Source organism: Diplotaxodon limnothrissa, linkage group LG14, assembly GCF_057381915.1.
Source record: "Diplotaxodon limnothrissa isolate DT_005_m linkage group LG14, D_limnothrissa_male_GT1.1, whole genome shotgun sequence".
Classification (NCBI taxonomy): domain Eukaryota; kingdom Metazoa; phylum Chordata; class Actinopteri; order Cichliformes; family Cichlidae; genus Diplotaxodon; species Diplotaxodon limnothrissa.
Genome location: NC_140609.1, coordinates 2,588,174 through 2,732,352, shown reverse-complemented (window position 1 = coordinate 2,732,352; position 144,179 = coordinate 2,588,174). Strand labels below are relative to the sequence as shown.

At 42.1% G+C, this 144,179-nt stretch overlaps 4 protein-coding genes across 4 annotated transcripts in view; 2 read left to right on the top strand and 2 right to left on the bottom strand.

The window, feature by feature from the left end:
* tbx4 (T-box transcription factor 4) overlaps positions 1-14,927 on the top strand; it is a 28,225-nt gene extending 13,298 nt beyond the window's left edge. The window contains exons 4-8 of the mRNA XM_085370748.1: positions 634-781; positions 8,603-8,755; positions 13,722-13,810; positions 13,948-14,183; positions 14,272-14,927. Coding sequence (XP_085226874.1) covers positions 634-781; positions 8,603-8,755; positions 13,722-13,810; positions 13,948-14,183; positions 14,272-14,927 — 1,282 coding nt within the window. The remainder of the gene's footprint in view (positions 1-633; positions 782-8,602; positions 8,756-13,721; positions 13,811-13,947; positions 14,184-14,271) is intronic.
* Positions 14,928-54,814: 39,887 nt separating this feature from the next.
* Positions 54,815-99,669, bottom strand: brip1 (BRCA1 interacting helicase 1). Its single transcript, XM_085370615.1, has 20 exons — positions 99,621-99,669; positions 99,193-99,291; positions 98,311-98,422; positions 95,933-96,127; positions 90,862-91,004; positions 90,574-90,711; positions 83,825-84,097; positions 82,463-82,684; positions 81,827-82,026; positions 81,612-81,744; positions 81,312-81,466; positions 81,032-81,206; positions 80,730-80,870; positions 80,225-80,386; positions 67,515-67,677; positions 66,784-66,905; positions 57,887-57,999; positions 57,725-57,807; positions 57,302-57,619; positions 54,815-55,698 (listed from the first exon to the last, which is right to left on the bottom strand). The coding sequence occupies exons 2-20, from the start codon at positions 99,283-99,285 to the stop codon at positions 54,968-54,970; spliced, it is 3,672 nt and encodes a 1,223-aa protein (XP_085226741.1). The 5' UTR covers positions 99,286-99,291; positions 99,621-99,669; the 3' UTR covers positions 54,815-54,967.
* A 7,446-nt stretch (positions 99,670-107,115) lies between these two features.
* Positions 107,116-113,345, bottom strand: LOC146618228 (protein phosphatase 1D-like). Its single transcript, XM_085370746.1, has 6 exons — positions 112,722-113,345; positions 111,593-111,821; positions 108,546-108,670; positions 108,115-108,296; positions 107,738-107,962; positions 107,116-107,650 (listed from the first exon to the last, which is right to left on the bottom strand). Exons 1-6 carry the CDS (start codon positions 113,245-113,247, stop codon positions 107,264-107,266), a joined length of 1,674 nt encoding a protein of 557 aa, XP_085226872.1. The 5' UTR covers positions 113,248-113,345; the 3' UTR covers positions 107,116-107,263.
* Positions 113,346-116,616: 3,271 nt separating this feature from the next.
* Positions 116,617-135,932, top strand: LOC146618227 (amyloid protein-binding protein 2). Its single transcript, XM_085370393.1, has 13 exons — positions 116,617-117,008; positions 122,677-122,765; positions 123,947-124,098; positions 127,359-127,482; positions 128,764-128,932; positions 129,022-129,111; positions 129,216-129,283; positions 129,363-129,468; positions 129,554-129,678; positions 130,068-130,153; positions 130,531-130,721; positions 131,486-131,651; positions 131,961-135,932. Exons 1-13 carry the CDS (start codon positions 116,871-116,873, stop codon positions 132,221-132,223), a joined length of 1,767 nt encoding a protein of 588 aa, XP_085226519.1. The 5' UTR covers positions 116,617-116,870; the 3' UTR covers positions 132,224-135,932.
* Positions 135,933-144,179: the final 8,247 nt, after the last annotated feature.

The following is a 144,179-nucleotide window of genomic DNA, read 5'->3' as shown; positions in this document are numbered from 1 at the left end:
AATTCTTCTAATTCCTTATTTAACCCAGAAAAGAAGAAACGTAAAGAGGAACTGCTGCTGGTTTGTTTCAAATATTCTAAAAGAGCAGAACCTTTAGAGTGACCTAAGCAGGTAACTGTTACTGTGGCTCCTCGCCAGCAGCACCTCCTTACTGCGGGGCAATTACAAAACATTTAAAAAGAAAGAGAAAAACTACCCAAGTTTGACTGTTGCTCCAGCTGATTTTGTATCTGGAGTTGATGACATTATAGTCCTCCATGCGTTAGCACAACAAAATAGCTGCCCTGCCTTCATACTGAGGACAGACAAAATAGTTTTGCCAGGAAAAGCTTAAAAAAAGAATTCAAGCAGACCTTCAAGCAGAGTTGTTTTACAGCCATTTGTTTCTGATCTTGTGGCACGGCATGCAGTTGGTGGGTTCTGGTGTTTCTCAGTAACACCTTGCAGCAGTATAATTAGGAATGAAGTTTTAGCAGGGATCACTGCTTTTCAGTATAAAGGACGTAATGCTGTGAGGGTGGAGAGCCTTGTATGTCCAATGTTAAACTTAAAGAACCTGGCATAGTCCCTGAAAAACAGCCCTGGCTCTTGAAAGCAACTATGCACTTTGTTCCATTTGTAATCTGTTTTTAGGATGGTGGCTGGGAAGGCTGAGCCGGCGATGCCAGGCAGGCTCTATGTGCACCCTGATTCCCCTGCCACTGGAGCTCACTGGATGCGGCAGCTGGTGTCATTTCAGAAGCTGAAGCTAACAAACAACCACCTGGACCCTTTTGGGCATGTGAGTAGCTATGGAGGATGTTAGTTATTTAAATAAGCATTTAGTGATTTTAGAGGCTGTAGCGCTTTGTGATGCTTGCTGTCTAACACTGCGATGTGAATTAAATGTTAATCTCATGTTTGGAATGAGATGCTGTGTCCATCCATCTTTAGAAAACACTTGGTGACTAATATTCACAATAGGTTAAAAATGGATAAAAGAATAAGATAACATTGATGGATGGCTCAATACTTCCAATATAAGTTACAAAAAATAAAAAACAGGCTTGCTAACATAGCAACCCTAGAACCGAATATAAGCTAAGCTAAAAGCTAAGATATACTTATTTATCCCAAAGTTGAGAAACTCCTTCATTACAGCATTTATAAAATAGGTCAAATAAGTAGAAAGGCATATATCTTCATATCTTTAAAAATGATCAAATAAATACAATACATTAAAACACGTATGAATTTGAACAAATTTTTAAGTAATAAAAACAAAATTAATATGAACATAAAATATTTAAAACTCCAGAAAACAACAGGATTTATTAAAGGAAGTGAAACCAGCAGTGCAGTGCAATAAAGTCTGTGACGGTGCAGAGTTGAACTAAACTGTTAACATAAGAGATGATTCTCTCCTAGACAGATGTGTTCGACTGCTGAGCGTTACTGCATGTGGTACGAAAGATCATCATCCTGTAAAAGCAGGTGCTCCATTACCTGTTTGTTCAATGGCCTCATCTCTGCCACAGCTTCAGATGTGTCAATTTCACAGCCAGTCACAGAGCCAGCTCAGTAATCCAAAGTGTCGGTGCCAACAGGGTGAAACACACTACACGAGAGAAAGATTCATACTTTAAAATGACCACTGTGCTTAAATCACTGACTGTCAGTTACAATTTAGTCAACAGTGCTTTACTGTTAACTAAACATGAAGTTATAATGAAACATGCTAATGATAAAAGATAATAAACAATTGTTTCCAAACAAATTTATGAACTTTATTGTAAAGTTGTAACTGATTATACTAAAAAATTATTAATGAGTACTATTTAATTTAATCACTACAGCCTGTACATACTTATAGTTATAGAATATTCACAACATACTTCATACCGTGTACATTATAACATACCATAATAGACCCATTTCTGTAATATACTCACATATCTATATTATTGCTAATATATATTGTAATATATCTATATCACTAAAGCACTTCTGGATGGATGCAAACTGCATTTCGTTGCCCTGTACCTGTGCATGTGCAATGACAATAAAGTTGAATTCTATTCTATTCTATTCTATTAATTAAATTCAGCTATATTTATATAGTGCTAAATAGGGATGCACCGATACCCGATACCAGTATCAGTATCGGTGCATCCCTAGTGCTAAACCACAACAACAGCTGCCTCAAGAGGCTTTATAATTCAAAGTAAATCCCCAACAGTCAAACAACCCCCGATGGGCAAGCACTTTGGTGAAAGTGGGAAGGAAAAACTCCCTTTTAACAGGAAGAAACCTCCGGCAGAACCAGGCTCAGGGAGGGGCGGGGCGGGGCCATCTGCCGCGACAAAAGACACACTGTGGAAGTACTCGTGTATAAATATATGGTGAGTGAAAAGAGGTGCGAGAAGGACAAACGCGCAGTGCGCCATGTGAAGCCTCCGGCAGCCTACACCTATTGCAGCATAACTAAGGGAGGATTCAGGGTCACCTGGTCCAGCCCTAACTATATGCTTCAGCAAAAAGGAAAGTTTGAAGCCTAATCTTAAAAGTAGAGATAGTGTCTGTTTCCCGAATCCAAGCTGGAAGCTGGTTCCACAGAAGAGGGGCCTGAAAACTGAAGGCTCTGCCTCTCATTATTCATTCTACCTCTATTTAATGTATCTGTAAACATTATTTGGATAGCTATTATAAACTATAGGTGCAACTATGGCGTGTCAGTTTAAGTGGTCTCAGAATCCCCTCTCTGTATTTTGCTGATGATGTGGTTCTGTTGCTAATATTCCTCCATGTCAAACGGGGTCAACATCCTGTATGGCTCCTGGGTGTTTCAGGATTGTTGATATGGGAGGAAGTCCAGGGTTAGGCCCAGGGCACTCTGGAGAGATAATATCACTGAGCCAATGAGCACCTTGGTGCCCTGCCAGAAGAGCTGTTGGGGAGGTGTAGGGGAGAGGGAGGCCTGAGCATCATTGCTTAAATTCCAACAATGGCAACCTGGACCTGGATAAGCAGCTGAAAGCTGGATTTTAACGAACGTGGGCTGATGTCAAGCCCAGATCTCGGTGAGATTTATGCACCAAAACCTGGTTATGTTTAGAAAATGTTTGTGTTTATGCTGAGGTTTCTTCCTGTTAAAAGGGAGTTCTTCCTTCCCACTGTCGCCAAAGTCCTTGCTCATAGGGGCCATATAATTGTTGGGGTTTTCTCTGTATGTATTATTGTAGGGTCTGCCTTACAGTATAAAGCACCTTGAGGCGACTGTTGTTGTGATTTGGCGCTGTGTAAATAAAGCTGAATTGAACTGAATATCGGACTGATAGATATGTGAGCAGCAATATCATCGTGCTGTTTTTCACAGGCTGATTCATGATGGAAAGATGGAATGAAGAGATGAAGTGTGTAAGAGAGAGAACTGCAGAGGGAGGTGAAGAGTGCGACTGTGGCAGCACTCCCCAGGGGGATCCTGGGATAGCTTGTCTGAAGCCATCCCATCAATGGGCGGGCTCATTAGGTTCATAACCTCTCAGATCAGTGGCGGGGCCTGCTGTCAGATTGAGTTGAGTGCCTTGCTAGTGATAAGGGCAAGTAATGAGGACAGAGCAAGTTAGAGGCCAGGCAGGGCCCAAATGACGCGCAGACCAGGAGGTGTGCAGTGAAACAGTGCCTCTTGAAGTAGAGCGACAGAACTCCTGATTATGCTCTTTGTATAATGTGAAAATAATACTTTTGACCATAGCTCTCACTGTTCATAGGCTGTTTAGTGTGGCATCAATAAGTTTAGTAGTAGTAAATGAATTGTGATAGAAAAATTCTCACATTGGAAATTCATGAGATAATATAATAATGTAATTAGAGTCTATTTAGTGGTCAAAAACAGCATCTAAATGTTTGATATTCTCAATATTTTATGTTGTGTTTTATCCAGGGCTGGAACCAGAGTTTAGAAATAAGGTATCACACTGAAGATGTAGCACCTGTGCTCCAGTGACCTGTGGAAAAGGCTAAAGAGGTCCTAGAATGTTTTTAAAACAGGGATGGGCTTGATTTTGTACATCTTCCACCTTTTGCAGGAGCATGTGTGCACAGAGAAGCATTTAAGGTAAAACGGAAATATTCCTTAACTTAAAATAAAAATAGCACAAAGGAAAAAGCTGCTAACTCAGTGGCTCTGGCCCCACTTTGCTTCTGATTCAGTCAAAGTGCTTTAACCAGTTATAATTCATCACGAGTCAGGTGTCAACACAGGTCACAGCTTCTCTTTTTGTAATTCATGCCTAAAAAACTAAATACTTGGTGACATCACAGTCAGTTACAGACGTTAATTCAACTGCTATTCGCTTTTGGCAATGCAACCTGTTCTACATCACCAGAAGAAACTATCTGCTCGTTCTTGCCAGCAAACAGACGCTAGCTACTCAGGATTAGCTGCTGTTAGCCAAAAGATGCTTTTAAGAAATGAATAAGTTGCTCTTCAGTGTATCCATCAGAGTATGAACGTGTGTAAATGTTGGATAGAAAACACTCATGAAGAAAAATATGTATATGTGTAGGAAAGTATTATAAAAGGACAAGTCCGTTTATCATTGTGTTATGTGTACAGACATTAATCTGTCACTTATGCACCTTTAAAACCTCAACAACAACAAAACTGTGGTGCATCTATAACTAGCCCAAGTGCTTTTCAACAGTTCATTTAAAAATATATAGATGTGTTAACAATAATAGTAAATGATATATTTAAGGGTTAACTCTGAGTTTCGTAGGAATCCAGATCTCACCAAACACCATCCGACCCATTGTTGTAATAATGGAAAGAAACATTTTAAAATGATTTCACTGGCTGTAATATGGCCAATGAAATCATTTACTTTACTACAGAAAATAACTCACTGCCTTTTCAGGACTCATCTCAATCAAAGTCAGTAATCCCCATTTTTAATCAGCTGAGATGAAAGCAATTTCTTTAACTCTTCACTGATCTAAGAGGGCTTCCCTGATCGGTGCTTTCAGTCACCCAAGAGTCTCCAGTATCACCCCCAAACAGCAGCCAGACAGCAGAGCAGACAAAGGTCAACAGAGAGCCTCCATTGAACCAGCCAATAGCTTTATCTCTGTCTCCACCCTGCCTCAGCAACAGAAGCAAGTGAGCGAGGGGCTGGTCACTGTTGAACCTGTGCCTAGCTCCCCATGCCCTCTTCAACCTTTGATTCTCTTTGGGAGTTCCCTGGAGGTGAAGACTCCTCAGGAGAGTGTCTGGCAAAAGAAGGAGGGAGTCGAGGTGCATAGCTTGACGATTATCAGCCCTGACAGAGCTGGACTAGCGCTGACCCTGCCCTACTGTTGCTAACGCTTCACTGGGCACAGCACTGGGAGAAGAGTGATGCTATTGAGCTGACCTGCAGATACCTAACAATGTAAACACTACACACATGCCACCTGCTATATACTGGCACATAGCAACACTCACCTGTGATGGAAATGAAACATCAAGATCTCACTCAACGCGTTAATCATGTTACAACTAAAGGGTTCAGTTTAAGATGAGATTCAGAGGGAAATGTTTGGTACTTTAACGAGCATAGTGTGCACATGGGAGACGTTGGCCTGCAGGGCATTCAGCCAGAAAGGTTGTTAACATTTTAAAAAGGTCTGTTTTAAAACTGCTACACACTGACATCACACAGTCTGGAATTCATTGTTTCATATTTACAGGAAGACATAAGTGAGAGTTGCATTGATTTGCACAAAAACATAATAAATGTCCAAAATGAAAAAAATTACCATTTTAAGAAAGAAATAAGGTCATTTTAATGCAAGTAACAGGGCAATATTTACAACTGTGTAGCATAACCTCTGAACAAGAGTCCAAAAAATCATCTGGGAAAAGAGGAGAGAGGATTGTGACTGCTCAACAGTCTCTGATTTCCTCTGTGATATTTTTCATTTTGGGTTGATCCAATTGTTTTCATCTATTTCTGTTGTAATAGATGCAGTATGCAGTTTAGAATTGTCTTGCTGAAATATGCAAAGCCTCTTCTGAAAAGGACAGTGTCTGAATGGAACTATATCTTACGCTAAAAACAGAAATTGTTACAAAATTGTTCCACAATTTGACGTTTTTTGGAGATGGCGACGAACTGCTTCCCATTTTTATAGCCAGTCGTGTCACAGGTAAACTGTTTATTTGCAAAATGTCCCTACAGCACTTACTTTTCCAGCCGTCTAATTCAAAATGATTTCATATTTTTTAGTGAACACAGCACCCCCCCACACACACACAGACACACAGTGTCAGTGGCACGGAGACCATCTGCAGCAAAAACAGTAATTATGATTATTTGGTGTCAGTGTTCATGCTGTGAGATAAGTTCTACCTGTTGTTAAAACTAGATTAACTTGATTAGAAAGGCGCTGCATACATTCCAGTTCATTTACCATAACACTAAGATTATTGGTAATCTTCCAGTGCAGTGATAAAGTATTTTCCCCTGCTCGATTTCTTACTTTTTTGCATATTTGTCACATTTAAATGTTTCAAATCATCAAACGTTTTTTAATAGGGGGAGCTGAGCAAATACAAAATGCAGTTGTGATGATTTAATGTATAAAGGGAAACGAGTTAGTCAAACCTTCCTGGCCCATTTTGAAAAACCTAATAACTGGTTGTGCCACCCTTGGCAGCAAGAACTGCAATGAGTCTTTCAGATGAATGTGTGGTTCTGCTTTGCAGAATTGTTTTAATTCAACTACACTTGTAGCGTTTCAAGCATGAACAGTATGTTTAAGATTATACCAAAGTATCTCAAATGGATTTAAGTCCACAGAATATTTTCGGGGATCATCAAGATGTTTTTTGGCAGATGTGAGATGAGCTTTGATGTTCTTTTTGGTCAGCAGTGGTTTTCTCCTTTGAACTCTACCATGGACACCCTTTCTGTCCAGTCTCTTTCTTACTGTTGAATCATAAACTCTGACCATAACTGAGGCGAGTGAGGCTTGCAGTTCTTTAGATGTGCCCATGGCAGGCCAGCCACTCATGGGAAGGTTCACCAGCACTTCCAGTTTTCTCCATGTGTGGAGAAATGATTCTCACTGTGATTTGCTGGAATCCCAAAGCCTTGGAAATGACTCTGTGACTCTGTTCAGGCTGACAGATGTCAGTGACCTTGTCTTCTCAGCTGTTCCCTTAGATTGAGGCACAAGCCTCCTTCGCTTTGTCAGACTCGTCTATCTACTGGTTTAACAGGTCTGGCAGTAATCGAGCCTGATTGTGGCCAGTGAAACTAAACTTCACTGAACTTAAAAAATGTGGTTAATCATAAATGATATCTATTATCAATTTTATTATTTTCCATTGCTCAAAAACAAGTCACATAATAACTTTTTCTGAGCTCCAAAATCAGTTGACATGTGCTGCTGCTCTGGATTACCTCAGATTTTCAACCTCTGACACTATGAAGCTAATATAAAAGGAAGAATTCAGAATCTAATCATCGACCATGAATACCACAACCTGCTCTGTATCACTTCAACATACTGCATTACTGCAGATTTTCCCCACAGTACTGCAAACCCACCGTTTTAGCCTCCACTAAACTTTAACTAAACCCCGGGTACAGTGTTATGTTTTCTTATTTTCAGCAACACAAATCAGTGTGTTTGTTTTTCATTTTGTTTCACCAAAACATAATTAAGCAAAACATCTGATTTATAAACTCTAAAATTAATAAGGAAATTATATTTAAGATTTAAACGTTACTCTCTAAACTTCCTCCTGTCCTCTCTTTGGTATTTCTTTCTCCATCTCTTATTATGACAGTAACATTTTTTATCTTTCTGGGAAATATAGCAACCACACATTAGCTAACAGCCATATTTGTGACAAACTGCAGAGGAACGCTTTGTATATTTGCTGATAATTATTTGAAATTACTGCCCTCTTTTATAAGTTTCTGCTTTTAAAATGAAATAACTTCTGCTTCTTTCTCTTATGCAGCGCTAGCAAGATGATGAAATACAGCAAACACCACTTTATTTTACGCACACAGGGATAAGGACAAGTTGATGTGTTGAGGGTGGGCAGTGGAAGCTGTCATGCTGTCACTGGAAATTATTAATTGTTCAAGAGTAATATGCATTAATTTGCATTTATCACCTTTAATTGCTCATTAACTGAAGATTCTACATGGCCGATTTTAAAGCCTGGTTATCACAGACTAAAAACATTTTTATGTTGATTCATTCTTTAAGTTCAGCCTTTCCAAACAAGCTGAGTTGATCTACATGGATTCATCCTTTAGCCCTCCAAAAGCACTGTGCACAGGGATATTGCATCGTTTTGTCTTGTGAGTTGCAGAGTGGGATCTCCATGAATCCAGTTTGTTGTCCATACTTCACAAATGCTCGACTGGATCATCTAGGAAGTTTGAAAGCTGGGTCACTGGCTTAGTTGTGTTGAACTGTTTTGAGACGTTTCTGTGGTATGATGTGGAGTCTGTGGTTTTAATGCTGTACTGTAGCTGATTGATGTGTGTGTCCTCTAGTCACCATTCACATCAGGTATGCTCAGTAATTTTGAAAATAAATGCCTTCTTTTTCTTGCTAGATCATCTTGAACTCCATGCACAAGTACCAGCCCAGGCTACACATAGTCAAAGCTGATGAGAACAATGCCTTTGGATCAAAGAACACTGCTTACTGCACCCATGTCTTTCACGAGACAGCCTTCATCTCCGTAACCTCTTATCAAAACCACAAGGTATGTCTCGGATGTATGCTATAATAATTAGCATTTGGTTTAGAATAGTCTTAAGTGCTCAAAGGGTATTAAGTGTTTTATCTAAATGTGAAGAAAAGCACCATAACCCTGACCACATAAAGCAAAAATCAAACAAAAAACAACCATAACCACGCAACTTCATGTTTTTAGTTTCTATGTCTATCTCAGTGGGACTTCCTGGTTAAATAAAGGTAATACCAATAATAAATAATTAAAGCTGTTTTCATGCTTCCTCCTATTTTTGATCACTCCCCAAATCTTGTTCAGGCAACTTCCAGTTTCTCTGTGGAGATTCAATTCAATTCAATTCAATTTTATTTATATAGCACCAAATCACAACAAAAGTCGCCTCAAGGCGCTTCATAGATACAGAGAAAAACCCAACAATCATATGACCCCCTATGAGCAAGCACTTTGGCGACAGTGGGAAGGAAAAACTCCCTTTTAACAGGAAGAAACCTCCGGCAGAACCAGGCTCAGGGAGGGGCGGGGCCATCTGCTGCGACCGGTTGGGGTGAGAGAAGGAAGACAGGATAAAAGACATGCTGTGGAAGAGAGACAGAGGTTAATAACAGATATGATTCAAGTTACGACTTTTACTTCCTCTAGATAGTCAAGTTTGATCGTCTTCTCGGCGCTCCGCCAGGGCCGTGACCGACCCCGGCGGGGCCGATCCGAGGACCTCACTAAACCATCCAATCGGTAGTAGCGACGGGCGGTGTGTACAAAGGGCAGGGACTAAAGAGATAAAATTGGTTAACACACCAAACGACTTCTGTGACAAACTGAGCTGACTTTCATGTCGAAGGTCTTCACTGCTGTTCTCTTTCTAAAACCCTAAGAGCAAACATCAAGAGTCTCAATGCAGTACATCAGCAGGACCACCAGCCTTAACTGTAGCACATGTTCACTGTACATTGGTGCAAGTGGTCAGAACAGGATTCCCGGGAAGTGATTTTCAAGAGGAAGGAAGTATGGAAGTACTGCAGAAGCACTAGGAATAACCTTGACAGGAATAGTGACTGAATTTTCCATTTATCAGCTGTATTTAGATAACACCAAATCACCACAGACATTGCCTCAAGGCACTTTATGTTGGAAGGCAAAGAACAACAACACTACAGAGATAACCCCGACAATTATCAACCTCCTTTAAGCACTTTGGTCATTTTTGGTCATTTTTAGTTCAGACATGTAAACAATATACATTTAGAAAGGAAATAAGAGAGAAATAAAATACTATACAAAAAAATCAATACATTTCAATGTAGCTGCCGTTCTGTACACACTTATTTAATCCCACCCCTTTGCCACAAATTATCAGTTAATATTTAGTCAGCTTCCTTACTGATATAATTTGTAATAAAAATAGTGAACAAATTTCTTGTATACTATATACTATAATATCACATCATGATTTTTTTTTTAAAATAGAGACACTTAATTTAAATATTTTCCTTTTCTTTATAGTTTGAGAAGATCATATTTTTAAAACTCTTTTGGTGACAGTGAGTCGTCTGTAAAATCAGACTGGGGGGGGGGGACTCCCAACGGCCTAGACCTATCTGTGGGGACACACCCACCTGGAGGGCAAAACAGCACTGCCATCCAGCTTTCCCCTGAACTTCTTTGAGTTTAATTTAGCCAAAATGCCAGATAGTTGCTGTGCTAAGCAATGTTTGTTTACAGCTACAGTACCAGAGGGGTGTAGAGTATGGAGCAAGGTGTGAACACACCTACCTGCCTCCTATTCTACATTCTAAATGCACCAGCAACCACGAGTAAATCAGCAGTCTGAGAGTGCTCTGACTATTATAGTTATAAGATACTATGAGGTTTTTAGATAAGATGAGACCTGATCATTCAAGACCTTATACGTGATGAGAAGAATTTAGCCAGTGAAGAGAAGCCAATATGGGAGAAATATGTTATCTCTGTCTAGTCCCTGTCACCTGGGACAAAAAATCAGCCCGGGCATTTTGACTAGTGACCGGCCCACCAGGTATTATAGGAAAAGCCATAAAGCCTTTATAATAAACTTAAACCTACACCATCCTCCCTATTCTGGTATTCTAAACAGTACTTAGCAAAAATAAAAAACAACCTAATTTATAATTACATATACCTCACTAATACTCCCAGCAAAAAAAGAAAAGAAAGAAAAGTAGGGAACCACTCCCCCACCCTCTGCCTCAAGATGCTTAATTGACAAAACCGATTTTAATTATAAACAACAACAAAATAAACTACCACAGCTATGCAGATGACACACAAATATATATCACAATGTCACCAGGAGACCGAGGCCCTGTACAGGCTCTTGGTAAATGCATTGAGGAAATTAATGACTGGTTGTGCCACAATTTTCTCCAGCTAAACAAAAACAAACTGAGGTAATGGTCTTTGGCGCCAAAGAAAAACGATTACAGGTCACCAGAGAACTTCAATCTATACATCTAAAAACCACAAACCAGGCGAGAAATTTGGGTGTAGTGATGGATGCAGACCTAAACTTAGAAAAACACATTAAGACAATAACAAAGTCAGCTTACTATCACCTCAAGAATATTTCAAGGATAAAAGATCTGATGTCTCAACAGGACCTGGAAAAACTAGTCCATGCATTCATCTTTAGTAGGCTTGATTACTGTAACAGCATCTTTACAGGTCTACCTAAAAAATCAGTCAGACAACTACAGCTCATTCAGAACTCTGCTGCTCGAGTCCTCACTAAGACCAAAAAAGTGGACCACATCAGTCCAGCTCTGAGGTCCTTACACTGGCTGCCTGTCCGTCAGAGGATAGACTTTAAAGTTCTGATGCTGGTCTATAAAGCTCTGAATGGTTTAGGACCAAAATACATCAATGACCTCCTGACCCAGTATGAACCTTCCAGATCCCTCAGGTCATCTGGATCCGGTCTCTTATCAGTTCCCAGAGTCAGAACCAGACACGGAGAAGCTGCATTCAGCTTTTATGCTCCTTATATCTGGAACAAACTCCCAGAAAGCCTCAGATCAGCTGAAACACTCAGTTTATTTAAATCCAGGTTGAAGACTCACCTGTTCTCAGCTGCATTTGAATAAAGCACCAAATCCACACTTTAAGCTTAAATTTCAAAACTTACACTAACTACTGATCTTATCTATTTCTGATTTTATCTGTTTTGATTTTATATACTGTTTTGTTTGTTTGTTAAGCTTAAATTTCAAAACTTACATTAACTACTGATTTTATCTACTGTTCTGATTTTATCTGTTTTGATTTTATATACTGTTTTGTTTGTTTGTTTGTTTGTTTGTTTGTTTGTTTGTTTGTTTGTTTGTTTGTTTGTTTGTTTGTTTGTTTGTTTGTTTGTTTGTTTGTTTGTTTGTTTGTTTGTTTGTTTGTTTGTTTGTTTGTTAAGTGGGTTTAGAGCTCTGGGTAGCTCCCCAGCTGGGTCTAGACTGGGTCTAGAGAGTATTTTAAATTCAGGGAATTTAAAATAGAAAGTAGCTCGTCCACAGAAGGACTGGTAGCTCCTCTTACGATAAGGGTTCAGATCGCGCGAACAGGTGTGAAATGTGTGTGTTTAGTTAGTTTGTTTGTTTGCTTGTTTTAATCAATTTTAAATCATGCTTTTTATTTGTTCTTGTTTCTAATGTCTCTGTAAAGCACTTTGAATCACCTTGTTGTTGAATTGTGCTATACAAATAAATTTGCCTTGCCTTGCCTTGCCTTAATGCACGTATCAAACAAATGCACAGAAATCTATTATTTTTCTACAGTAATTAAATAGATTCAACATCTTTCTTCAACAGAATTGCAAACTGCACAGATGGTACCTTCCCAAAGGGAAGAATACTATAACTTACTAGGGTATATTAGACTTAATATTTACTGAACACAATAATTGATTTCTATACATTTTACATCAGATGAAAACTTTGGTTGTAAGATTCAGATGATTATTTAATAAAAGCGAGATATTTTAAATGAGAATAAGAAAGAAAAGTATTTCTTTGTGCCCCCCTCTCCCTGTTAATGCCCTACATGGCCCCCTGGCAACACTTTGCTAGACCCGCCCCTGCACAGTTACCAGCTGTCAGCTACTTAGAAAAGGATCCTGGTGTTATTTGTCTCTCAGAAACAGTTCATAACTTCCCTTCAACTCATTCATGTCACCTAAAAGGTAAACCTGTTTCTCCATCACCTGTTCAGCTCGGATGATTCAGTAAGGACATCTCCTGGTTTCATCTTCATGTTTCCCTCTCACCACATATACAAACCGACATCATGACCAGCAGCTTTACAGCTGTGGCTCCAGCAAACATCAGCTGTTGCTAGAAATTAATATTAAATACATTCTAACAACAGCTGATCAAGCTTAAACGTGCTGCTGTTGTTTAGCGTGACCTGTGCTGGTTTCCTCTTTCCGGCGCAGAGAAAAAAGCCGATCAGCCGATCAACTTTCTAGCTGAAGTAGTACGGGACAAATCGCGTTCCTTTGTTTTCCTTTGACCTCCTCGGCTGTAATTGTCCAGCCCAGAGTCGATCATGACCAACTGGCCAATCCACCACCATTCATTTATACTGTTAAAAAAAGAAAAGAAATAAAACCCCATCGGCCCATAAAAATGAAAAATCACGAGCGGCCCACCGGGCAAATGCCCGATGGCCAGTCCAGCCCTGCCTGTCACTACTCTTGCTTCAGCATTTTGCTTTCCAGGGAGTTTTTAAGACAAATTGATTAGAATTATTAATCATTTTATCAATTAATTAATTCTAATTAAAGTATGAAGACATAATGTGAAGTCTTTTTGCTTTTAAAGGGTAGAGTCAGACCGTTTTGGTCAGAGCTCACAGTTATAGACTGATGAAATGGAAATGTAACTATAAAAGCTCTTGCCCAGTATCAGCAGGGACTTTTTCAGAATAACAGCTTTTTAAGGTCTCATTTTCCTAGATCACTCAGCTGAAAATAGAAAACAATCCATTTGCTAAAGGATTCCGAGGCAGTGAAGAAGGAGATCTGCGTGTCTCAAGACTTCAAGGGTATGTTTACAGAAAAAGGAACCAGGAAAGTAAAGCTGATCTCATAAATCCATTTAGGACACTATAACTGTCAGTGAGGGTATGTATACACGGCAAACTAAATATACTTCTACTCTATCACTTCTACTCACCTACAGGAAAGAGTATCCCGTGATTTCAAAGAACATGGTTCGCCAAAGGCTCATTTCAACGCACAGTCACCTAGCGGGGAAACTTGGAGCAGGAGTTCTCGCGGGGCATCCTCAAGTACTGTCCTCTTACCAGTATGATACTGGGGTTCCTTTGTCTAACCCAGACTCCCAAGATCCCATTTCTACTCACTTCCCACAAAGCAGAGATCCCAATCTTCTTTATCACTGCTTCAAACACAGAGGTATGTTCTGCTGATAAGTGTGCAACATCACAGACGCCATTGGCTGCAATTGCCATTAACTGCAGTTTTCTTTGTAACAACGTTGCAGATAACGGGCGACACTTGGAGCTCGGATGTAAACGGTCATACCTGGAGACATCAACTGCAGTCTCAGATGAGCATTACTTTCGGTCGGCTCCTTCTTACGAATCACCCTTACTCTCTCATCCATATCGCACTGAGGCAATCACTTCTAGAGAGGCGTGTATGTATGGCGGTATGGAAACAGAGTCTGGATCCGGGGCGGCAGACGCAGATGACCTAACCAACTCTCCTTCAATTAATTGTAATATGTGGGCTACAGTGCAGCCGTACCCTCGCTACGGCATGGAAGGCGTACCCTACCAGCCTTTTACTGCTCACTTCACCAACTCAGCCACGGTCGCGCCTGTGGTGCCACACCCGGCATCATCGGTGGTGTCACGACCACAAGCTGACTTGGGCGTCTACAACTCGGCCGCAGTCCAGCGAGGTCTGCCTGTGATACCACCTTCAACCTCTTCTTCATCAAGCTCTCCATCTTTCCCGGGATCCAGAGATAGTTCAGGTCATCCACCTCTGTACCACAGGAAACCAGGATCGCCACTCCTACCTCACCGAGATTTCTCCAGCTATTCAGCACAGGGTACAATATCCATCCGGGAGCAGGCTTATCAGTACCAAGTTGGGCTGAGTAGCACAGGGAGTAACTGGACTGACAGCTAATGTCAGTCACTGGAGACATCAGTTTTCTCATATGAAGGTTTCCAGAATCCCACTGTGGGGTGTCACTGCCAAGCAATGCTAATGAACTACAGTCATGTTGCTTTACACCCACGTGTTCATACTGAATCAATATTCCATCCAATGCTGTAGGTGGCAAACAGTGACAGACCTGCTCTTTACTTAGTCAGATGTGCTATAAGCCAGTGATCAGGTGGAGTGGGGCGGTTCGGTCACACTCAAATGCAAATCATTGGTTTCAATGACACTTGAGGTATGTCAGAGGCATCGCTACGGGTACAAAAAGTGTTACGGTTGTCAGTGTCTTGTCCTATCAAGGTAGCATTAGCAGAAAAACACTTAGCAGGAGGACAAAGAAAATTAAATAAACAGAAGTTAACAGCTGCCCTGTTTAGTCTGAGAGACACGAGTGCTTTTCAGTCCCAAAATAAAGAACGGTCGCTGGTAATTGCTTTTTTAAAATTAATGTCAATAAAATGCATAAAAAGACCCCAAAAACAATCTGGTCATGTCCCAAATCTGTCTTTTTAATGACTTCTGTGGTATGTCTTTGTGTATACCACGAGCCAATCAAATGCTAGATAGACAGAAGTACATATTGTAGCACAACTTCAAGTGTGTGACCTCGATCGAGTCAAAGCTGTGCTGTCATCTCGAGTACACCTCTGGCTTTTTGCTTCATCGTGGAGATTTCAGTGTGTTGAACACTTGAACTACACCAACATGCACTTTGTTCTCATTTTGACAAACAGTCCATTCCATGTTGGGTGACGATGAGTCGATCGGTATTTCTTATAGCAGCAGATTGGTGTACATGGGATTGGCTCACCAAAAGAAATGACAATGGGCAATTTTATTCTTTAGTTTTGAGTTTTAATTATGCACATGTGCCAAAAATAGAGTTGTTACACTTTTATCTGCAGAGCAAGAATGCATTAAACCCAGTGTAAAATAAGACTGATCAAAATATAAGGAAGATAAATCCAAGTTCACGTCATAAACTCATGTGCACTGGCATTAGAAAGCTAGCAAGACAATCTTTCCCCATGTTGTTGTACATACATAAATGAAGTGAAAGGTGTACCACAATCCACCATGATGGCAATTGTTAATATGTACGTTTCTACAGCTTGTTTGTCGTGTGATACTGGCACTTAAGAAAAAATGTTGCGAGTATAAGATTCAGCCACGGCACTGTGGTGGGTCGTCAACGTTTGGCTCCAAAGTGAAGACTCGAAATCACACTGAACAGCAAAGAGTGCTCAGGAGGAACCAGATGGGAGCTTAAAGAGCTGTTGTTAAGCCAGCACGAGTACTAGAAAAGACAGCGCCTCACCAGTCCGACTCCCAGATTACTTACTAGGAAAAAAATCCCTGCACAACATAAAACAGCCTGAGCGGACAAGGAACAGGACGTCCTCAGTAGAACTGCATTCAGTAAAAATCGGAACTTGTATTGCCAACGAAAGCTTCTTTGTACGAAATGATATAGGTTTGTACATTGTCCTTTTATTTCATGTAAATTCAATATAACATTTTTGAATATTTGGACATTTTTGCACATGTGATAAATAAACATTTTCATGAATCTAACTGTCTGACATAATTACTTAAAGACACTAAATGACATTTCATTACAATTTCCTTATTATTATGAGGAAAAATGTTCAGAATTTATATTTAAAGCTATTAAAAGCTGATGATAAATAATGCCAAGTCCCATAAATAGCATTCCAGATGATTTTGCTGCCTAACGACAGTTTATGGTCTATGACGATGAGTCAATCAAAATTTCACTGAGCAAATATTTGACATTTGAAAAATGTTGGCGTTGGGCATAATTCATTGTGTTGGTTGTGGTTTGACTGATGCAGAGTGTCCAAGTTTTACTGTTATTGGCCTTTTTCACTCCTCACATGCAAACATGCAGAGCTCAAAGAAAAATAGCAAAGATTTGAAAACTTTTAAATACTCATTCTGCTCAACATCATTGAGATTTTTAAAGAGACATTAAATCAAAGTAGTTTGATAATCTTGGTTGCAGTTTAGAGATTTTGATGTTGCAAAAAACCCTTTCACAATATGCACTATACTCTATGGCTGCGGTATAACATGTCAAGCTTGGTGTTTAAGTGAAACCCTCCTCTGTACACAAGCTTGTTGCTAAAAGGCTTTTGAGCAGCTTCAGCTTGATTTCATTTTAAGAACCTCAAAAGTGTTTTTATACCTTTTGGGCCAGAAAATTCTCACTGGTTTGACACTGAACGCCACTGATTTATAAAACATAAAGACCACTACTTGACACTTGCGGCATTGTCTAACCGAAACCAAAATATGTACTTATAGTACAAGTGTCCACTTGGGTAATAATCAGTAAATGTCAAAGTGTCCTGCAATCAAAAGTCAATCTGTTGAAAGGAATGTAGAGACAGCAGGATGCGTGTATCAGCGTGGAGGGCACTGCTTTGCCTCACATGCAGCTCTCGTTAGATCATGAGTTATGCTGATGGCCAGGTCCTGGTTCTTGTCAGCACCTCTTTCTCGATCTCTTTCTCAGCTGCTGATGTAGTTCACATGAAGGATGTTCTCATCATAGAGCGCTCACACTCCAATCAACAAATCATCAGCCAGCTATCTTGAAATGTTGAGCTGTAAGTTGTCTGATAATAGTAATCCGACATTCCTGTAGCTCTCAGAGCAAACTTCATTCAGCCAGGGTGATCCCAGAGGGCCGTACCAGTGTTTTTACTAATTGTGACTACTATAGATTATGTATGCACTTTGCTTTATCTGTTTGCAGCACAGCTTCAGATTTTCAGTTGTAATTGATGCTTATTCATCTGTTATTTTCACAAGTATTGGTGAAATATAATTTCTGGCCCTATTATTTTCACTTATACAGTTTTTCCCATTGAAGTAAGTAGACAAAACAATTCTAGTCTTGACCGACTTGAGCTTCTATAACATTGAGCAGAAGCAATAGTTAATGACTGTATCTCGGCCTACAAACCCTTAAAGTCAATTACATTTAACAAAAACAACAAAGCGATGGAGGGTCACACCAAAGATCAGTGACTCCACTTAATAGTTTTTTAGTAGAGGCTTTAATAGTGCATTTCAAGGCAGGACAGGCATATTGAAATTTATGTTATCTGTTTCCACATAAAACCTTAGTCAATCTCATTATAAAGAAGCCACGTTTAAGCCCCTTATGGAGCAGAAGTTAACTAAGCCCAGTATGTATCTCCAGCCAGAGAAGCTGGGACTTGCAGTCCATCTGGAAGTCATTGAGGGGAGATCCGCTCCCCTCTCCCCTACGTCGCACTGCCCTTCTCTACTGTCGTCCCATAATCCCATCTAACAGCCGCCTGGGCTTGGCTGGCCCGTTCAGCACACTGATGGGCTTAGCTTGGCCCTCTTGTAAAAAAGGAAAGGCTTGGTTTTTCGGCAAGCCCCTCCAAAAAGACACTTTAAATATCTAAGGGGGATTTAATATCAAGTCCATTAGGGGTTTTCTGGGGCCCTGTAAATAGTCAATTAGTGGATAATTCTGATTCGATCCACATGCAGAGAGATCTGCCATACAAAGAATAGAGCCAGTCCAGGGGTGTTCTCATTTAGCTTCCTACCAGATTACCATTCGTGCGTCACAAGCACAGGGTGACACTGTGCATTAGCTGAGTGCAGGATAATGAACATGCTAAGGTGTTTTAAGTTGTCTTTGTTTTACTCCTTCATAAAAATGATTAATCGCATACAGGAGGCCAGAAGAGCACAACGCTTACACACAGATTACCCACAGTGGGCAATGCTTAGAAGAGTGGGAGGTTTGAGGACTGGGCCAAAAGGACACAGGCTAGGTTCAAAGCTCTGGTAGGGGGACATTAAACTGTTTGTGTCCCTTGATCAAACATACAGCTGGTTGGCAGCGATATAAACCAAAGCTAAATCTCCTGTATAAAACAAGATTCCAGCATTTCAAAGTGGCTTCGGATAAAAGCGTCTGTAAAAACTAATTATCATTAACATAAATTCTGGGATTAGACACGTAGACAGCATTATTTACTTTTTACACCGGACAAAAACATTTCGAATCGGAAACTCGCGTTCTTTAGAAATGACGTACAAAGTAGTCCAGGTCATGTTGTGTTTCAGCTTTCGGTGCTTTTAAAGCAACTGAAATGTGAAACAAAACAAGAATTACTATCACAGTCCATGCCAAGCTAAGGCATGCAAATAATGTGTACTTTTGTGGCGTAATACAAATGAAACACTGCAGATTGCAACACAATGAAAGCCAGGCTGCATATCCTCCAAGTGCAGTCATAAATTAGCAAAGGTTTGGAGCAACAGTGCTCTCCAAATGTTCGTCGACCTCTTGTGAATAAGTCTAAGGACTCAACATGAAGCAAACTGAGAATACTTACTGACCACGTTCAAAGAAATGCTCAAACAAAAGAATTTTAAAAGAAAAAGCACAGATGGACTTGCTGCTGACAGAAAATGAGCGGATTTTTTGGCAAGAAGGGCAAGTGTGGACCTGTATGGGAGCAGCCATTATACATTTTTTATAAATAATTTTGAGGGTTAACATTAATAAAAAGTTGTACTGGCTCAATTTAGAGTAAAATATTATTCTTTATGTTATTTAATAGAAAGAAAGGAAACTGTACCCACAACTGTACGTAATTAAATCTTCCTGCAAAATGATGCAGTTTCATGAATTTAGATTTAATCCATTAAAAATACATAAGAGCAGATTTGTGGTTTGTACAAGCCGCCATGTTCCCCCAACTCAATCTGAATACACAAGCACATCTGCCTTCCAACTGACACGGGCTGCACACTGGCCACGTATGCAGAGGTTGGGGAATTTGAAACTCATGCCTGCACCTTCAGATTAAAGATACGAACATATATGTTTCATCCTCTGAGAGCGGATCCCTTTCATCAAAGAAGCACAAATGCAGAGGAAAGAGACAACGCCACCAGCACCATATAATCCTCTTCCTTCTTGTGTCAGGTACATCTCCTGAACTGAAGTCAGGGCTCTGGCACATGAAAATATGCATAAATATGCTTATTTATTCCCAATGTTCTTTTTGTCAACAGACTAGACATGCAACCCTCCCATCTCCAGACAACTGACAAAAGACAGCTAAACAACACCAAGACCTCGTTATAAGCTAACATTATGCTAGCTGACGTTATGTTTGAGTGGCCTAAAAATCACGATTATATTATTACATTCTCACTTTGTATGACAGTTTATTCATTAAGAACTGGAGAGTCCAATGCTAGATTCATTACACTAACACTGGCAAAATATTTAAATAGCCGTGAATAGGTCTTATCCATTTTTCATTTCCTGATTAACAGCAAAGTGTTGATATTATTCAAATATGTTAAAATACAGTGAGTGCAAAATGTACTTTTTACAATTGTAGAAACATGCTAGCCAGTCACGGGCGTTATAGGGTGCAGTCTAAATGTAACATGTTTCATCTCTTAGCTGGCTAAAACTTTTAACAGCCTAGCTAGGTTTGTGCAGTTCAGTTGGGAGGAGTAAGAAACTGAGACCCGCAGACTGCGATTAATGCAAACTAAGGACTTATAGCAGTGAAAATGTTATACATTGCTTTACACTTTTATACACTTTATATAGTCTAGACCATGAACTTCGGGGTGGTCTACAGTTCGCTGTAAGGCAGCTACGATGAGTCGGCAACTACTGAGACCATGGTTCCGTGTGACCAATAATTGTAAAGTATTATTTCTAATTATTGGTCAAACAAGAGACTGACAGGTAACTTGATGTGCCATCAGCAGTAATGAAATTTTACTTAGTTTTGAGTTTTGTGTAGTAAACAGAAGGGCCAAAATGAGTTTCTCCCTGGTTCCTGGATCACACTTAGAGATCGGGTAAGAAGTTCTGATATTTGGAATGGAACATGTACCACCGCACCTTTGTGTGTGTTCATAGTATTTTAAAGGTCTTAACATTAAACTTACCATTGGTTTCCCAGTCATAATACGAGTGCATATTCCTTTAGCATCAATGTTTCCCAGCTCCTCATTATTCTTACTATTTGTTTTTGTTCTCCAGCATGTGTATCTACCTTAGGTTTAGTTTTTAGTATGACTTTGTTTGATTTTTACAGATTCTAAAGTGGCTACAATATCTTCTCCGTTATTTGTTCCAACATTCAGGTATAAATTATTATTATTATTAAGCTCTGGTTTTTGTGGTTTTTACAAATATCCTGTTAGTCTGCTTCCAAAATTGAAAAAATGAGTAGGCAGAATTTAAAACAAATAAAAAATTTAAACACGCTTCCTTCTGCCCGATCTGATTTCTGATCTGATTTGGAAACACGGTGCTAAAATGCTGAATCCTGATAAAAATCTTCTTGAAAATCTTTCGATTGGTAATAAAGACAGCTAAACCATGAGCATGCCTAGATCTCCATTAAGACTTAACCTTTGGATCCCTAATAATGCCTTTTAATTAAGTCAACCCTCTTTCACCTCAAGTTGGAGCATATTTCATGCCTGACTTTCTAGGAAGGCATCCTGACAATGGAAAAACCTTTCCAACCCAACCAGATGCACTGCAGATTACCAGGTCAATTTAAAGTGCATGAAGGTGGTAGAGGAAACTTTCTTATTCTTACTTCTGCTTTTTTTCTTGCAAAACAGTATAACTGTTAACAAGGGAGAGAAAAACGACACACAAAGTGCCAGTTGTCCCTGCTCGTCTCTTGGGAAGACACACAATGTACAAACAGATTACGAAGGCATGTGGAATTGCAAGACAGTGGTATCCAATAAGGCAGCAACCCCTGGTGGCAGTGCTCCTCTTGGAGCACCTATACCCTCTACTGGATGAAATGTGTTATCTCAAATAGGGAGGAATTTCAGGCCACTCAAACATCTGAATTGGAGTGTGACATTTTTCTTTAAGAGACTAACCGAGTGCTAGAAAGCAAGTGGAATTCATTTCATAAGGTATTTTTAAACATGATTTATTCATTTTGAATGATGTATTCACAAAAAAAAAGTGTATTATATTCTTTGCCGACTGCCCCAAATGCATACCAACACACTGCATTCCTGAATGGACGAGCAGGTCACAAACAAGGTTCGTGTTTGAGTGTTCAAAGGATATGCTTCTTTTTTTCTGTCACGTCACATTTTGGGAACAATACGACTCTTTTATGCGATCATCTTAATAAACACAACTGCTTTAGAAAACATTGTGTCTTTATAATTTTGTGCAGTTTTGAAAACTCTGTCACCACCTCCATGCACTTATATCTTATGTGCAATGCGTCATTTTCATAGGGCACAGAGGTCACGCCCATGCCACTAAGATGATTGTCCTCCATTTAGTCTGTAATCACAATACTCAGAAGCTCCTTACTGCTTCATGTTTAGCTGCCAGCCTGGTCCGGATTAAGTATTTACTTTGATAAGTACGGTTTACCGGGGATAGCATGCGTCTCATGGGCAGCTTAGCCAAGGGAGGAGCAATCCTCCTGAAGGTGATTAAGTACCTAAAGAAAGGCTGGTTGACAGGAATAAGGCACTAAGTTCGTCATTTTGCACGCTCTTACATAGGTGGAGCTCACGACTGGGTCAAAAAAGCACAGCAGCTATTGGTGAACCCTGTTTCCTCAGTTGAACAATGGAACATCTAGTAGTTTGAAAGGATTTGTCTATGTAAGTCTATTGACCTATAAATAAAGTTTCGTAGCTTTATCGGCCTTATATTTGTGAGAAGCAGCCTCTTTGATATTCTTCTTCTTCTTGGTTTACTTACTTTCGACACCGACTTGCTCCATCCAGACCTGACATGGCACATATAGTATTTTTGCAAAAGTATTTCATTCTGAAACATTCCCACAGACATCTCCTTGTCCAGCTGAATACAGAGGACACTTTTCTCTGGAGATTACACATCGTTTGCTCCACAAAAGAAATTGAGTTTGCCCCCCTGCCCCCCATTAACCTCATATCGCTGTTAATCAGGGTCTTGAGATGTTTTATGCTTAATTCTTACCAACTGCACAAACTGGCTGAGAAGGAGTGCGTACATTAAAAATGAATGCATAACTTTTTGGCTAGTTGTGCACTGTAATAATAATGTACACGTGGAACCTCGACAATGCGGTGGCACGCCACTTTCCTGGAACCGCTGATGGGAAAAGCGTGCGATGCCTTTACAAAGTGTAAATTTCTACTTTACTTGGAATGTTCGAGCATTTTGGAACGCAACTCCATAACACAGTCACACCGGCACACAACTGCACGTATTTTTGATAAGATTTTGTGTTCATCGTGTCAAAGGGTTATGCAATTTCCCAAACATGCTGTGACAGAAAGAAGGAAAGCCTACTCTCATTGGTCGAATACTCATTTGTATAGTTAAAACACTGTGAACTGTAGCCAGTCCTTTTAAAACAGCAGATTAACAGCAGACACCAGTTTTCATTGTCCAATCTTAATCAGATGAAAGAGCACTAAGTTGTCAAATAACTCGAAAGTATTTAATCCTGTAATTAATGTGCTTGCAGGTGCTTGTGTATGTCACATTTTGATTTCTTAATGACTTACCAACGCACACAAAAATTGCTGTTAGGTTAGGCAACTGAAGGTGTAAAGTACAGGCCTTCCTGTTGTAGCACAGTCTTAGTAAATCTGGACACCAGGTGTCCTTACAGCAGGTGTCGGATTTTCAGCCAGCCTTTCCAGGACAGAGCCCTGTGTCCTGCAAAGTGAGCGCATAGTAAGAGGCCTAAGCACAGGTAAGAGAGGTAAACTTGGGGATTAAGGTCCTCAGCTCTGACTCCAAAGAGTCTTAGCAGGTGATTTGTGGCTCATCCCCTCTGGGCTTATGCTGGGACGATCTGACAAAGCTCGACCATCAAATCAGGTGTCTACTTAACGCAGTGGAGAATGCTCAAGAGTAGGTCACACATCCTGTTAGTATAGCTGTTTCAAAGGGTATTTAAAGGGTGATCCTATTATCCTGGATTGAAATCTGCATGTGTTCCAAAACAGGTCCAGGAAGGATTCTGACAGTGGTTGTTGGAAGGGAACATTTACAGGACACATGCTTACATGCATCAAGGTCATCGTGTCGGAAGGAATATGCAGTTCTTGGTCTGTGGGCGAGCAATGATCAGATGCTGCAAAAAGGTTAGACAAAACTGCAAAATGCAATATTTGTGCACATTCAAAATTGCCACTGTTGCCACTGGGCAGCATGAACAACTTAAGTGAGATCAAGATTATATCACCTGGAGTGAAGGATTGTGATGTGCACCCAAAAATGTACGAAGTCACAATATGACTTGTGGTTTGGTCACTTCCAGTGAAACCGGGAAATATGTTGTATGTTTTTTGTGTGTCCACAGGAAAAAAATGAAAGAGGAGCTGGACAGGAACGTGCAGTGGAAGAGCATGGGGCCATTAAAGAACAGTATTAGCTAGAGCGTGAGTAGTCTCACTTGTGTAAACTGACTGCCTGCCTTTTATCAGCTCAAGAGTTTGTTTAGAGTCCTGTCGTGTAGCCCTTGGCCTCTATCACGAAGTAGGCAAAACAAGTAGAGTGATTATCATCACCAAGGCCAGGAAGGGTGGACGGCAACATTGGAACTAATCACAGCCATCTCGCAGTCCTTTTTGCGTTGTGACCTAAACTCATTTGCACCTCCTCTCCGGCTGGCCCCAGAGCATCATGTCTGATGTGAGAGGACGACACCTCCCCTTCCGCCGCCTTCTTCCTGCCAGCCTCTCCTCGTCGAATGAACTCTAAACATGCGCAATTACAGTTTAGGATCTCTGTCCTCATCTTGGGTTCAAAAGACATCTGCTCAGGCCACAAACGCACCGTCTCATGAGCTTTGAGCCAAAGATGAAGCGTTTCGACTGCTTGAGCTTTTCCTGACACCGTGTGTCTCAGTTGTCCAAAACAAGGAGCTGTTACGTGAAGAAGTCACAGAGTGTAGAGGCCGCTATCTCTGATGGCTCAGATAGCAAACCTTGGCTCCATGCTTTTGCTATCATGGACACTCATCTCACACAAACACACACAGCCCAAACAATGACTAGCAACATCTCTGATAGCACAAACAACATCCTGATATAATTACACAATCAGGAAATTAACAAGCCAGCGTGTCTGCTGCAGCAGAAGGATGGGCCCTGCGCTGTATGCCAGAGAGAAACCGGAAGGCAGAGAATGGGTGGGAGAGAGAAGGAGGGGTCAAACACCATTTTGATTGCAGAGTCCCTGAGGCCCAGGCCGCTCTGTGCATCCATACAGATAACTGTCTGCCTGGGCTGAGAGATGACAACGGGGATAACCACAACGATTTGCCGTGCTGCTGTGAAATCTTGCATGGATGCTCTTTGTCCCCAGAGGATGTTTCCAACCATTCTGGTGACCCCATGACATTTTCTTTAATTCCTAATCAGGCTGACATTTTTACTTCTATGGAGGAAAATGTCAGAATGATCTCCCGAGGCAGACACTGATATCCATGTTTAGTATTTTGTTTTTTTAAATAGCCGTCCTGTAGTTTCTTTCTTCTGGTTTATCGCTCATTTTTGGACACCCTGTGAGCACGTCATCTAATCAGCAGATTGTGACAGACTCTGATATACTGATGTTCCAAAGAGAAACGGGCAGTTTTGTTACTTATTGGAACGTGACATTTAACCGACTTCCAAATTCTCCACAATTGCAGGTGCAGTTTGGGCCACAAGGCCAGCCTGTAGCCAGAGGAAGCTGGGTGGACCCTTCTTTAACAAAGAAAAAAAATAGTGGGGGATAAGTGAGCAATAAAAATTCTGATAATGGCAGCTCTGATTGAAAAGGAGAAACCGAAGCTCATGTGGCCAAAGAGGCCCCAGCAGCAACTGCATTACAAACTGCAACTACTGCAGTGTGTCAGATGGATAAATATCATCAGTGTTATTTTAATATTAATAAGGACTTGACATTATCAAGCAGCCAAATTAGCGTGTTGTGTGAGCATTCAACAACCGTTGTTACATTTGTGTAAAGCAATTATTGACCAACTGCAGGAAAATTATTAGGACAGTGATCAATGACGGCGCATTTCTCAACGTCGTCCAACACAAAGGCTGACTGCAAATTAATGAGTTCTCTCACGTTGCCTCTCCTTTCAAAGCTTATTTTTTTCCATTCACACTCGGCAACACTGAAAGGCCAAGACTGGAGAGAGCTTTAGCTAAGAGACAGCTGTCAAGCAGACTAAGAAGGCAAACACTATACTTTTATCCATGCTTATGGGTAAACATACACACACACAGACTGGCAGGCAAACATGTGCGCAAACACTATTGAAAAGGTGAGAGGTACAGCTCTCTCCGACACCCATGGGCGCTTCAGCCTGAGAATGTTTTTAAGGTTTAGGCTCCACTCCCTTGTTTGCTCTGCAGCTTACTCTCGTTGCACCTGCGTGCGTTTGTCTTGCTGTTGTATGTGTCAAAGTGTGCCCTCGCTAGGTGAGAGTGTAAGGGCCATGTTTTTCTTCAGATGACACGTGTTTACTTTGTTTCTTACGTTTGGGTTGTATGCTGAGGAGCTGACACCTTTATGACATCATATTATCAATGTCTTCTGTCCAAAGCAGCAAGTTTAACGAAACAAATCTGTTTAGTCAGAGCAGGAAGTAGAACCTAAAAAATGTACTGGTTTTAATATTTCTTTTTTTGCAAACCTACAAAACCTACCGATGGCTCTCGAATGGACCCTGGCTTGGCACAAAACATGAATAAATAAACCTTAAGAAGCTCGGACACTCTTTGTTACCTGTGGAGCACTTTATGTTTCACAGTGTACTGAATTAACTCCTTCAACATAAAGACACTGGTTCAACTCAAATTTGCAAGAGCATTGTCTTAATGTGATTATTATTTATTATTATTATAATACAAGCCCTGCAGCTGAGCCAGGAATAAACTGACCCTGGTCAAGACAGCAAAAAAAGTAACACAGGGTAGATCGCAGTGTGTGTCTACGTGGAAAAAAAATACAAACTACTTGATTTGTATCCAGTAAGGATGCCCAATATAGCCTCAAAATTATGTCACAATATTTCAAGGAAATTTGTGATTTGTGATATTTCTAATAATCCAGAAAAAAACAACATTTGATCATTTTGTCAAATCTATCAGAGCAGTGAGTTAAATATAAGAACAAAAAAAGCCTAGGTAGCATTTTTCCTGTAACTTGTAAGTTAAAGTATAACATAACTCAGTGGTGTGCAGTGACTTTTACAGAAAGCCACTCTACCCGAAGCTCACAGCTGATCTCAGAGCAGTGAAAGCAGAGCCAGCGGCAGCTTGTCTACCACACTAATCTCCCATCAGTTATCCGCTACGTGCATGCGGAAACAACCAGAAAAAGCTGCTGGCCTCTCAGCTTGACAAGCTCAAGTGATTGTTAATGGGAGACGGGCAGGCCTGTGACATTGAGTCACACTACAGTTTCCAAAGGGATCCAAGGCAAGCGCGTTTCCAGCTACAATAGCCAGTTATGGCCACAAGATGGCAGTAATCTAAGAAGAGACACAAACAGGTGAGAAGCTTAATGACCGAATACTGTCTGAGACAAAGGAGAGAGGTCGCTTTCACGTTTGTATCTTTTAATTAATAATAATAATAATAATGACTTTATTTATAAAGCGCTTTCAAACAAAGTGCTGTACAACTAAAGGGATAAATAAAATAAAAGCGATACATAGCAATACAGGTAAGAGACACAATACAAGTTAAAAACAATAAAAATGTAAAAACTAAAAGCCATAGAATTAAGACATATAGGATAAGGTGAACAAATGTGTCTTCAGCTTAGTTTTAAAAACCTCCACAGAGCAGCCTGCCGAATATCTTGAGGGAGGTTGTTCCACAGAAACGGGGCATGAAAAGAAAAAGCTCTCCAATTGTCTTTTTTCTGGCTCTAGGAACTTTTAGAAGGCCAGAGTCCTGAGATCGTAGAGCACGAGATGGAACATAAAGATGTAAAAGGTCGGAGAGGTATAAAGGTGCCAGTCCATTTAAAGCCTTGTAGGTGAGCAGCAGGACCTTAAAATCTGCTCGAAGCTGACAAGGTAGCCAATGCAGAGATCTCAGTACAGGGGTAATGTGCTCAAATTTCCAAGTTCTTGTTAAAATGCGAGCAGCTGCATTTTGCACCATCTGTAGACCTCTGAAACTTTTCTTTGGTAGGCCAGAAAGAAGAGCATTGCAATAATCAATGCAGGAAGACACAAATGCATGGCCAAGAACCTCTGCAGTGTCGCTTGACAAAACTTGTCTGGCTATGTTCCTCAAATGATAAAAGGCGGTCTTTGTTATCTCTTTTACATGAGATTCAAAGGAGAGCACCATGTCAAACCACACGCCCAAGGTTTTTACCTTGTTCCTGCAATTTATGACACTGTCATCAATTTTCAAGCTGAAATTTTGGGACAAGTGCTGAAATTTGTGTGGCCCAATGACCATCAACTCTGTCTTATCAGTATTTAGGAGCAAGAAATTATCCGATAACCAGCCCTTAATTGCAGATAGACAACATTCTAGTTTAGAGACTTCAGCACAATTTCCAATGGTTAAAGGAACATAAAGCTGCAGGTCATCAGCGTAACAATGAAAGGTTACATTAAAAGAACGTAAAAGAACACCAAGAGGCAGCAGCTACATAGAAAACAGCAATGGTCCAAGTACGGAGCCCTGAGGAACCCCATGCCTCACTGCACAGGTCTCAGAGAGATCATTTTTAAAACTAACAGTCTGAGACCTCCCAAGCAGGTAAGATCTCAGCCATGATAAAACATTTCCTGTAATTCCAATAAAATGTTCAAGCCTATCCAATAAAATGCAGTGATGCACAGTGTCAAACGCAGCACTTAGATCCAGCAGTACCATGTTCTGACTGAGATATTTTTGAAACTAATTCAAACGTACAGCTCTGCTACCACTTCCAACATAAATGAAGACAGAAACTAAACAGCAGTGACGTTTGTAGGGTTACTGAAGTTGGACTACCTGGTGTATAATGTTGTGCTACGTGATTGCTAGCGACACAGCTATGTTAGCATAACATTAGCACAGTGAAGCTGGAGGATGAACGCCAACTTTTTTTCCACTCGATAAAAGTTAACGTGAGGGATTCTGGTGGTCAGGGACAAATGCAATCGCATAGCAGGATGCTGTACACGGGCCAAACTTCAGTCAGGAGAACAACTGACATTATTCATCCACAATATGAGGTTAGTTATTAATATACTGCAATAACATGGGAATAGAGCAGCTGCGAGAGAATTCAACATTAATGAATCAATGTTACGGAAGTGGAGGAAGCGCAGTTTTTGGCTTTCCCCATATTTCAAAAGTGCTTCATCTCTTTGCTGTGACTGTCGCCCGCCATAATTTGCAGATGATAATGGTTGTAGCCGCTGCGATGCTTTCGACCAAAACAGACGCAGCTTGATGACATCATGTCTGTCGCGATAGAGCGATATAGTCAAAATCTCTATCGTTGGCCAAACCTTTCACGATTTTGAAGGACAAATAAAATGTTTGGGGAAACTTTGTAAAGGTTTTGGATCCATACGAAGTCAGTCTAAACAGTTTTCAAAATTCATTATGCAGTATTTTGAAATAAAACTGCTGCTGTAACATGACTTTTAAGACCCATCCAGACTGAATTTAACATAATTTAACACTTTCAAGCTCAGTTGGTGTGCCCGTGTCTGCTGCACTTAAATACTGTAGAGAAAATAGAAATCAGAACTCTACACACAATCTTAAATATGAATGTGAAGTGAAAGTATAAAACTGAACTACAGTAAGTTAAACCAACAAAAATAGGTCACAAAATGTACATTTTAATCATCAGTGAGGTTAAACTCCTAGACTTTACAATACAGGAGCTCTAAAAACTATAGCCTCTGTGAACTGGAATCAATACTAATACTAATAAACAGTGTGACTGAGTGTCTGTAGCAGCTGAAATTGTACAGCATTTCCCTGTGACGGTGCTTCGGTGCAGGTAAAGAGAATAAAATAAATCACATACAGTGTCAAACTGTGCATGACTGCGAATCATCAGCAATCCCTTTGGTCATCCGAGCAAGCATCCCCTGTGGCTAGAAAGCAAAAACCCAAGCAGAGCAGTCAGAAGTTATGAGTCTTAGTAAGGAGCTGTGCTGATGTCATCTGCGTTGGCATTTTTCAAAATAAACTCTTCGTGGCTTCTCTTCACCTAGTGGCACCCCAAGCAAAACACACCAGTCTGGCTGCAATCTATCTCCGCATGTTTATGTGGCAAGCTAAAGCAGTGCCATAACAGTAAATGGTTTAGAACAACCCCAGGCTCACACGGAGCCATATTCTACAGATCGGCTGTGACCAGTTCTTTTTCCTGCTAGGTGGTGTTTTGAATGGCTCATCCCCGAGGACGCCGCTGTTTGTTTAAGCCCAGAAATGCTCTGCTTGTTTCATTATAGATGGCGTCTCAGCCTGGGACCCTTGACCGCCTCATCACTTTCTTTCATCATTTTTTCTCGCCCCTAATTTCAGTAACATTAAAACTGTTTGGACAGACTGGCAAAACAAAAGTGACAAGATGAACTGAACAATGGTGATGCCTTATCTTTCAGTAAGCCACTCACTTTAGGGAGCTTTATTGGGACAGCAAATGAGCAGAATTAGCTTAAGAAACAGATGTCTCTTTATTGCTGCTGACACAATAGACAACAGGGTAAAACCTAGCAACACAAGCCCAACGCTGAAGCCTTGGCGGCTACAGCTCTATCCACAACTTAATCAGGAGGGTCTCCTCAGGAAAAGTAGGAAAACAGTGCCCCTCTCTGTCCACACTGAGTTACACAAACAGGATAGGCCTGTTCTCTGCAGGGCAGCGTGTCAAGGGCAATAAGGCTTAAAGACTCAAGCAGAAGGTGGGCAAAGGAAAAGACAGTATGTCTGTAACACCTTCATGTCACAGAAAAGGGATTATTAGGTTGGCCTGTGATCAGTATACACAGACGCACGCACACAAAAATACAGACTGCCCATTAACTATAGACGTAGCTATTAAAAACACACCAGGGGTGCGAGGGGCTTTGTCCCGCAAAACTGGGTCAAGATTGAAAATCACAAGAGGGCGGAATAAAGGAAACTGCATACAAATGAGTGGTGTGGGGGTGGGCTTCTCTTCATGGTCTCTGACACCGTCACCTGCCTACCCTCTTTGCACATGGCTGAAATTTCACACAGCTGGGATGAGACTAGCTTAAACCTCCCTTTGTGTTTCTGTCAATAATCATGTTTGCACTCTCATGATCCTACGGCTTTAGCGCTGGTAAGTTATTTGCTGCTGCACCTCTACCACCTACATGACTGACTGATGTATGGCTTCTCCGGTGCACGAGGATCAACATAGCAGTTACTGACATGTTTTCTTTGCTTTGTTTCCTTTCATCTCTTCAGACTGCCCCCAGTTTTACAGAGTTTTGATCAAACAGTGTCTCAAAAAAAACCTGAATAATAAAAGAAGAGCTTGGAAGTTCAAGTCAGGATCCTGAAAACACAGGCGCTTTGCTATTATAATCACATTAGGAAACCTGTGCTTGTTGTATAAAATGAGAGAGACTTAACTGTGGGAACTTCTCAGTCTAGTTTTAGCATGTTAAACTACTTGTTGTTAAAATGGTGCTACAAAGACAAAACTGCATTCCTCATCAGTGAAAGCAGACACAATGAAGGATGGTGCAGTGCTGACCAGCCATGTTTCAAAAGGTATAACGATGTAATAATCAGGAAAAAGATATATTTCTATGACACCATGTTCAAGGTATAAATACAGTGTTAGGAGCAAGAATGCTCTATACAGAATTAGAACAAACAGAAAATCTTGATTTGGGTCACTTATTGGCTAACTTGTAAATTACAAACCATTAGCCAATTAGCATATTATGGATAATCCTTTTTGGGTGGTCAGGACCATAAACCGATCAGAAATGTTTTCCTACAGAATCTACAGAATGACAAAGACAGCTAATGCTATCAGGGTGGCTTTCAGATAGTAGATAATAATGTAGCTTTATGGAGGCTCCACACTGGCTTCATCTTCCTGACCTGGACGCTACATCCTAGTTTTACACTGTCTATGGTGAAGACGGAGAGTGAAGAGCTTGGATGAGCACTTTCCAGATAGCGAATTCATTTGCAAATGTAGTGTGGCTCAAAAGAAAAACTACAAATATCTGCAGGATTTGGACCAAACAAGAATTCCTACCTGTGCTTACAATTTGATATGAAGTGTCTACCAGAATTATTGGACACTGTTATGTTTTGAAAACTGAAAATTTGACATATTTAACAAATAATAGTAGCAAAGGCTGGTAGAAGACTGAAAACATTCAGAATCTGGACGGCAGTCTTAGGACGACTATTATTAATTATTGGGTCCGTTTTCTTTTTGTACCCGGGTTGCTTCCCACAGTCTAATTGAAATTGATTTAAAACCTAACTGCTTATTATGGCTGATGATACTTAAGATGGTTCTCAGGTAGGCTGTTCCAAGCATCATGGACAACTTGGCAAAGTTCTAGTGTGGATTTAGGCTATCTCAGGGTATCATCATGTAATCCAAGAATGACTTAATGATACCGAGATCCGTGCAGGCCAGACCATCTGTTGGTTGGATTCTGCTGTCTGACTCACTGTTCTTCTTGTGGCAGAAGATAGTGTTTATCAGCCTGGGTGGATATTTTTGGCTCAATGTTCCACTTTAAAAGAAACTTGGGACTGATTAGACATCTGCTTGAGTTTACTGAGTTGAAGGTATTGGAAAGAATTTGAACATAGAAAGTGCCTTAAACCTTTGTGCAGCACTGCATATATAGAGAAACTGTGACGGAGTACAGGTCATCTAATAACAAAGCGTGTAAGTACAAGGTATATAGAGTAACAAAGACACTGATGAGAATCTACTAATCCTTTTAAGTGAAAGACAAAGCTGAAGGAAGTGAGGCTGGAGGAAAGCCAAGTGACCTGGTGCAAGGCTGATCCAAGGCACTCTTCTTGTAGTTCATGTGGTGTGCCAGGAGGGGCAGGCTACTTCTGTAAGCTCTTTCAGCTCTTAACAGAAGCCACAACGTGCAGTTTTTCTAAACTAGCATAGATCTGACCTTTATGAAAAGGTTCTGTCTTTGAAAGGGTTATGCATGTCTTTATCCTGTCTTCCTTCTCTCACCCCAACCAATCACAGCAGATGGCCCCGCCCCTCCCTGAGCCTGGTTCTGCCGGAGGTTTCTTTCTGTTAAAAGGGAGTTTTTCCTTTCCACTGTCGCCAAAGTGCTTGCTCATAGGGGGTCACATGATTGTTGGGTTTTTCTCTGTATCTTTGTTGTGATTTGGCGCTATATAAATAAAATTTAATTGAATTAAATTGAATTGAAAGGGTTAGTGGATGAAAACGACTTCTAACCAGAGTCTTTAAATCTTTTTGTAAATCTCTACTGGAGTCTTGTCTGCAGCAAGACAGTATAAAACTGTATGCTTTATCAGCAACAAGTAGTTTCAGAGACAAATAAGCTGAAATGGTACCCTGAATACTTTATAGGAAGTCGTTTTCTGATGGAATGAATCCAAAAGAAAAAATAAAAATAGAACGTGAGAACAGTTCACCACTCTGAGTACAGCAAACAAAAAGAATCTAACACTAGACGGGCAATGACAGGAGGTTATTTAGAAAACCTGACTCACTTTGTAGCTTAAGGACAGGAAGGAACAAGCTAAAACGAGCGTGTTGAACAGGCAGTAGTATGCTCTTTATTGTGGCCTTCTAATATTTAAAAGCACTAGTAGGAGAGCGCTGTCTCACAACAGATCAAACTAAACTGCATTATCAGTCTTTTGGATTACACGTGTTTTTGAGCTGGCTCTGTCAGGTTGTTCTGTCTCTGCTACCTACGCTCTCACTTTTTAACTACCTACAGTCAATATTGACTCACACTGCAGTCAAAAACTCATTTTTGCTCATGAAGACTTCTAACACATTAATACTGAACTGTTGCAGCCCTGATGACAGCTAGTTGTTTCCTCAAAGACAAGAATAGGTGCAAGACTTCTGTACCTTTCCAACTGTTTACAGCAGCAAAGAGCAACTAACATACTTCACCTATTTTGAGTTGAATGAAAAGTGTGTATAACTAGACATGTCATCATTTGTTGTTTTTTAGCTCCAATCCCTTTTTCACTGAAGTGGTTACGTTTAGAAAACCATTAGTGTTAATGACACAATTCAGCTGGACCCGACCAAAACAGTGACGAGACATCGCTGCACTGTAACGGTGGAGTGTTGCATGTGCTGTATGTCATCTGTCTTTAACCATGAATGAAAAACCTAAGACTTGACATTTACTTGATGAAGCTGCCTATCCTAGCTAGATACATGCTACCAAGCTAAGCTGCAGCTCGCCAGCTAACATGGGTAAAAACTACAGGAAGCCGCTTTACTCTTACTATTGTTTATGTGCTGCCTGAAATCAAAGTTAGCAGAAGATGAATCAACTAACATTTCCTGGTTCATTTTCCTCCATTTTCTCTCAGAATGCATGCTTTTATTTGAAAGACCAGTGTGGTATTGGTATACCAATGACCTTTGACATTCCAGCAACTTATATAAGAAAGCCATATTGAGACCAAAATGAACATTGCAACAAAAATTGCAAAGAGCTGATAATACAGAACACAAAGCAAAAGAAAAAAAGATTTGGAATCCACACGTATCCGCTGGTTGACAAAATCTGGAACAGTTATTGTGATCGTGCTTTTTGACCTAAGACAGATTTCTAGCATTTCAGCTGGTAAATGCGTCGCTTCGTGCACGACCAACTTTCCAACGTTGACTCTGTTTACACGTCACAAACAGTGCATTCATACAAATCTGTACCTAAACACAGTGTACTGCATTTTAGAACAAAACTGGGAATCATAAATGTTTTGTGCACAACTTCTCTGAACATGTGTCACGTACAAGTTATGAAGGCTGGTCTGTCTTAGAAAATGCAAACAATTCATTGCAGGAAAAACCCTCGCAGGACACAGTGGGACTGTTGGTGGGAGCACGCCAGTGCTCATAATGCTATGGAAAGGAGCACTGAGAACATTTAAACCAGGCTGTGAGTGTTTGCAACGGGTCTCTTAACAATAGGTCAACGGACATCTTGGAGTGGCAAAGACGGGCATGAATATTGATGCACTTTAGCTGGCCACTCATGTTCTGAAACTAAGGGTTTAGCATTTGGTGCACAAGGATTTAGGGGGCTTTTCCCTAAAATAAACAGAGATGGCTGCTGTTGCGGGAAGCGTAGTAATCGTGGACCTGTCACTATGTGCATACACATATATAATCTCTATTTGCAAGCATTTCATTCAACGTTATTTGTAGATCATTTTATTAGTCACAGGACTTCATAGTGACATATTTAATCAGGAAAATCGGAGGAGATTTTTCTATATATTATTTCCATTCTGAAGATGATTTCAGGGACATTTAAACAAATATTTGTCTCACACCACAACGGAGTGTGCGAAGCAGGGTAGAGCCGTGTCATTTCTCACAGGAAGTAGTCGTGTCCCTTCATTAAAATAGCAGAACAAACACGAGCACAAACACAATTGCTCACTTACTAAGCCATGCTTTCATTGTAGCACACCGAATAAAAGGCTGTAGGTTTGCTGAGTGCATTTAGAGAAAGTTACCTACAAAGTCAGCCAGGAGGGCACTTCTACAAAGAGATGGGCTTTTGGAAACGAAGGGACAATGAATCAGACGACCAGCTTCAAGCGGCACCTGTTATGGAGCAGAAGGACCAGGGTGGAGGATTGGAAGGAATAAAGGCCGAGCATTATGCTGCCGTTGTAAAGAGCAGGTAAGCCTGTTTGCTTTAGAGGTGTTGTCCCAGTTGCCCCAGCAGCTATGAATTGCGGGGACGCCCGTGGCCTTTGTTTTCTGACACGAACAGGGGGTGTTGAGAGCAAGCTGCGGACACTGATGCGTGACTGAATTCCTATTAGACTGGTAAAACTGGGTGAGTCTTCAGAGAGCACATTAATGTCCCGCTCTTATATGGGCAAACACGCATCAATGCATCTGATGGAGCATCCCCGATAGAGGCTTCAGAGGACGAATCATGTCACTCGAGTGTTTTGGATGACATAACATTTCACCAAAATGACACGAGAACCGTGTGTGTTCGCCTTTTACTCTTCACAGGATAAAAGAAAACGAAATGTGTCCGTCGTACTGCCACCACGTCAGTCAGTAACGCTCTCTATCAGAACTCAGGTTAATTACTGAAATCTCAGAATGGAGCGACATGCCTCATCATAACAGGAAAAGAAACAGGAACAGTGAAACAATCAAGCAGATTCGAGTTAAGCCACCAGGCTATTGTAGAACGATATTGCACACTGCCCATACACGTCTAACACAAATTACAGAGCAGCTTCCTGCTGCAGCTTTCGTAGTAATCATAATAAAAACAAAAAGTTTATTAGTATGACATTTATAGCAGTGTATTTTACAAAAAGACACAACTGTAAGCAACTGATGTAGCAAGAGCAGTGTGACACATGCATGCTCAGTAGCCTGTGGTAGCTGGGATGATGTTTGCAACTATTACACATACATACAACGACGATCGCAGATATGCACATGTGGACGCTGCAACCTGACTCATGCATCTGTGAGTGTGAAAATGCCAAAAGATATTATTAATGATAAGTGCATGCTACCACGTCACTGCACATTATAAACCACCTTTTCACTGTTTGAAGCTCGTCCCTCCATCCACAGAAGCACCTTTTTCTACGTTTTAATCTAACGTTCACACACTCTCAGCCTGCCAGGCCATCAACAATAAAACACAAATCACCTGCACTTGAAAGAGAGCAGCAGGCGCTATCGGGACACAATTAGGACTTTATGTTTTTGAAGTCTGAGCTTACGCATTCAGCTAGGGTTCTATTATAACTGGGAAAAGCTGCTGAATACCCGACGCAGAGCCCAGAGAGAAAGTGGAATCAACCTGTTCAAACAGAGATGGGCTGAGAAGTGTCATTCCCACGACGAGGTGTGCCAGCAAGCTTTGAAAGTATAATGAGTCAGGGCAAGCTTTCAGGTATGTTGCCACAGAGTTAAACACCGAGTGTGTCCTGTTTGATTTGAAGAGCTCCTGTTCTTAAATAGTCTTGTCTGTCAGCACCAGCAGATTCCACTAAGAGGCCAGAACAAAGAACTTTCCCGTCATTACTGCTTTGGGATTTCTCTCAATGCTTTGAATGGCTGTGTGGTGAAAATAGGTGTGAGATAACTGGAACAAGGAGGATATAGCGTGTTGTCAAAAACAGCCGTAGAGGGGCAAATGTTGGGTCGAGTCCCGCAACTGTCGGGAGCTCCTCTTTTCTTTGAAGAGCCCACATGTTGCATTTGTGAATCCTGCGATTTATTATCAGTCCTCTTGAAGCTGCAACATGTTTTGACACAGTGTCCAGAGGCTTACTTAATGTACACAGGCCCGGACCACCAACAGCATAGCGCTTTTCACTCCTCCGTTTCTCAACACATTACCTTGTAAATCTGTTAGTCCCCAACACTCACTTAGCTTTCTGACAGCTGTTAATACCCCAGCATTCACCTGCACTTTGTCAAAAGAAAGGCAGTCCATCATTCGGAGCAGAGAAAAGCAGAGCATTTAGCAGGGGATGAGTGAGAAGTTACATGTTTGATCTGCTGAAATATTTGCAGAAGGATTCCCATATGTAGAGCCAATTATGTGTGTCTGAGGGAGTTTCCCCACACCTGCCCGATGTGAGCTCCAACAGACTGCACAAACTCCACCCTGCCAGCACAGCCGTACTCCAAACACTTATTTTATCTGGCTTTATCGCATTGTGCTGCGAGCCTTTTTGCCCGAAAGCATGCTTATCGTGGATGATTGCGCAGCTCCCTGCATTACTCTCAAACTAAACTGTGATCACAGTAACTAAACACCAAAAATTACACCAACGCAGCCCATCACAAATCAAAAGTCACATCATCATCAGTGTCGGTGCTTTTGAACTTTCTGCTTGCAAAAAGGCCAGACGTCCTTTAGCCTTTTAAGACTGCAGCACACGGAGTCCGTCGAGTTTTGACTGGTCACAGCACAACACCTCAGTCCATCTCACACGAGCTCACATAAAGATAATTATAGATAACTAAAGCTAAAACTTACTGTAGTCAGCTAAAAGTAAAAGTACACTTCTAGGGACCTGAAAACAAATAATTTCTCGCTTTAGGCTTTGGCGATTTGGTGATATTAGATTAGATTAGATTAGATTAGATTAGATTAGATTAGATTAGAATAGAATAGAGATTACGTAAATGAAACGAACCCGAATCCCTCGGGTGGGTTCCTCCTGGAAATTCAGTTTCCAGTAGCACAGCACCGACAGAAGTTGAATGTTACAGACACAATAAAGGGGAATGAGAGTACAGATATAAGCATAAATACACCATATATACAAACAATACAGAATACATAATCTGGATGAATAGGATTGCACATTTGAGTGAGTGATTATTGCACCGTCGAATATAAGAAAAAAATATTGCAAATATTGCACAGTGAAAAAAAGCACTACAGCTCAGTGGTTCCCGCCCTCCCTTGCCCCCCTGTCTCCCCTCCCCCTCCCCTCCAGTGAGGAGTTAAACAGTCTGATGGCGTGTGGGACAAAGGAGGTTTTAAGTCTGTTGGTTCTTGACTTTGGGAAAAGCAACGTGTCGCTGAACAGGCTCCTCTGATTGTTTACGACCGTGTGCAGAGGATGCCCAGCATTGTCCATAATGTCCAGCAGTTTCTTCAGTGTCCTTTTCTCTGCCACTGCCACCAGAGTGTCCAGCTTCGTGCCGACCACAGAGCCCGGCTTCCTGATTAGTTTCTCCAGCCTGGATGAGTCCTTCTTTGCTGTGCTGCTCCCCCAGCACACCACATATTAGTCAACACATTAACCATGAGGAGGCTTTGTATGCTTGTATATGTGTGTAATGCATGTTAACCCCCCCATGCTTCCTACTTCATCGTCATATGGAGTTATGCTTTACATCATTGCCTTGTCAGTCTTGCAGCGTTCACATGGTTTATCATGGCGTCATAAAACGAGCACAGGAGTCATGTTTACTTTGGTTAATTAAAAATTATTAGTTCATGTTTAAATGAACCGAGCTTTAATTTCTTTCACCAGAATGGAAAATTCAGATCATCTGTTTGAGCCCTTCAGAAGCCAATAACTACGTCCATTATGGTGTTTTCAGCAGGACTTCTCGCCAGTGCCTTAAAACAATACAGCCTCCCAACACGGCTACCTGCAGTGATTTAGTCCAGCACTGTTTTTGTTACAATCCCTCCAAAGTCAAAGAGCTTGAGTCTCCATTGTAACTGTGAGGACTGCTGGGTAATTTACCATCTAATGGCAAATGGAAACGCACTGTTAAATAACATCCAACTTCTGCTTCTCCAGTATAAAAGTCTGTGACTAAGTATTCACAAAGCCTTTGTGCTAATAATTCAGTGCATCATAGAGCAAGATCCCTTTCCTTTGTGAAGCATGCCAGGATAATGGAGCGCTGTTAAAAGCTCGACAGGTCATCCGCCCTGACCAAAACCTCAACTTGAACCTGAGTCCTGCTCCCAAATAAGAAGCAAATGTTTTTTCTGGACAGATTTATGAGATACTGTCATTTAATGTAATGCAAACTATGCAGCTCAGTAAAACATATGCCGACTAAAAGTAGGACGGCGGTGAAAACAGGGTTGATGCAACGACCCACTAATCAAGCTGTCACGGAGAAAAGCTGCCCATGATGGTAGAATTTACCGTGGCGTGCCTGTGTGCACAGTTTACCAGGTTAAAGCTTTGTCAAAGAAGAAGCCTTATGTGAGCATTACCCAGAAATGTTGCCTGTTGTCCAAAGCTCTTGTAAAATGAGTAGTGTAAAAATTCTCTTTGGAAAACATAAACAATGCTACAGAGGGACCGTCTGGCTCGTTATCAGGGCTCATTTCAAAAGTTTGTCTTATGATGTGGGAGTTTATTCATGCCTGTGGAACAGACACACCACCAGAGTGGAGATGCTTTACACAAAACATGCGCTCCCACCTGGATGATGTCTCTATAATGGAAGGCCTCTCAAATTTCAGTAAAACACGGATAAACTCCATACTGTAGTTTCACAACACGGCTTAGTCGTAGACAAACCCAAACCTTTGCCACATCACCGAACAAAAAAACAAACCGCAACAAAGAAGACTCGGGACAGTTAAACTGATATAATCCTGTATCAGACAAGAACGGTACAATATTCCTCTCCCAACAGTCCAACTGGTCTCCTCAGTTCCCGGGCATTTTAGGACGGTTGTTAAAAGAAGAGGGGATGCTGCCAGAATTACAAAATTGGGATCTTTGTCCAAATATCAATTGTTGTGAAAGAAATTCCTGACAATCCAATTAAAACTGGAGATATCTGAGAGATGGACTGACAAAGAGACTGAGAGACTATGATGGTTAAAAAAAACTGAATCTGGGGTAGATTAAAGCTCTTAGGCCCATCAAATTCTTCCTCTCTGTTCACAGCAGATCAATCAATGCTATCAATAGGTTTATGTGGCAGAGTGAAACCTCTTATTACACCTCTAAATGAAGAAGTTCAACTGTATTGATTGGAGAGGAGAAAGGATGAGAACAATGCTACTCCAAAATCAATACGGGATGAAGAACATGGAGCTAGATGATTGTAGATGTTGCCATGACATACACACACTCACAGGGTGAAAACACAACCAGCGGCTTGTAATCGTGCATTGAAAACAAACCCGGTGATCTCTCCATTAATTATGCGTGTAATCATCTACCATTTTAGCTACTTACGGTAGTTTTTAGGGGGTTTTGTCAACATGGTTAGACTGGAGAGTATGAAGTTATGTGCAACTAGACAACAACTACAAAAACACTTCAACGTGATACTGCACAAAGACATTAAGACGTTTAATGGATCAGAGTTTCTTATCTCTGTCAGTGATCTACCATAACTAGGGTAAGGCTGCATAAATGGCTAATTGCCAGTACTTAATGGTCTCCTGCTGAGACCCCTTTACAATGTGCGCAACTAAAAAGGCATCAGGACTTCAGTTGACAAATGGTTGCGTCAATCACACTTATAGCATTAACTGGCTTATGGTGTAAGCGCACTAAGATGAGCCCTAACAAAGGATGTCTATATCAAGATTAGTCAACTTATTAAACCACATAGGCAGATTAGGTGTCTAATTCCACTGACCCTCTGAAATAAATCTGGATTTTTTTTCCGAGGAGCTCCAAACCTCTGACCGAAGCCAAGTTCTAACAGCTGCTGCAGTAGACAGACCGCTAAAGAGCCTCCACAAACAGATGATCCGGTCAAGCAATCCTCATCAGGCTGTGCTTAAAGAAATCAATTTCATTAGCTTTTCGCTCTACGCAACACACTGACTGATTCCCTTTATTTAAAAGGATGTGTCAGTGAGTATAATTCGACTAAAAACACAAAAGTCACATAAATCTTTCTGTTCAGATTCCTACACGTTGTACACTTGCATGTTTTTATATTTTAGACTTCTAGTTTAAATATTACTGTGTAGTTAGTAAAAGGATTGACACCAGAAATATGAAATGTTATATTTAATATACCTTTTTACATTCTAAGAAAAAACTGAAGCGGCTGATGAAAGGTACAGACTTAAAATATAATAACTTTATTATAAGTCTGTTAGAATTAATGAGCATGTCGGTACTTTAAAAGAACTCAAATTGACGCATTTTACAGATTTACAGTTGTGGTAAAAACTTCAAAGTAGCTTCTGTAAAAAGACAGTCAAGGGCAACGTTGGTTGTGTGGCCATGTGTCTTAGATGGTTACATTTAAACAAGTAACAGTTAAATATGTCACTTATGAAACTAGAAACTTCAGTGATTTTATGTTCAAAGGGAAATACTGAACAGAATTCATTTTGTACAATAAAAAAAATCACTCACATGAAACTAATCACCTTTATCACCCACTGGGCCGTGAAGATTGGCTTTTATGAAAGGTCATGTGCTTGGGAGCCTCCATGTATTTCTGTAAGGAACATTAAAAAACGACTGTGATGCATGCAGTCACATATATACTGTATGTATATGAAATCAACTACAGAGAGAAACAGGTTTAGCAGGGATGTGCACAGACAAAGTGATAAATGATGAGAAGGGGAGGGGCGTGTTGTCACAACAATGGCAGATTGAGATGAACAAATCAAAATGACAATAGCCAATGATGATAATAAAGTTGTGGAGAGTGTGTCTCGCCCCACGCCAAGAGTGTTGGGCCAGTTAACTTGGCTGCAGGCTAACTGGAGTCTGGGTGTCTGGCCATTGCACCCAGACAGGCTCCAAAGCTTCACGTGCAATATGGTGTCTGTCAGTTTGAACATGAAATGTCTCGTGCAAGTGTTCAAAAAGCAGTGAAGGCCGGAGCAAAGTGTGCCCTAAACCCCCTGGTTGCAGAGGGGGGCGTTTGGCAGATGGGCTTAGTGAGATTCACACTGAGATCCAGATGGCCACCGCTCAAGCTCTTTTACAAAAAAACACCAATATTCGAAACTTTGAATAGATACGTACACACAAATTAGTCGTGCACAGCCGAGATTTAACGCAACCTTGTTTTCAAAACGAGTCACAGAGCAATGATGGCATGATATAAGTCAAATGTTGGAAGTGAAACATGCATTTTTTAAGTTTACATTGATTTGAATGTAAGTTGGGCCAAGGTATCTTTCATTGTACTAAGTAACCTGTTCCTTCTCCTCTTTAGACCAGAGATTTTCAACAATTCTGATTGGTCAGATCACAGCACAGGTTTCCAGTCCACCTTAACAAGCTTAAGGAAGCCAACAGTTTTTCTGGATCGTGTCTAAGTATATTTTTCTTTTTGTGAGGATTTAACTTAAAATGAACTGTCTTCACTGACTATGGTGTTCCTGAGCACACAATCATTTCTATGCATAATCATAACCATGTTCAGTGCTGACTGAACACCCAGCAACATGCTCGATGCACGCTCAGTCACCCAGGTAAGCAAATCTGGACGTTTTCAGTGGGGGACACGTTTCGTCATCCAGGTGACTTCTTCAGTCTCAGCTGACTGCAGGTTTCCAACCTTATAAACAGTGAATGAAGAATGGGCTGTGAGGTTCTTTCATTTAATAGTTGGAAAGAGGCACAAAGTTGATTTAAAATCAAGATGTTTGTGATTAAAGTGCAGTTTTAAAAACGTGTATTTGCTGGCTTGGTGGCAGCTGTCAGGGGGAAGGACAGGACACGCCCACACACAACACCTGCTGGAGGAACAGCGCGGTGTTAAATTATTTACTGTTTCATTCTGTTTGTACAAACCTGTTTGCTGTTTAATGACTAAAGTTGAACGCATTAACACTATAAATGACATTATTTATTATACATTATATTTGTTATTAGAATTATTTTCATGTTTTATTATATACAGATCGAATCGTGGGGAAAAGACTGGCGCAAGATGAGTATAAACCCAAAGATTTGAAAGTAGCAGAAACCTGAATTTTCTGGTGAGCTGGGGTTAATCTTTATAATCTCACAGGTCATAGTGTTAATCTGAGCAGCGTTCACATCATAAGATCTGCTGAAGCAAAAGGACTAAACAGACATGTCACATTTTTGGATGGTTTTCAATGAGACAAAGTGGTAGCAGTTAAATCGGTCATTAACCATAAAAAGCAGCCGATTGCATCAGAGTCACGCTTAAGTCTAACTGTTAACTATTAACTCATAGCATGTAGTGATCATTTTAAGAAACATTCATTTTTTTTATTTACTTATTTTTTACAATACAGCAAAAAATAAAAATCCGCGTGTCTTATGGTTAATATCTGTATGAATGTAGCGCATAATGTAGCACGCTGTGCTTTATCTGTTTCCTTTTTCTGCTGTGAAGACAGCTCAGACTTTAAGTCCTGCTGACCGTTCAGTTGCATTTATAAATGTTTTGTGTGGTAAATGAGCCTCGGGTCACACAACAAACTGCCTGAGTTAACCATTAAGTATGAAACGAGTCGGTCTTAGTCACACATTCACAAACAACAAGCTTTTTGCATAAATACTTAGAGTTTCTAAATGATGCCATGAACCCTTAACATCGCCTACATAACATTTTTATACTTCGAGGAAAATTGTTTTACTTTCATTAAACATGTTATATATGAGCCTTTTACACAGGACTGAACATTTAGATTGTTTTTTTATAAATGACATACAAGGAAGGAGCAACGCTTTAAATAAATGATGAGTTAAGTACTAACTAATATTTAATGTGTAATTCTGTGTGGTTATAAACGTGTTACCAAAAACTGCACATACAGAACCTGTCACATTTATTGAAAAACAGTTTATAAAAAGAAAAAAACATCAAAAGTATAAACTTATTTAAAACTAAAACTTTTATTGTTATTAAGCAAATAAACCGAAATCACATTTTTATACCCAAATTTGATCACAGTGTTCTTTGAAACGTCAGAAATGAATCAAGCATAACTTTAAGGCGCTGAGACACTTTTCTCTGTTCAAGGATGCAAGTAAATACCTGTAATGTAGCATCATCTGAAAATGTATGGATAACAATAATGATCATATTTGAGCATTAACAGGTTTTGATGAAAGAGCTTGCACATAGAAGAAAAACTTATTAATATTTAGGGTAGCTGTGCATTAACTCTACATTTACTGTGGTCGAATAAACTTGTTATCGCTGTACATATGAAACTTTGTATAAGATTCTAAAATGTGGCCACAAAAATACAAAAGAATACAGTGGCACAGTGTACCAGTAAATAAATTAAAAAAGTTTTTGAATGTCTAATATAGTCAGGACATAAAACCAAGACATGCTGTGAGCTGTTACAGATTACAGGGAGTGGGCGTGCTCATTGATTAAAACTGAGCTCCTGCAACAGCAGTGTTCACTTGGTGGTACAAGTCAAACAACAATGCTGTCACTACCCAGATTATTTTCTTATTAAATAACAGCGCTGTGCAGACTGTCACCATAACACTGAATTTGCAGCACATTTAAATATGGATCTCTCACTGCGTTGTTTTCCTTTCAGGAAACTGAAAGGAAAACTGTCCAATAAAATGATCTTTGTGTGTCTGTGTGGATAGGGGTGAAGGGCATGACTTGCTACACTGCTGCTGCTCTGCTAATATAAACATATTGGCACAGTAAGTCCCTAACACGCAGAAGCAAAAGACATCATATATCAGAAAGAAGAATTCGCCTGTAGAGCATCTAAAATGAGCAGACAGCTGACGGGTTTAACTCCAGTCTTTAAAGTAGAGAAGTAGCTCAAGTATCTGCCTCCAGCTCTACTTTAGAAAAGGAACCACGGGTGAGCCTGAAGTCAGAGAGCAAAGAGCTGTGTTAGTATTAATAAGGTTTATGGGGTCTTTCAGATATAGCAGGTCCTGATTATTCAAGATTGAGAAGCATTTTAAATTAAATTAAATTAACTAATATGTAGTCCCAGTCAATACTCTGACTGTAGTGTTCTGGATCATCTTTAGGGTTTTCAGGGAGCTTTTAGACTTAAACGTAGATTCTCCTGCACCGTTCGGCGCATTGGGTGGCAGATCTCTGTCGGCGCATTTGAAAGTCCTCCACCTTGTCGTGCAGGAGCAGCCTGGTTTGCGTCGTCCACGTGATGGTGATCTTGGGCAGTTGGTGCGTTTGTTGGTGTAGAATGTGACTTCCAGAGCGCATATGCCGCTCAGTCACTCTCAGTCATGGAGGGGTGTAAGGACGAGGACAGGGCCGCCTTGTTACAAGGGCAATGTGTGGCAGTCCAGAGGTGGACTTCTTCATTGGTGGCCTGGTCCCGGTAAGAGACCTGCAGGATAGTCTTGGCCATTGATGTTGGGCCACATGATGTTTTCCACGTCTCACAAGCTTTTAGAGTGACCTGATAGTACAAAGAACGATTGTCCAGCCAAGAACCAGCTTTACTCTGAAGTGGGCTGTTTCTAATTTTACTGATATTGTGGAACTGAATCAAGTCACACAAATGTATCTGTGTGATGCGCACGCTGAAGGACATATCCTAGTCTACAATAACTCCAGGATTTATCACAGTGTTAGTGGAGGCCGTTCATACTCTGCTTTTAACAGTCATAACTCAGTCACACGGTCAGTCCACCTGCCTGCTTCATTAGAACACATACAAACAAACAGATCTAGCATCATCCTGTAAAAATAATGTGTGTTAAGAACTGGGAGATGTGCCTGATCTCGAACCACATCCCTGTGGTGGTGCATCTCTAGAGAAGTAGCTTTTGCACTCCAGAAGCCTGGTGACAGAGTGGTCCTCAGGCACAGCATTATATGCTGTATGAATGAGAATGGGCAAATCATGTAACCGTGCTGACTTTAGAGGGGAGAAAACAGAGTGTTGACATGTTCACAGGAAATCTGAACTAAATCAGAGGCGACATGTAAAGATGTGCGTTTACTTTCAACCCACCAGTTAAACTACTGCTGAGTCGGCCTGCAGAGCAGTCTGCAGGGCATTCACCGCTGAACGATTTACACTGCAAGCTTAAGTCTGCAGCTCGCACTTTCAGACAGCTGAAAGTCAAAGTTGTGCTGCACACAGACGTCAGTGCAGCAGGATGTATCCACCTCCTGTGAAAACATAGATGCTCTGATATACAAAGCATGCTGTACTGCACCTAAATTAAGACCGAAATAAAGAAACAAAGGGCTTGACTCATATTCTGCATCTGCCGTGAACAAACTGAAACTAAAGAGGAATTTCTCAGAAACCACCACGAGCCACAGGAAGTAGCTCCTTTTCACACACTGAATACTCGAGTCCTAAGAAGCTCAGATTTGTGTCTCTGGTGATGATGTGAGTAGAAAACTTTATTGTTGTTTTAAAGTTCTGACTATTAATCCAAAGCTTTGTCATGCATCCACAGCTTTACTTCTGCCAGGATTTAGCTAGTTATCAAATTTAAATTGTTTCAAAACATGAAGGATGTGAGGAGCTTTTCAGCATTCCAGCTTTTAGGGAATAAGGTTACAAATATCTAATCTGGCCGTGCAGTTGATTAGTTCTGGTTATGATAACAGCACAAAGCACTGAATCTCACACAGGATGTGAAATGTGCTGATATGACTCACCAGTGAGAAACCGTCCTTTCTCTGTGCTTGTGTGAAACATAAAATCTGTGTCGACTTTAAGGCTCATGAAGAAATCACAACAACTTTTACTGTAGGTGGACGCCACACTCACAGGGCTCAAACGCTGCCTCCCATTTGATTGCAAACTTACTGCAAGGTGATAAGTTATGTTTCTGGTTATGGAGTTTGTGGAAGCTCAGCAAAAGCTTGCACAGCGAGACATCTGCTGTGGTTTGACTGGTCTGACATCAGAGTTTAAATGCAACATGATGGCAAAATCGACTGTTTGTGCCGTAGTTCACAGAAATCTGAACCAAATCAAGGCAAGCACAGCGCACAAACAGCAAGCTCATCTCTGCTGAATGCAGCTAAAACTTACCACTGCTAACTAGACATTTGTGTCAACCCTTGACAGAAGTGATGGAATCACCACATTTAAAAGCTTTTCATTCATCCTTTTTGTAACAAATAAAAAAAATCTCAGATATGACAATTTCCCATCCACCATAGGGCGAGAGGTGGGGTACACCCTGGACTCTCCACTAACTGCAAGTCTTTGGTCTGTGGGAGGAAGCTGGAGTACCTGGAGAGACCCCACACAGAAAGATCCCGGCCAGGAGGTGGAGTCAGACTCACGACCTTCTTGCTGTGAGGCAAAAGTGCTGAATTAAGTTGTTTTTATTAACTGTATATTTTTTGTAGATCAAGGAGAAGATAAAAAGACAGAATCATCATGTCATTTTCATTTCGGGGGGGAGGGCACCTGCACACATCCAAATATGTAAAATAGTTTGCCGTTACAAGAGAGTGTATCTGGTGTATCTGGGATGATCAAGAAGAGGAGTACAGAAGTCTGGTGAGGAACTTTGTCGCATGGAGTCACACAAACCACCTGCAACTCAACACCTCAAAGACTAAGGAACTGGTTGTGGACTTCGGGAGGTCTAGAGCAGGTCCACTGCCGGTTCAGATAGAGGGGGAGGAGGTGGAGGTGGTCAACAAGTACAAGTACCTCGGGCTGTGGGTGGACAATAAACTGGACTGGTCATGCAACACAGAGCACCTGTATAAAAAAGCCCAAAGCCGACTGTACTTCCTCAGGAGGCTGAGGTCTTTTAACATCTGCAGGAAGCTCCTGAGGATGTTTTACCAGTCGGTGGTTGCTGGAGTACTTTTCTATGCTGTGGTGTGCTGGGGGAGCAGCACAGCAAAGAAGGACTCATCCAGGCTGGAGAAACTGATCAGGAGGGCTAGCTCTGTGGTCGGCATGAAGCTGGACACTCTGGTGACAGTGGCAGAGAAAAGGACATTAAAGAAACTGATGGACATTATGGACAATGCTGGGCATCCTCTGCACACGGCCATAAACAACCAGAAGAGTCTGTTCAGTGACAGGTTGCTTCTCCCCAAGACAAGAACTAACAGACTTAAAAACTCCTTTGTCCCACACGCCATCAGACTGTTTAACTCCTCTCTGGAGGGGAGAGGGAGGGGAAACAGGAGGACAAAGGAGGGGGGAACAACTAAGCTGTAGTGCCTCTTCACCTCACTGTACAATACCTTTTGTGCAATACTTTTTGTAAATAGTCAACAGTGCAATAGACTCAATACTTGAAATGTGCAATTCACTTGTATTTTTATTTTTTATTCCTATTTATTCTATTTATCCCCTTTGTATATTTTATTTATATTTGTCTCTGTATTTATATATATGTGTGTGTGTGTGTGTGTGTGTGTGTGTGTGTGTGTGTGTGTGTGTGTGTGTGTGTGTGTGTGTGTGTATATATATATATATAACAGTTCTGTAACTGTAACTTTGGTCGTTGCTGTGCTTTTTTTGGAAGTCGAATTTCCCAGAGGAACCCACCCGAGGGATTAATAAAGTTCTATCTTATCTTATCTTATCTTAAGAGAGTGTTTGCAGACCTTAACAAGCTGTTGCACCTGCCTGACTGACAGGAAGCATTGCAGCTATACAGGTGTTACATGAAACAGTGGCGAGGATTACACAACACCTCCAAGAAGGAGATCCAGCACACAGCACAGCAAAGGATGTTGGCTGTTCCCCCACAGCTGTAACTGGAGTAAGTGCAAACAATATGAGAAGGTCATAAAAGGAAAACATGCACGCAAGTATCAGAGCAACAGGACAGAAAACTCGAAGCAATACGCCCTGAAACTGGAAAACAAAAGGTTTGGTGTCTCTGCGGTTTGTTTATTAGGCACAAAGTAAAGAAAGCTGAATGAACATCCTTATTTCTGCCCTGGGTTGAGTTAAGCTCCCTGCACCATGTTTTAATCTCTTTACAGTAGAAACAAAATCCCAACCTGAGTAGAAAAATGTCTCACTGTGATTCGACACACACATACGAGTCAAAGATATCGATGCGTTACGTTTGGAGGACGAGACAGAGACAGAGTGCTTTCACTCTGACTCGCCTTCCTGTTGACGACATCCAGCCTGCTCCGGCATGCTCTCTACACTGTGAACAACAAAGTGAACAAGACAAACGGTCTGCTTGTAATTCGGATCTTTTTTGTAAGAAATCTGAATAAAAAACTTAACAGAGGCGACACAACACAAATGTTTCCTGATCATTTCCTTTTTTCCTTATTTATTCAGTAAGACTAAAATTCTTGAAATGCAAGCAAAGACTAAAAAGCCCATGCAAGCATTTGACCTGCAAACCTGGTAGGGGAGACCGGGGTCAGTTGTAACACTTCCAGTTTCTCCAATCAGGGCTAAGTTTCAAATGATGTGACTCATCCTGTGCATGCCCAACTCAGTTCTGCTATCACACGTGAAAAATCAGCACATTTTGTCAAACACAGACAATTTAACATGAAAAAAAGTAATTTGTATGCCAAAAAGTAAGTTTTTCTACTTTATTTCAATTTCTAATAGCATTATCTGCTTTGCAGTTAAACTCATCAAACTTAAATTGTGTTATTTGTATGTCTATGGGGATATATTCTGTGTAGGTCTTTAGTGCTAATGTTTTAGCCGTTGGCTGTAATGTTAGCTAGTTCATGGCTATAGGAGTCTGGGTCAGTTGTAACAATAATGCAGATGTTACAACTTACCACACTATTACTTTAACTTATATTAAACAAGTTGGGGCAACGACATCAGCAGAGAGACGTTCACTGGTCGCATTTGTATATGTGGTTAATGCCATTGGCAACACAATTCCTCCACTGTTTGTGTTCCCACACATACATTATGCTGACCACTGTGTCAGAGATGGACCAGTAGGAAGTACTGGTAGTGGAAATAAATCAGGATGGGTGCAAGAAACAGATTTCCTCATCTTTCTGAAGCACTTTGCAAACCACACCAAGGTAAGCCATGATAAAAAGTAATGGAATTGCGATGCTGGTGAACAACTACATTTTTTCAGCTTCATTGTTATGTTCAAAATTGGTGCAAGAGTTGTAGGTTATAATGCCCACTGAGCCAATGAGGCCAAACTCAAGGAAGACCAACCAAAATTAATGAAATATTCAGTTGCAGAAAATTCCATAATTTGTCTTTTTTGGGGGGGTTGGTATATGTTCAAAAGCTAGATTTCTGTATTCTGTCACACACACACACACACACACACACACACACACACACACACACACACACACACACACACACACACAGCTACATAAATGGCTCTAAGTGCATTCATGTGTTGAATAAACAAAGATTACATGTTAATGTTTTGTTAGTACCCTTATTTCATTGTGTTACATTTCACCCCAGGATATGTTACAACTAACCCAGAATAGCTGACCTATTTAATAGCAGAGACATGTAAATACTTTGCATTACATTTTGAATCCACTACCTTAAAAGAGCTCCAATTTACAGACAGAAATGTCAAAAATGTTACAACTATCCCCGGTCTCCCCTACTAAACTGGTGGTGGGAGGTAACAAATATCTGTATGGTTTAAGCACAGTGGTGCACACAGAAGGGCCGAATGCTACCACAGGGCGAGAGGCAGGGTACGCCTGGGACGGGTTTCCAGTCTGTCGCAGGGCTAACACACAGAGACGGACGGACAACCATTCGCACTCAGATTCACACCTAAGGGAAGTTTAGAACGGCCAATTCAAACGGCGACTAACTGCATGTCTTTAGTCTGTGGGAGGAAGCCAGAGTAGCTGGAGAGAACCACACAGACTCGGGGAGAACATGCACAGAAAGCCAGGTGGTGGAATCAAACTCAGGACCTTCTTGCTGTGAGGCGACAGTGCTGATGCAAAAAGCCCACATTAAATACCCACAGTTGTCTTCAGCAGGGCAAACATTTGGACAAAAACCATTCTGAATCCTACAAACTGCAGACAAAATGTGACATGCTAGAGAGCCAAGCAGCGTGTTGATAGATGAAGGGGCTCTGTTGCTATAAAACTGCACTATAAAAATGAGACTGTTGGCATTGATGGCTTTACCGAGTCCGAGCGCTCGTCTTTCTCACAGGCGCGCGAGTGAGGCGAAATAAAAAGCACAAACAGGCAGCGTCTGCTTGGAGTTCTGTGCCTTTACTTTGTGTTTTTCAGTTTCTATGTTTTTGATATTGAGATATTTTATGCTCTATTTACACCTTATGGAAGAAAGAACTACATGCTATCTAAATAAAGTGATTTGACTTCACCCAAGCTTTGCTTTGAACACACATCCAGAGCTTTGAGATCAGTGGCTCAACAAGGGAACGTAAGGAGCTCTGGCATGAAGTCCCTGAGCGTTTGAAAACAAGCATTTAGTTCCACTTTCTCTCACTTGGTGTGAAACCAGATGACCAAAAAGTTAGCTCAGCATTGATCATCTAACAGGTTATAATTGTTCTTTTAGATGTATTTCTTAATAAATAACTTTTCGGACGTATTTGATGTATGGGACTTGGTATCTGAGTTATTAGATCACATTTGTTCCTTAATAATGGGATTTTATGCTTTTTCATTGGTTCCTTCACCCATCCAGGCAGTGCAGAGCTAAATCTTACATGCATCACTTCTCTGAGGACATTAATGTTCTACATGACTCCTGACAGCCTACCCACCCTTTGCTGGCAGCAGTCGCGACAAGGCGCTTTAACTTCTAAAGCACGTTGCTGCAGTATTAAAAAGAAAGCTCACACGATCTCATACAAACACCTGATGACAATGGGACAGAAAGAGGAAAAGAGCTCAGGGAGGGCGAGTGAAGAAGCGCTCAGAGCGTCCCGTGAAGACCCTCAGCAGGGTGACCTTACCCAGCGCTGCTGTGAGCTTCATCAAAAAGTTTTATGCTTAATTTAAAAGCAGGGTCCAAACTGGGGGTAATGACTGTTTGCACTTTGCTTCACCATCACAATAATTAATGACTTCAGTCTAAAAAAGTGTGGAACGAGCAGAAAGAGCACGTTATTGAAAACCTCTGATGGCACAGACCATTTCCAGCACCAAAATTGAATTTAGGCAAGCAGCAAAAATCTGTAAAATTACTGTTTTTTCTGTTGCATTTCCAATTTGTGACTTTGGCTCCAGTGTGTGTCTCTTAAATAAAAATGTTTTATAGTGTAACTTTAATGACTTGGTTAGGGAAAAGGCTGAATTAGGTTAATGGCAAAGAACACAGTCATCCACAGCCATTACTGGGCCTTCCTGTAATGCGGGTTCCCTATTAAGTGCTTTTAACACACATTCGCCGGCCTCTCCGCGCTCCGAGTTTTGATTATGTTAACGAGTGGTCATGCACGATTACATGTACAAGGGTCTTGGGTAGGCAGCTGACGAGCAAAGAAAGGCTTTAATGGAACACTTGTCGACTCTGCTCGTCTGTGCAAATCACACATTGGTGAAGCTCATCCCGTAATGAGACGAATCACATCAGCGTAATCACGTTTAATGTCATCGTTCTGCCTCCTTTCAACTCGGCCCGTTTGATGATTCTGTATTTAGCATTGGTTTGATTAAACGACATGCCCTCTTTTGACACAAACACTCAAGTCTGACCTTTACACTGATTACACACAGTCTGCTATGCACACGCACGAGCCACAAATACCAATTGTTCCTCTACAACTGGAGGATGACGGCAGGAGTTACCGTCAAACTGCGAGTCAGTCACACAGAAGTGAAATCAAATCTATGGAAATGATCGTGTCAATAACTAGTGAACCACAGCAGGGATGGGACAACAAATTCACTCTTTATCGACTTCCTTCTGAACGTTACCGGCTGTACTTGCTGTTGTTGAATAGTGCGCGATACCGGAATAGTGGGACAATGCCAGCCTCATCTGGATGAGCGGTTCGGATGTTTTGGCAGGGACGTCGAGCAGCCCTGGGCCTGGTGGCCATGCTGACTTGTCACTTCAGTCCAGTAGATTGTTTTCCGTAGATGAAGTTATTAATTACTCCATTTTTTCAATAAATTGTGTTCTGGTCACTACTGTGGTGATACCAGCACTACACAGATGTGCAGACGTCTAAAAACTATTTCTATCTGTAGAGAATCTGCTTGAATCACAAAGATTTAAAAAACTACAATATGCAGAAGAGCATCTCTGAACACAGCAGCTGTTACTCCTGGAGTCTGAGGCTACAAATGATGTGTTGCTGCATCATCCGATGGTGGGCTCAGACTTTACAACATGGATCCATTGTGCCTTGTGTCAGTGGGTCAGGTTGGTTGTGGTTTAAGGTGTAGAGGATACACTTTGGGCCCGTTAGTACAAATTGAGCATCGTTTAAATACCACAGCTTATCTGAGTGCTTTTGCAGACCACATCCATCCCTTTACGACTACAGCGTAACCAGCTTTTGTGGCTGCGTTCAGCAGGATAAGGCGCCACGTTACGAAGCTCAAATCATCTGAAAGTGTTTTCTCAACATAACATTAAGTCCACTGGACTCAAATGGCAGCGCCGCAGGAACGAACCGTGGAACAAGAGACGCCGAGGCTGTGCAGTCGGCATGTTTGTAAAATCTCAGAGCAGTTTTCAGCGCCTTGCTGGATCCACGCCATGAAGGCTTATCAGTTCTGACGCCAGCAGGGGTCCAACATGGCGCTGCAAAGGCGAAACCTTGTGGCTGTTAGTTTTGCTGATCTGGCCCAGTTGAGATCAAACTGGTTTCTACGTCGCTCGTGAGCTGACATGACTCTAACTCGCCTGCCTGGACTGATGGCTGCTCAGCCATGTTGAAGAGGACAACTATTGACATTAATATTAGTTTAAGTTCAAATTAGTGACAAACTGACAGCTGTTTATGTTTTTATTTCAAATAACCAGCTTTACTCAGCTATGATAAACACACAACCTACCTGCTGCCAGCGGCGTAAGACTCATATCTGTTTGAAACAGACACAAAAACATCAAACTAAAAGAAATTGTCACAAAATCACCACAGGAATAGAGATGAACAATTTTATTGTGAACTAACAAAGTTTATGCAAATATTTGTACTTACTGCACAACAAATAATTACATGGTTGTAAATGAGACTGAAAAAAGGCCCGTCTTTGGTTCACTCAGACATCTAAAACATTCCCCTTCCTCACCCATAATCTACAAACACATCATTAAACAGGACTAAATGATGAACTGAATGTAGGGCTTTCTATTGCACCTCAGCTGATTTTAACATGAATCTGGTTTCCATATTTTGAATGTTTATTGTAGTGTAGGACCTTCTGCCTCGTCTTGCTGAGCAGTAGTTAGACCTGTTTGAGTGGAGGAAACGTTCTGTCTGGACCTGGACAGCCTGCTGCTTCTCTGTCTACCCTCTCCCTCCTCATACTGCTTCTGTCCTCTGACTTCTTCCTTCCCCTGCGACAGTCCTGCGCTCTGCTCACTGACTGAAACAGCACTCTGTCCATCCAGAGCCGAGGCGAGCCCTCGCACGTGGGTCTGCTCAGAGCTGAGGAGCTCTTCGGTCACCGAGGCTGTGCTCGTTGCTCCTTGGACCGACTCTGGAAGTGACTCTGCCTTCGTCTCCTCCTGTGCACCGCCTTCATCTCCTTCACCCTCAAAAAGTTCTGGAGTAAAAAACACAGTCTGGTCCTTTTCGTCTTCGTCTGAACTGCCTGCTGCAGGTGGTTCGTTTTCACAGCTGGGCGGGGCCGTTACTGGAGCGGGCTCTGGAGCCAGACTGGTTTGGTCTCCTCTGGCTTCATCTGAACCATTAGTCTTCAGTGATGCAGAGGCGATCTGCTGGTTTTCTTTGTCGTCACAACAATTGGACGTTTCCTGGCCAGGACTACTCGGTGCACTTCTTTTAAAAATGGGCTTCCTGAAGGTGTGGTTGGTGGGGCTGGAGGTGAAAATGGAGAACAGAGGCAGCGCTGCTCTTTTTTGAAGTGGGAGAGGCTCTTCTGAGGGACGGTGCTGCTTCTTCAACTGGTCTGCATCATGGAAAGAAAATGACATAATTTAACATTCACAAGGACACTTTTTCTCCTTAAAGCAGCTTGAAACTGACAGAACACACATTTATACTGACAAGGTTTTGAGACTGTCAGCAGTGTGTGCTAGGAGGTCAGTTTATAAAGAAAGATATAGCAAACCTGAGCATACGCTCAATAGAGCCCGAACAAAGGTTAAGAGGATTTAATTAAAAGCAACAGTCCAACATCTGCTCATCAGCTCGCTCCAGCGCCACTCAGGCATGCAAAAGACCTTACAGTAATGAGGCAAGCCACTCAACTGATCCCATGGCCCCCCGCCCCCAACGTCCACTCCCAACTATGACGGGTGGGGGGGGGCTACTGCTCCTCTACCACTCTATCCACCACACTGAACTCAAACAGACTAACAGCTCAACCTCGTCATGACCCCAAAGACAATGGGCGTCGCCAAGGCGATGTGCAAACACGTCACCTCGGCGTATTTCCTCCGCATGATGTCATGCTCCGGCACACCCTTGACAAAAACGATACGCACCTTTTGATCCCCGTCTTTCAAAAGCGTCTGTGCATAAAAGGTCACGATTCATGAAAAATTTAGTTGGACTTGCCTCACACCGTGCAAATCTAACATTACCTCCTTCCACACATCTGCTGAAGGAAAAAGACGTCTGAAAGCGGTGACCTTTATTTACACAATTTGAAACACAAGTGAGGACATTCAGCCAACCGGAATTCAAATCAGGGAGTCTGTGTGATACGCAACAACCTGACTACCAGGTCACCCAAGATTGTTGGACACAGATGTGAAAGACTGAACTGTGAAACGAACCCACTCTGTCTCAGTGGAGCTCTATAGCCACGGTTCGGTACGCGTCTGCTGCCTGTACGGTAACGAAGCCCCTTCTCCGTGTTTTTTTCTACATATGCATGAGAGTCCACGGACATCACGGCTACTTCACTGATCTTTTTAAAGGCGTCGTAAGTGCCGGTAAAAGAGACGCATTAAAGCAACATGAATTTGATTGGCACGTGTTCTTACTGCTGTACAGCCTATTGGTCAAATTTAGTATGCTTTTACACAATGCAGCACACCACAGTCAGGTCTGATAACGTAAAGCGTTGCCACTGATTTAGCAGATCGCTTTTAAAAATCCACATAATAACTTTTGTGATTCTTTGAAGGTTTTTGACATTTTTAATGAAAAATAAGTCCTGAGCTGGAATACATCTTCATGTCACTGGTGGCAAAGTATCTGGGCACAGACAAAAATAAACAAATCAAGAAAAATCAGGACTGTATCAAACATTTTCCCAAGTGCAGAAGAAGAAAGAAGAGGATGATATGCACAAGAAAAGGGTGGAAACACTATGGGTGCCTCCATTGCTACTTGGCCCTCAGTTACTTCATCGTTACTGCTCATGTAAACCTCTCGGTACCATTCAAGGCAGCATTATTGGACAGGCCTTAACAGAGAGGACAGAGCCCAGCTTTGATGATCCGAGATCTATACCTGCTGTATTTTTTAGGTCCTTCAATAAGACTTTAAAGAGATATTGATCTTCCCGAAAATTCGTCTCTCAACAGATCCATCAATCTCACCTGCTTTTTCTTTCTGTTCAGCTTTCAACTGTGTATGGGAACAAACGAGGTCGGCTGAGGGGCTTGAGTGCTGCTGGGGTTCAGGTAGTCTGACACATGAGATAGGTATCTGAGGTTCTGAAGCCTCAGGCAGACTATGTCCCTCTGCAGCGGCTGCTAGGTGGCTGCTGGGAGACGAGACAGTAGAGCTGATGGCCTGCCTGTCAGCAGGAGCCCCATCCATCTTCTTCTGCACCTGAGAGAATGCAACCAAAGACTGCATTGCGTCGCTGAAGGTGCTGTGATGCTGGACAAGCTGGCGGACCCATTTAGACAGACCTGAGATTACAGACACACAACAGAGACAAGTGCTAGCAAACATCTTGCAGTGGATAACCAGTGCCATCTAGTGGTAAAAGTGGGCGGCTGAATAGTGCAGAGTACCTGTGATGTACTTATTAGGATTATTCCTGTACCGATCATCCACCAGAATTAGAGCTCCCCAGTCATTCCTGTGGCGAATGCACCTGTAAAATCAAGTGTGGAGTTTTCATTTAGAAGTGCAAAAGGCTCAGTTTTAAATCTGAAGCAGCTGCAGAGGTTTACCTCCCCAGGGCCTGGTTCAGGGCTCTGTAGGCCTGAATCTCATACCAGCGACTGCCTGGGAGAAGACCTCTGGACTTAGAGTGCAGGTCATTGTACTTCATCTTCAGTTCCACCTGAAACACAAACAGAACAACTTTTAAATGTCTGTAAGTCACTTGTGTTGATGGAGAATATTTACAAACAACAGGAATAAAAAAATACAAAAACATTTCATCGAGGCTAAAATGAAAAACAAGAAGCGGTGAAAGCAAAACATCAGGGCAACACGACAGTCACATGCCTTTAGGCAGTGAGTGTCGGGTTCAATTCCCGGCCAGCCCAGGGCTCAACGGCAGAGTTCACCAAAATCAGACTGAGGTAAGAGTCGGGGAGGTAAGTCAGTAAAGCACAGCTCGAGTTAATGAATCAAAATGACTCCATACGGGTCCGTCGAGGGCTTGTTAATGAAGCTCAGTGGTGCTGCAGCTAACTTCTGTGGGGTTTATAAGGAAAGGGTGTGCTCGTATTAATCGCAGTTGTGTTGTTTTGTTAATTTTTGTTTGTTTGTTTTCTTTTCCTTTACTTATGTTCTAACATGAGAAGCTTTTTTCTATTCAATGTAACCAGTTTTTGTGTTTCCCTTTTTTCTTTTCTTTTCGTAAACTGTATTCATAATAACTCAATAAAAATATTTGGAGTAAAAACTCAGAGGGCTCCTCAAACTAAACTGAAAACGAGTGAAGACGGCTCGTCTTTCAGTCGCCGGTGGTGCGGCAGGTGTCTCTGTCGAGTGTCCCGGGACGCTCAACAGAGAAAGACTGAGATGCAACCAGCAAAGTATGGAGTTGGAGGTCTACGACCCATGATGGCAGCAATTTGCATCAAATTTTGGTTATTGTTGCTCTTTGTTTTGATTTTTTTTGCCCCATATTCATTTTACTGATTCAGTTTTTAAAACACCCAAAAATATAAAGAATGGTAACAAATAAAAACAACAAGCTACAAACGGCTGGTTTCTTCAGACCCAGAGTACAAAGTCAGGGAGTTTACGATGTGTGTGGAGGAGCTGTAAACTGAAAATGTCTAGATTTTTGTTTTTACTGGATGTCTGAAATGATCATTTCTTTACAAAACTAACTAAATATCTGGGTTATAAATCACAGCTTGGTCACGAAAGGGTTTCTGATTTGACTACAGCCAAACATAATACCCTGCCATACATATAACTGTATGGCAACACCTTTGGTAACAAGGATTCATGCACAGTTAATAATTAAGAACAAATTGAATTAAAACATCAACATCAACTGGGTAAACCTTCCCCCGAAATATGAGTAAGCTTGAAGCCTGAAGTGGTGAGGTATTGCCCGTCTGCACAGACAGATGTATTCTGAAAGGGTAACAGAGGGGCTAACGAGAGGCCATGACAGAGTAGAGCGGAGGTAGGAGGGGGCAGACAAGGTGGTCGAGGCGACATGAAGCATTCCTGCGCAGAAATGCCAGGAAAGCATCCATCCATTTGCATCTGTCGCTGCTGATTTTAGCGCTAACCTTTCAGAATTGACAAGTGAAAAGTTCAGCTGGCGTCTGACGGGATGCCGTGCAGGGCAGGCTGCTGAACGGGGCTCTAACTGCTTTTGACAGGTGTTTGCCCAGAGCCATGACAGGTACGGGCTGTTCCCTCACGCCAATCACGCAATGCCACTGTGGCCTTCCCGGGCTTGTGTGCGTAAACAAACAAGCAGAGTCACAGGAAATCCTAAATGTCACCCTAAACTTGGTTTGTGACTAATCACACCTCACCCAACAAGCATGCAAACATGTGTGCAACACCTGCTGCTACCTTGGAACACACTAAAACCAATAAAAAGGTTTTTATAGGTTGAAGACTGCAAGCCGACGCTTATCAAGAGATTTAAAACAATAACAGAGGTTTTCAGTAGGAGGGACGTCCGTGTGGCCGTATCGCAGGAAGTCTCGAAAACGCTGCCGGGTTCACGGTGAGAGGTTTGCCAACATGTGAGACACCAAAGCAGTTAAAGAATCTACTTCTAGAGCCCGAGAAAGGCCGGTAGCCTCGAGCCGGTGGTGTCATCTAAATCCAATCACAGTCCGTTTCAGTGTTCCAGCCATCACATCCCTGGTCTGTCCCATGTCATCGTCCAATCTGACATGACAGGTTGCATATGTGAAAAAGCCAATCCTGGCTGCTAGCAAATCTAACAAATGTGCAAGAAACCACAAGCTAGAAGGGATTAGTTAAAATGTCAAGAGATCGCTCGCTTGCCTTCGCCTTGTCCTCTACAGCAACCTGTTCATCCCTAAAAACATATATTTGACCACTAGGCATGATTCGCATCCGTTTGAGCTACATTTTACGCAGGGCGTGTGCATGCACGTCAGTGTCAGCGTGCACGCCCCTGGCAGTCCGGGACATCTTGTGCCTGTCACTGAGATTGCTGAGCGCCTCATCTGCCACATGTGGCCGAGCTGACAGCTGAGCGGCTCGTCTCCGACAGCCTCCGTGTGTGTGTGTGCTCACACTCAGGACATCAGACTAGGACATCAGGCTATCGCACTCCAATCTGCTCATGGATCAGCTCACACTAGAGCTTCATACAGACCTACTTATTCTTTAATTGTTCCTCTCAAAGGAAATATCCATGACTAGTATATGGGCTCAAATTGTGGTCATAAATATTTTGTACTTGTAACTCAAATGCGTAGTTGTGAGCTGGATTTTGTAACCTTGTAACCAAAAATATCAGAAAATGTTGTTTGTGCATCCACAGATGAGACTTTGTTACAAACTGTTTTTGTTAAGGTCTGCTCACAGATACATTTATGCTGTGTGAGTTTCAACTTACAAGTACGAATTTTTCTTGCTTTCAGCTGATTGGTCAATCACAAATTTAACAATCCAATCAGAGAACAGATGGGTTTGGCTGTCGGTGGGGTGCTTTACTGAGCTTCAGGTCCTCCAGCTTCAAACTGTATTTCCAGGTAACGCAGTTTGAAGCTGGAGGACCTCTATAGGAATATCCCATAGGGGTCATACAAGCTAGGTCCCTTAACCTTCGGTAGCTGTTGAAAGGATAAAGTTGAAATACCATTATTACTTTAACACACAGTCAGGGCTGACCCGGGACCACTGCTGCGAGTCACACTGTGCAGCATAAAGGCCCTTTCGCAACAGACGCACTCACCGCTGACTAAGAGCTAAGGATCCAAAACTTGTTGCGCTGGCCGCTGTGCTCTGTCGTGTACTAGATGCACCTGACCCTTGTCGTTCCAAAGCATGTATCTCTCTGTCTTTATGTCCTCTACAAGAGTTTGTGTTGTATTATCTTCAAACGTTCAATAAAAACGTATGGCTCATTCATAACGAAGAAAGCTTTGTAACTATCACAACTAGTGAAGAGTGTGTCATTTCCACAACAATGCTTCCCCCCCCCGAGGTCCACAGAGCCGCTGAAAAGGCTCCGGAGGTCCCTGTGTGAGCACGTAAACCTGCAACAACAATTCACCAAACTCGGACACGCACAGAATGTTTTCCTTGTGCTGATGAAGGAAAACGCCGGCATGTGAAAGGGCATTTCCCCTTCCAGGACCTGAAGCTCAGTATAGCATCACTGACAGCCAAACCCATCTGTTCTCTGATTGGATTGTTACATTTGTGACTGACATGACATTGGCCAATCAGCTGAAAGGAAGAAAAATTGGGTCAAAATTTGTACTTGTAAGTTGAAAGTCACACAGCCACGGTGTGCGAGTGCAGAGTTTTACACGTCGTTCTTTGCTTCGTGTCTGTAAGCAGACCTTAACAAAAACATTCTCACGAACAAATTCTCATCTAAAGATGCACAAACATAACATTTTCAGATATTTTGGTTTACAAGGTTACAAACTACTCACAAACTCACAACTACACATTTGATTTACAAGTACAAAATATTTTAGTGCTGTCAGCGTTAATCTCGTTAAAATGGCATTAAAGCCATAACCGCATCAACGAGGCAAATCTCCGTTAGCAAGGATCGCCCCGTGCGTGGGGCTGGACCGCGGTGCGAGTTAACCGCGCTAAAATATTTATGACCAGTTTGAGCCCATACTAGTAAAGTCAGGCTGCGGGACTGAGCGTAAGGTTGAAGCTTGCTGATCTGACGCTTAAGTTCAAGTTGGCAGTGAATGGTAAACCACATCAAAAAGAACGTAGAAGCTGAACTTCTGCTTCAAAGTCGTCTTTGTTTCACAAGTTTTCTTGGTAAAAATCAGCTCGACTCTAGTGTAGGCATTAACTAAAGGTCTCGAGTCCTCTTTAAATTTCATTTTGGTCTTTGTCTTAAGTCAGTCTTGATTTAGCCACTGACTAAATCAAAGCTGCTTGATTACCAGATCTCAAGCAGCTTTGAGATCTGGTAATCAAATTACCAGATCTCAAAGCTGCTTGGATTAAAGGACACGCACGGCACCTACAAGGAGTAGCAGACGCGTGAGGGTGGAATTGGCGAGCTGCAATGTAATTGAAGAAACATGTTTTTGAGGTGCGGATATGTATTTAGTAAAAAAATTGGGTGAAAGGAAGCTACTCTAGCTAATGACATCACGATGACATATTGAAAAAAAAAAGAAAGTGACAGTATGTTGGACCTGGAGACAGCTCCTCAGTGATATTACCCTAAAAAACATACTTAGAAGAATATCCTATGATTGTGGGGTGCGGACAGGTGGGTGTGGGTTCGCTGAGCTGCACAAAATGCAAAGCAGACAGCAGACCCCGAGCTGCTGCAGGGTTGGAGGTTTCGGGGGGGCTGACTATCTATCCACCCCCAGGACTGCATGCTGTGTGTCAAAGCTGGACCAGCTGTGCGTAGGTGCAGCTATCACACTTCAGCCGCGCTCCCAGGACTTTTCCAGGCTCTTTTTAAATGTGCTAACAGAGTTAACAGTAACAGAAGGGCAACTGCATACATTACGATAACACCTTCAGCTAACAACAACATGCTAAAACACAAAGCTGTCTCAACCTTAAACACATGCGTCTGTAACGTGCAACCATGCAAATCTTTTAAAGTGTAAACTTTAGCGTTTATGTTGAAATGGTTCATCCTTCTGTAGATGATAAATCATCTTCAACCTGTGTGGATTATTTAGGACCAATATTTAAATAGCTCTTGTGAAAAAAACAAAACATAGTCACCACCAGGACAGCTTTTAATGAATCCCTGGTTAGACTCATTTGATCACATGGTCACGGTTGCTTGTTTTTAGCATTAGACGTCTGAGAGCTGCTTTAACAACACGGACAGTTGGTTGGTGTTGTTTCTCTGAGAGAATAAACAGAGTTTTAGACACTACTGAATAATATCACGAGAATGCACTAACAAAAGAAGAACGAGGATTAAACAAAGGATACTCATGTGTTATGTAGAAGTACTTCAGCTACTGATGACAAAGCCACATGTACAGTGGCTTGAGCGTGCCTGGAGCATCCATCAGCACCTATTCTTGAGGAGTTCCATGAACTCTCCAACATTCTGCTAAAATCCCCGTTATCCATTCGTTTTAAAAGCTTACAGGCAAATGCTCTCGTGTCTCTAATAAAGGGCAACCACAAAGGTTGGCTGTGTTCTTCATTAAACTGAGAGAGATGCCTTATCAGTTGTAAGTGTCTTTTTATTGCTTGTTAAACCTACTTATTGTTTGACTTACTCACGCAGGACGTGACTGTTCACTGTAAAAACATGCCATTGGAAAAACTCAACATAAATGTAATACCACCTTTGGCAAGGCTTTCTCTGCAGAGGACTTTTCAAGTTCAACCTTTGATCTTTGTCACAATAACACAACAGGCCAGTAAAATGCTACGTGCTCCAGCGTCTACAGGTTATGCCCGTCTGGGAATGCAGGCCGCGCAGGCATCGAGAGCGCTGGAGTAGTTTAAATGGAGAGAACAGGGCTTACACCTCTTATCCTAGCAATGGGGTGCTGTCGTATAACAGCAGAATGAATGCGTTAATGTGTCTGGGTCCATTTGTGCTCTCAGGAGAATGCACAGGTTAGCACTAGTGCATGGAAGTGACTATGTAAGGATATGTCACATATGTGTGTGTGAGCCTGTATGCATTAAAGGAATGTCACTGTGAGACATGCGGAGTAAACGTGATAGCGTGCTAATACATGAAAGGTGTGCACAAACCCAGACACACTAAGACTGCTGGGAGAAAGCAGCATTACTCCTGGGAATTAAAGGCAGGAAAATCAGTGAGTAAAGAAAACGTTTTAATATGAGAAAGAAGAGGTCACATGATCAGCTCGTGAGGCACTTATTCGATCGTCATCTACACGTCAGAATTATCAGTGCATCTGTGTATTGGGTCGCTATGACCGGGGACAGAAGAGGCTGGCTTCAGGACACACACTGTGTAATGAGCAGAACTGCACCATGACAAAGATCACACTTCTTTGTAGCTGTTTCAGAAACAACATTAGTACAACTACAGGTAAGTTCTGTAACAGCTTTGGCTGCGTGCTGGTCTGGAGTACAGAGCCGTGTGTTCTCACAATGCTACAATCTTCCCAGGAGTGGATGTACCAGCAAATTCATCATAAGGTCCACCTGATGTTCAGAGCAACATCTCAGACTCTACGGGCCTCAATTGGCATGTAAAATTTAAACGTTTACCAGAGTGCACTAAGAACTGTCAGGAGACAGCACGTAGCAGCTCAGCTTAGGTTTGCAAACCTCGTGACTTCTGGAACAACGGCCTTTTGACAGATGCAAAGCACCACGTTTGACAAAAACCAAACTGTCAGCACGGTGGCAATGGGATAATGATTTGGGCTCGTTTAGCAGCCACTGGACCTAATAGAGAAAGCTTGGGCAAAATAGGGTCATACAAACTGGACAGTGATATCGAGCACATCAGCAAATCTACAACCGAATGGCTGAAAAATAAAGAATCAAGGTGCTTCATACATTCTGCACAGAACCCCATGAAAACTTTATTTTGTCATATCTACAAATATTGACTGATCTGTTAATGGCTACATTATTATAACTTTTGTTTGTTTGAACTTTTCTGTCCCTTAAAGCAGCTGTTATGTGTCTGACAGAGGTCTGTGTGCTAGTTTAGCATGTTATGGGAGCTAGCTACATAGGCTCAGAGTCATTAGTGTCAATGTCCTCTTCCTCTCAACAGTGTAATGGGGTTAGCTCAGAGACCTTTAGAGCTCCCAGGGCTTCTCTGGGGGCTGCCTCTGTGGCTGAAAGAGAAGATAAGAAGAGGACGGAAACACGACTAGAGTGCAGTACAAAAAAGATGGAAAGACAATGTGAAAGTCAGGTTTCAAAGTGATGATGAAAACAAGCAGACCGTTATGGATTCCAACACATTCAGTCCACAGTAAACAGAATGTTTGACAGCCAGTCTTTTCAAATATAAATGACATTTTTATGACTTCTGTCAGACTGCATCCAAATGCATTGTGTCACATTGCTGTATAAAGCTGAGACTAATAAAAATGAACTAGCTCCTTCTGCTACAATGGAAGCTAGCAATGCTGGTATAAACATAAGTGATATAGATGGGTCTAACGTGACTACAGTTCTGACACTGGGGAAAACTACGCTAACAACTGTGTTCTTGTTGTGTAACTAAGGAGGCAAAAATGAAGGACAGTCACGGTGAGAAGCAGGAGTGTCAGCAGGCCACCTGGTCACGCAGCAGCGATCTGTCTGTGGAGCTCTGCGCATGTTGCAAATAAACAAAGGCTGTTGATGCACAGTGTGTCATTAGAAATGCAGCATCTTCATGCTTGGTCAGCTCCACGTCCCCCTTAACTAGCTTTAGCTTCCTCAATCCTCCCCCCGGTGTTATGTTCCTGTTTCCTGTCTGAAACATCGCTTTCAACATACTGTGAGTCGGCTTTTATTGTATTTATTCCATAAATTTGTCAGCCGAATGAATAAATAACACCATATAATTCAGTACAACCAAAAACCAAACCACAGCAAAACTGTACAAAAGAGCCAAACCTCCTCTCACACTAACACTGGCACAAAACTGTGATCTGGGCGCTTGGACAGCTCTTGGACCCACTTCTTCAACGCTAAAACCAAGAACACCCCCCAAAAATCAAACAAATAAAGAAAAATCAGCAAAATTGAAGACATGCCCTGAGAGCTGACAGAGGTGAAACTGACAGCTGAGGTGAAAAGCAAAGGTGAAAGGACCGAGGAAGCCTCAATCAGCCACACATCTTTCTACCCTGACAGAAAAGGTTAGTGAAAGCTTCATTGTGCTCTGACAGCAGGATCAGAAAGAGTCAAGGGGAGGAAAGTGGGAGGCAGGAGGGGAGGAAGGGACTCAAACTTAAAGGTCAACTTTATCTGCTAAGGACAGGCCAGACACGGCAACATCGCTTTGGGATTCTTTTTCATGGATCACCTAAAAGGGATGCTCTTATTTGGTGTGTGTTTGTGTGAGCGTGCACGTTCATGTCTGTGAGTTATCGTGTTCAAAGTGTTCAATACCAGAGGCAAAGAGAAAAAACTGAAGAGCAAAGAAGGAGATGCTTACAAACTAAACAGGCCCAACCTACACTCTCCTGCCAAAGCCACCCTTTCTTTACAAACAACTGCTTTACAGGTTTTGCACAGGCACTGTTAAAGGTGGATGACGCTGTGTCAGTGATAAACAGGTGGAGAGCTGCAGATGTTACATATACTGTTACATGTCTAACACTTTTTAAAAAAAATGATTTCTATCACATCACACTTCATGTTTTGCCTAATTATGTAAAAATGATTCACATTTTGGATTTTATAACATTAAAATCTTACAACATTTTTATAGCCTGAGTTCCTGCAGCCCTGAAGCACACGCCCCACAGCTTGTTGTTGGGATTCTACTTGCCTGGAGGTCTTTAATGTTGGGGAAGGGAATTCCAACAGCGACTACTGCCCTGGCGTTGTCGTCCGTAAAATCAAGCCCTTCGCTCACTTTACCCCTACACACAGCAATCAGCAGTGCACCATCTGTATCAAACAAACACACGCCATGAGCCGTGAACATGACGTGGGAGAAGGCGTGTATGTGGTGCGCAACTATGTTCGAGTGGTACGACTCATTGAAATGGATGCTGGGCAGATCTAGCATCCATTTGAAGGATTCATTATCCAAGTTTTTGGATAGTAAAACAATTTCTGTCATTTACTTTTTTAGCCTCTAAACACAGATGTAACAAAGAAAGCAGAGAAATCCCCAACAATCATATGACCCCCTATGCCTCCCATTCGACTTTTAAATACTCTAGGAACAACAAGTAGGCCTGCAGTGTGAGAGCGAAGTGCTCTAATGGGATGATATGGTACTACAAGGTCATTAAGATAACCTTAATGAGCTTATAGATCCTCGTATAAGAATAATATTAAATCACAGCCATTGACAAGCCCCTTTCCAAAGAGTGTGTCATTGGTCATTGACCAGTTTCTTATTAAGATTGCTTCTAACAGAGGCACACAAACTTTGTGACAATAACAATAACCTGCTGAATTCTGGATTATTCAGCTGTGGATTATGCACATTGAATCACTAGTAAACAGCAGCTGTTCCAGAGTCAGCATAACAATGTGTATCAGTCTCACCTTTTTCTTCACAGTATTTGATGGCACTGTAGTACGTGTGAAGCAGCTCATCAAAGTCTCCCTTGCCTCCACCACCACGGGGCTCTGTGATCACCGTTTTCTGTTGCTCTAGCTTGTCCCAGAGACCAGTTTTGGTCCATCGGTCTCTCAGTTTATCCAGCATCTGATTAGAAAACAGGAAATACATCACCACAGAGGATTTTAGCAAACAGAATGTCCATCCATCCATCTTCTTCCGAACCACCTCACTGACTCCTTTCGATGTGGAGGAGCAGTGGCTCTGCTCTGAGCCCCTCCCGAATGGCTGAACCTCTCACCCTATCTCTAGGGGAGAGGCCAGCCACCCTTCGGAGGAAACTCATTTCCACCGCTTGTATTTGCGATCACTACCCACAGCTCGTGACCATAGGTGAGGGTAGGGACGTAGATCGGTAAATTGAGAGCTTCGCTTTTACACTCAGCTCTCTCTTCATCACAACAGACCGGTACAGGGTCTGCATTACTGCAGCCGCTGCACCAATCCGTCTGTCGCTCCCTTCTCCCATCACTCGTGAACAAGACCCCGAGATACTTAAACTCCTCCACTTGGGGCAGGGTCTCATCTCTGACCCGGAGTGGGCACTCCAGCCTTTTCCGGCTGAGGACCATGGCTTCAGATTTGAAGGTGCTGATTCTCATTCCCACTGCTTTACACTCGGCTGCGAACCGTTCCAAGGCGAGCTGGAGGCCATCACCCGATGAAGCCAACAGAACCACATCATCTGCGAAAAGCAGAGATGTGATCCTGAGACCACCAAAGTGAAAGCCTTCCACCTCTTGGCTACGCCTAGAAATTCTGTCCATAAAAATTATGAACAGAATCGGTGACAAAGGGCAGCCCTGGTGGAGCCCATCACCCACCGGGAACAAGTCCGACTTATTGCCGGCTATGCAAACCAAGCTCTTGCAACGGGGAATCACACTCCTCAGCCTCCCTGGGAAAGTCTATGCCAGGGTGCTGGAGAGGAGAGTTCGTCCGTTAGTCGAACCTCGGATACAGGAGGAACAATGCGGTTTTCGTCCTGGTCGCAGAACACAGCTCTATCCTCTCGAGGATACTTGAGGGTGCATGGGAGTTTGCCCAACCAGTCTACATGTGTTTTGTGGACTTGGAGAAGGCATTCGACCGTGTCGCTCGGGGGGGTCCTGTGGGGGGTGCTCTGGGAGTATGGGGTGCCTGGCCCATTGCTACGGGCCATTCAGTCCTTATACAACCGTATTTCACAGGCAGGTGTGGGCAATTCCTTCGTTATGTCATTATCAATTAAGCAGACAAAAGGCCTGGAGTTGATCTGAGGTGTGGTGCTTGCATTTGGAAAATGTTACTGTGGACAGAAAACATGTGGTCAAAGGAGCGCTCCATGCAGGTGAAACAAGCCATCCTTATGCTGCGAAAATAGAAAACAAACATCCGAGAAAGTGGCACAATATTAGAAGTGGCAAAATCTTCAGTTTGGTACATCCTGAGAAAGAAAGAAAGTACTGGTGAACTCAGCAATGCAAAAACACCTGGAAGTCCACGGTACATAATAGCAGTGTATGATCGCAGAATCATTTCCATCTCTTCACAGCAGCCAGTTACAACACTGTCCAGGAGGTCAGCGTATCGATATTCAAGTCTACCATAAAGAGAAGACTGCGTGAAAGTAAATACTCAGGGTTCAGGCTGTTAGCCACTCATAATCCTCAAGAATAGAAAGGCTAGATTGGACTTGGCTAAAAAAAAGCAGCACAGTTCTGGAAAATCATTGTTGGACAGAGTAAACTAAGATCAACCTCTAACAGAATGATGGCAAGAAAAAAGTAAATGTACTGATTCTTTTATAGCGCTTTTCTACTCTCCTGGAGTACTCAAAGCGCTCTCTACAACACGCCACATTCACCCCATACACACCCATTCACACAAGCACTATTATCTATACTGTGAGTGCTTTCTAACTATTATTCAAACGCATTCATACGCCGATGGATGCATCGGAGAGCAAGTTGGGGTAAGTATCTTGCCCAAGGATATTTGCCATGCAAACTGGGGGAGCCAGGGATCGAACCACCAACCTTCCGATCAGCAGCTGACCTGCTGGAAGAGGAATATCCTTGAATGGTCAAGCCAGTCCCTGATATTAGCCCAACTGAACCTGCATTATACTTGTTGAAGACTAAACTTTGGACAGACCGGCCTACAAAGCAACAGCAACTGAAAGCCGCTGCATCCAAAAGGAGGAAACCAGCATCTGGTGACGTCCACCAGTTCAAGACTTCAGGCTGTCACTGGCAGCAGACGGTCTTCAGCCAAGTATTAGAAATGGACATTTCCTTTTCAGTTTTAATTTGTCCAACTGCTTTAGTTCCTCTTTCTGTTCAACCCACTGAATTAAAGCTGAAAGTTGTTTCATTTAAATTTCATTGTGTGATGCACAGAACCAAAATTAGTCCAAATATTTATGGGCCTAACTGTATATCTGCAAATAAGTAACCCACCATCTTCAGACAGTGTCAATCTGTACCCTGTGCAAGGTACCACACTGTGAAATATTAATACACCTTCGAAGTCTAAAACAACCTTGCAACAAGAAAAGCAATTATGTTTGCTCCTGTGTCCTCACACTGCTTGGATTTCTTCTCTCGACTTTAACTTGGCAGAGAGCTGATGTATTCAAACCTCCTCTGCAATAAAAATCACTGTTGCTGTACTATTGTTAGCGCAAAAAGTCAGCAGCTCTCCGGGGAGGCACATTGATCTAAAAGCCCTCATCCAAGCCCCACTCGTGTTGGTCCTGTGCAGATTACATCCTTGAATAAGCATGGCTTCACAACCAGAAAGAGGCTTCACTGGCGTGGAAATGTGTTAGAAGGGTCAAATAAAAGTTCTTCTCATAGTCAGCAGAAAACTTCTTAATGGGTTAATAGTGTCAAACTGTCGATCGTAAGCTAGCTGCAGGTGAGACCTTCGGCTGGGAGGAATGCAGAGGATATTTGCACACTTGTAAACCTATTGCGTTCACCTGTGTTGCAACCAAAACACCACAAACCAGCAGACCTCAAACAGCACAGAAGTTTACTTTTTGGGTTTTGTGCAGTACTGAGGAAAACAACAGAAGCAAATGGGACAGCAGGGGAGCGCTGATATATTTTTGCAATCCAGTGTGACGGCCCCACACCGATCAAAGCAAGCGAGGTCAGAATGTTTGCATCAATAAAACATGACTCACTCACTAAATATGCAGCATTACATCAACAAGGACCCCCCTTACGTGCATCTTCAACTCAGCAAACTGTTTGCCCTGCAATTGCTTTGCAGTGCAGTCTTAAGCGAGAGATGAATAATTCAGGTTATGTACTTTAGGCTGATCTACCACTAAACAAAACAGCCATTATGTGCCAGGCTGCGCTTGGAAAGGAGGTGATTCCACATGGAGATGAGTATGGAGACAAAATGTTCCTACTGATAAAACTGATGTGACGGAGTCTGACGGTGTTTTATACTCACTACACAAAAGGTCGGGGTTTGTATTTTTAGCAATGAATAACACAAAGGGCCTTTCAAAATAAAGGTTTGTGGTGAACACTTTAGTCGCGGATCAGTTTGGGCAATCTAACGTCTGTAATCTGATTGGTCTCTGTATTGATCACCTAAAGATGATGACGATCGTCACAGTTCATCAGAAGATCATGGGGTTTTTAAAGGGATAATAGTCTCCTAATGCACAGACAGGAGACCAGTCTCGACTACAAACTGATCGCCTGGGCAAAAAGGCTAAAGTCCTGCAGAGAAATTAAACACAGAGGCCTTGGTAACCGCACTAGAATCACCATCTGGCAGTTAGATAAGCCCTTTTCCCACCTGATTGGCCGAGACATGGAAGTACAACATTGGTCCAATAGAGCAGCGGTCCCCAACCCCCGGGCCTCGGACCGGTACCGGTCCGTGAGTCGTTTGGTACTGGGCCGCGAGAGTTGAGGCTCAGGTGTGAAATGTATAGTTTTCAGGGTTTTTATCGGTTTTCAGCGTTATTTTGTTATCGTTTTTATCGTTTACTCGGTTTTCCTGGGTCTTTTCACGTGCGTTATGAATAAATTTTCTTTTTTTCGGTACCGGTACTGGTTTTATTTTGTTGTGTTTATCCGCGACACCTTAAAGGCCGGTCCGTGAAAATACTGTCGGGCATAAACCGGTCCGTGGCGCAAAAAAGGTTGGAGACCGCTGCAATAGAGGACTGCGGTGGCGTTTTTAAACCTGTCGACTGCAGCCCCAAAAGGATTTGCGTCCTCCTGTCATGTCATTTTCGCGATTTCTTTTTAAATTTTGGTAAAGATTGTACAGCATACATCATTAATGCATTAAAAATAATGAAACGAAACAAGAATTGGGTGCTTGATATTTAATATAATTCTGCCTGAATACTTCACTCTTCTTGGCAGAATTAATACAGTTCATATAGACTGGTTGTTTTCCCGGCACAGACCCGGCATGGTCCATAGCGTCTGACCACAGCAGCAGACCTGACCCTGGCTTTCAAACCTTGTGTTACTCGTGTGTGGTTCCTCACATTTACAGAGTTGTTTGTATATAGTGTGTAAATTAGTTGACTTGTAAATAGACACTGAAGGGCTGAGCTGATTTATTATTTTCTTGTACTGTTTCCTCCTGTTTAGGGAGTTAGGTGTAGCACGTGTCTTTTGTTTGGTTTTTGTTTCACACCTCCTTTCCTGACTTAGCTTGTTTTTGTTTGTTATTTTGTCCTTTGTTCACCCCAGGCTTCAGTTTTCAGTGTAGACACAAATAAACCACCGTTCACTTCAAAGGTTGGCTTCTGGGTATGGTTCACTTCCTTTCTACCCCTTATGTTATGTTCCTGTACCCCTAGACTGGGGCGTAACATATGGGATCATTTTCCTGTTGGATCACAAAATTGTGTCCAAGTTTCAACCATCTAGTGGTTGATCTGAGGTAAAGTTAAAGAATTTGGAGCTAGTCCTCCTTCATTGTTCTACTTTATGAAATGTGTTGGGGTGTCGAACTCCAGGCCTCGAGGGCCGGTGTCCTGCAGGTTTTAGATATCACCGTGGGTCAACACACCTGAATGAAATGATTAGTTCATTACCAGGCTTCTGGAGAACTTCATGACATGTTGAGGAGGTCATTTAGCCATTTAAATCAGCTGTGTTGGATCAAGGACACGTCTAAAACCTGCAGGACACCGGCCCTCGAGGCCTGGAGTTCGACACCTGTATGTTAGTCAGTCTATGACTGCTGTCAAACAAATCCTTTTATACTAGCAAACAAAAAATACCGGTTGCAGTTAATTATGTCCACTGGGAAGAAGTTAAAACGGCTTCGGCAAGTTACTGTAGAACCTGCAGCATTATTTTTTAAAAGATTTAAGTGATTTTATGTATTTTTCACTCTGTGTGGATTAAACGAAATCTAAAATCAATTCAAACTTCTGCAACATCTGTCCTGTACAAACAGTCAGATTTACCAAAGTTGGAATCGCCAAATTACCACGACATTCACACAAGGACTGCGGATTTTTCTTATTTTTTAAACACAATCACATTTTATCAGCTTATATCCTTATACATGCTGTCTTTGTACTATTCCACTCTCTTCATTTACATTTACATTTCTCAAATTCTTTAGAATTGTGGAATAATTTGGAATTTAAACCACCCAGTGGGGGTGCCATAGGAATACTTGTCTGCATTTCTTTAACATATCTGTAAATGGGTTAGTATGGAATAAAATGTGTGATGCTATCAAGATGCATGGCTGCATGTGTGAAAGTGACCATTGTACAGTCAAACAAATCTTCAACACCTTCAACAAACACTTTCAACCAGGAGTGTGAGACACTCAACACAGAAACTGCAGCCACCAAAATGACAGACATGAGCAGCATCATGAATAATTCAGGGGCATCATCTGAAGACCTGCTGTTTAGATGTCGGACCTTGGTTATAAAATGTTAATCTAACGAATAAAACAGAAAATTCTCCCATCCAGAATTTTATCATCAACTTAATTTAAGAAAAATAAAACAAGTGAGGCTTACCAATTCAACACCATGGAGACTATACTCGGTAAAACTGCTCATTTTTATATTTGTATAGGTATATATTGGTTAAAAAAACCTCTAATTATAATTATGTTTCACTGCACATCCAGGAGAAAAGCATTTATTGAACTTGCTTCTAAAAAGCAGCAAAGCTGTCATTTAAAAGTGAATTTATCTGTGAACCACCATGTTTAGACTTCAGCAGGGATCTCACAGCAGCAACGTTATGATGCCCGTACAACATGAATGGGAATGAGCAGTATTTAGCACATAGGAGAGCACAACAGTGTTAATAATGCATTGCCCTTTCTAGGCATGGTAGGTGCAACGCTCAGCCTCTGCCGTTGACGCAGTAAAGTGGGCCAGATCCTTCTGCCAACTGGGACGGGGTGGTGAAACAACGCGGCGGAAGCAGTGAACTGTAGTCTTTCTCGCACTTTTACACTTCCCCTCTCTTTCTCCCCTTACTATCGCTCCATCTTTCACCTCCTCTGCATCTAGCCTCACTCTATCTCCTTTCCCAGATCCCCTGTGTCAGTGAGCTACGTGGCGACACATCAGAGCTCCTCTAGTGCCTGCTGAATTATGGAAAGGGATAGGAGGCAACGGCATTAATGAAACATGCTGCTAGGAGCCACATTTCGCAGTGGTGAGGGGAGACGTGTTGTTGCGGCTTAAATTATTCACCCTCAAAATATCACAGCAACCATCACGCCAAGACTGGTGGCGAGAAGCCACCTGCCACCTCTGAGATGCCGCTCTTCCCTCGTCGTCTGCCCGGCCACATCGGCGGTGACAACAGAACGCTGCAAAAACGCTGCATGCTGCCCAAAGAGGAGGACGTCGTCTGCTACGACATCATCTAATTTTCATAAGAATAAATGTCAACTTAAGTGTTTTGAAGCATTATTCAGTTATCTTTCATTTCATTATAAAATGAGTTATGGTCGTAATCTCCACTTCGATGCGGTGGATCCGCTCAAAACTCGAACCTTTACTTCATCAAATGCCTTCCAAGGTGATTATAAAATAAAGTCCAGATAATAAGAAGTATCCACCTGCACCAATCACAGCCTGCCAGGCCTTTACTATCATCTCGTTCTCTTTATTGAATAAACCTGAAGATTTTTCTCCTCACAACTCCTGAGGTGTCTACCACAGTTTGGCCTAGTTTCATAGACCCATAAGAACTCTATAGGATTAAAATCAATGAATGCATTGGCAGATTATCATCTTAAAGTTCCAATCAAACAGCATCTTCAGGTCGTGTCATTGGACTACAAAAATGTACAAAAAGCATTTTCTCCATCCAACAGCTTTACATTTGTTCCGAACTCTCGAAAATCTCATTTAAAACCAAAGTGAACAAGAGTTCAGTGAAACATTGTTACAATGTTTGTGTCTCTGAGCCCAGCTTTTCTACTTTGTTCATATTTAAAGATGCGTTTAAATATGAACAAAGACATAAATGTTTAAAAACATATTTTAATTTCAAAATGTTGCTTTCTTTTTAAAAGGCATCACCACACAGATCACATGTTGTATTCAGACAGAAAGGAATAGCTACATTTTTACTGCACTGCTGGAATCACAATATAAGAGACGCTGTTAGAGTTTTCCTAATCATAAAAAGCTGTTGGGGGTTTTACACACACATACTCACAGTGCATAAAGAAAGACGAGGCTGTGCAACATTTTTGCCATCTGGTAAGCAAAAATGTACTTCATGCTTGAGTAAATTAAACGTCTTAACCAAACCAAGCAAAACCAAAGATCTTATATGAAGGAAGGTCAAGGAAGGAATTTCGGGGGCACCAAAATTATTAGTTTATTTTATATGTAGGAAAAACCGTGACAGTGTGGAAGTAAAATGACATAACGCTGTGTGCATATACACATTAGATGTGTTAGAGACTCCCATCTTCGGTTTTGGAGTTAAACTGTTGGTTTGACAAAACAAGCAATTGGAAAATTCCATCTTGAGACTCGGAAAACTGTGACGGTCGTGTTCATTATCCAAAATGCAAAGCAGCACTGCCCTATATTTGTTTTTACATGATCTGCATATGTATACTTTATTTCATTTCATTTATTTCAGTCGCGGTGACACGAACAAATCTTTGCTACAGTAGATTAGGCAACAAAGAGATGACTCGCGCACCATTTAATATGTGCTTTTTAACTCTGAAAATATGAGCCTTCCCGAAAAGAAGCCCCAGCTTAGTCAGACAGCCGTAACGCTGAAGTTTCCACTGTAAAAACTCAAATAAAACATCTCGGCTCTAAAACAGCCAGGAGGGATATGCTACACTGACCCACGCTCCCTAAAACAGACAGCGGCAGCCCCACACGTGGAGCTGTGATTGGTGCTGCTGAGGACAGTGGTGTTGCTGGGTGTTTGCTCTGTAGTCCGCTTTGACTTTGATTTGACACAAACTCGGCAGAGCCAAGGCGCCGGCGCTGGGTGCGTCTTCGCGCAGACAGGGAGGCGACATCACCTAATGGCCCTTATCTCAGTCTCCTTTAAAAGCATCTTTTATTCCCCACCATCTTTTCACCTCAGCAAAGCTCTGCTTTTTTCTTTTAATAAACCATCAGTCTCCCACGGAGCATCGGTCTCTTCCCTTGGCGGCTGAGACCAGACGGCAAAGCCTGCTGTGGTTTTAATGGGCATTAACTGGGGGACAGTTGAAGCCTAAGTGTTAAAAAACCCACAGCGTCTAAGGGAAACTGTGATTATGGGCTTACATGTTTCTTTATAAAACTAATGCTAATGTCCGCTATAATTCCAAGTCATTTTTTTCTAGTAAAACACTTAAAACTGCACCAATGCAACCTGTGTACTGTTGACTCGTATGTGTTTATGTGTGTGAATGTGAGGGCAGCAGCGTCTCGAGGGACACTTCTTTGGCACACTCGCCTCACTGCTCTCTCCGTCTATCGCAGAAGCAGCTTTGCACGAGGGGTTGATAGGCATCACCTAGACACACTGAACAGGGATGTCTGAAGATGACCTTTCTGTTGACTATGCGCACATAAAACGTGCACATCGCAGGCCAGACGGGACTCAGCGGCACCAACGAGGCCTCCGCGGACTCCAATTAATACCCCAGCCCTTCATATCCCCTCATCTCCTCATCTTTAAGAGCTGACTGCAGATTAAATATTTATGCATCAGCACAGAGAGAGAGATAGAAGACTCCTACACGGCTATCAATAATAAAAAAACATCCCACAGCTCATAGTCGCTGCTCGGTTGGCATCAGAGGCTGACAAAAAGGAAGGTAAAATGAGAAAACAACAAGGCTCAGAGTCTTAGCTTTCCCTCACAGTTTGCAAGCTGGTGTCATCGGCTCTTTAAGAGTGCAACTGGATAGCGAGCCAACAAGGACTGCAGAGAAATCAAATCAGCGATCACTGCGTGGGACATGCTGAAATTTAAGTCCAACATGGACCGCGCACACGTGCCAAAGGCAAAAGACAGAAATCCCAAAGGCAAAGCACAGCTGTGAAAGTCCTCTGTTTGACTCATCCCAGCAAAACAAGACATCAGTGACGGCAGTGGTGGCCCACAGATGAGTGGGACACTGGCTGAATAAGTAAGATTTAGGTTATAAAAGATAAAGCTGATGATGTATTCATCAAAATGATTGCGTGCGATTTGAGGCAAGCAAAAAGTTAACATAACGCAGTTTCTTTTTCTCTTTGCAGGTTGCACGCTAAAAAGCACAACATGCATCGTATCATTGCTCCAAATGTGTCTGACGTGACTGACAGTCAAGGATTTAAACATTTTCCTGCTGCGTGGACGAGCCTGCATGCACAGAGACAACCATACAAGGATATCCGGTCTCAGTGACAAACAATATACAGAACCAAGAACAGAAAATATCTCTTTGGCTTTAACCTTTAACACACAGGGATTGTGCACATGTTGTGCTGCATATTCACTTCTGACCTTTTAGCCATATGTAACATGAACATGTACCACTGGAACGCTACATATGACTGAAAATAAGAAAAAAGCTCCACCTTGAGTGGTTCAGAGTGCCAAAAGATCAAATTGTTGGATGGTTGGACTTTATTCGAAAATAAATATTTCAGGTTACTTAAAAACATTTAGAGTGACTTTTATAGGGTTTCCTGCAGTTACATGTAACACTTTGGACAAGCACCCACGATGTCGTACGAAATCCACTCGGCTCTCTGTAAGCTAATGTGACAACTGAGCTACGGTGGACATGAATGATTCACAGCCAAAAATGAATGACAAACGTAGGGGGGACAAAGCCTCTATGAGCGCGCTCTCAGAAGCAGCATCATTAACTGAAAGAGAACACACTTCTGTGAGGATGACGCCATTTTTCCTTACAAGCTCCTCCATTGATCAGTGGAGATCTGTTGTAACATGCGATACGGCAGCATCTTCACAGTGGGAGTGGAAGGAATGCCGTCCCTTAAAGAGGTACTTTGTCTGTCACATGTTCTTATACATGCCAAAGCATTGCATGTTACCTAAATCTGTGGTCTCTAGCGCCTCCCAGTGTTAAGCTACAGCACTACGACTCATTTTCAGTGTGAATTTAACATCATGCAGAGGATGCCTCCACACAAAACAGATCGTTTGCTTGTAATTGAAAGTAAAAAGACAACAACAGTTTTATTTTCATTTATACTGCATTTGTTTGTGTTTTTAGGGGACTATTCCTTTGAGCTTAATAAATAATGTTTAATAGTAAGAAGAAATAAAAATGCCTACATTAAGTCATTTCTAGAATCTATTCTATTATGCACAGGAGCCAGAAGCACGACTGCAGATTATAGTCGAGTCGAGTCCTGAAGCACCAACAAAAAATGCTAACTGGTTACTTTTACACACTAAGCTGTCTACACATTGGTAAATAGGCTGTTTCTCTCACAAATAAAAACAGCTTTATATTGTAAGGTTACAATCCTACAATAATTCAAAGAGAACCCCAACAATCGGATGCTTCCTATGAGCAAGCACTTGGCGACAGTGGGAAGGAAAAACTCCCTTTTGCATCATGGGAGTCCCCCAGCAGCCTATTGCAGCATAGTGAGGATTCAGGGTCACCTGATCCATCCCTAACTATATGCTTTAGCAAAAAGGAAAGTTTTAAATATAATCTTAAAAGGTGGGGGCTGGTTCTGCACAAGAGGGGTGTGGAAGCTGAAGGCTCCGCCTCCCATTCTACTTTTAAATACAGTGGAACCCCGGGCTTACGAAGACCCCATTTAGTTACGAAGGCACTTAACGGCAATATTTCTGCCCCTGGTACGGCAAAATGCCCACGTAAGGTAAAGCCATACCTCCCGGCTAACGTCTTTGAGCGTGTTATTCACCTTTTTCTTACTTGCAGATTAGACTACTGCAATTCATTGTATTATGGTCTAGATCAGGCCACCATCCATCGTCTTCAGATGGTTCAAAATGCAGCTGCTCGCCTGCTAACTGGTACCAAACGGAGAGAGCATATAACCCCAGTTTTAGCTTCTTTACACTGGCTTCCTGTCTCCTACAGGATCCAATTTAAACTTCTACTTTTTGTTTTTAAGTCACTTAATGCCCGAGCCCCTCCTTACCTGTCTGAGCTCCTCTCTGCCTATGCTAGCTCAAAACTAATGCTGTCCATCCCACGGACTAACCTCAAATCCCGTGGTGATAGATCCTTTTCTGTGGCAGGTCCCAGACTTTGGAATAGTCTCCCCTTAAATATTAGATCTGCACAAACACTTGAGCAATTTAAATCTTTACTAAAGACACATTTCTATGCCCTGGCTTTTAACACACTATGACCCAGGCATTCTGGTCTTATTTGAATTAGTTTAGTTATTGTTTTAATTCTTTTACTGTCCTATTATTGTTTTTTTACTGTTATTATTGTATTACATTGTTGCTTTTTAATACCATTTTTATATTGTTAAGCACTTTGTGCAGCATCGGCTGTTTGAAATCTGCTATATAAATAAATTTGACCTTAACGAAATAGATAAAATAGAAAATGTCAAAAAATTAAATAAAATTCCATAATGTTATGTACATGTACACATACGTATGCTTTCTTCAACTCCGCCACCTCTTCCTCCACCAAGAACTTCGTCTTCAGCCAGCATTGCATAACTCAAAAGGCGATGGAAAAAGGTGCTTCTACTTACGAAAATTTTAACTTACGAAAGACCCTCTGGAACGAATTAATTTCGTAAGTCGTTGTTCCACTGTACACTAGGAACCACGAGTAAACCTGCAGCGTGAGAGCGGAGTGCTCTGTTGGGGTGATACGGTTTTAAGATGTCTTTAAGCTGGAGCCTGATTATTCAAGACTGTGTATGTGCAGAGAAAGACTTTCTGGATTTAACAGGGAGCCAGTGAAGAGAGTAAAAGGAATTACTAGTAACTAATAAAACTACTAACCAGATAATCGACCCCTGTGGGAGTTTACAATTATTTTAATTATTAAAATATTAAGTTCATAAACTATTTTATGAAAAAAATTGTGAAGGCATTGTAAAGAAGCGTTACAAATGTACAAACACTAAAAGGTGATATTTACTAACTGCATGTTTGGGAGGAGAAGGTTTAAACGGCACATTTACCTTGTAGGAAGGCAAAAAGCAGAGCACACCCTTGGCCATGACCTGGCAGACGTGGAGCAGCAGGCCACCCACTTCATCCTGGAAGGCATACGTCTCTGCGTTCTGAAAGGTGGCACAGAGCTTCCTGCCTTGAGGTCCTGTGCCAACAGTGCCCACCCAAACCTGCAGAGATCAGACATATTTCTTATCAGAGACACAAACGTGACGCACTGTTCCACTCTCATGTGTGCTGCTTGATTAGTCTGCTAAGTTATCAAAGGTCAGCTTGTCAGCATTCCCTGTAATCGTATTAAGAAGATCCACAATAAATCAACTGTGCTCCAATTTGTTAGGTTACGCTGACATCTGCTGGACAAAAGTGGAACAGCGGAAGTGGAGAAAAGACATGTAAAGTCTTGTTTAGTCGTAGCATGCTATCATTAAATTAGAGCTGAGGTCAGAAAGCCTTGTGGAGCCTCTCACTACATATTTTTTCATAATGAGGTTTATGGGTAAACCCACTCACCTGAGACTTATTGATCACATGGTTGGCCTCCAGCTGGATGGAGAATTTCACACCAAGTTCAGAGGAAAAGGAGTCCATGGGTGACAGGGTTCCAGAGGTCAACACAATGCTGTGCACAGACCCACTCAGGTCAGAAAAAGCCTTGGAGGTTCAAACACAGAGAGAGATCATGTATGCACGGCCAAAACACCTGATGTGATGGACAAACTGCTAATCCTTCTTTCATTAAAGTTACGGCTTTTTCCTGTGTGTAGCCTCAGTAATCAGTTATCAATCTAAGTCAGCCAAGTCGACCGTCTCACCACAGCAGGGTTAAGGCACCAGAAGCTCAGCGTCAGGACTTCAGCCTTGACCCGGACAGTCTGGCGTCTATTACGTGGCCGAACTATAAAGCCCTGGGCGTCGGGGACATCGGGGGGAGCCTGGTTTGTCCAAGCATAGCTCTTCTGCAGAGCAACACGATAGTCGTCAGCAAATCTACAAACACACACAGAACAAGCGATTAAACCGTTAAACCAGAACAAGAAGGATTCATCTATGGCAGCGGCATCACTTAGCTCACATCCAGAGCGTGTGTCTGACCTGCAGCTGTCTCTGAAGAGGAAGTCGAGCACCATGAAGAGGTTTTTGAGCACAGTTGCAGTAGGTGAGCTGATGGTTGGAATCTGCACCACGTCTTCTCTCCCATTAACGACTCCAACACGCTCCTCCTTCTCCAAGACTGCTGCCAGGTTTTGCTGTCACACAGAAAACGCAAGAACGGAACAGTGTTGTCCACACGACAGCCTGGCAATGTTAGCGTCGCCATGATTACAGGATGTTCTATGTTAGAATGAATGAACCGTTTGGTGCTGCCCATTCTGGTCGATATGCTGTGCGTACCTTCAGAATGTTGAAGGTGTCTGCAGTGATGCCCAAAGTGTGAAAGATGCCCACTATATCCTTCCCACTCCAGACTTTACCGGCAGTCTCATAGCCGCGCTCAGACATCAGGCTTTGGCTCTCCTGGATCCAGCTGGAGTGACAATCAAAAGACATCCTGAGTGCGCGTGCTCGCTCGCATTAGGATGCGCAGAGAGACAAATGCAGTCACTGACTTGATCAGACTGTAGCAGAAGCCCCTGAGCAGCTCGTGTTTGGAACGACGGATGTTGTTGTTGACCATGCTGTCCAGCTCGTCTCTGGACATCAGCAGACTCTTGTAGTCCAGTGTGTAGCTGGCGCTCTCCCTCGCACAGTCCTCAATGTTGTGGGCCTCATCCAGTACCAATATCTGGCCTTCCAGGTCAATCTCCATCTGGTGGAGATGGAAAGTAAGACAGAATCAGTGGCCTGCGATCTGGTTTGTTGGTGAGAGAAATTTACTCAAATCTATTTGTACAGTTTGAAATGTACACATTCAAAGTGGTTCACAGGCAAATATCAGGGAAAACGGAACATGGCGATCAGATATAGTAACAGTAGAAACTACAACAATGGTGTCATAGCTCTTTAATGTGGATTCATTAACATGCTGTAAAATTAAGTTGACTTTTGCCTCGTTTCCGTGGTTTTACATACGGAGTTTGCAACGCCACCACAGCCTGTAAAGCTTTTAAATGAAGGGGACAGGTTTCACCATCTTACGTCTACAAATCTGAGTTTGGACGTGGTCATACTGATGAAGTTACTTGAACAAATATTTTTGCTGACAGTCCAGAGCTGCTCCTCCCGCTCTTCCAAACTCTACTCACGCTTTCTCTGATCATTGGGTCCAGCAGGTAGTTATACGGACAGAAGATGATCCAGGCGCTCTGCATGAGCTCACGGGCAGCAAAGTAGGAGCACGAGCGAAGCCGTTTGCCCAGAGTCACCAGCTCCTCAATGTCCCAGGCTGCCCGCAACCCATGGACATGTTGTAGAGTGTTCTGGTCCCGCATCCTCTGCACACCGTGGTAGTAGCGGCAGGACCTTCCCTGCAACGCATGCACAGTGTTACAACAAGGTGTAACATCTCCTATATGTTACCAATTCAAAGGTTCATTTCTAAGACTGGGACTGTAAGATTTCGTAAAACATTGAAAAAACAGTCTTGATTTTTCTGAAACTCAAAGTTTGAAGCTTTTCTATTGAAATTCATCGTCCGAGCCACAGCCCCTGGCAACGTACTGGGATCACTGGCTTTCTTGTTTCCAACATGTGACACAAAACTGTAAAAACTAGTAAAAAAGAAATAAAAATCTGATTTGAACTTGATTCTAATGCTTTTACTTTTTCACAGCTACTCCACATGGTTACAATATCTAACATTTGTTGCATTTCTGTGTTGCTGTTCAGTCTCAAGTTTCCACTCTGTCCAGAGGTGACATACAGAACTTCAGAGGCTGCCTCTGATCAGGTGTTGCAGCAGCTTAAATGTCCTCACTCATACAGTGAATGTAAGCGGCGTGTAAAGAAGCGCCATCTCATGTACCAGCCCTCAGTTACTCTGTCAGCGAAGCTTTCGACGTCCCACCCTGTCCTTGGTGAATTTGCAAAGGTAACCTCTGACACAATAATAAAATAATCTCTGGATGAAACGGCGCGGTGCTACGCTCGACACTCTGCTGACACTGAGGCCTGTCTGCTGAAGGCGAGTTGGAGGATTAATGACCTCTCGAGCAGTCGGAGGGCGTTATGACTAACGATGGCATTAGCTGAACCATGAATCTCTGAGCGTGTGCAACATGGTAACCAGAGCCGACCCTGCGGTGATGAAGACACATTGTATGATTGACACACAGTAAGGGGTTAAGGCTGGGACAGTCATTTCATATGGGAAGCAAACACCTGCAACGACACTGTGATTGACTCCTTACAGCAGGCGCCTAAACTCTGCCCAGTTTAGGAGACTACAAGCGTCTCATGCCTCTAAAAAGCATTTTCCTCAGTGGCTCTGACAGAGTGTTAAAGTGTGTTCTTGCTGCTCCTCTGGGTCGATACTGATGGCAATTACAAACAGGCATGGGCAGTGAGCTGCTAGCTTGTTGGAGCAACGAGTGAATCTGCCTAACACATGTTGCAGGACAGATTCACTGCGAGAGTCTGCGTGTGTGTGTGTCAGTGTTCATCCTCACATCCTTGGCCTCCAGCAGATCCTTGCAGCGTTCATTGCGGTTTGCGTGAGGCACCACGTCTGGGTTGACACAGGTGTGGTCTCTGCTGGATAAGATGGTCATAGGCACGCCGCAGTAAAGGGTGCGCTTCAGCTCATGGGTGATCTGAGTTATCTGTTTATGTGTGCGAGTGCCAAAGAAGATCTTTGGAATCTTTCTTCTGCCATCTTTCTCTTTATCCTTCACGCCATCCTCGGTTGAAGCGCACGGGCACTGCGAGCAGGGTTCAGGAGCCTAGTGGGAGAAAATCATATAAATACTAATACTTGGCACTTTTGTTTAACAGCATGAACCAGATGTTGCTTCAGGAACTGAAAAACATGCCAATGCCAACTGTTGCTTTATGATAAATATCACTGGTCCACAGCAGAAATCAAAGGCCACTAGTATCGCAGTCTTAAATCTCATTTTCTTGCCTTAATTCTGGATTTTCTGGAATAAATAAGACACATTTTCTTCTCCATCACTGCTTGCTTTGGCCTAATATTATGTATGTGAAGATTTTCAATGAATTATGAGGAATATCACAACCACCTCGACACCGTTTTGCTCCTTTGATAAACACACAGGCAAGCATAAAGAATTTGCATCCATACACAAGGTGTCCCGTCACTTTTCACCAGGTGACCTTTTCTCTCTCTGAAAGATGATAGGTCACCATTGTGGTGGCTGAAAAAAATCTAATTGGCTGTCCGGCGGCGCGGTGGATCCTTTTTTCCTCCGGGTCACAGGTGAAGTGCAGCCGGCATGGCTTATGAAACTGATCCTCTTTATGTGTTCGGCCGGTTTTTGTTCCGTTTTAAGTCATCTGATCTTTGATCACTCGCACATATAATGTAAAATCATTGGCTTCTCCAGCCAGGAGAGTACAAATCATTATCAGTGTTATCAGCCTTTAATATTAATCTAGTCTCTCGGAGAATAAAGTTAAATGTATCCCAGCGAACTGATGAAAAGCTGATTTACAAAAACATTTATATATTCACTTAAATTCATTTATTTCTACCAGACTTTTTTCTTTAATAACATTTTGTAGTAGAAACATTTTCTGTGCTACATTTATTTTGAAACACCCCAGCTGAACACGCAGGTTATGGAGATTATTAACATTATATTTTATTTATGTAGCAAAAGTTCAAAAGAAGCAGCATCTCTTATTATAATTATGGGAGAGCCATTAGGTATTCATGTGTCATCTACACGGCTCTCCACCATCATCCACCCTGAAACCATCAAACACATCTTTGTTCACTTCAGCAACATCAGAGGTGTTTCTGCTGGTCTTTCAAACGTCTTATAGAGGATATGCAAAGTCTAAATTATATAAATTCATTAGTGCTAAAATGCTGAATGGTCTCATGCTCTGATCACCTGATCTGATTTGCAGCAGACGTCACAGTTGCTTAATATATATAAAATGCTACGATCTAGAAATCTAGCTCATTTCCATCTCCGTGGTCATTTCCTGGGCCCTACTAGAGTAGCTTTGCATTTTTTTTCCAGCATCATAATAAACCCTATTTATCTTATACTAAGCCTGGGTGCTCCTTCCATTCACCCTTAGTCTTTTAAACTTGTCTTCTTTTTTGCTGTAGTTCACAAACAAGGTTAGAACAGCAGCGTGCAGGGCAGTCTGAAGCTTTTCTCAAACATGCTGTGTTTGATGTGAGCAGCCACTATTCTAATAATACACATAGTACATGAGAAAAAACAAAGAGGAGCAGAGCCTGCAGTCCAGGGGAAGAGTATTTTATCCCTTCAATTCAGAATTAACAGAGGATGAAAAGCTCCGCGTTCACTGATTTCACACTGTGTTAATGAAGAAAGCTGTTTAAGGGCAGCAGAGATCTTTACTGACATGACAGCCTTTAAATTGTTAACCAGCTAACAGTATAAGACCAAAAGGTCATCGCTGATACAGACACCTTATCCACTACATGATATCATACTTTCCGTTAGCACAAAATAAATGAGGGCTAACGTGTTTAAGTCAGAGTTCTGTGCAAATTATATGAAGGATCCACGTAAGAATGACTGGTATGTGATGTCATGCGTTGCAGCTTATCACGAGGATGAGGAGGTAGCACTTCTGACGACAGACGAGCGGCTCCAGTTACCCGGTGGCTCAGATTTTCCTAACGTGTTTGCCCATCAAATATTACAATGTGTGTTGGAGTGCAGGCCAAAGAAAGCCCTGAGAGAGCCGCCTCTCAGAGTTAAGAGGGATAACGAGCCCTGAGCCCATGTGAAAAATAAACAGAGGTGCTGCGGGGCCCCAACACCAGTTCGAGTTACCTTTCTCTGCTGAAACAGTTACGCTCCACAGTCTGGGCCCCGGGCCCGATCACCTTACCTGCTGCTGCCACGTTAAATAGAGCCATCCAAATATCCTGCCCCAAGATGGCCAATAATTACTTATTCATTGGCAGGTGGGGGGAGGAGGGGTGGGCTGGAGCAGTGCAGAAGGGCTGGCTGATGAATAGAGGCCCTTGTGAAAAGCTGCAGCAGGAAACAGCTGACACAAGAGTATCCTTTTACGCGGCTGCCTCCTGAGATGCCAGGACAACAAGGCTTCGAGCCTGGCCCCACAGCCCAGAGCAGACACCCCCTAGAAAGGAATGCAGATAACTGGCAAAAAGGCCAAGAGGGGCACAACCCTGCTCAGCAACAACAGCATAGTCCTGAACATGGTTCTCTTCTGAACCTGGAGCAGCTCCGTTGGTGTTACTCTGAGTGTGCAGCTACCTGCGGGAATACCCTCATGCTCATCAATGCTCTTACTAACATTGCATTTACAGGTCCACTGCATGGCACAGAGGTACTTTCAGCTGCTTTGCTACACTAAGCCTGCAGGGCACACCTACTCTGCCAGGTGTAAGCGCACACAGCAGCGAGAGCTCTGGAACTGACAGAACAGAGGTCAGCAGAGTTACCGAACACCTCCGAATATTCACAGGTAGGCTACTGTTGCTCTGCTCCCTGCCAACACCTGAGAGATGGAAATCTCACACTCCGGGGGGCCAGTCGGAGGGCACACAGGGGCTGCAGGCAGTTGATCACTGAGGTATCACTGGCGCCTCTCGCTGGACGCCAATTTGCTCCTCATTCCACAGCTTTCGAGAGGCCTGGAATTCATTCCAGTAAGGGTGGTCTTCAATAGCAAATAACTCTGAAGACATGACACCCAACACCCCCGCCTCCCGATATGGCCACAGCGTGCAGGTAGGGGCCCTGGCAAATACCTGCCCTCCAAAGCACCTGTTTATCCCTCGGGCGCAGTAACCAGCAGGTGAACCCCATTCAATATTTATCCCCGTGGCTTTCACAGATCAGCAGCCCAGGCGAGGCAAACCCTCTTAATTAAAACTGGAGCTTGCTTCAAAGGGCCCCATTCAGGCCGTCCGTCAGCGCTCACAGGACAAAAGAGCCCGGGTCACGTAGCTGCAGGGAAACCAGAGAAGGACGCACTTCTTCATCTTCACTTTCCCTCCTCCTCTTTTTCCACCTCCCACCATCTGATCCCAGCCACACACCTGCGGCAGGTTACGATGAAGTTGTGAGAGTGTAACCACCTCTGCAAGCTGTGCTGCAGCATCCTAAAGCCAAGCACGCCTCAATCATTAGGAGCAACTTGGTAGTCTGTCCAGAGAGAACCTCCAGATATCCACTATTGATCACTTTTGTTTTTGCCCGTCCCGTTCACAATTATTGTCTGAAGGCCAAGAAAAATGCCCAACGGATTTGTTTTCCCAAGTGGATCATTATGGCTTTGCCAGACTGGTCCACCTGATTCATCTTTATTATTTATTTATTTTTTACTTTGAAGTTATTACAATCTGAACAGTTATGACCGAGGGATGGGAAAGATGTAGACAAAAGAAGGGCAAGAAGAGGAGAGGGAAAGAAAAACAGAGGGGAAGAGGGACAGAGAGAAAAGACGGGAAAAATCCACTGCTGCAAAAAAGAAGAAGAAAACAAACAAAAAAAGAGAAGAAGACGGTAGGAGAACCGCAGCAATAAGCAAGATGAGCATAAGTATAGAGGCAGCAGACAGGCAATATAGTGTGTCTGTGAACACCTGTGCGCTTGTGCTCCAAAGGTAACATGTAACGATCTAACAGTAGGTGTGGGGAGCCACAGCCCTGCCAGCAGGCATGGAGGAGATCTACTGATCACTAACGGTGCCGTGAGACCTTTGAGAACATGCTGTGACTGGTTCTGCTTCACACAGGACAGCGAGTAAAACTTCTCATTTGCAGGAGACGTCAGAACTGCTGACTCATAAGAAATGCTCTGCATGGAGAAACTTGTTCTATCTTATTCTTCAAAAAATTCAACACATTTTGAATATTCTCAGTAGAAGCAGCTAAAAGAAGCAGTCAGCTTATTAATCAAAGTAAATGAATCAGCTACTATTTTAATAATCGTCTCAAAACTGTTTGGTTTTTTTGCATCTTTTGCAACACAGTAGCTTGTTACATTTTTTACTAATATGACTTCACATACAGTAAAACTCCCCAAAATATATACCAACAAATATGACACAGGAGTGATGGTGTTGCTAGTTGTTCAACTTCTGTTTGAACAGGTTGTTTCCCTTTCCAGCAGTTTGAACTGAACGTTGGCCGTCTGACATGACAGCACTGATTTCCCTCATATTGTAAAACTGCAGACTTTTACAGACTCAACAACATGAAGGTAAACCAACAATGACGGCCTGTAATATTAATTATTCAGTCTGTTTATCCTTAATAGACCAAAGAAATAATACTACATGATGCTAAATACTACTGTTTCCTAGAGGGGTGTCACCATAACAATCACTAGGATCACGTCAACAACCCACCTATGATAACGCTGTAAATTCTAATTTTGTGAAGTCATTCGATTCAGACTCGGCGCCACGCACTTTCATTTTCATGTTAACAGAAAAGATAAATACAACCAGATTTCTGATGAATTTGACTCGTGACTTTTTTGCCATTACTTTGTTGTTTTGTAATGTTTCAGTAGTATTGTATAGATATTACAAGTGTTTGGCCCATTTTAGTCTCTGTTATAAAACGTTACATAAAAGGATCAGCGTAGTCTTGTATGTGCATGGATTCCTTACTCAGCTTTTCTGATAACTGCACTGCTGCAACACTGTTCAGACAAGTTCAACAGGTTATTTGTGATACTATCTATATATTACATTCCATAATACTGACAGATTTTCTTTCATTAATTAATTATGTTAGAGTCATTTTGTAGGGCTGACTGCTGATTACTAACTTTGTGTCTTTGAAAACAGGATGGTCCCATGTTTATCCACATTAGACATTTATTATGTTCAAATTCCTTTTTTTTGTGACACAAAAAGTTGATGGCACTCATATCCTTCCTCATGATTTCAATTCTTTTAAAGCCATTTGAAATAAAAACACATTTTATGGTGAAAGACATGAAAACAGCAGTGAAAAGTACAGCGCACACGCTGTTACATTTTCAGTTAGGCCGAAACAAGTTCGAGCCTCTGACCACAGTCTCTATCAATCTGGTGGAGTATACCGCCACCCAGTGGTGATGCTGATTATCTGAAAACCTCTAATATGATCGAAGCGAGAAAATCCACCATAAGAGGGTCAGCCCGTGGCACCGTGTAGCAAACCTTTAAAGCACAACTAACACCAGTGTAACGATGTCTCAGTGAGCCAGCACACAGGCTGGATCTGTCTCACACACAGCATTTTCACAAAGCCTCTGCAACAGAACATCTCAACTATCAGGCTCTGGTACGGTTGTCACGATACGGGAATTTCAAACAGAAGAAAACCACGGGGAAGATCGTGACCCCATCCTGGAACAACAAAAGCTGAAGAAGTCATATCCTGACTTGTTAACCTGTTAATTTTCAACAGATTTTCTAAACTCAAACAACTAATATTGGATTTAACAAAATAGGTATTTGAGATCAAGCTTGGGGGGTTTATTGATTTACAAATTGTTTAAATCATTTCATTACACATGGTGAAGTTAATTACTGTTTAAGTTACTGTAGAATTCAAAAGAAGAGCATTCATGACATTTGGATGAAGACCGGTATTATAAATAAAGAAGCTATAATAAGCAGAGCGCTCACTGACAGACTGCAGCGATCACAGGCTGCATTGTAAAAATGACCTCACAGGTGGCTACAACAAAACAGGAAACACACTTTAATAAATGAATGTAAAAGCAGAAAAATTAGAGTTTGTCATGCTGTCTACATCCACCTGTCCCACTGCTGCGCCTCAGTCTGCAGCTCTGCTTTTGCTCTGATTGGTTCTCCACACTCTGAACTCTGATCAGCTTCACTTCCCCTGCTGCTCTGCACAGCCAGCAACCCTCTGCTTCTCCACGTGTCCGTGATCCGCTCTGTCACAGCTCAATATTCCATCTGCCAGTCGTGCAGTTTGCAATAATTATTAATCTTTTACCTGACTAGCGGCTATGTTAATAATAACAGATGGCTAATGTGGCTATCGGGTAATTGCTAATAGTTAAACAGCTAACGTTAACCCGTGTGCTGGTCAGGTTACCATTGATGATAACTGTTTAATATTTTAATGTGGTTGAAATGGGAGCTGATCTCTGAAATTCCTCCTAAAGTGGTGTTCAGTGTTATGAACTTTAACTACTTCAGCTATTAGTGAGGAGAGGACCTGTGAGCCTGTCTGGATCGTACTCACGCAGGAAGTAGAGGAACAACCGGGAGCTTGGTGTTTCGTCTCGGCATTCCAACTCTGAGGTCCCGCTGGCTGGTTTTCCAGCTCCGGCTCATCGTCTGTGAACACGACTCCCTTCTTCAGTCGCTGCCTTTTACGGCTCTGAGAAGCAAACACAGGAAACTTTACTGATCTGTGCATTTCTTATTCTAATGAAACCAGCACAGAAGCTGCTAATGCTGCATACGATCACTGTTTAAATGTAACGCAGAGTAAATCTGGTGTTAGTGAACAACAGGCATCGGTGCCTACCGTGTTCTCTGCAGTGCGGATGCGTTTCCTGTCTTGCTGGAAGTCATCATCTTTCACACAGTCGGAGCTGAGAGATGCCTGGAACTTCTCTGACAGTCGAGAGGCTAGAGACTGTTTTCTTCCTTCTTCTTCTGGGAGAAGCACTAAAACACAGAAACAACACATGCAAATGGATGTTTTATATACAGTTAGTAAGATAATCTTCTACACTGGTTTAATGAAATGCTTTAAGTGTCACAAGCCTCTGTGATGAGTCCTTTAACAACTGTGCCGTTGTTGGGAGGCACCTGTTGCTCCAAAACACTGGTGTTGGTTTTTAAGAGCTTAAATAATTTAACTAAATTAAATTGATGTAATTCGGACGCCAATCTCCTGGTTAAAAATGTGTGAATTTCCTTTAAGTCCACCAAAAGGATTCTAAAGAACGTATTACTTTATAACCGAGCTAATGAGGATACACAGGGTCGACTGACTATATCAAATCAAATCAAATCAAATCACTTTTTATTGTCACATCACATGTGCAGGCACACTGGCACAGCACATGCGAGTGAAATTCTTGTGTGCGAGCCCCACAAGCAACAGAGATGTGCAAACACAACAACACAAACGAGCAAAATACAAGAATGGCCAACCTGAAACTAATAAATATATGTACAATATATAATAGTGTATGCATTTCTGGATGTGTATACTAAATGTTTTCCTACGTGTGTGTGTGTGTGTGTGTGTGTGTGTGTGTGTGTGTGTGTGTGTGTGTGTGTATACACACATTTTTACAAATTAAATAGTAAAAAAATAAAATAAAATAATAATAATAATAATAATAATAAAATATATAAAATATACAGAGTTGAATATGTGCAAAACAAGTGGCATTTATATACAGTGTGGAGTGCATAATGTTGAAGTTCCAGTAGTGAAGCTGAGGTGTCTATGACGTGTTCAGCAGTCTGATGGCCTGGTGGAAGAAGCTGTCTCTCAGTCTGCTGGTACGGGACCGGATGCTGCAGAACCTCCTTCCTGATGGAAGCAGTCTGAACAGTTTATGGCTGGGGTGACTGGAGTCCTTGATGATCCTCCCCGCTTTCCTCAGGCAGCGCTTCCTGTAGATGTCTTGGAGGGAGGGAAGCTCACCTCCAATTATCCGTTCAGAGCACCGCACTACTCGCTGGAGAGCTTTGCAGTTGTAGGCGGTGCTGTTGCCATACCAGGTGGTGATGCATCCAGTGAGGATGCTCTCAATGGCACAGCGATAGAAGGTCCTGAGGATGCGGGGGCTCATGCCGAATCTTTTCAGTCTCCTGAGAAAGAAGAGGCGCTGCTGCGCCTTCTTCACTGTTTTGTTTGTGTGTACTGACCACGTAAGATCCTCAGCCAGATGTACACCAAGGAACCGGAAGCTGCTCACTCTCTCCACAGCAGCGCCGTTGATGGTGATGGGGGTGTGTACTTCTCTGCACCTCCGGAAGTCCACTATCAACTCCTTTGTCTTTGCGACGTTGAGGGTGAGATGGTTGTCTTGACACCAGTGGGTCAGGGCGCTGACCTCCTCCCTGTAAGCCGTCTCATCACCGTTGGTGATAAGACCCACCACTGTAGTGTCGTCCGCAAACTTCACAATGATGTTGGAGCTGTTAGTGGCTGTGCAGTCGTAGGTGTAGAGTGAGTACAGGAGAGGGCTCAGTACACACCCCTGTGGAGCACCAGTGTTCAGTGTGATGGGGGATGAGGTGATGCTGCCCAGTCTGACCACCTGGCGTCTGTCAGACAGGAAGCTAAGGATCCAGCTGCAGAGGGAGCTGCTCAGTCCTAGATCCTGCAGTTTCCTGTCCAGCTTCGAGGGAACGATGGTATTGAATGCTGAGCTGTAATCTACAAACAGCATCCTCACATACGTGTCTCTCTTCTCCAGGTGTGACAGGGCAGTGTGTAGTGTCAGGGCTATGGCATCATCAGTGGACCTGTTGTGGCGGTATGCAAACTGTAGAGGGTCCAGTGAGTCGGGTAGTGCAGAGCAGATGAAGTCCCTGACCAGCTTCTCGAAGCATTTGCTTACGATGGGGGTCAGGGCTACAGGTCGCCAGTCGTTCAATGAGGAGATGGTGGAGGATTTGGGTACAGGGACGATGGTGGCCATTTTGAAGCAGGCTGGGACTACAGACAGAGAGAGGGAAAGGTTGAAGATGTGCGTGAACACTCCAGCCAGCTGAGCCGCGCATGACCTGAGGACGCGGCCGGGAATCCCGTCCGGACCAGTAGCTTTGCGTGCGTTCACCTTCCTGAAGCACTTCCGCACATCCTCCTCAGACACAGTGTGCGCACTGACGTCATCCGCGGTGCGCACACTGTCCGGTCTCATGGTGTTCGCTGTGTCGAATCTAGCGTAGAATATGTTTAGATCCTCACACAGAGAGGCCGTGGTCTGCGGTGTGCTGGTTTTCCCTCTAAAGTCTGTGATCGTGTTTAGTCCCTGCCACATACTCCGAGGGTTGTCAAACTGTTGTTCCACCCTGTCCCTGTACTCACGTTTGGCTGCTTTGATCGTCTTCCGGAGTTGGTAATGTGCGTGTTTGTAGTCCGATGTGTTCGCGGAGGCAAAGGCGGTGCTCCGTGCCGCGCGAACATCTCCGTTAATCCAGGGTTTTTGATTTGGGAAGGATTTGACTGTTCTGGATGGGACGACATCTTCCACGCATTTCCTGATAAATCCACAGACTGAGTCTGTGTATTCATCAATGTCTCTGGCGGCCACGTGAAACATTTCCCAGTCCGCGTGATCAAAACAGTCCCGCAGCGCAGACTCCGATTGGTCCGTCCAACAGTGCACCGCCCTCCGGGTTGGAGCTTCCTGTTTCAGCTTCTGCCTGTAGGCGGGCAGGAGCAGGATGGAGCAGTGATCTGATTGGCCGAATGGGGCGCGGGGGAGGGCTTTGTACGCATCCCGGAAAGAGGTGTAACAGTGGTCGAGTAGCCGGTTTCCACGTGTGTTGAAAAGGATGTGTTGATGGAGTTTTGGTGAGACTTTCTTCAGGTTTCCCTTATTAAAGTCTCCGGCTGTGATAAACGCTGCCTCTGGGTGTGCGGTTTCCTCGCTGCTGATCGCGCTGTACAGTTCCCTGAGTGCACGGTCAGTGTCGGCTTGTGGGGGAATGTAAACAGCCGTAATAATCACTGCTGTAAATTCCCTCGGTAGCCAGAATGGCCGGCACTTAATCATCAGGTACTCCAGGTCCGGTGAGCAGAAGGATTTGACCGGGTGCACGTTCACATAATCACACCAGCTGTTGTTGATCATGAAACATACACCACCGCCTCTGCTTTTCCCAGTAAGATCCTGTGACCTGTCCGCGCGGTGCACAGAGAACCCCGGCAGTTGTATTGCGGAGTCCGGTACTTTGTCCGATAGCCAGGTTTCTGTGAGGCAGATCACGCAGCAGTCCCGCATCTCTCGCTGGAATGAGATCCGTGCCCGAAGCTCGCACAGCTTGTTCTCCAGAGACTGCATATTAGCCAGTAATAAACTGGGTAACGGTGGTCTGTAAGTGCGCCGTCTCAGTCGAACCAGAACGCCAGATCTTCTCCCTCTGCGTCGGCGTTTGCGGCCTCCAGGGCCAGAGAACAAAGGCGTCTCAGGTGAGATGAATGGGGGGTCTGCAAACGGAGCGTCCGTGTTGCAAAACTTGAACTCCGGAAAGTTATAAGAAAGACCGTCTTTTATGTCCAGTAAGGTTTGTCGGTCGTACACAAGGAGACAAGTGCTGCTCGCGAAAAAATGAAGGAAAAGTAAAATTAAACACAGAAGAAAGCCGTTGCTTGGGGGAGCTCGCGACGAGGCTGCCATACTCGGCGCTATCTTGAAGCATCACATTAAGCTTTCATTACCACATTTCTTTTACCATACTTATTTTATTTATTATTTTTTTAAACATTGCATGCTAACCAGCAGCAGTCACAACTGGACGTGCCGTCGGGGCTGAAAGCCGACAGCTCACAGATTCTGATGCGTCTGATTGCGTTTACGTCTTTTTTTGCGTTAGATTCTGAGTGGCAGGTTTTGTCTCTCCAACCATCCCCCTGACTTTTCCTGTTTTGCTTCCACCACGGTGAAAATCGCACTTCCTGCAGAGCTCTCTGTCTCTCTGTGTACTTCGAGAACAGTTTCCCATCTAAAAATCTCTGTTTTCTGCATTATTCGCTTGCTTGTTACGCACCAGTCTACCGTTATGTACAGCGCTGTCGGCCAGTTTTTCTTTTTTTAATTTAACTGACTTCCAACAAGAAAGTCGTAATAAAATAACTTTGCACTTCTGTGTTTTATCCTCAGTTACTTTGACACAAAGGCATCTGCTGTGATGCTCACACCTCTGATGACGTCTCACAAGTGTCAGCTGTCTTTTTATAGATATAAAAATATAGAGATGTGCTGATAAATGCTCAGAATTATAATATTTCTGACTGTCTGAGGCAAAATTTTCCCGATTCAAATCAAATCAAATCGTGGATCGAACCGAATCGATCCTAGAAATCAGTGGCGACACCCAGCCCTAAATGGCAGTAAGTGAAAGGGTGATTTAATTAAGGACATGTTCAAATATCAGTCATCCTTGGAACTGTTGTGATTGATTGGATAGTCCGTGCAAGGAGAGACATACCCACTCTCCCTCCTATTTAATTATTCTGCCCACAGAAATAACATTACTAATGCCAGAATTTCAGATTTGCTCGTCTGAATTTCTACTCGAATGCCCCTTAAAGACGGACTTTAAGTCAGAGCAGCCCAACCAGCCCCAATTTAACAATCAAAGATAGTGGCAGTGGACATAAACACCAGTAAAACTGTGAACCGTATCTGTGCTGACACAAATAAGCCATACACAGAGCACTGACCGGGTTCTGCAACGTTTTTAAGGACAAAAACCAAACGCTGCACTGTGTAACATAAAACTGCAGGTGATCAACAGCTAACTACGAGTTTATCGAGTGACTAGTGGCTGCAGGTACCATTGTAACAACAGGAGTACAGGTTCAGGTACTGTATGTTTCACAACTAAAACCCAGGTCTACTTACTGGGTTCTTGTGCTGAAGTCGACGGCTGAGCCGTGTCTTTAGAGGGTGACACAGTGAGGTCCACAACAGCATGTTTGTCTGCTGCTGTTGCCTTGTTCCTGCTGGATTTGCTGTGACACCCACACTTGCAAGACGTGGGGGAGTCAGACTTGTGGCTCTTGTCTGGACCGGTGCTTCCTCCTTCCTGCAGTTTGGCTATAATCCGATAGAGAAACAGAGAACTGTCAGTAACATTGACCCTGAGTGGCTATTAGTTTTTTGTGTATAAGAAAAAATGAAATTATACTTACAAGAAAACAGTAAGAACAAAAGAAATGAGTCAGTGGTTAAACTAAAGTCTTAATTTACCCATTTTGCTCAATATTTTTATCACATGAATCATAATTTAAAATAATCCGTACTGATCTTAATCCATTGTTTGAAATAAGTCATTTTAGCTCCCTCATCATTACCTTTAATCTAATATTGTTTTAATAGGCTGCCAATCATAAACAAGAGGTACAGTGGGGCAAAAAAGTATTTAGTCAGCCACCGATTGTGCAAGTTCCCCCACTTAAAATGATGACAGAGGTCAGTAATTTGCACCAGAGGTACACTTCAACTGTGAGAGACAGAATGTGAAAAAAAAATCCATGAATCCACATGGTAGGATTTGTAAAGAATTTATTCGTAAATCAGGGTGGAAAATAAGTATTTGGTCAATAACAAAAATACAACTCAGTACTTTGTAACATAACCTTTGTTGGCAATAACAGAGGTCAAACGTTTACTATAGGTCTTTACCAGGTTTGCACACACAGTAGCTGGTATTTTGGCCCATTCCTCCATGCAGATCTTCTCGAGAGCAGTGATGTTTTGGGGCTGTCGCCGAGCAACACGGACTTTCAACTCCCGCCACAGATTTTCTATGGGGTTGAGGTCTGGAGACTGGCTAGGCCACTCCAGGACTTTCAAATGCTTCTTATGGAGCCACTCCTTTGTTGCCCGGGCGGTGTGTTTTGGATCATTGTCATGTTGGAAGAACCCAGCCTCGTTTCATCTTCAAAGTTCTCACTGATGGAAGGAGGTTTTGGCTCAAAATCTCACGATACATGGCCCCATTCATTCTGTCCTTAACACGGATCAGTCGTCCTGTCCCCTTGGCAGAAAAACAGCCCCATAGCATGATGTTTCCACCCCCATGCTTCACAGTAGGTATGGTGTTCTTGGGATGCAACTCAGTATTCTTCTTCCTCCAAACACGACGAGTTGAGTTTATACCAAAAAGTTCTACTTTGGTTTCATCTGACCACATGACATTCTCCCAATCCTCTGCTGTATCATCCATGTGCTCTCTGGCAAACTTCAGACGGGCCTGGACATGCACTGGCTTCAGCAGCGGAACACGTCTGGCACTGCGGGATTTGATTCCCTGCCGTTGTAGTGTGTTACTGATGGTGACCTTTGTTACTTTGGTCCCAGCTCTCTGCAGGTCATTCGCCAGGTCCCCCCGTGTGGTTCTGGGATCTTTGCTCACCGTTCTCATCATCATTTTGACCCCACGGGATGAGATCTTGCGTGGAGCCCCAGATCGAGGGAGATTATCAGTGGTCTTGTATGTCTTCCATTTTCTGATGATTGCTCCCACAGTTGATTTTTTCACATCAAGCTGCTTGCCTATTGTAGATTCACTCTTCCCAGTCTGGTGCAGGTCTACAATACTTTTCCTGGTGTCCTTCGAAAGCTCTTTGGTGTTGGCCATGGCGGAGTTTGGAGTCTGACTGTTTGAGGCTGTGGACAGGTGTCTTTTATACAGATGATGAGTTCAAACAGGTGCCATTCATACAGGTAACGAGTGGGGGACAGAAAAGCTTCTTACAGAAGACGTTACAGGTCTGTGAGAGCCAGAGATTTTCCTTGTTTGAGGTGACCAAATACTTATTTTCCACCCTGATTTACGAATAAATTCTTTACAAATCCTACCATGTGGATTCATGGATTTTTCTTTCACATTCTGTCTCTCACAGTTGAAGTGTACCTCTGGTGCAAATTACTGACCTCTGTCATCATTTTAGGTGGGGGAACTTGCACAATCGGTGGCTGACTAAATACTTTTTTGCCCCACTGTATAAACACCAAATCGGTGGGGCTTCTATACTCACAGCCAGAGCTATGAGCGGCTCTGGCACCATAAAGAGTTAAGAGCAGAAAAACTTTAAGACCTGGTTTTAGACTCACAGGGAGTCTTCGTCCATACGCTAAGCTAAACAGTTTTATGAGTATCCACTGGAGCAGTTTAAATGTGACAGAAAAAGCAGATTTCATTGTATAGATAAAGTGCAAGTATATCATCCAACTTGAATTTTACATGTACATGCACTCAGTCATACCAGGCTTACCAAACTGTGCATGCTGCCAACCCAGGGCTGAACAAAGCAACGCCAAGCTCTTTCCACTTCCAGTTGGAGACTCTAGTAAACAGTACTGCCCTGTGTTCAAACCTCGTACAATCTACAAAACAACAGAGAAGAGCTAAGTTAAAACATACAACGCTGAAGTGAAAAACAATGAAATGTCCACTACAGCCACGGTTTATGCTCCACATTATGTTCAGGGTGGTTTTTTTGTTTTAACCAGTTATCACGTTCCCTGCGAGCTAATGTGAATGTGAGATTAGGATCTTGGAGGACTGTACAGGAGTATGTCTAGGATGGGTGAAAACCTCCCTTCGCCTATCTCAAGGGAAACATGTTATTAAGCTTGCAGGTGTAGCAGTCTGTTTGCTTTGTGCAAAGGGTACATGTGACTGTGCAACCATACTAAACTTTATGAAGAACTTAGGGAGAAGACCCAAACTTACATTTTCAAAATGCAAATACATGCATAAGTCAGACAAAGGAACAGCGAGGTTTGCAGGATCGTAGTAGAAACTATGCTATGATTGCATGTTGTGTATTTAGCTTATAATAAAGTGGTTTTCCTGTAAAAATTGTTTTGATATCCAAACTTAAAAAAAAAAAATCAAGAAAAAAAACACATTACTAAATAATAATGTATAATGAACGGTACTAGTAGTGAGTCAGATCACAGCAGACTGTTGTTTTTTTTGGTAAAATATTTTAATAATGTAGTGAAGCAGTGCATCAGGAGGTGAGCGTCATTTAATCAGCATTAAGTGTGGTTTTGAGTTTTTTCATGACCAGAGACATTGAAAGAAAGACACGTGTAGCCTGGCACAGCCTCTGTCACTGCACAAGCAAGCACAGATGGATGCGACTCACTAAATTCATCATAGCCAGCTGGGACGGGTAAGCCTTGCAGGGGAAGTGGATCTTCACCCCTCCAATGGTGTACTCCACTGGTGATGAAGTCATGCTCGCCTGTCCCGACAAAAGTTCAGAGTAACACGAGTTAGGTGTGTAAGGTACAGTAACATACAACTAACGCACTACGAAGTAGCCTGCAGTAGTTACACTATTTCTTCTGTCTGAAGACGTCACCCAGATAGGTAAAGCTGGAGAAAGTGATGCGTTAGCTTGAACGTTTTTTCTCGAATACCAAGCAAGAGCTAATACTACGAGCTGCACCATTACTGTACTACTAGAGTATCCCATGGTTACACTGGTCACGCCTGTCACTAAAGACATATATTTGCATATTTGTAAACAAAACAGCAAAATATACAGCTGTTTACATCTTCTTTACTTACTGTGATTCTTCCCGCTCTCACAAATCACGCTAAGGATCCGGACAGGAAGTCGGCTACATTGCACATTAAAACTTCACGCGAAAGCTTTCAAAATAAAACTGGTATTGGAAAAGATCACGAAACATGTTGTACGTTAAATTCCCATTTGCTCTATATTCTTTTGACATGTTAACTTATACAATTCTCAGAAGTTAGGCAACGTTAAAAATACGTGTGCAATAGTGTGTACAATAATGTAAATTCATCCCGCTATTTTACGCTTTTATTATGAATAGTTAGCGCTGACCAGTGACTGCAACTTATGTGGCTACAAAACGCCGGAAATTACGTCAGTAAACATTAGCGCCGTTGACTGGAGAGTCACGTTGTTATTCCCGGAAGTTTAGCGGGCAATTGGAAAAAGTGAAAGGAGGCCGACGGTGCTGCATTTCAGTAGTGATCAATAAATGCATTGATCTGCAATAACTTGTATACCAGAGTGGAGTACATGTAGTTAAATCTATGTATATCTAACTATTATATAATATTCAATAATCAGTGATAGCTTCTTGACATATTTAAGCTTTCATTACCACATTTCTTTTACCATACTTATTTTATTTATTATTTTTTTAAACATTGCATGCTAACCAGCAGCAGTCACAACTTAATATTTATTGTTGTCATTTTGATTGAATAGAATAAAGTTGGCTAATATTTCACTCGATAATGTTTCCATGTTTTTAAGAGTTTTTTTTCTTACAAAGTAGCATCAGGGCCCCATTAATAAATATAGGTATAAATTAGGGGTGCAACGATATTCGTATCGATATTGAACCGTTCGATACAGTGCTTTCGGTTCGGTACGCATATGTATCGAACAATACAACATTTGTAATTTATTTTATCAACTTTCCTTCTGACGATGCTGTCTGTGTTGAGCGCTCAGTGAATCTGCGTTCGACTACTCCGCCTAGGCTGCACTGTCGAGCGCAGATCCACTGAGTGCTCAACACAGACAGCATAGTCAGAAGGAAGAGCGCAGGGCAAGCTAGCAAGACAGAAGTTAAGCTCTCCTTGCAACATCGCAAATTGACCCTCCCCCACCCTCATTCAGATCTGGCGTTTGGAATTATTTTGGTTTTCATGTGACGTATGACCCTAAAGGTAAGCGCGTCATGGACTAAAGTAAAACAGTATGTTGGATGTGCCACGCAATGCTCAATTACATGGGTGGGAACTAGTGTGTTAGCACAGTTAGCTCGTTAACGTGTTGGCCGTCTAGCCCCACGCAGGGGTAGCTCATTAACGGAGATTTGCCGTGTTGTGGCGTTAACGTCATTTCAACGAGATTAACGCTGACAGCACTAGTGGGAACACAACGAATATGACTGCACATTTACGCCGACATCATCCTAGTGCAAAGACAAGTGGAAGCAGACAAAAACAACAAGCATGCATGCTACAAACTTTACCCGAGTCATTTAGACAGCTGTTAGCACAGGATTCTCCTTATGGGGACCTGATATGTTTAATATTGTGGCGAGCTCAGACAAGGAGGAGACGGAGGTATCGTTTGGTCTTGCTTCCCGTGAGCTAGCCAGGGAGCACAGCCGTTTATTGACATCTGCAGAAGAACACTGCCGCTAGCTACAACAACACACAGGGCGCCCTCTGACCCTGGAAGGACACACCGTTGCAGCGAGAGGGCGTCACCCGTCACTATGGCAACATAAACAAAACATAACTGTACAAACAGAACCCCGAACAGCCCTGACCCGCTACAATATGCTGCTGAGAATATAGCCCAGAAGAAGCGGATAGTATTGCTTTTATTTTGGAAAGAGACATTTCTCTGTAATAAACTCTCTTTTCCAAAGATGAGTGATTCCTCAATCAGATACAGGGCTCGCAAAATCGCTAGCCCGACGTCCCGGGGCTAGCGATTTTTCCAGTCGGGCTACCAAAATCTATCTCTGCCCTGCCCGTCGGGCTATTGTAGGAAGGAAAAATATATGTCAATGCTTTTGCATTCTTTCGGAAATGTAGCTGGGTAATTATGTCATTGGCATCGGTGAGCCACTGTCAATATGTGACATATTGTAATTGCGTTTGAATTTGCACTTGTTTTTTGCTTTCACTTTGCAATCGCGTGAACTGTGTATAGAGAGCGACAGCACTGATTGGTGAGTGATGATAATTTGTGCACCAATTCCTCTGACATCGTCTTATCAATCGTTAGCTTACTATGCAAACATGACAAGTGAAATCTCCCGCAGCTTAAACATGTGAGAGGTTGATCGTGCAGAGAATCGCTGAGCATTATGTGAGTGCGTGTGTAAAAGCAGCAGGATATATATTTTAGTTCTGCTGAGCCAAATAAGACAGGTCAGGGTGAAGAAGTGACAGCCAAAGAAAAGCTTACCACAAAACGGAGAAGTTATGACAAATCAGACTATAAGGCAAAAAGAAAGTGCAGCTTTATGGTTTCATGGACAAAATAATTTCTGTGGCTGCAATATGACGAGCTAAATAACCAGGGCTGCACATAAGTGGTCCGCAGGTGCGCATTCGCTGTCAAAAAACCCCAAAAAAACCACGCACAAGATATGAAGTTGCAACGCGTGTTTGCGTACATAAGATTTTCTGGAGGAGGACAGACATTTGTTTAAAACTCTTAAAGATGTCGAAGAAGCTCCTTTAAGCAATTACTTTGGTTTTCCTCCACCTCCAAACAAATGTCAGAAGGAGTCCGAACCACAAAAGAAGCATGTATTCTCGGAAAAGTGGTTGCAGGAGGTGAGCTGGCTTCAAACAAATGATGAACGCACAGAGATGTGGTGTGGAATGTGCCGTGAAAATCCCACTCTAGCAGACAACAACAGTGCTTTTTATATGGATGCAAACGCGCGTTGCAACTTCTTATCTGGTGCGCGTCTTTTATTTTGACAGCGAATGCGCACATGCAGACCACTTATGTGCACCCGTGTAAATAACATAATGTTCTGCCGGGTGTGTTGTTGGTTTTCTCTCGATTTCTGAGTCGACAAGCGCCTTTGTTACTGGGACCAGTCATTTTAAGAAAGCCCCCCATTAGAACCCATGAGAAATGCAAGAAATGCATTATTGCTCAGTCTGCAATATCTTTCCCAGAACAAACACCAATTGCAAATAACATACTAAAAATAAACCTGAAAAATCTGTTTAGAACAGCTACTATGTTGCAAAGAGTGAACTACCACTGGCAAAATTTAGCAGTCTTTGCAAACTTCAAAAAGCAAACGGCCTCGATCTTGGTTCCACTTGTCTCTTACCCGTGACTTCAGTGGAAATTTCAAATTCAGGATCTGACACAGACTGATTCATGTCCTACACAGTTCTTACAAGTTCATAGAAATTTCTGTTCAATTAGAACCAAGTATTTGAGTTGATGATTGTAATTTTTATACAATGTTGTAATTTGTGTTTCAACAATTTTTTGATTAATGTTTTGTTTCCTTTACAATATTATACATTAATGTATAATATTGTAAAGGAAACAAAACATCAATCAAAAAATTGCTCTATTTTTTATTCGGGCTACTTACATTTATTTTGGGCTACCAAAAACTGAAGAGTCCCTGCCCGAAGGGCTACCAGGGATTTTGAAATTTTGAGAGCCCTGAGATATATTTATTTTTTTAATTACTTTTGTTTCAGCAACATTAAATTTAAAAACTGTACTTTTGAGTTAAAATATATATTTATAATTTTAATAAATGACAAATTAAAAAGGCATGAACATTTTTTTTGTATCGAAAAAATATCGAACCGTGACACCAAAGTATCGAACCGAACCGTGAATTTTGTGTATCGTTGCACCCCTAGTATAAATGATCAAATTTCAATACTAAGGTTGAAATACTATTTTGAGATATAAGCTGAAAAATATTTTCAGAGTAAAGTCCAAATAATAGTTTCAGAATAAAATTCAAATGTGGAAATTAAAGCCTTCTACAAAATGCCTTGTGTAGATGAGATGGTGAAATTGTACTTCATAATCGGTTTTAGTCAAAGGAAATGATTTCTCTTTTAGCGCATCAACACAGTGTGGTGATAAATATAATGACATTGAAGAAGTGGTGCAGAAAGTTGGAACTGTTCAGAAGGAAAAACCACAAAACCCTGGAAGAGTTGGAGAGATTTGTACAAAATGAAATGGCTGACAATGGGCAGATGCAAGGACACTGATGGTAACACCCTTGTACAAAAAAGAGGATGTGTGTTGAACCACAAACTCATCTACACAAGGCATTTTATAGAAGGTATAGGAGCCGTGAAGGTTGTTTGCCTTGAAGCAACAACTCAAAATAGTATTTCGAGTTTAACCTTTTTTCTGAATGTGATGATATGGTTTTGATGTGTGTTTGGGAGTTTTATCTTGTTGGAACACCTAATTGTATCCAAGTTTCAACTGTCTTATTTGAGGGGAAGTTAAAGTATTTTTCTTCATTATTCTGTCCATGGTGTGCAATGTACCACTGGCAGCAAGATAGCCCCAGAGCATGACACCACCACTACTATGCTTGACAGTTGGTACAGTTGCTGTACAGTTGTTAAAACCTAGCATATCTCTTATCGTGCAAATGTCCGCTTCCCACATGCACGATTGATTTTGGAACAAGACAACATCTCGTGATCAGCAATGTCCTAGTCCATAGCCATGTAAAACTCGCTTCACTGTGGATAGCAATGCTGGTTTTCCAGTAGTTTCCAGTTCTTGACATGTTTGAGCGTTCGTGGTTCCTGGGTTGCTTCTGCACATCCTAACCAGTTTCCTGTCATCTGAGCATGACAGACTGGGTCTACTTGTCAACATTGACAAACTGGTGACACATCCAGTTTTACTGAGGTACAACTGAACTAATGATGTTGGGCTCTGAAATAAACACTTCTCTGTCTTCTCTTTTACCTTTACTTTGTTGGTCAAAGTGCTGTCAAACAAATCCTTTTTATGATGGGAAAAAGAAACTACCAGTTATAGTCAGTCATGATCACTAAGAAGTTAGCAGGCTTTGGCCTTGTCACGTTGAAAACATTTTACAACCCGCAGCACTATTTATCAAACGACAAACTGAGTCTATGTATATATTCTAGTCAACAGATGAGGACAGAGTTCTTAGCCTGACTATGAACATATTAAATCTTTGTTATTTCCCTTGTTGTCCGTTAAACAGAGCAAAGAATTTTTACCACAGCTTTTCCAAACATTTTAGTTTTATTTTGGATGCTTACATTATTTAACTTTGCACACAGAAACAAAATAATTTCACAAAAACAAAAAAAACCAAGGTCAAACTTATTAGCCCCCCTTATACTAACGAGCGGTTGTGTATCTTTTTTTGCAGGACAACAGTCTGCAGTGTTTTGCTATTTTTTTCAACAAGTCTCACACAAGCCTCCTGAACAATCCCACCCATTCTTCTTTGGTCAGTGTGTCACACTCCTCCAGATTTCATGGTCACCCACAGACTTTGGACTGTCTCTAGCTTGCTTCTGGTGCAGTCAAAAACAAGGAAAACGACAATAACATACTGAAGAACATCCTGAACATGTTCTGGGGATACTCTCTACCACTTCATCTAACTCACTCCAGAACTTTAAGGAGCTTGAATAGAAAAGCGACTGGACTCCTTTGAGTTTCCTGAAGACGCCTTGAAGACTCGAGAAAGTCTTTTCTATTCAATCTCCTTAGATTACCATGACTGAGAACCTACACAGCCTTACTCCAGAATTCCTCTTTCTCTTCTGACGTTCAACCAGTGGGACATATGCAATGGCAAATGTTTTTTTGTTTGTTTGCAAAACCGTTCAGATTGCATAATGATTTTTTTAATTACTAAATATTTTCAAAGCGTTGTAATTAAGTTACTTCAGAGAATTTATTTTATTTAAATAGGTTCATTTCCAGATAAGTGTTTTTCACATTTACATTGTACACATGCACTTGGTGTTAGCACAGCTATCCGAATCAGGGAGGTGAGTACTTCGATTAATAAGCAAACAAAAAGAGGAACAGAATTCTCAAATATATATAAAAAAATCATAATTGAGGAATTCCAAGCCAAGCAACAGACTGCATTTACAGAGTATGTCAAACATGAATTATCACTGTATAATTTAAATAACCCACAATGCTACAAATTCCTGTTAGAAATTGCACTTAGCTCAGTGGAAACACATCACGTAACAAAGACTGAGAAGTTTTTCTTTCCTGTGTAATGGTCGTTACTCTCTCGCAGGAAAAATCTGAATCATACAGGGCTCTGTCATGTTTTCCTAACTATACTAAGCTCAGTGAGTGATCTATTCTAAAACGATTTTATTATTTGACATCCTCAATTTCAGACTAGCTGCATTGTTTGTTAAAAGCAACTCACTCCTAGAGACAATGAACGTCACCATAATAGTGCAAAACAGTTCTCTTAAAGTCCATCCATGCAGAGTGTATTTAATCACAGATGAGCCTTGTGCATACATTGGTAACTATACAACTTGCGCTGCAGCATGGTGGGACAACAGCTCGTAGGAAGGCGAGTATTAAAGAAACAGGTGGTGCAGGTGGTGATGTTGTGTTGCAAATGAGATAAAACGAAGTGGCAGGATGAACTGGGGGAGCATGACAGTTTCTTCTCTGCAGGGGAAGGTTCATGCACAGTGAAAGGCTGGCAGCATGAAATAGCTCAGTAAATGTTACTTGTAAACATTGTTTGCAGTGCCTCACAATTGAAGAAGATTTCCTTTAGGGCCACCAGGGTGTTCACACAGAGAGAAGTTCACTATTATAGACACATGTACAGAAGCAAAGGGCTGCCAAAAAGCTTTTTCTGAGAACTTATACCAGGTGTAGGAAGCAGGCTCAGGGAAGTGAAGACACCAAACAACAAACATTAAAAACATAATCGAGGGGATGCACCTATCCCTTAAGATGCACTGTGCAATTAACAACTATTAGAAACCTCACAGGGTGGGGGTGCATTATGGCAAATGAGAAAACATGATACTTGCAAACATTACATGTATTTATATAGCAACACACACAATGTAGTAGCTTACTGGTCTGTGATGGTAGCAGCACCTTCAGTTTATATTCAAGGTAAGTCTCCAGTGATTAAATAAACTGATAATAATACATAAATATGTTTAACACAGAGTGCGCACACAATTTTGTTGACAGAGTGATGAGTTGGAGAAGAAAGAAAAGGTGAAGCACATCTAAAAGGAATATTACTCTAAGATCATCATACAATAAAAGAAAGTAGAAAAATATATATATTTGTTCTAAATGAACAATTCAACTTACTTTTCAATACTTGCTATAAAATGCATAAGATTTTACACCAGCAACATTATTTAATGCTTACAATTGTTACTAGAAACTGAGGTGACATAAGACACATTTCATCAGCATTTCAGGAAGGAATTTAAAAACAAAGACACAAAATTCATCCAAAACAAACTTTTTATAAATGTCGACTGTTTGAGTGGTGAGCAGTGAGTCTTCCCTCCGTAGGACAGTTGCTTAGAGTCGTAACAATATGCAGGAGGAAGCTGCAAACTTATGGAACAGAAGCACCACTGCAAATGACGGTGACAGTGGGAGGGAGCAGGTGTGTGTGTGTGTTTTAGCACACACATACTGTGGTACTTTTATGCTGCTGGAGAATGGAGGAGACATTATTGGTGTCTTTCTGTTTCTTCTCTGCGTTGTGTTGCACCAGTGGCGGTCTTTCGGCAGTCCTGCGCCGGGCTTTCTTTGCCAGCAGGCCCGATGGGCTTGATGACACGTCAATAGTTCTTTTTCTGGTGGGTGTCCTGCTGCCAGCTGTCCTGTCCGTTGCACTGGACAGGGCGGGCAGCTCGGGGCTGCCGTTTGAACACAGCGGAGTCAGAGCAAAGGGGTCAGATAGATCCATGTGATAAAAGCTGTTGCTTCCCGATAGCCCATCTCGTCGCTCCAACGCAGAGAAGAGCTCACATGTGGCCGCGGGAGAGTCCTCCTCTGGAAGTCGCTGTAGAAGAAGACAATGGAATAACAGTCAAGTCCAGCACTTATATGTGCATACCACACCTTAAACCAGGGATCTATTGTTCCTCACCTGAACAAGAGGAGTGTCTGCGCGAGATATGGAGGTGGGGGGACACTGAGACACCTTGGCTAGGTCTAGCAGCACTTCCTCATGGTGCAGGGTGTCCTGGCAGGTCCCAGGCTCTTGCAGGGCAATTACTATGGCGCTTGTATTGTCTGCACGCAACATCCGCTGGCGCCACCGCAGCAAAGCATGACTGACCAGCTGCCTGGCACTCGAGACCCCACATGGTGCCTGCAGCAGTAAATGCTGTTAGTACACCGACTAACACGGCTGATATGAGGTGGACATTACTTTTTACTTATGGGCTATAAGAGACATCAACCCACACATGCAGGAACAGGGCAACCATCTATACTGATAGCAGCTAAAGCATAACCACTCACCATTTCCTCGTCATTATTCTGACACATGGAGATGGCCTCTTGAGGAGGAACCATATTCCACAGACCATCGCTGCCCAGGATGATGTAGCGATGTTTTTTAGGGTCAAGAACCACCACACTAGTGTCAGGCTCTGGAGAAACTACAAACTCTCCACTGTAGAAGTCGTAACTCCATAGATCGCCTGTGGCAGAAAAGGAAAACTTTAATGAAGGAACTACGAGCCACACATGCTGTGTGACTCTGAGTCTAACCATCACTACCCTTTTTCTTGAACTTAGAAGTAGCCTATTTGAACAGAAGCTCTACAGAGCGCAGACTTTGTGCCCAATTGCTAGTGAAAATAAAATCATGGTTCTGGTACTCTGTTTTGTATTATTCTAGTCATCCTCACAGCTTCTTCACTGGGATTACAGTAAGTTAATGCTCCTACCTAAAGCTCGAGCTACTGCCAAGAATGGTATCTGGTCGATCACAGTACTACGACGGACTGGACCATTGTGGCTGAGTCTTGGCCTCTTCCACACCACCCGATTCACCCCAGACTTCTTGATCACGCTGTTCATACAGAGAGGAGAGAGAAGCTGCCATTTAGAAGAGTCAGACTACAGCAACAAGAATTACACACAGGTGCCAATCGATTCAATACACCCAACAAAAACAGTCATACACATCACAAACACACAGCCTTTTAAAGACAGACGTACATTTTTGACCTGCACTAATAGTCCAGTAGTGTGTGGCTTCAAGGCTGGGTTTGAGTATAGCAAGTCCAGTCAGGTATAGTTAAAGGATATTAATCTGGTCAGGCAAGCAATGAGACAACCTCCAAAACAGGAACATTTAGAGCAGCATATTTATCTAGCAATGTCAGAAATAATACAATTCTCTCTTGATCAAACAAAAAAAGGTTGTTACATTCTATCAGCACATTAAAGTTTTACTGAAGAATTATTAAAAATTGGCATAAACTGTAGCAACATTTCTTTTAAATTAACAAGCGATGGACTTGGGGGTGGATCCGTAAATTGTTTTGTCTGTTTGTTCAGAGTTTATCTTCAGTTTCTGTCCCTGTTACATTAAAGTTTAATAATCACATTTAAAAATCAAGATTTCAGATTCTAACTGAAAAATCTATTTAGGTAAATGACAATGAAAGACAGTATTAAAGATGATATTTAAAACAAACTTTTATTCAACCTATGATGAAGACAGACTGGAGCAAGACTGAAAGGATTTTTTTCTTCCGTCCTGTTTTTTTTAAGATGAATGTCGTGGTAATCAGTGACACGTGTTCATATTTCTTTGTGCACGGTAATAAAATCGGGACACTGCTTCTTATTTACCCGTTCCCATGGTAATTCGTTGTGTCGGGGCTCTGTTGATGATGGCTTTCTTTCCCTGTTCACGTATGCAATTAACTCAGAGTAAAGATACTCAGAGTGGAATGTTTTCAGAGCTAATCAACTCAGTTTTACTTTTTAACTTAGAGACTGTTGTTGTTCATGAAAACATGTTAGGGCCCTAATCAGAAAGCTTAAATATGAAGAAAAGCAGAAACAGTGACAAACACAGTAAATGGGAAATGGACTGGTACTTTTATAGTATTTTTTTATATACTAAATGAGCACTCAAAGTGCTTTTTACTAGCCTCACATGCATCCGTTCATATATAAGCACTTTTTTTCTATGCTAAGAACCGTTTATAACATTTGTGCACACACTCACACTCTGATGGCTGCATCAGGAACAAATCAGGGTTCAGTATCTTCCCCAAAGATACTTCAACATGCAGACTGGAGTAGCTGCAGGAAGACTGATTCTGAAACCTTCTGACTGGTAGATAACCTGCTCTGGCAACCACAGCTGGCCTCAAAAGCAGCTGTGGCTCAAAACAATGCTGTTTGATTAAAAGTTCAAATGAAAGCCGTCTGTGTGCAGATGAACTTCTTTGTTTAGTTTACAACGATCTTTAAATTGGGCAGATTTCTGATAAACTCTGCTGCAGGTGGACAGCCCTTTTCAATCTGCAGCATGCAGGGTCGGGTCTAAAGGGGGGGCATGGGGTGTACTATAGAGATTGGCAGACCACGTGGCTTTCGCGCATTGCATGCTGGGAACTCGTGGCAAAACAATCCAAGTACCGCATCAAATGCAAGCATTTGCAGCACCGCAAAACGTTCATTCTCCGGTTCCAATACCTTCTTGGTTTTTCTTTGCCCCCCAAAAAAGGAATGTACAAAACGAAGGAGAACAATGCCGGACCGTACAAAGACAGACTTGATGAAAAGTCAAAGAAAAGATACGAGGAAAAAATCAAAGGAGTGAAAGGGTCAGACCCTTACGAGCACACAGAGTGGACAAAAGACGTTAGCGTGCTGCCCAACTTTCACCACGCTCATATTTATAATTATACGCTTCTTGGAGTGAGCGCATACACTCATGAAGTTTAGTAACTTCAGGTCACTGCAACGAGCCCAGGTACAGTTTACCGACGGATGGGTGCAGGACCTTGAAATGCACCGTGTAGAACAAAAGACCATTGTACGAACAAACGTAAGTTTACCAGTCTCACAAATCGTCGAGACTGGTAAGTGACAATAATATTGTATGCTGTAATCGTACTGGGCTATTAGTGATACAAAAAAACTGTTTTACCCTGTGGAAAAGTATATGTTTTTGTCAAATGTACCATGGTAATAACAGAAGCGAAACGCAATATTGTGTCAGGACAATTCACTGTTTATGCACAATAAATAAAGGAGCATAGCGCGACAATTTCTGTTCAGCGCCAGACTTGTAACCTATATCACCAATTATGTTATGAAAATGACGTATTAACTGCTACAAAACACTGACCTTTGTGGAAATGTTTGGAGCAGACTAACATGTGAGCTGGAGGGTTCTGGGACGTTGTATTTGCTCTTTGAATGGCTGCAATCCAGGCCATCCGTCACCTCTTTGTTACTTCGGAAACATGGCTCGAACAATTTCTCTTCAACGACGTAATCCGATAACAACCGATCTCTTTACCCGTCGGCTTCCCGTGGCTGTCATGCGACCGGCTATTGCAGTTAATAATACAACGGCTTCTTGACATTTTTGTGTTTCTTTTTATCGCTGTGTGACTGATTTCAATTGAAAGCCTGCGTGCGCTATAGTACCTCTTGCCACGAGTTCCCAGAATCCTTTGCGGTTTTACCCCTGAATGACGTCACATTTTCAATCTCTATACTGTATTTCTCTTAAAGCTCAATTAATAGTTATTTGCAGGTTTAGACTTTTAATAACATTTACAAATAACTTATGTTACACTATTATAGATAAAATAAAACAGCAATATATAGAGTAATGAAAATTTGTATTTACCCCATAGGACAGTAGGACAGATAGGACAGTAAACATTTACAAGGGATCTATAAAACTATGGGGTCAGTTGGGGGGTGGGGGTGACAAAATGTTGGGCTGGGCCCTGCTTACCTTCCTCCTAGACCTTCAATACGCTCCCTCTCTTTGGGAAGTTCTGGTTTATGGTCCTGCGTGACTTCCACAGCTCTGATGAATGGGACTGAAGGGTCATCCTGGACACCTAGAACCACCGCAGAGTCCCCAACATGGGCCACATACATGCGGTTTCCTCTGAGCACCACTACACTGGCTGTGGTACCTGATGTACTAGGAAGGCCTGTAAGTGTCTTTGGCCATTCAGCTGAAAATACAGAAGGCAGAAAACGAACACAAGCTTATTGTTTATAAAACATTACTGCACAGTGTTGTGAGGTACACCGAACAGACAGGTAGAACATACTGGCTTCTTACATATCAATGTGCACTGATCTGTTTTTGTTTACCACGCTAAAAGAGATGTATGTGACCTCAAGGTCGGTTTTTATTCGTCCAGGAGGTAGTTTTATAAGCAAAGTCACACATGCGCTGCACAAGCACTTTGTGTGTGTACATATAATCTGTGACCAGCTGGAAACAGCTGACAAGTCCGAACATATCCAACCAGACACCTGAACACACTGCCGTGGTCCAAGGCATACACAGACTAAATAGAATCGATGAGGCGTTAAAAAGGGTAATAACTACGTCTCTGTAACGACACACTAGATTGAGGCCAGTGAGACCATAACACTTTGTGGGTTTCCATTATACATTAGATTGTGAACATACTTCTGAACTGTTCGGTGTCTGCTGTGACGGGCTTTGTTTGGCGAATACCGGGCGGCTACAGCTAACTTCGTTAGCTCCGCTAATTCCAATGCTAATTCCAACATTTACTTATAACTTGATCTTAATTGAACAAACAAACAAACAGAGCCTGGGCACAATGGCGAGGAATTTGCTGGGGTATCTGGCAATTACCTAGCTCTCTGGTCGAGATCTTTCTTTTTAAGGCTCTACTGAGCCCGTGGAACATTCTAGTAAATCCGGCTTTCATAGAGCTAGCAATGAGCTACGGTCGGTCAACACTCAGCTGGGTGTAGGCCAGATAATATAGTCTGATTTTGAGGTTTGGCGTTAAGTTCACGTTACTTAAACACAGAGAAGCACAAAGTAGTAACAGCTTTTACGTGTCACAACTTAATAGTTTTAGTAAACTTACGCAGTTTCTTCCACATAGCATGGTGGCATGCTACAAACCCTTTGCGTATGGCAGAGCAGACCTCCCGGTCACAGTCTGACCAGAATCCCCGCTGTTTCTTCATGAACTCCCAAAGATAGTCTCGCGCAAACTGCGCAGCCTCGCGACCCCCGTGACCATCAAAAACGGCGAAGAATGCTACGGAACGGCGGGAACAAGTCGGGGTGTTCGGCTGAACTTGCGGCGAGCTTAGATCTCCTGGTGACGGCGTTTCTACCGATATACCCTCGTCTTCTGTTTGTACGAGTTCACTGGATGCGTTTAAAACCTGCGGGGACTCCACGGTTTTATCGGCCCGGTCGGGATAAGTGTCCCCAGCCAGAGAATTGAACGTGTAGTCTCTCCGAATGTTCTCCTCTGGGTCACCCGTCGTCGGCTCATTTTCTCCCGGCTCAGGCTCTACTATGACCTCGGTCACATCTTCCATGTATTTCCTGCCTCCTTGATCGGTAAAAACACTCACTCGCATCAGTAATGCGTTTTCCATGGCTCCAAAGTTGAGGCCCGCTCCAATTTTATTTAATATTGTTAGTATATAGAATAGAAAGACAGTACAAATTATCGCAGAGCCGCGTCCTGCCTTTGTTTATGTGGAGTGTAGTAGGCATGCTCGAGCGTGTTGACGTCAGAATTTCCCTTCTTCTTGTACGTAGACGTGGCAAAGCAAGTGCAGCTGTCACCGGAGTGCTGTTGCCCTCTAGAGGTCTTGCTCCGAGCCAAACCGCGACTTAAGAGCAAAAATATTGACTTTAATGGGGTGGTCACGTCAATATAAGGTGGTCATCAAAAAGAAACCGCGTTTCCAATCTGCAAGCGTATGAAACCAAATGAAATCCTAATTCTGTCACTCTTGGTGGTACACATGCAATTTTCCAGTTGGTCACCGCAGGTCAGGTCTAGTCTGCAGGCAAGTCAGTGCTGGGGAACGCGAGGCTTTGTCAAAGCAGAGGTTTCCAAACAGACACACTTCTCTACAGTGACACCTACTCGACACTTTTGCTGTTGTCGCCGTGATCCTCAGCAACACAGACAGGTATTGCACATTTCTAAACAAAGTTAAATATTATACCAGACTGTCAGTAATTGTAATCAACTAGTATATTGATGCATGCTCAATCATCCAGATAAGAAAGTTCCAAAACGCTGATAATTTTCATCTGGAAGTAGCGTGGAAAAAACGTGTCGTCACTCATCCAACTGTCAGCTGACTGCAGGTTTCCCCAAATATTATAATCAGTAGTGATGTCTGAATAGTGGGCCGTGAGCTCAGTTTCATGATGATTAATGCAAATTGTTGTGAGTACCAGCACTTTGACTCTGTAGTGTTTGATTTCAAATCCAAATAGAATAAAATTTAAAGTCAAATGGCACGCAAATAAGCTTCACTCTGTCACATTTATAAGCACTAAATAAACCCTGTTTAGTCAATATCAGACCTGACAGTAATACTGGCCCTATAGCACGCTCTAAATGTGCAGCAACTATGTAAGTTACACAAATGGTAATTAACCTATATGTAAAAGCTACCCAAAATGACAAGGTCGCATATGTGGTGAGCTAATGCATTTCACAGTATCAGAACAGTAATGGAAAGCCATAAGAAAAAGGAAAAGAATCCAGCAAAACGTGACACAGAACATGAGAGATACATCTGGCCCATCAGATGATTCATTTGCTGTTACTAAAGCCTCATCAGAAATGATTTCAGGAGAAGAGTGGCCGTTTAGAAGCCATTCTTATAAAAGAGAAAGGTTTGTCTTGTCTTGACTTATAATCTTGGTAGAATTCTAAAAACTATGTTTTAAGATGTTTCAATAGATTGCTGCACCTCTTTAGCATTTTTCTAAAAACATATAAAGAAGTGAGAGGTGGCCCATGATTTTTGGACAGAGTAATATCCAAGAAAAAACAAAACTGGAGCTATATTTGTCTTCTTTCCAACCGACACCACTATAACAAAAAACAAGAAGCATTTTATTCTTTAGAGACATCCTACACCCTCTGAATGGCATTATTTTGGAGAAAGAGTCATACTGAAGCGGTGACAGTGAACCTGAACACTAGTGGTGTGCGGATCGATACTGAAATACCGATTCTTCCGATACCAGCAATTTATGTTCTAGAATCGATTCTCATATTATAATATCGATATTTTAGTACTCTGGGGTAAATTTGTAGTTTTTCCATTAAAATGAATGCAGTGGAAAGAAACTATACAATTCGGATCGTCTAATTTGGAAGGAACTACTTCCTCTTACGCCTTTCATAGTCATATGCGGAATACGGCTGTATAAATGTGTCGCAGCCCCTGGCGTGCACACTCACAACAATGGCTGAGCGCAAACAGAGTCCTGTGTGGACACGTTGTTGTGGCAACACTACTGACCTCGTCAAACACCTCGGAGTAAATCACATCACAGAATATGATGAGCTTATGTTGAGGCGAGCTGAAGAGGAGGACAGGGACAGGTGCTGCTAGGGCGAGACAGACGTCTCTCGCACAGTCCTTTAGTGCTGCAGGCAGGCAACATGCTCAAATAGCGCACAACGTCAGTTTTTTTTATTTCTATATGATTATTCTGCATTATTAAGCAATAAAAACAAGTTGTCTGATGTCCTCTAATCATTATGAAGCAATATGGTTATGTTATTATTACAATTACATAATACAATTATATATTGTATTATGAAATGCAATGAAACATTAAGTTTTTGTACAGAGTATCGGATCAGTATCGCCGATACCACCCTGAATTTTACTTGGTATCGGATCGGAAAGGAAATCAGTGGTATCGCACATCACTACTGAACACACCTCAAAGCTTTGTTGACCAAGCAGTGGTGTCTGTCACTACTGCTTGTCCTTCTTCTGCAGTCATCTGACCTCAGCCCAGTTGAATATATATGGGACACTTGGTTAAATTGTACTTACATAGCACCAAATCACAACAACAGTAGCCTCAAGGTGCTTTATATTGTAGGGTCAAGATCCTACAATAGTACAGAGAAAACCCCAACAATCATATGACCCCTTATGAGCAAGCATTTTGGTGACGGTGGGAAGGAAAAACTCCCTTAGAACAGGAAGAAACCTCACGAGGAACCAAGCTTGGGGAGGGGCGGCCATCTGCCGATGACAAGCAGCTGTGGAAGAGAGCCACAGATTAATAATAACAAACAACTGAGGAAACATCTGTGATATTACAAGATGCTTTTTAGGGCTTAGTCTCACCATACTCAGTTACCTTGTTCATATGCACCAGTGGGGTACATGTAAATGCTCCTTTCATTAAAGGTAAAATATTCTGCATATTTTATATAGGTTCAACATTTCACTCAAAAAGTTCTCTTAATTTCACAATAAACGAAATCTAGACTCACATTCACCTGTTGTAACAAAGTTTCGAACCTACCTCAGTGTAGTGCATTTTCATTTCCCCACAGTCAGTACTCCTTATTTCTATTTAGACACATTTTGTAACACATTTCGACATTTTTGGTGCAATGATTGGCTGTCGTTGGAGTTTTTCTAGCCACATTAAATATAAAGGAATTGTAATAAATTTAACACATTGTATACGAAATCAAAGCGCTGGTCAGGTACATTAACATTAAACAAGTAAAGGATTTTTGTCTTCTGTTGCCATTTGTTATGATATGTGTTTGTTATCTGCCAAATAAGGAGCGCGGCTTCTTCACGGAAAGACGAGTGGGTGGTTGGTACATTGCTTAAATGGGCAATCGTCGGTAAATTCATCTTTTTACTTTATGTGAAGTGTGACTTTTTACTTGGAGCCTGTTGGTTCAGCATCGACTGCACAATGACGTCATTGCGTCAGCGCCCGTGAGTGTGAGCGTCGGGACGGGGGCACGGAACTGCTGTAGGGTCGACGAGTAGTCGAAGATGAAAGAGAAGGATGGAAATGAAACAGCGGTTTTTTAAATCGAGACACTGACTTGTCTGCAACAATAATATTCGTAGTGTCAATACGGAGCGAATGTTGCATGAGGACTCGCAGAAGAAGGGCTTCAATAGTGGTAAGGTAGTGAATGTAAGGAGAGTTGAGGAGGGCTGTAGCTTCTGGGGCTTTTTTGGAGAGGGAAAACAACATGGCTGCGGTGGAGCTCGAATGGATCCCAGAAACGCTGTACAACACTGCTATCTCGGCTGTGGTGGACAACTACAGCCGGTCAAGAAGGGACATACGGTCCCTCCCAGAAAATATACAGTTCGACGTCTATTATAAGGTAGGATTTTAGCAGTAAGGAGACTCTCAATGATGTGACAGCTAACATCCTGTGCGAGCTTCTGTGGTCGGCTGCTAACACTGCTTGCTAACGTTAGCGAAATGTCGGTAACGTTAGACTAGCTATCGAAAATTCCTCCTTAGGAATCTGATTTGGCTAACGAACAAGTTATCCAGCCTCGACATTACAGAAAGCTAGTGTGACAGTGTGTGTGTTGAAGCGAATTATTAAACTGCATCGAGACTGTCGCTAATTACCCAAGTATCCATTTAAATGAACTGGTTCCGTGATGTGTGGTGTTTTTAGTGTTGTCATGTCCAGGTCTGACCCACTTTGGCTAAAGTGACGTTAGCCGTTCTCACGTATAAAGCTCCTCGCTTACAACATACGTGTGCTTTTACAAACAATCACCATCAGCTTTCCATAAAGACGGACAGCGATATTAAACCACTGTAACCTCGACAGCGATTCTTTCCTTCTGATACGTGTAGTTGGTTAAGTGTCACACCGAGGTCAGGCGTGACAGACAGAGCAAGGATTTTAAAAACATGAAGGTCGCGAATACAGCATGTTTCACAGTTACTCGATCTTCACCCACCAGATAATTCCAGATGCCCATAAAATGTACACTAGGATCTGATATTTGTTTAATCTACGGGTGCATCTTTAGATCCTTTATTGATGTATACCTGATGTGTAACTCTAATACTTGGACGAAAAAAACCTTTAGTCCACCCAGTCATGGTATGCTAACTATTTAGTAATAATAAAAGTAACACCATATGTTAAAACCAATTGCGTGAGAAGTGTAAAAATCCTTTGAGTGTTCTCTTTGGGGTTAATATTGTAGCCACAAATATGTGCAAATGTGTTTGGAGATTTTGTTTGTAGTTGCATGTCATTTGGATTGAGGTTGTAAATATAAAAAATGTAGTGTAACACCAATCTATCAAACTGAGAGGCCTGTCCAAAGAACTGATTGTGACTGCAATAACAACAACTTGTCATCATTTCCAGCTGTTGAAGAAAAGATTTCAGACTTCTCAGCCATTTCTCTCCCCAGCTGCATATTTACAGATTTATTTGCACATTAGTAAATCTAGGTACACTTAAGAATGCAATTATAGCCAAAAACCATTTGCAGATTCCTGTAAACATCACAGTAGGCATGTAGACAACCGAAGAAAATCATAGTCAACTGAAAACAGTTTTCAGCCAATCGATTGGATGCAGCGATCGAGGGAAATCTGCGCATCATTTTTAGATTAACTAAATAGGCCATAGTGCACTGAGTGTATTCAAGCCTCTCAGCTTTATTAGTTCAAGTAAACAAAGTGAACCTAGTTTGTTTTATAAGTATGGCAGACACCAGGTTAGTGTGCTGCTGTCCATATTCATATCTTTTCTGATATTGGAACAAAATCGTCAGTGTAAGAAGTAGGGCTGGGCCATATTATACCGTTCACGGTAATACCGGTATAATGTTAGGCAACGATAGGAAAATGAAATATCGCGATAGAATGGGAGTAAAACGCGCATGCGCAGTGCCTTTGTTTTCATACGCACATGGCCGATTGTTGAGTGAAACAGATGAACCAGAATTGGTTTGTAAAAATGGTGCAACTTCAGTGATGTGGAACTGGTTTGGTGTTTGTCTGTCAGATACACAACAAAGCACATTTTTTTGCAGAACATGCAAGCGGCCGTCGGACTAAGATGCCCTTAAATCTGGGAGTAATCTGGGTCCTAAACTCCGTATGCTTCAGGTCAAACAACACTGCAGCATCACTAAGAGTTAAAAACTGTCTAAATTCTTTCATCTTTAATAAAACGATCAGCATTGCTGCTTTACCAGGTGTAACTATAAAGTTTAACTTCCAGGCATCCATGAAAACAAAAGTTATTACATTTAACGGAGTTAGAAGTTAGCAGGAAGCTAGCGGAAGTTAGCTCGCTAGTTTCGCTAGTTACCTAAGCATGATATAGCATGTTCTGACGGAGAGATTTCTGAAAAAAATCAAACGTACAGCTCTGCTATCACTTCCAACATAAATGAAGACAGGAAACTAAACAGCAGTGACGTTTGTAGGGTTACTGAAGTTGGGCTAGCTGGTATATAATGATGTGCTACGTGATCGCTAGCGACACAGCTATGTTAGCATAACATAAACAGTGAAGCTGGAGGACGAACACTAACACTTTTCCACTTATAAAAGTTAACGTGAAGGTTCCTCATGGTTAGAGACAAATGCAATCGCATGGCAGGATGCTGTAAACGGACCAAACTTCAGTCAGGAGAACAACTGAGATAATCCATCCACAATACGAGGTTAGTCATTAATATACTGCAACAACATGGGAATAGAGCAGCTGCCAGAGAATTCAACATTAATGAATCAATGGTACAGAAGTGGAGGAAGCAAGAAGAATGAGTTTAATAAAATTTGATTTATCTGACTGCTTTGTTTCGCTTAATGTGCCTTATAATCCCGTGCACCTTATGGTCCGAAAAATGCGTACTGCACACTGCAGTTTAATGTTGCAAAGCACCTCTTTTTAACTTCAGTGGATATTATACATGGTTATGCTCAGGATATGTCAGCCCATTTCTACTGGAAATGCCTTTTGGTTAAACTTTCAGCAAGGAATTTGCATTTGCACTGTTACATTTTTATAAAGCTTTAATGTACATAAAAACCAGCTTCTTGTTTAAGTGAAAATAAATGGAAGGTTGTCTTTTTTGCGCTAGTAATGTTGTGGAGTTGTATTTTGTCTCGCATCAATTATATCGTCGGTTATATCGTTATCGCAAATTTTCAAATATATATCGTGATAAATGTTTTTGGCTATATCGCCCTGCTCTAGTAAGAAGTATTGTAGAAAAATAGTTACAGGCAAAAATGCCCTTATCTTGGATCGATCTTGATTTTCCTGAGAGATGAGGTTTCACATCCAGCTTGGCGTGGTTGCAGTTAATTTTACTGGCAGGTGTTAACCTGCAAACTGCACTGTGTCCCCCCCCAAAGAAAGAAAAAAATAGAGCTTCATTAAGACAGGGGGCCTATGGAGCTAAGAACTGGGGCAATTTGGTAACTTTGATTCATGTAGTCCTTCTGTTAATGTGCGCCTCTCTGTGTGTCTTAAGACACAGATGGAAAAATAATTAGTTTTACTCCACGTGTCTTAAGGCTAAGTTGGGAAGAAATCGGGCATTGTGGGTTTCTGTGTGTTCTGATGATTTATAGAGCAGTCACTGGAAATTCAAAACACTGCCTACTGACCAATCAGTGTTTAGGAAAATGGTGTCTCTTCCAGGAAGATCCCTTTGGATAGTAAGAGGGTCTGAAGTTTTTTAGTAGTGTCAGTTTGCTTTTCCCTGATGAGCAGTAGTAAGGGGAAATATTCTTTATGAATAAATATTCATATTCTGTGTTCCTTGATTATTATTAGGTTTTATTTTCTCATTGGTTGCAGATAATTTTAACATTAAATTATTCTCTAAAAAAAGGCTCCTCTTTGTACTTGTTGACCTTATTATATTCAATTTGCAAGCAGTGGTTTGAATTCCATTTTATTTATTTATTCTGAGCTTTTTTTCTCGCACCAACAACACGACAACAGCTGGAAAACAAACTAAAACGGTGCTTTTGCAGTCTTGCTGACCAAAGTGCTTAAACGTTCAGATAAAGAAATGATATGCTGAGTGTGTTAAACTTACTTTGTGCTGCAGGTTCCAGATGGAGTCTTTCTTGAAAAACAAGGGTCAAGGTGACATAAAACCTTCATTAGACACTGTCAGTGGTTATGGTATAAAAGTTTATTATAAATTTTCTCTTGTCTAACAGTAAGAATTAAACCTTTAAGCTGTCAGTCAGCTCGTCTTCACACTTATGGAAAAGGGGAAGAGAGCATTTTCAATTGTGTTTGTATTGATTCATTAACATTTTAAAATACATGTTTATTGTCCTAGTGGGCACAAACCAAAGCCATTTCAGAAGCAACATTAAACACAGACGCTATCTGAAACGCTGCTGGGCAGTTACTTTAAAACCCATACAGACTTGAATGGGGAGAGAATTCTAAGTTTAGGATAGGATAGGCTTTTATTGTCATTGTACATGTACAACAAAGTTTTGGGTGGTCTGCACCATCTGTGCATTTCAGTGGTCACTGTGACAGAAACCCAGTAAAAAATCTTTGTTTTTCCCTGAAAGTTTTTCTTCTGCTACAAATGCACATAATTTTGTTACTTTCTTACGCTTTCGTTAACATTTTCTCCTTTTATATAATGACTGGTGCAAATCCAGCAAAAGCATGAATAAATATTTTCTGTAAATAAACCAAAATGGGTTTTTCCTTAGAGCTCAGATGCCCCAGTTCCCAGGAGAAACACACTGACATGAAGTCTGGGGCATGGACTCGATGTGCTCAGTGCCTCCTAACATGATTAGGAAAGCACAATAACACAAGTGCTGGTTTACCCATTTTGCTGATGTGTTTTTGATACGATATACTGGAGTTTTGCTCAGTGTGCTCAAAGTCTGCTTTGGACTAATTCATGTGAAAATGCTGCCACGAGTTTAAGTCATTACAATAAATTGAAGGTACAGCTGTAACAAAAGTGTCAGTTTTCATCAAACACAAGCTAGCATCTAAAAGCTGAGTGCTGTGGTACTGTTCTGTGTGCACTGTGGAGGTTCCTGTCAGTTTCAGCAGTTTGCTGAAACATAGCACATGGTGAATTCACCAGCACTGACACTGATTTTTACCAGTGTGCCAAATCATCCTGAGGGCAACATGAACATCTGTGGAGTTCATGCTAGAATTTTAAGCACCGTTCTAGACAATTGTCACTGTGTTTTTACACACACTATGAAATGGTGACACATAAATGGCGCACACACCTAATATCATGAAGTTGTCTTGTCCACACTGCACATGTTTTCCTGTTTCTGGTTCCCACTGCCCTCCACAGCTAGGTGACTACTTGTGAGTAGAGCGTTTGACTTAAATTACAAGCACTGAAAGGTTAAAGCTGCACAACCAAAATAACGCCCCAGTACAGCAGTGGCTGCAGTACAAGTTTTCATTAGGTGAGATTTCATGTAAGAACCTTGGAGAGAGACATCTGTGATTAATAGTTTCCGTCACAAACACCACTATGGTGAGCCATTCGTGTCAAGGATTATATGGATTATACTGTCTGTGTCCACAAGTGTACGAGGGTCTATTTAATCTGAGTGGTGTTGATTTTCTTATCAGATGTGATTGTGATGCTCTGTATGGACATTCCAGGCAGACTGCAAGCAGAGTTGGAGGGTGGGGTCCACAGCAGCCCACGTGCATGTCCATAAACAAGCATAATCCTGGCTCAGTATAACAGTTTCCAGCTGCGTGCACTTTGATGACAGGCCAGACATCAGCAATTTTTTTTTTTTTTTTTGTTTAAGATCCTGTTCAGCAGACAACATTGGTTGCATCACTTAAAGCAGAGTAAAAAATGTTCAGCTTCACTCCTGTAGTTACAGGTTAGACTGTCATTTACCTGCAGCTGAGACATTGGTTCCCCTGCACATTAAGAAATTTGACTTGTACCTATAGAGATGACATCTGTTGTATTGTTACTGAATCTCATTTCTCACTGTGTCTCACTGTGCTGTGCTCTCAGCTCTACCAGCAGGGTCGACTCTGCCAGCTGGGGGGAGAGTTCTGTGAGCTGGAGGTGTTTGCTAAAGTGCTGCGGGCTTCAGACAAAAGGTAAGAACATAATGGGGCCAAACTGTGCCCATCACTCTCCTAAAGTAGTTTTCACACTTCCACTGCAGTCCTGAGCAGGTTCAGCAGAGTCTGAGATTAACCATAAACTGCAAGTTGATTACCTTTGAGATCAGTTAACTCCGAGTACGTTCACCTTGAGTTTAGTGTGTGCGAGTAGGGAAAGAAAGCCACCTTCAATGGAGCTTTGATAGCACAATTCACCATGGCAACACGTTAAATGAAAAGCAGAACTTCTATCTTAATCCAGTAAAACGAGGAATATTAATATTCCTAACCTTTGGAGACCCTTTGGCTACTAAACATAGAGGAAGTATACAAGTATATGTCACTGTACACTGGGATGCTAAACTTTAAATTTAGGAGGGTAGAAAAGAGTCATTTTAATGAGCTCTGGCCACTTTGTCATCAGTAAAGATGGTATTTGGAGTTTGGTGAATGCCGGTTTTTTCATCATTCACCAAACTTGCATTTTCATTTGTTCATACTGGAATCCTCTTCTTTTTTTTTTTCTTCTTTTTTTTCCAACAGTGGATGGAACCAGTTTTTACACTGGAACCAAGCATAGGTTTAGTCGGGTGCCCTTAATGATGTTAAACATGTTTTTAGGTAACCAGAGAAATCTGTTTTTAGCTCTTTTGAAACTCTTGTCCACTCTGTTAAATGTAGTGTTAGGCAGGCTGATAGGTGTGAAACACTAATGATGCTGGAACAGAGAGGAAGGAAGCAATGTCCATCAACCAAAACTCTAATATTGTGATTGCTTCCATCATATAATTTCTAACTAGAGAATTTAAGGTCTTGTTTGTAGATCTTTGAAAACACATTTGGCACCTATCATCGTAGACATCGTTTCATGTGAATCTTCTTTAGACTGAGGAATGCTCATATATGGAAATGAGATCCCTTCTGTATGACGAGGACATCAACTGCGTACACTGACCTGTTGTTCATTTCTTGACGGTCCCTTGTGTGATATTCTTACTGCTAGTTAACTGTGCCAGGTGTTCTGTACAGTAGGGATGGTGCCATGCTGTCTACGGCCATGACTGATAAGAATCTGTTTACGCTAAAAGCTGCTTGTGGACTGGATTTTTTTATTTTTTGTGTTTCCTGCAATTTGACTGTTGACCCGATGTCTCCCTTTGACTTCATCACTGCAGACACCTCCTGCACCACTGTTTCCAGGCCCTTATGGACCACGGTGTGAAAGTGGCCTCAGTTCTGGCAAACTCCTTCAGCCGCCGCTGCTCCTACATCGCCGAGTCTGACGCCCACGTCAAAGAGAAGGCCATCCAGTTTGGCTTTGTGCTGGGTAAATGTCAGGGCTGGGCAGTGGAGGCTTCAGATAAGCACTGTGTGGGATAGAAGTGCAGAGCTGTCCTTATGTTAGGTGGTTGATAACGTACAATATAAACAGCATATAATGTGGGCCATATTAGGGCTGTGCGATATGACCAAAATCTCATATCCCGATATAAGACCTCTATCGTCCCGATAACGATATAAATCACAAAAATGTAACATTTTCTGTAAAGTCTGTGAATCTCGGGCAGGTGAAGTGTTTCCAGCTGCGCGTCATGTAGCTGGAGTCGAGTGTTTTAACCGATGCATGAAACGATACATTTTTAGACATAAGTTGTAACGGCGCCGTTTTCTTTGTATTTATTACACGGCGTGCTGCAGGGAAAAGCCTGTTCTAACGTTTGAGTCTAAGGTTTATTCTTTAGCACCGGACGGCTCTTTTTTACTTTTCATCTGTAAATAATCTGCATCTTTCACGTGATTCAGTTTATTTTGAAAAGTCTCAACAGGATCTTGAGCTTTATTGTGAAAGGTTTATGTGGAACATAAACAATCGAACACGCGATGGTGTTACCGTCGTTGTTGCTAACGACAACACATAAAAACAGGCGCTTGTCCGTCCGTAGTGTGGTGATATTAAATATAAGAGAAAGAGAGAACTTTAAGAAATTAATATAGCCACTACAGTGACCATCAGAACATGAACAAATATTACCGTAAACAGTTTATTTTGCGACACCACGAAACAAACGAGAGGGTAAAATGAAACGATAGACGTTTTTATATAGTCATCAGATACATATCGTTATATTGAACAGCCCTAGGCCATATGTATTATGATAATACGTTATTATAATAATTGTCATGTAGGGCTGAACGATTATGGAAAATAATCTAATTGCGATTTTTTTTTTTTTGCCCCAATATTGCGATTGCGATGCGATATGCGATTATTTTTTAAGGTCTTTGTCTTCTGTATTATTAAACAAAGACAAGCAATACATCATATAGTATGGCCAATACTATATTACATTAATTTTAAACTGTTCTTTCCTGGAAGACAGACCTCTGTTATGATGACATGAGGTGATGCATGAATTGATGACTGACATTTTTATTTAACTTCTTCAATCACAACAGTATATTTGAACATACACAATACTTTATTTTTAGCTTACAAACATCTGAGCATAAAGTGCTGACAAGGAACCCTGGTGTAAACATTAAAATGAAAGTCAGTACAATGTGCAGATTGCAGAAATATACATAAACAAAATCAGTGGCTTTACCACACTCAGTTTTTCGACATCTGTGAACTACTAGACAGTCATTCAATTAAAAAATAATATTAAATAAATAAAACTAATAAATAAAAAATACACACATCTTACTGATCTCTGCAGTCAGTAACATTACACATAAAGTGCAAACATAATAGCAATTGTATAAACACACACACAAACACGCCTTTAAAGTTTAAAGGCGTGAAATTGGACGGTCTAGTTCTGATTAGCGTCACCGCTGTCTCGGTGGAGTTTAATAAACTCGGCCGTCTGCTTCTTGCTGTCTAAAATATAACCAGACACTGGTGTAAATTCTCGACTGTCTCATACTTCTGTTTAATAAGTTTTCTGTTTGACGTTTAGTCAGCTGTGTGAAAACCAAGGAGGAACCCACCCGGGGGATTAATAAAGTTTTATTTTATCTAATCTAATAACTTTAATCTCAGCCAAACCGATTTACTCACGAACAAACAAAACACTGAAAAAAGCCCAACAATAACATTTTTAGGTTGTCTAAGTGACTTATATATTACGTTTAACCCGAGCAGCGAAACTCCGCGGTGATCTGAAAATGATGTGCCGGGAGTTGTGCCGTTCTCGGCCGCATCAGTAACCCTCGAGCTCCCGGCTAGCTGTCGAGCTGGTGGGTAGCAGACGCCTCTGAAAACGTCGAAGCACTTTTGCAAATATGGGATATCTTGATAAACCGAGCAGATATTTGATGTTTACACAACTACTTTCTCGCCTGAAAATATGTTAAAAGTTTATTTTGTGACCCAGAAAGATTAGTATGAGTAATTTTAAAACTTAGTAGCGGCCGCCATTGTTGGAAACTGGAGTTTGGCTGGGCCGCGCTATGAATTCTGGGATATGGTAGTAATTTGGACAGCCGCGCGTCGCTGTGACGTAATCGGTCTACAAATGCGGCCTCAGGAGGATGCAGCCCATGAATTTGGACATGTCCAGAGTATAATCGCAGCCTTTGCGGTTAGAAAATTGCACTTGATCATGTCGCGATATTATCGCAAATGCGATATATCGTTCAGCCCTATTGTCATGTCATTGAGAGAATTTAATATTTGAGCAGAGTTCTAGCTCCCATAGATCTCTGAAACATTAGTCAGTGAATTCCAGATACTCCCCATCTTAACTCATTATGTGTATAAAGCACACCTGTCTGCAGAATCAGTTTCTTTCCAGTTTCTCCACCAAAGAACAAAAGTCTTCCCACATGACATTAACCCAAAACATACCAACAAGGTAACAAAGGAGAGGATAAGAAGAAGCTTGGCATTCCTATATGAAATTTGTGGAGTGAGCCGAAGCCTCAAGTTGCTAAGCAACAGCCAGGTTTTAGAGTTTCTGTAAAGAGCAATGGGCCAAAATCCCTACAAGAAACATCTTACTGCTGTGCTTCCCAACAAGGGTTTCTCCACCAAAATACTAAATATTTATTTCACTTAGAAACTGATTTGCATGTCATTAACTTTTACATAATGTGTGTTTCTGGATTTTGGGTTGATATTCTCTGTGCCTTAAAACTTTAGAGCAGGGGTGTCAAACTCAAATACAGAGTGGGCCAAAATTCAAAATGGAACAAAGTTGCAGGCTAACATTAATATTTATTGAAAAAAAAATCTTCCTCCAGATGTAAGAATGAATCTTTTCTTATGGACTCAAATAGGTTTTGCTGGAAAACTGAATATGGAACAAGCAAAGTATTAGTATTATACAGCTAATATATATATTAGCTGTATAATACCAGTAGGCCAGCTCTAATAATAATTTGGTATGGCTTCGCAGGCCAAATGTAATTAGGCTGCGGGCCAAATTTGGCCCACGGGCCAGAGTTTGACACCTATGCTCTAGAGATTTCTTTCTAAGTGACCAAACTTCCAGTCAAAGTTTGGTTTTCTTAAGACCCTTGTGCTATGACCAGCAGACACCATAGTTGTTAGGCAGATGACTGTCATGTTTCTGTTTGTAGGTGGCTTCTTGTCTGATGCGGGCTGGTATGGAGATGCAGAGAAAGTGTTTCTGTCGTGCCTGCAGCTGTGCACGCTCCACAGTGAGGTCCTCCACTGCTACCGGGCTGTGGAATGCTGTGTCAGGTCAGTGTCAAAGAGCTGCTTTTATTCACCAGGGAACTCTGTGTCCTATAGTTACAATACCATAATTGTTAGATGTGCCAGATATGATGTTACACAACATGTGTTTTCTCCCAGAACACTTAGGCGTCTGACAGCACAGCTTGAAATGTTAGTTGTGAATAAAAGCCACTGAGTGATTCATATGAAGAGCTGTTAAACAGTCTGTCTTTACATTTTTTTGATTCTTATCAGATGAAAACGGATAAAACACAGAAACTGTATCTCATCACAGACGGTTAAGCTTTCCTTCTGAGTGGAAGTAGCAGCTATCTGTCATGGAGTAACAACACTGTAACTGTTATAAACTAAAACAGCAACATTGTTAGAAGTACCATGGGCCCATATTTAAGGCCTTGTATATAAATGAATCCTAGCAAATGGTATTAATGAATAAACTGAACACTGTAGAGCTAAGAAAAAGCTGCAAAAATGTTTGATCCAGATGTTTCTGTAGCATATTTGGTCCTGACGGGTGTGTTGACCGGGCACAAACATGTAAGCTGTGGTACAGTTTTATATGAGCTCTGCTGTCTCTGTAGTGTGTAACCGAGTGGGTGTGATGGGTTGTCCGTGATGGAGAGCAGTTTGTTCAGTGACCGCCTGTCCCTTGCTGCCCAATGACGATTCCAGATTAGTTTGTTGATCCTGCTACATGTCTACCAGCATCCCGAGAAACTAGAGACTGTTCATCCGCCTGTTGTACACAGCATCACTGTTGGGTTCTCCAGTTTAGTGTCCAGTCATTTAAGTGAACTATGGAAGTCAGCAACCATCTCTTTGTCCTGGGGACGTTCAGGAAGGGGAGATTTTTGTTGGACCATCCCACAAAACGTCTCACCAGTACCTGTACTCTGACTCCTGCCCACCCAACCACTGCAGTGTCGTTAGAGAGCATCTGCATGTGGCTCGATTCCCTGTTACACTGGAAATCTATAGTGTAGAAAATCAACAGGACTGTCCTGTGTGGTGCCCCAGTAGCACTAACACCACATTAAAGATGGGCTTCACCATCCATACAAACTGAGGAATCCAGGAGACGGTAGCAGTGGTGACAGCCAGCCTGAGCTTCTCTCATACATGCACACACACATGTTGCAAATTGCGGAAAACTGAATCCAGTTATTTTCAGGGAAACCAGTGCAGCAGTTTCCTTCCACAGCTTTTGTTGTTTTTAAATTGACAGTTATGCAGTAATACAGCAGATAAGACTGAGACTGAAGCGTCCCTGTCTTCTCTCTTCAGGCTGCTTCATGTCCGTAATGGAAACTGCAAGTACCACCTTGGGGAGGAGACCTTCAAGCTTGCTCAGTCTTACATGGACAAACTAGCCAAACATGGCCACCAGGCCAACAAGGCAGCGCTGTACGGCGAGCTCTGTGCCTTGCTCTTTGCCAAAAGCCACTATGACGAGGTGTGTAGGTTTGACCACTGAGGTGCTTTACAGTTTTGATACTGAGACAACTGAAAGTCCTTTCTGTCTGCAATGACCTTGTCTCTCAGGCGTACAGGTGGTGTATAGAGGCTATGAAGGAAATTACTCCAGGGCTGCCTGTCAAAGTAGTGGTTGATGTCCTTCGCCAGGCCTCCAAGGTAACACTCACACATGTATTTATCGCTCAGATCAGTCTTTGTCTGAATTTTTACACTAGTCTTCCAGACACATGTGTAAACTGTGGATTGTCTCTTCCCTGCAGGCCTGCGTGGTGAAAAGAGAGTTCAGAAAAGCAGAGCAGCTGATCAAACATGCAGTGTTTCTAGCAAGGTAACCCGCTGGGTGTAATGAAGACTCGACAGGGTACTTTCTAACATCGCAGTTTCTGACTGAAAATATTGTCTTACAGAGAACATTTTGGACACAAGCATCCCAAGTACTCCGACACGCTGCTAGATTATGGATTTTACTTATTAAATGTGGACAACATATGCCAATCGGTTGCTATTTACCAGGTACGTAGAGCGATGTGCTACAGGAGTATGCTCTTGTTTTCAGTGATGTTATTTAATTCAATCTTGTCTGATGTACAAATCCCAGACAGCGCTGGATATCCGACAATCGGTCTTTGGGGGGAAGAACATCCATGTTGCCACAGCCCATGAAGACCTAGCCTACTCCTCATATGTGCACCAGTACAGCTCTGGGAAATTTGACAATGCTCTGTGAGTGCATCTTCTAAACTCGGCTAATTACATTCCTCATGAGCTGCCTTGTAAATGTAGTCCAACACCCAAAGTCAGACTCTGGTATTTGGGTAATGTGTATGCAGCTGCACATATCAAATGTTTAACTGTACACACGGGCAGACGTAAAGATGACTGGAGATGCCTGTTGTTTGTGTAATTAATCATGTGATGCTCCTCGTGTATACAAAGGCTGTGATTCAGCATTGCCTAATGGTGAGACCTTTGATCCACTTTTGGACCGTATGAGCTGCAAAACAACTTTGTTCAATGGAAACACTTGATATTCTTGGAAGTGTTTGTCCCCAATATGTAGAGTTTCCAGCCAAGTCTGAGTTACACGACTGAGTGCTGTGTTTGTCCCTCAGATTCCATGCAGAACGTGCCATAGACATCATAACTCACATTCTGCCTGAGGACCATCTTCTGCTGGCCTCCTCTAAGAGAGTCAAAGGTAAGGCAGGCAAAGTGGAGAGTAGTATTATGCTCGTGTGTGTGACTGGCTGCTTGTAATAAAGTACCTTGAAAGAACAATTTAAAACTGGTTCTTTGCTAAGTTGTCTATTCGTAGGTCAAACTTTTGTGGTTTGACAGATTAAAAAAACATTCAGCAAGTGAGTGAAAAAGCAGCCGATGTCCAAACAAACAGTTTGAAAGAGCTTCAGGACGCCTGGAGAATTATTGATTAAGACCAGTTTACATGGAGTCTGAATCCTTTAAAACATAAGAAGTTAGGGATAGCTCAAGACTTTTGCACAGTGCTGTATCTGTTTGAAGCTGTGCATTATGTCTTATAGACTCTATCCGCGTTTGCTTGTTTTTCCCCAACAGCCCTGATTCTGGAAGAAATTGCCATCGACTGTCACAATAAAGAGACAGAAGAGCGCCTCCTGCAGGAGGCTCACGACCTGCACCTCTCCTCGCTGCAGCTGGCCAAGAAGGCTTTCGGAGAGTTCAACGTACAGACAGCCAAACACTATGGCAACCTCGGACGACTCTACCAGTCCATGAGGAAGTTTAAGGTGAGGAGGACATGTGTGGTTTGTAATATTTGACACAATAATTCAAATTAAGGGGCATAAACCATCCCAGCGTGTGCCAGTTGTGCTGCCTTGTGATAAAAATAATCTCAGTGTAAGAAAAGGTCAACGGCAGAGAACAGCTATTCCACATTCACCTCATCTTGATTAAGAGATGAGTGTTTGTGTGAGAGTGAGTCACATTGTGCTTTTACAAGCACAAACCACTGTTTGTGGGAGACTGAATGGTTTTTGCTATTTAAAGCCAGAAATGATGAGATGTGAAATATTGTCATTGCAGTTGGCTGGGATTACACAAATATCAGAGTGGTGCACATTTATAAAGAGTGTGCACCAGTCTTAGATGCTGTCTTTGGCCTATAAAAAGCCAGAGTGGAGGTTAAAAGTAATCCTGCAGAAGTTCTAGTCTGCAGCTGAAATGACTTTGGGCAAGTATCTAATATCCTGCTGTTAATGAGAGACTGACTTGGGACTACACGTTATTCCTTTTAGTCCACTGGAAATGGACTGGAAAACAATTTAAGTGTGAAAGGCCATAACTTGCTTTCAGAGTGTAATGTGACAACTTTACTTTGACCCAGTTACAACACTTACAGGCACTCAACCACTTTTTGTTTTCAGTGGAAACGTAGCTGGATGTTTGATTTATGGGAAAGGCCATGGAAACCAAATAAATATTGCCTTTGAGTTTTGTCTTTGTTTGTGATTCATATCTCTTTGTCTTGCACACGTATTTGTGTAACCAGGAGGCAGAGGAGATGCACATCAAAGCCATCCAGATTAAGGAGCAGCTACTGGGCCACGAAGACTATGAGGTGGCTCTGTCTGTGGGTCACCTGGCCTCCCTCTACAACTATGACATGAACCAGTACGAGGATGCAGAGAGGCTCTATCTGCGCTCCATCGCTATCGGTCAGTAAGAGCAGAACAAGTTCACGTCCATGTTTTTTAGTGTCACAGTAAATGAGGCCCAAGGCCTGGGTCCTGATGTTGCTTCGTCACAGAACATGTTGTACTGAGATGCATCATACTCAACCTACTTCTCAGTTAATTGCCAAGTTTTGCTGTTATTGTTATGTAATCATTTATGTAGAGCTGACATTAATCAGTCCAACACCTGACGTTACTTCGCTACAATGGAAGAGGGTAACATTATCAAAAACGGGGCTCGAGTCAGAGAGACTGAATGAAACATGGTCTGTGATGTTTCTGTCTTCACAGGTAAAAAGCTGTTTGGCGAGGGTTACAGTGGGCTGGAGTACGACTACCGAGGCCTGATCAAACTCTACAACTCAGTGGGAAACTACGAGAAGGTGTTTGAATACCACAACGTACTGTCCAACTGGAACCGGCTGAGGGACCGGCAGTTTGCAGTGGCGGATGCCCTGGAGGACGTCAACACTACACCCCAGCAGACCCAGGAGGTGGTACAAGCTTTCCTATTGGCCCAGAGCCTAGGCCCCACCCGCCCCTGTCTCGGCTGATTGGTTGACCGAAGGAGAAGAGAGGAGGGAAAAGAGACAAGTGGGTGGGTTTTAGCCTGGTGTGGACATGATTTGAGCCCAAAATGTGATGCTTCAGTTTCACACGGATTAGTAACACAGCAAATTCAAACATCACTGGCAGCTTGGTTGACTTTGTATGCTGCCAGTACACACACACAGACATACACACGTTTTCATGGAATAAAAAAAATAAATAGAGAAGACACTTATCAAACCTCATCAACACACTCTCACCATCAAGATGCAGTCACTGCGTTTCTCCAACAGAAAGAGGACACATGCCCGAGACTGGGGACTCGAAAAGAAACGTCAGACGTCCTATAAGGATGACGCACGACCTCCTCGCCTCTCATCTCACTCGCCTTTTTCTTCCTGGACAGCAGTTTTGCTTTTGTACCGTACCAGTGTAGCTCAGATCTCCGGGAGCGAACCCGTGTTCTCAAGAGCTGCACGACAGCATCTGTGGAATACCTGCACATCCATCAGCATCACTTGGCAGATCACAGCTGGAAATAGTTGGATATTTTTGACACTTGTACAGTTAAAGAAAATACAGATTGTACTCTTGAGTTTTATTTGAAGGCTTTTTGTTGTTGTTTTTTTCTTTGCAATTAACTGAACGCGAACCCTCAAAGTTGCGTGGAGGAGAATGTGATAACACCAGGTGTGGTTTTTACACACAACAGGTTTTCACAGGTCTTTTTTTCCAGCTTAGTACTGACATAGCATCATTAAAATGCCAATAATTTATATGCAAACATATGTTTATGTAGCCCTTTGTTTAAGTTTTCTTACTGAATGAGAAATGGCTCAACACTATGATAACAAGGGACACGGATGGGAGGGCAAAGAGGAAGCTGCTACATGTGCAAAGGCTCCGCAGCCTCGCTTTGTTCATCTTGAGGCTGTATGTGTGAGTGAGTGAGTGGAACACAACTCTCGGTGCCCAAGTGCTCCACCGATGACTACCAGCCTTACACCAGCTTGCAGTTATCTGTCTGTAGACGGACCCATATTTTGAAGTGCTAAATAAACTATTATATCCTTAACGGCGCTACAGTGGGGACCAATATTGTGTGCTTGTGTGCGTGTTTGCATAGCAGCCTGATTATTGTGCATGTGGCCTCTCTGCTTCACACCCTCCTGTCAGAAAATCCCATTAAAGTTCCTGATATGTTTTTCTGTTACTGGCCCATCGTTCAGAGTCTCGCTGTCCAGAATCTCATCTGTTGCTTTATTTAAAAGCTCAGCTTCGGCTGGTTTTCAGTTTTACTCGACATCTTAGCTCTATAACAGGGGTGGGGGAACTCCAGGCCTCAAGGACTGGCGTCCTGCAGGTTTTACATGTGCTTGATCCAACACAGCTGGTTTAAATGGCTAAATTAAAAAGGTTTCCAGAGGCCTGACAATGAACTAATCATTGGATTCAGGTGTGTTGACCCAGGGTCATATCTAAAGCCTGCAGGACACCAGCTCTACAGCTGCCATGTTGGTATTTTAAAGCTAACTTAGGCTCTCTAGTGGACAAAGTATGCAACGGCCATTACATACTTTGTGCCGAAAGGGCTTTAAAGGAACATGTTCTTATTTTTAGACTGTAATATTGTATCTTTTCATTATTCTCAGTTCTAAATAATCCTTATTGACCTTATCCTGAGCCTTGGGGCAGCCACTCAAGTCAGTGTCTATCTGAAAACAGCTCTTTTAGTGCCTCTGTCTCTCTTAAAGCCAGCTCTCTTCTGCCTGTCACACACAAATAGTTTGAACAGCAGGTGTGTAGCCAGAGCTGTGTGCGTGACTTAACCATGTTAATGGGTTTGGCTCACTGACATGAGAAAACAGAACATTTGAACACCTAGTTGGTCCATTTGAAACCTGTTTGGATTTTGTTCTGTATATTTGGAGTAAGCTACAGTGCTGCGACAAAGTATTTGCCTCCTGATTTCTTCATTTCATGCATGTTTGTCACACTGCAGTGATTAAGATCATCAGACAACATTTAAAATGAGATAACATACGTTTTTAATTGATTTGTGATTTTTGGTGAGGGACAAAAGAACCTACCTGGCCCTGTTTGAAAAAGGAAAAAAACAAAAACAGCTTTTCATAAAAAGAACATCACAGTAAGAGCATGTGGAGGGAGTGGGAGTGGAAGTGGGCTGCTTGGATGATTAAGGATCTGGATGGAAAAAGGAATTCTGCTCTCGACGTACAGCTCGAGCGTGCTCGGGTTACGCAGCAGAACAACACAATCCCAAATATACCAGCAAGTCCATGACCTTAACAGGTTGTTCATGGCCAACACCCCACCAGTGCTCCTCCGTACTCGACCAGTTTTTAGACTTTAGGCCAGGTAGGTTTGGATAACTTTTTACCCTTAATCCTAATTTTCAGCTTATTCTGGTTATGTCTGTGTAACATTAACAGTTGTATGATGACCTGAAAGTGAGACAAAAATGCAAAAAAACAATGTATATATCAAGAACGGGGCAAGCTCTTGTTCACAGCACTGTTTATGTACCTGTGATCCTGTAAAGCCTTCCACTGCAGATGCTTTCAGTCTAATATTTAGTCCACAGTTTGGGAATCACCAGCTTCTCTGGATGGGATTTTTTCGTTAGTGCAATTCTAACATTACACATGGACCCTTGTTTCACTAAAGCAGTCTGTCAATATAAGAGGTGAAGGAGAAATGAGCGCTTAAAGAGACGCTGCGTAACAGTGGCGTGAAGAAAGGCATGGACGCATGCTGTAGCAGATGAAGGATGAGATTTTGCACAGTCGAGGCTGAACACAGGCTGTGGAGATTCTGTGCAACGTTACTGAGAATGTGATGCCATGGATGAATAGTCCGCTGTTAATTTAGTATTTAGTTTGTTTTGAAAAGAACGAATGAAGAAAACGAGCTTTGCCTTGCTGTTGCTTCAGTGCTGTCAATGTCTCCCTCTGTAACAGTGATGTGAGGGGCTGTAGCTGAGGAGGAGGTCCAGCTCTCAGCTAAACACTCAGTGCTTTGGCTTAAATAGACCCCCCACCCCTCCACCTCTGAGTAGATTTCTTATCTACAGACTTTACTTGTAAACAGGTGCATACAAAGAGAAGGATCATGAATATTTCTTTGTCTTAAAAAGTGAATCATGGAGAAACTTTGCATGATTTGACGTGTGTGCTGTGAGGGCTACGTCTGCATCTTCTCCAGAGGATTACAAAACAGGTCTCGGCAGCAGTTTCTAATCCAGCTTCGGCTGAGGTGCAAGTTCCTTTTTCCTGCTTGGCCAAGATGATCTGCTGATGTCTGAAAGGGAATAGTGTAGTTCAAGTGGTGGTGTCGGGGGTGGGGGGCGCAGGACAAAGTTCAAATTGAAGCTGCGATGTCTCCAACAGCCCGCTTCTCTCTTCAGAGTTCAAAGGAGACGTGTGGGATGTGTTCACTGTTGTCCTGTTACTGCTTCACTGTTAGCTTCAAAAACATTAAAACATCGTTGACCATCACAGTTTCCCTCTTTGCTGTCCGTCAGCTGTACACATCTGGACTTCACCATCCCAGCAAACAACAGGACACTTTTACACTGATGAGATGAAATATTCAGTTTATTTGATTTCAGTCCTTCAAGTTTTCTTCCTTTAAATCTGGCTTTAAGTATAGGTGAGTTATAGTGCATAATACAGCGAGTGGAAAGGAACTTCAGACTTTACTTGGAAATTGCCATTTTTGGCAATTGCCACTACATTTCACTGTGAAACTTTTACTCCTTTTATAGACTAGCCTTACAGCTTCCATCACTGACATTTTACACACAAGACAGATTTTAAAGGGTTAGGATTGCTGCTATACAAATCATAATCTTTTTTTTTTTACATATATTTGATCGTGCTGGAATTAAAAGTACACCCTGCAGAGCACATAAAAGAGGCAAACGAGGTAAAGTGTGCATAGTAGCAGGCACAGGCGGACGATCTTCCTGCGAGCATGCAGAGGTGGGATGCCCAGGATTTGTAAAGTGTTCACTCTGCAAAGTGCTTCTATTGCCGGGCATAAATGAGGGTCGTTAGATCAGGTAGCGAGGCAGCAGAGAAAGCCACAAGGTGTCTTTGGATCAAGAAGGCAGATCTGTTGACGACTGCGGCTGTGAGTCTGATTAATCCAGGTGAGAGAGGGTGTCTGATGTTGAGAGGTTTAAAACCTGTGATGACCTCATGTTACATCACTGATGATGCATCCCAGCACACTAGTCTGTCATGCAGACCTCAACCAGGCACCGCTCATCACCCGAACACCACCATCACTACAGCGAAGCACGGTGGGGGCAGGATTACACTGTAGGGATGTTCCCTCTAATTTTTCATGTGTCTGAGCGAACACACAAACTCCCTGAGTGGTCTCTTGGACCACTGTGAGCAACAGCAGACGTGTGCACTGTGGTCACGCCAGCATCGAATCCACCCAGGTTACATGGTTTATTAAAGTAATCAAATTACAGCATTTATGTTAGACTACTTTTAATTAACTGCTTTAGCCCACTTACAATGATTTTTTTTTTTTTTAAGAAATCTTGTTCATGACCTGTGCAGCATGTTAAAACTATTGGAAGTAAAAATAACTTAAACTCCAATTTTGAAAACACAACTTTCTAAAAAAGAAATTTATGAAGCTCTGACTCATATCATGAGTCTGAGTCTGTGGTCTGGGAGAGAGTCTGTAACTCTGTCTGCAAAATACAGTAAATAATGACCAATGCTGGGCAGTTAATTATATAGTTACTTCTTCAAAAAGGTAACTGAGTTATGCAAACAACAACATTTTTTGCAGCTGTTTACCTAAAAATGCAGCCAAGGCGTTTTTTTTTAAATAAACATTTCAAGCTATTTACAGAACACAAATTATTTGTGCCACTCCAAAAAATAATTCCTGTCCACTATGAGATGAAGGAGAACAACAGCCTGATACCTGCAGGCCTGACAGCAGCAGACGTATCACTGCTGTAACACCTGAAACATTCAGCAGTCGCCTCATTGTTCTGACACACAACAAAACTATTGACTACACTACACACTAACTACACACTAACTACACACTAACTACACAAGATTTGCACTAAACGTCGCAAATCTCTCACATCTCAAAAACACGCCGTCACTCCTGTTTTTACCGTTTCTTCCCACAGTAAATATAAACAACGACAGTATTCAGTAAAAAACAAAGAAACATTGCAGATATTTTTATCATAACTCTGGTTTTACGTGGCCGATCAACACAATTTAAAAACTGGTATAAAGTCCACACTTTTCCCTCAGTTGTTCCGTGGATGAGCCGAGGTCTCCCCTCTCGCCGCCGCCTCTGAACACACAAATACAAATTGCATGTGAAGCAGGAGGTGCAGATTTTTTTGCTATTGTTTTCTAAATCCAGGCTTGATCACGTGGAGGTATTTGGAAAACTTTTTTTGGCCAGCGGACGACTGTTGTCTCGCAGAAAGTCAAATCAAATGTATGCGATACACAATCAATTCACAAGAACACATTTAAACAGAAGGTGCCTGATTTCAACTAAACTAAATCATATCGTCACGTTTGGTTTTTTTCTTCTTTCTTGTTTTTTTTTATTTTTAAATTAAGCATCTTCTAATGAGAGTGCAAAAACAGTAAAGAAAGAAAAAAAGAGACCTCTTTCCTCTCGATGGAAAAATGCACCATGTCGACCAATTTTTTTAAAAAAAAGTCAGCATCTGGGATTTGGTTGTTTAGGAAGAGGGGAAAGCAAGACAGCGAGAGAGAGACAGAGATCGATAGCCGGTTTTGAGATGTGGGAGATTTGTGACGTTTAGCGTGGAGTGTATAGTTAGTGTGTTGTGTAGTCATAGTTTTGCTTTGTGTGTCAGTGAGGCCACTAATGACTGTCACAAAGGCACATTGCAATGTAAACACTGTCACCAGGTGAAAACAGGAGCAGTGCTACACCTGTTGTCCTCTTGTGGTGGACATTTTTTTTACTGGCACAAGTAGTTTGTGGGGCATCTTATTGTGACACCTGATTGTTCTTTCATTTTAGTTATAGTAGTATTTTTAAATGGTTGTACCAAATTTTAAAAATGCCAGATGTATTGGTTGCATTTTCAGATAAATAGTTGTATATGTTTATAAAATGTGTGCACAACTTTTAAAAATGTACAATTTATATTTGCATTTCAAGTTATAAAAATAATTTACTCAACATGTCTGTGGTTTTGACAGTAAAAAAAACCTAACTACTAGGATTTTATGGGTTTTTTTTGTGTGATTTCAGATTTCGAGATTTCGAGAACAGTGGTTCTCGAAATGTGGTTCTCGAAATGTTTAGGCTTCCTTCACCCCCAGCACATCACATAACCATAGGGCAAGAATCCAAATTGAATATAGCCTGAATATAGCGCCACTATATACTTTTTTGCTGCATAAACCATCTTCTTTCAGCTTTGGTAAGGTGCTCACTGATGTCCAACTGAACCCCTCTCCCTCCAACTGGTATAATTTTATATCCATAGCTGATCATTTTTAATTAAAGAATGTATCACACCAGAATTGGACACGAGAAGTGTGGACAATGCTGCCTTGTCTGGCAAGTCTTGATTTCAGCAGGACATTTGAACGGCAGGATCAGAATTTAATGTGAACAACATAAATGCATGGATTAATCCTGCCTGTTGGTAGAGGAAAGTTTGGTGAAGCACGACAGAAGATTTTGTTCCTGATGAAGGAAAACAAGACAAAGAGTGCTGAATTAAAAGAACCGTCTGCCCAGCTTCAACGCGCGAATGCTACTATTAGGGAGATGCAAAGGGATCTCCAAAACATGGAGCAAAAGAATCAGGCTGTCACGGTTGTTAAAGAGTGGACTCAGGCGCGGAGCTCAGAAATAATGACAGTGCATTTATTTACAGTGCAGCAAGGTGACAACAGTTCAAATGTGCAACAATGGTGATAGTGCGTCCCTCCTTCCGTGTAAGCCCGTGCGTGGTAGTGAGTGCCCGTCTCTCCTCCAAGTGCTTCCTTAGTGTCCGTGAATCCTCCGTCAATCCCAGGCTTAGTGCAATACTCCAGCGCTGTCTGTCGCTCAGCCACACCATTAAGTAGCCCTGCTGAAGATGGTAGTTGATTGGCAGCAGCTGGTGGATTGACCGCGGGTGCGGCAGCTCCGGGCGAAAGCACTTCCGGGTCGGTACATTGTAAATAGCTGTACTTTGTGTGAAGTTGTTTTAATAAAACAAAAAAGAATAGTATATTTGTTTGTTTTTCTTTATTATAGATCTATTCACATGTACACAGCAATCACATAAAAATGAAATGCAAACTATTTACATCGCACCACACAGCTGTCATCAATCTTTAACCACAACATGAAACATTACAGGCTATTTAGAGCAGCACGTTGTTTCCAGAAGTATTTCCCAACAAGTTCAGGAAGGCACACTTTACGAAAGAAGTCTTGTGCTTGCTTTAAGCGCGGTTTCCAGAAATCCACAGCAGGGAAGACGCGAGTCACAGCAAGGTCTCTCTGTGTCCACACAACGAGGTCACAGTGGCTGGCGCCCGTAACAAAGACTCAGCGTCTCTGTTGTGTAAACACGCCAGTGATTGGGGTAATGTGGGTGAGTGTGTAGTGTAGTTGGTGTAATAGTTTTCGACTCCACACAGTCACTGCTTTGCTGTGCTTCTGCAGCGTATCCAGTAATGGTGACAAATCCTCCAGCGTTGCAATAGGAAGCTGCTCTTAAGCGCAGAAAGAATTGTTTCCAGGGATTTCTATTTGTATCCAGCTTGGCGTGCAGGATCCTTTGTGTAATCTATGCTTACATATGTATTTTACACACAGACAATGTGAAAAATACAACACATTGCTATGGATTGATGCTGAAAGTGCTAATTGCACTAAAAAATTTAGCTGAAAAAAAAAACACCAACTAAATAGATAAGCATGTCTGTTAACAAAAAAACCCAAACGCTTTACCCAACTGGGGTTTTTCAACTACCTCAGGGACAAAGCTTTACCACAATCTTCCAACTCAGACCCTGTGACAAGGTCTGTGAAAACCACGTTTTTATGCCTGAAATACTACAGTACTACAGTCCCACCAGATGAGCTCATGCAGCCTGTCACGAACCGGGACATACAACCATGACAAAACAGGAGATGCACACACAATTTATTGTGTTATTAATTTAGATGAACTGTGCTAATATAGTATACCAAAATGAAAACAATAACTCAAATTTCAGATATTTGAGGTAGTGCTGAAAATAATGGTGCCAAATAAGGCAAGAAAAACATATTTTAAAGGTGAAATATAGAGGTAAAATCAAAAATAGTCAAGAACGGCCAATTATACCCTGGACCACAGAGGGTTAAATTTGAAAACGGTTTAAAAACAAACAAACATCCCCATTCTAAAATGTCATGTGACAATCTGATTCATAAAGAGTGATGATGTCACAAGGACATGTGATGATGTCACAAGGACATGCCTTTGATCCTTTGAAGTTTTTCTATAAATAGGGGTCAGGAGCAGCAAGTTTTAGTCAGTTTGTTCGCAGCCTTCAAACGTTCGACCAGAGATACATTTGAAAGTATTTGTAAACCTCTTCAGAGTCACTGTGCACAGGATTAAAAATGGATCCACGAGAACACCAACAAGGAATAAACAATCTTGCTGCCTCTCCTTCGAGGTCTGGCCGGCCACTCACTGCAAGAGGTAAGCCTGATATGACACGATCCATTGGTGCCTCATCAGTCCAAAGGACATTACAGGAAAACTCCGACCTACATGCAAAAATTAAACAAATTGAAGAAGAGAAGCTTCAACTGGAGGAGAAGTGCAGACAATTGGAAGCACGAAATCAAGAGCTGGAAAAACAACAGCAACGCCAGCCTTACACAAAAATTATTAGTGAGGCCTGGGAAGGAAAGTTTGGTGAAGCACGAGAGAGGATTTTGGTCCTGATGAAGGAAAACAAGACAAAGAGTGCTGAATTAAAAGAAACGTCTGCCCAGCTTCAACGCGCGAATGCTACTATTGGGGAGATGCAAAGGGATCTCCAAAACATGGAGCAAAAGAATCAGGCGCTCCAAGGAACGCTTGATGAAGCTATGGAACAAACTGCACAAATCCTCGGACAGAAAAAGGAAGGGGTCACACAAATGCAGGACCAACTCAAAGGCATAAAGAAAAAATACGAAGTGCTGAAAGTCAGGCTGGATGAAACAGAGTGCAAAAATAAAGAGCTTCTTCAAGAGAAAGAGCAACAGGAAGAAGAAAAAAAACGTATTCTCCAGGACTTGGAGAGAAGAAATGAGCAGTTAGAAAAGATGCACGAGGAAAAACAACAGCAAAATACAGATAAGTGCAATCTATTAAAAGAAATGGAGCAAAGATGCCAGAAACTTGAGAAGGAAGTTGAAGAAACAACCGATCAGCTGAGAACCCTCATCCTAGAGAAAAAAGTGGTCGTGGAAAAGCTCATGGAAAAGAAGAAAAAACGTTTCCGCTTCTTCTGGAGGAGGGACACTCCTGCTTTTTCTACTTTTTCTATTTTTTCTACTGCAGATGTCACCTCGTCTCCCTCCACCTCTGTTCCATCTTAATTTTCACCTCTCCTCTCCCCTTCTCTCCTAACACTTCTTCCCTCTCTCCTTCATCTTTTTTCACCCCAACCAGTCCCGGCAGTTGACTGCCCCTCGTGAGCCTGGTTCTGCCGGAAGTTTCTGCCCGTTTAAAGGCAGTTTTTCTTCCCCACTGTCGCCTAGTGCTTGCTCAGAGGGGATTGTTGGGGTTTTCTCTTTTCTTTTTTTTCCCTTCTTATTACCATTTTCCTTTATTTACCGATTTGTTTTGTTTACTTTTCTTTTACGTTGTTTCTTTATTTACTTGTTTAACTTTTTTTCAACTTATGTAATAAACTAATAAACCAATTGAATTTATCCTCTGCGTATTTTACATCTAATCTTTAAAGAATATTTCCAAAACATTTTCAAACATCACGATCTGTCTTTTGTTTGCTTGTTAAAACCCCGTAAATGGTGAAGTAAAAACCCTGTGATATGGTTTAAAACATCAAAATAGACTAAACAACTAGTCTAAAACTAAGAGACACAGGATAAAGTTGGTGTGAAGGTTTCAGTCTGTGAATGAATCTAAGCACCATCACCTTAACTTTAAATTCATCTCTGTTACCCTCTTTGTGACTGAACTCTGACCGTGAGCACCACAGCCACTGCGCACCAGTCACACGCACTTTAAATCCATCACAGTAAACCAGTTAGTTTACCTCAGTTTGTTTTGCAGCACATTTCACAACATGCAAAAGCATAATGTGCCATGTACAGACTCAAAATCTGATTTAAAAACATGAGGACTGACCTGTAAGCTTTACATTTACAGTTTATCACATACCACTGAGCAGTTCTTACCTGTAATTCTAAGCCCTCTTCTTCCTTTTCTGGTTTAAAACATCAAATTAGACTAAACAACTAGTCTAAAACCAAGAGACACTTAAATATTAAGTTAAACCTCTGGGGTCGCCGGACGCGTCGGCGCGTCAAAATCACATGACCAATTTAAGACGACACAGCTACAAGATGCACCGATTCAGAGGCTGTATCCCAATTCAGGGTCTGCAGCCTTAAAGGCCGCATTTTAAGGCCGATTACGTCACAGCGACGCGACGAAGGCCTAAAAATAAATGTTGGTTTCAGTTCTATGAAGCTTTGAGTATTTTGGATCAGTAGCACTGCTGTGTTTGTTGCATCATATTGCTGTAATTGTTTATATGCTTTATATATTCTGAGGTAAGTTGATCGATAGTGTTACATCATATTCTATAAGGATGTTATGTGTTTGTGTACTTTCTGCCCAGTTTGACCCATTTAGCAGAAGCCAGCCTGGTTCCACTTGCCTCTTACCCGTGATTTCAGTGGAAATTTCAAATTCAGGATCTGACACACACTGTTTCATGTCCTACACAGTTCTTGCAAGTTCATAGAAATTTGTGCCTGCCCGAAGGGTAAGTTTCATGTTGGACTCATGGTTCTTTGTTAGTCCAGTTTAGGACAATGTCTCTGACGTATGTATCATATCAAATATATGTCATATCAAAACAACCCCACACCTGCAGTTGTTTCAGTTTTTCACAGGTGTTTCCTGTCAGCCGGTCAACCTCACTCAGGTGGACATCCATATCAGCCAACCAAACGACAAGCTCCTCCCTCTGTGCTTCAAATCCCTCCCATTCTGAGACCAGGAGCTGAGAGAGAGAAAACAAGGGTCAATTATAAAGAAGAGCGAAAAGTGAAACCTCCTGAGAAGGTCTGACTCGCATACCTGCAGTCGACCTATGATTGGCGTTCACGTCATCCCAGCGGCGGCCGCACTCCCTCGCCACTGCCAGCAGCCAAGTCTGCAGGGTGCCCTGGAAGAGCAGAGTTAATGTTCGACTCCTCACATCTCCAGTGGTTGTACACGTTGTCATTAACGTGGCTTCACTCCACATCAGCCGCTTTGCTAAAACACCGGTGTCAGCACATAAGGACGCTGTCAGCCTGTCAGCTACGTTGATTAGCTGCGTATATACGAATGTGAATCGCATCATTGGCTGGACTGTGGGATAAGGTGGCCTCGTTCTGATCCCATACGGGAGCAGCCAGTCACTCACTGACTAACACTGCAAAATAGAATTGTTAAAGTATTAATTTTAATTTCAATTCAGGTCAGAATTTTTTTCCGTGCGCAACGCAAATTTTCTGTGCGCAGAGACCGTGCCAGCAGTGCGCAATTGCGCACGCGTGCAGCTTAGAGGGAACATTGCACTGTAGGGATGTTTTCGGCAGCAGGAACTGGGAAATGACTCAAGGATGAGGGAAAGAGCAATGCAGCACCATACGTAAACATCCTTGATGATAACTTGC

Bases quoted from the DNA above. Each gene is read 5' to 3' on its own strand.
- LOC146618228 (XM_085370746.1), bottom strand. From the start codon at position 113,247: ATGGAAAACGCATTACTGATGCGAGTGAGTGTTTTTACCGATCAAGGA. The intron at 108,297-108,545 runs GTAGGAGCATTA...TTTCTGCCACAG, and splicing joins GGCAGTAGCTCGAGCTTTAG to GCGATCTATGGAGTTACGAC. The intron at 107,963-108,114 runs GTGAGTGGTTAT...TTACTGCTGCAG, and splicing joins AGAATAATGACGAGGAAATG to GCACCATGTGGGGTCTCGAG.
- brip1 (XM_085370615.1), bottom strand. From the start codon at position 99,285: ATGACTTCATCACCAGTGGAGTACACCATTGGAGGGGTGAAGATCCAC. The intron at 80,871-81,031 runs GTGAGACGGTCG...TGAACCTCCAAG, and splicing joins GGTGCCTTAACCCTGCTGTG to GCTTTTTCTGACCTGAGTGG. The intron at 57,620-57,724 runs GTACTCTGCACT...CTGTAATCTCAG, and splicing joins TCCTAATAAGTACATCACAG to GTCTGTCTAAATGGGTCCGC.
- LOC146618227 (XM_085370393.1), top strand. From the start codon at position 116,871: ATGGCTGCGGTGGAGCTCGAATGGATCCCAGAAACGCTGTACAACACT. The intron at 130,154-130,530 runs GTAAGGCAGGCA...TTTCCCCAACAG, and splicing joins CTCCTCTAAGAGAGTCAAAG to CCCTGATTCTGGAAGAAATT. The intron at 131,652-131,960 runs GTCAGTAAGAGC...CTGTCTTCACAG, and splicing joins TCTGCGCTCCATCGCTATCG to GTAAAAAGCTGTTTGGCGAG.